A 138,129-nucleotide genomic window follows, 5' to 3' on the forward strand; every position below is an offset into this window, starting at 1 on the left:
CAGGCAGGGGCGCAACCATGAGTGGGCCTGGGAGGGCATAGGCCCAGCCAACCAGAATTAGTTTTTCAACACAAAAGGGCTTTATTACAGACAGAAATACTTAGAAATAAATAGCCTGATAATCAATGTGATTGAATCGCCTTCTGAATATATGGTTAATTGATCTCTGGCTGGGAAAATAAGTGGAGGTGGTAGCTCATCTATTCTTCTACTCATCTGTCACTGATCATAAACATTTAGCATGTAATAATGTAGCTTAAATCAGGTGTATCATTTTGCTATAGGCAGAGGTTGTGAAATATATACACGAACCTCACATGCTTTTGAGAATACAGATTGCTATTAAGTAACACCGGGGCCTGTCGGGCTGAAAATGACAACTAGTCCCAGGTTGTTTGACTTGTCCTCGTGTGTGTGTGTGTGTGTGTGTGTGAGTGTACCTGTTGAGCTCACGGATGGCTCTCAGCCTGCGGATGTAGCGTCGGCAGCCCGGTAGGATGGACAGGTGGTGGGTGTGCAGTGTCAGAAAGAAACACTCTGTGGGGAACTTGGGCTCAGAGAACTTGGAGGGGTCGTTGTCTGTCAACAAAAACAATTAGGAAACTTTCAGGTAGGTGAATGGCACATCCAGTTTGTCAATTTGGCAGGTAATCCTAATAATAACTAGATGGTAATTTTGTAACTTTGCATGAAATAACAGCGACCTCCTTCAGATCTTTAAAACTATTTTTGTGGTAGTTGAAGTTTGAAACGTTTTACTTTAGTGAAATATAGTCAACTTTAAATATATACAAATATCTGGTTTGATTACTTTGATAAACTACTAGATCACATACAACCAGACTCAGACTACTACACTTTTACTCAAAGAATCAGAAAAGATTTGGCTATCATTTTGGGGGAGAAATATGATGGTGAATCTAGTGGAAGAAGTTTAAAAGTTTGTTAGTGTTGAAAAATGTATGCTGGTGTAGTAGAGGGAGTGACTTTTATAAATAGTTGATCGTAGCCTTCAGTAGAAGTAGTAACTAATTAGTCGCAAAATAGTTTTTAGCAGCGGTATGATTAAGCACGTTACCAGCTCCACAATTCGCTGTGAGCGCATACGGAAGAGTGGGGCTAAATGTAACACGGGTCAATTGTAGGGTTACAGTTGTGGTAAAATGACACCCTACCTCAAAAACGCCATCCCCTCTGCAACCTTTTCCCCACTGCTACACATTTTTCCAGAGGAAACACTGCTCTACATGCAGTTTGAAGGAAGTTTAAGGTAGCTTCACAGGTACACAAGCTATTCTCATAGACTTGCATTGGTGGTAATGCTAGTTAGAAACTTACTACAAACTGCACGCAGAGACATACAAATGGTATCCATGAGTTCATCTGACTAGGTAAGCAGAAAAAGGGCTTGATTGGCAAAATCTCGCACTATCCCTTTAAAAAGTGTCTCACAGCTAAACACATTTTTTTGGAGTGGCGGCAATGATTTAGCAGCGGCAAGGCAACACTGAATATGTAGAAATCACTCCGCCATTGCCTGGTTGCTAAAAGTAAACAAAATTGTAACTTGAGGAGAGGAAGCATAGAAACAGTGCACATAGAACAGATCTACCGCTTATCAGACTTGCTTTCAATGTGAATAATAGATTGACAACTAACATTTCTATGTGAATATGGTCAGGACGCACACAAAGCAACTTTAAAAATGGAAGTTCAGTTGATAATTGCAACTAAACCACATAAATTCTTCATTTTTTTCAAATACTTTAACTGCATATGATTGAGCTTGTCTGGCACAAAATAACCAATGGAAATCCCAAAAGTGCAAACCCCATCCTCATGACAATCCAGGTTAAACATTTGAAAGAAAACAAATACCACATTAACCTAGGTGTGATCAACATAATACATTACTCATTATAGTCATTGTTGTTAATACTATGACGTCGATGGTGGTGTCCTCATAGATAAAGGGCAGACTAATTGTTCCATTTGAATGCATAGAGGCTCTGTTATATTATCTACGGTGTCCACTCACACATCTCGGCCAGCCAGGTCTTGAGCTCTTCCATGGTGGCCTTGAGCCGGGTCTCCTCGGGGCTAACATGCAGGCGGCAGTGGGGGTGGAATATATAATAGGGGTCCACCGTCTCCAGCTTGATCTTCATGCTCAGCTGCTGCAGCACCGACAGGAAGTTGATCATGAAGCCATCTGTGGACACCAGCTTGTCGTCCGTCTGTGAAAGGATGAGGGGAGAAAGGGAAGAGAAAAGGGAAGAGAAAAGGGAAGAGAAAAGGGAAGAGAAAAGGGAAGAGAAAAGAAAAGCTCAATTTATTTATTTGATATTTAAGGAGTGGGGCAGTCCCACTTTTCCAGATAGTCTTTCACTGTTCTAACAGGAAAGGTAGGGAGAGGGGAGATTGTGTGCTAGAAAAGCATTGGGTCTATTCAGACTTTGGGGCCAGACATTCTAGCTTGAAATGGTTGCATTAGAAACCCTCAATTCAGACATTTCCTAGATTAATGAATATAGGATAAGATCACTTTACCTGCATCTGGGCTTTCTTCACATTGCGGTTGACCAGAGCTGCCATGTAGTTGAGAGCTACCTCTCTTGTCTCTCCATTCAGTAGGATGTTGTGGAGGATTTTAAACATTTCACCCTGACAAAAGAATACAAAAAAATAATTGTCATGACAAATTGAGGGACGTATACTTGGGCAAATGACAAGCCATAATAGACCCAGTGGGGCAGGACTTACCCGGGCTGACTCCAGGTAGTGCTGCAGGGATTGACTGACCACGCGAGTGTTCTCTGTGGTGATCGCAGGGCCTGAGAAGTACTTGTCACCAACTTTGGACTGAGGGGGAAAGACCAAACAAATGAAGTAATTTCTTTGCTGGTTAAAGTAATCTAATGCCAACATAATTCTGGATGCAATGTGATATAGACTTGTCAATGCTAAGCACTGAAGTCCTATTTTAGTTCTGTGAGCTTTTGATGTATCATTTTGTAAGGTAAACTACAGCAATACACTAGGTGACACCAGAAAAAACATTTTAACATTCAGCAAAATTTGCAAAATCAAAAAATTCCCAGGGACAAGCTATGCTGCTGGGCTATATTCCTCTTGCTTTTCAGCCCGTAAGGGCACATTGCATTGATTCACACAAGTTTTATTACTCACCACCAAGGTGGTTTGTTCTAGGTAGAGATCTAGGATCAGCTTCCCCTCCCACAATCTAACCTTAAAGACCATACATTTTGGGAGTTAACATATATTGATATACAGCGCATTTGGAAAGTATTCAGAGCCCTTGACTTATTCCACATTTTGTTACGTTAGATTAATTGTTTTCCTCATCAATCTACACACAATACTCCATAATGACAAAGCAAAAACAGGTTTTTAGAAATCTTGGCAAATTCATTAAAACAGAAATACCCTATTTACATAAGTATTCAGACCCTTTGCTATGAGACTCGAAATTCAGCTCAGGTGCATCTTGTTTCCATTGATCATCCTTGAGATGTTTCTACAACTTGATTGGAGTCCACCTGTGGTAAATTCAACTGATTGGATATGATTTGGAAAGGCACACTCCTGTCTATATAAGGTCCCATAGCTGACAGTGCATGTCAGACCAAAAACCAAGCCATGAGATTGAAGGAATTGTCTGTAGAGCTCCGAGACTAGATTGAGTCGAGGCACAGATTTGGGGAATGATACCTAAAAATGTCAGCATTGAAGGTCCCGAGAAACACAGTTGCCTCCATCACTCGTAAATGGAAGAAGTTTGGAACTACCAAGACCCTTCCTAAAGCAGGCCGCCAGGCCATACTTAGCAATCGGGGGAGAATGGCCTTGGACAGGGAGGTGACCAAGAACCTGATGGACACTCTGACAGAGCTCTATAGTTCCTCTGTGGAGATGGGAGAACCTTGCAGAAGGGCAACCATATCTGCAACACACCACCAATCAGGCCTTTATGGTAGAGTTTCCAGACAGAAGACACTCCTCAGTAAAAGGCACATGAAAGACCCCTTGGAGTTTCCTTCAGGTGCCGTTTGGCACTCTCAGACCATGAGAAACAAGATTCTCTGGTCTGATGAAACCAAGATTGAACTCTTTGGCCTGAATGCCAAGCATCACATCTGGAGGACACCTGGCCCCATCCCTACGGTGACGCAATGGTGGTGGCAGCATCTTGTGGGGATGTTTTTCAGCAGCAGGGAATGGGAGACAAGTCAGGTTTGAGGGGAAAATGAACAGAGCAAAGTACAGAGGTCCTTGATGAAAACCTGTTCTAGAGCACTCAAGAACTCAGACTGGGAACGAAGGATCACCTTCCAAACAGACAACGACCCTAAGCACACAGCCAAGACAATGCAGCAGTGTCTTCGGGACAAGTCTCCGAACGTCCTTGAATGACCCAGCCAGAGCCCGGACTTGAACCCGATCGAATATCTCTGGAGAGACCTGAAAATAGCTGTGCAGCACCGCTCCCCATCCAACCTGACAGAGCTTAAGAGGATCTGCAAAAAGGAATGGGAGAAACTGCCCAAATGCAGGTATGCCACTAGCACAGTCAGTGTAGTCAGCTCAGCTATCACCATTGAGACCGTGTCTGTGCCTCGACGTAGGTTGGGCAAAACTAAACATGGCGGTGTTCGCCTTAGCAATCTCACTAGGATAAAGACCACCTCCATACCTGTCATTATTGAAAGAGATCATGATACCTCACATCTCAAAATAGGGCTACTTAATGTTAGATCCCTTACTTCCAAGGCAATTATAGTCAATGAACTAATCACTGATCATAATCTTGATGTGATTGGCATGACTGAAACATGGCTTAAGCCTGATGAATTTACTGTGTTAAATGAGGCCTCACCTCCTGGCTACACTAGTGACCATATCCCCCGTGAATCCCGCAAAGGCGGAGGTGTTGCTAACATTTACGATAGCAAATTTCAATTTACAAAAAAAAAAAAAAAAGACGTTTTCGTCTTTTGAGCTTCTAGTCATGAAATCTATGCAGCCTACTCAATCACTATTTATAGCTACTGTTTACAGTCCTCCTGGGCCAAATACAGCGTTCCTCACTGAGTTCCCCGAATTCCTATCGGACCTTGTAGTCATAGCAGATAATATTCTAATCTTTGGTGACTTTAATATTCACATGGAAAAGTCCACAGACCCACTCCAAAAGGCTTTCGGAGCCATCATCGACTCAGTGGGTTTTGTCCAACATGTCTCTGGACCCACTCACTGTCATACTCTGGACCTAGTTTTGTCCCATGGAATAAATGTTGTGGATCTTAATGTTTTTCCTCATAATCTTGGACTATCGGACCACCATTTTATTACGTTTGCAATTGCAACAAATAATCTGCTCAGACCCCAACCAAGGACCATCAAAAGCTGTGCTATAAATTCACAGACAACACAAAGATTAATTGATGTCCTTCCAGATTCCCTCTGTCTACCCAAGGATGCCAGAGGACAAAAATCAGTTAACCACTTAACTGAGGAACTCAATTTAACCTTGCGCAATACCCTAGATGCAGTTGCACCCCTAAAAACATTTCTCATAAGAAACTAGCTCCCTGGTACACAGAAAATACCCGAGCTCTGAAGCAAGCTTCCAGAAAATTGGAATGGAAATGGCACCACACCAAACTGGAAGTCTTCCGACTAGCTTGGAAAGACAGTACCGAAGAGCCCTTACTGCTGCTCGATCATCCTATTTTTCTAACTTAATTGAGGAAAATAAGAACAATCCGAAATTCCTTTTTGATACTGTCGCAAAGCTAACTAAAAAGCAGCATTCCCCAAGACAGGATGACTTTCACTTTAGCAGTGATAAATTCATGAACTTCTTTGAGGAAAAGATTATGATTATTAGAAAGCAAATTACAGACTCCTCTTTAAATCTGCATATTCCTTCAACGCTCAGTTGTCCTGAGTCTGCACAACTCTGCCAGGACCTAGGATCAAGAGAGACGCTCAAGTGTTTTAGTACTATATCTCTTGACACAATGATGAAAATAATCATGGCCTCTAAACCTTCAAGCTGCATACTGGACCCTATTCCAACTAAACTACTGAAAGAGCTGCTTCCTGTGCTTGGCCCTCCTATGTTGAACATAATAAACGGCTCTCTATCCACCGGATGTGTACCAAACTCACTAAAAGTGGCAGTAATAAAGCCTCTCTTGAAAAAGCCAAACCTTGACCCAGAAAATATAAAAAAAACTATCGGCCTATATCAAATCTTTCATTCCTCTCAAAAATTTTAGAAAAGGCTGTTGCGCAGCAACTCACTGCCTTCCTGAAGACAAACAATGTATACGAAATGCTTCAGTCTGGTTTTAGACCCCATCATTAGCACTGAGACTGCACTTGTGAAGGTGGTAAATTACCTTTTAATGGCATCAGACCGAGGCTCTGCATCTGTGCTCGTGCTCCTAGACCTTAGTGCTGCTTTTGATACCATCGATCACCACATTCTTTTGGAGAGATTGGAAACCCAAATTGGTCTACACGGACAAGTTCTGGCCTGGTTTAGATCTTATCTGTCGGAAAGATATCAGTTTGTCTCTGTGAATGGTTTGTCCTCTGACAAATCAACTGTAAATGTCAGTGTTCCTCAAGATTCCGTTTTAGGACCACTATTGTTTTCACTATATATTTTACCTCTTGGGGATGTTATTCGAAAACATAATGTTAACTTTCACTGCTATGCGGATGACACACAGCTGTACATTTCAATGAAACATGGTGAAGCCCGAAAATTGCCCTTGCTAGAAGCATGTGTTTCAGACATAAGGAAGTGGATGGCTGCAAACTTTCTACTTTTAAACTCAGACAAAACAGAGATGCTTGTTCTAGTTCCCAAGAAACAAAGAGATCTTCTGTCGAATCTGACAATTAATCTTAATGGTTGTACAGTCGTCTCAAATAAAACTGTGAAGGACCTCGGCGTTACTCTGGACCCTGATCTCTCTTTTGAAGAACATATCAAGACCATTTCAAGGACAGCTTTTTTCCATCTACGTAACATTGCAAAAATCAGAAACTTTCTGTCCAAAAATGATGCAGAAAAATTCATCCATGTTTTTGTCACTTCTAGGTTAGATTACTGCAATGCTCTAGTTTCCGGCTACCCGGATAAAGCACCAAATAAACTTCAGTTAGTGCTAAATACGGCTGCTAGAATCCTGACTAGAACCAACATTTTTTATCATGTTACTCCAGTGCTAGCCTCCCTACACTGGCATCCTGTCAAAGCAAGGGCTGATTTCAAGGTTTTACTGCTAACCTACAAAGCATTACATGGGCTTGCTCCTACCTATCTCTCTGATTTGGTCCTGCCGTACATACCTACACGTACGCTACGGTCACAAGACGCAGGCCTCCTAATTGTCCCTAGAATTTCTAAGCAAACAGCTGGAGGCAGGGCTTTCTCCTATAGAGCTCCATTTTTATGGAACGGTCTGCCTACCCATGTCAGAGACGCAAACTCGGTCTCAACCTTTAAGTCTTTACTGAAGACTCATCTCGTCAGTTGGTGATGTGATTGAGTGTAGTCTGGCCCAGGAGTGGGACGGTGAACGGAAAGGCTCTGGAGCAACGAACCGCCCTTGCTGTCTCTGCCTGGCCGGTTCCCCTCTTTCCACTGGGATTCTCTGCCTCTAACCCTATTACAGGGGCTGAGTCACTGGGGTGCGTCACCTGAGTGGGTTGATTCACTGATGTGGTCATCCTGTCTGGGTTGGCGCCCCCCCTTGGGTTGTGCCATGGCGGAGATCTTTGTGGGCTATACTCAGCCTTGTCTCAGGATGGTAAGTTGGTGGTTGAAGATATCCCTCTAGTGGTGTGGGGGCTGTGCATTGGCAAAGTGGGTGGGGTTATATCCTTCCTGTTTGGCCCTGTCCGGGGGAGTCCTCGGATGGGGCCAGTGTCTCCTGACCCCTCCTGTCTCAGCCTCCAGTATTTATGCTGCAGTAGTTTGTGTCGGGGGGCTAGGGTCAGTTTGTTATATCTGGAGTACTTCTCCTGTCCTAATCGGTGTCCTGTGTGAATCTAAGTGTGCGTTCTCTAATTCTCTCCTTCTCTCTTTCTTTCTCTCGGAGGACCTGAGCCCTAGGACCATGCCCCAGAACTACCTGACATGATGACTCCTTGCTGTCCCCAGTCCACCTGGCCGTGCTGCTGCTCCAGTTTCAACTGTTCTGCCTTATTATTATTCGACCATGCTGGTCATTTATGAGCAATTGAACATCTTGGCCATGTTCTGTTATAATCTCCACCCGGCACAGCCAGAAGAGGACTGGCCACCCCACATAGCCTGGTTCCTCTCTAGGTTTCTTCCTAGGTTTTGGCCTTTCTAGGGAGTTTTTCCTAGCCACCGTGCTTCTACACCTGCATTGCTTGCTGTTTGGGGTCTTAGGCTGGGTTTCTGTACAGCACTTTGAGATATCAGCTGATGTACGAAGGGCTATATAAATACATTTGATTTGATTTGATCTGTAGTGTCATACCCAAGAAGACTCAATGCTGTAATTTCTGCCAAAGGTGCTTCAACAAAGTACTGATTAAAGGTTCTGATTACTTACGTAAATGTGCAAACATGTCAAAAAGCCAGTTTTTTTTTGTCATTATGTGGTATTGTATGTAGATTGATGAGAAAAAAACGAATGAATCTGTTTTAGGATAAGGCTCTAACATACTAAAATGTGGAAAAAGTCAAGGGGTCTGAATACTTTCCAAATGCACTGTATAGCCACTGATTCTTAAAAAAAATATAACTAAGAAATGCGTCATGAACTGCAATGTCGTACCCTATCAGACCCTCAAAAAAAAAAGCTTGTTTTCCTTTTTTCGATCTCGTCTCATCACTGCAACTCCCCAATGGGCTCAGGAAAGGCAACGGTGGAGTCCTGCGTCCTCCGAAACATAACCCACCTAACCTCACTCCTTAATAACCATCAGCTTAACCCGGAAGCCAGCCGCACCAATGTGTCGGAGAAAACACCGTTCAACTGGCGACCGGGGTCAGCCTGCAGACACACGGCCCACCACAAGGAGTCGCTTGGGCACGTTGAGCCAAGTAAAGCCTCCCCCAGTCAAACCCTACCCATACGACGCTGGGCCAATTGTGCGCCGTCCTACGTGACTCCCAGCCACAGCCGGTTGCGGAACAGCCCGGGAATGAACCCGGGTCTGTAGTAATGCCTTTAGCACTGCGATGTAGTGCCTTAGACCACTGCACACTCGGGCGGCCCAAACAAGCTTATTTTAATCCATTGTTTGTAAACAATGTAATTGTAAACAAACACTGTATAGCTTCAAAAACTCATTTTGATCTCATGGATGGTTAGTTCCTGCATCCATAGCTCTGTATGAATTTGAGAGTAGTACATTCTCCAGAACCATCAAGTGAATGGCGCCGGTTGGAATGGAGGCCGTTTTACAGGCTCCCGATTGTGCCCTGTTGTGTAATTTCTTTAACTGATCTAAACTTTTATAGTCAAAGGTTAATGAAATACAAATGGTATAGAGGGAAATAGTCCTATAATATCTAGAACCTAAAACTTCTTACCTGGGAATATTGAAGACTCATGTTAAAAGGAACCACCAGCTTTCATATGTTCTCATGTTCTGAGCAAGGAACTGAAACGTTAGCTTTCTTACATAGCACATATTGCACTTTTAAAGTTCTTCTCCAACACTTTGCTTTTGCATTATTTAAACCAAATTGAACATGTTTCATTATCTACTTGAGGCTAAATTGATTTTATTGATGTAATATATTAAGTTAAAATAAGTGTTAATTCAGTATTGTTGTAATTGTCATTATTACAAATACATTTGTTTTTTGTTTTTTAAATCGTCCAATTAAATCGTTATCGGCTTTTTTGGTCCTCCAATAATCGGTATCGGCTTTGAAAAATCATAAATCGGTCAACCTCTAGTCCAAACACACCAAGACAGTCGTGAAGAGGGCACGACAAAGCCTATTCCCCCTCAGGAGACTAAAAAGATTTGGCATAGGTCCCCAGATCCTCAAAAAGTTCTACAGCTGCACCATCGAGAGCATCTTGACTGGCTGCATCATCGCTTGGTATGGCAACTGCTCGGCATACGACCGCAAGGTGCTACAGAGGGGAGTACGTACGGCCCAGACCAAGCGATAGTATACCAGGTAGTGTCAGCAGAAGGCCCTAAAAAAAAAAATTGTCACTGACTCCAGCCATCCAAGTCATAGACTGTTCTCTCTGCTACCGCACGGCAAGATGTACCGGAGCAAAGTCTGGGAACAAAAGGCACCTAAACAGCTTCTGCACCCATAAATTCTGAACAGTTACTCTAATGGCTACCCGGACAATTTACATTTACCCCCTTTATTATTTATTTCTTCATCTTAAACTGTTTTGCAGTGACTCCCTTGCAAACTCACTAGACTCTACCAACACACACTACACTGATACTTCCCCCCCCGCCCCCTCACACTGTTTGAATTCCTGATTGCATTAGTATGGAAAATGCTAAACTGACCCAGCATCAGTGTCCAGGGGTAATTTCACCCTATTCCTATTACTCACGTCATCCTCTGCAAAGACCGACAGGCTGAAGAAGGCTCCCAGGAAGGAGAGTCTCTGGACTTCTCGGCCAGTCCCCGGGCTCAGAGACTTAGGACACCACAGGGGCAAAGACGTCATCTGGACACACACACACTTTAGTTTAGACAGGCACATACATGAGGTGAGCATTAAATTACTAAGCCATACCTGCTTAAAGAAGTCACCAGTACCACTGGGACCTGGTGAAAAGTAGTGCACTTTAAAGGGTATAGTGTCCAATTAGGAAGCATCCTTGTTGTCTTCCCATTCCTCGAAAATGTGAGCTAGACAAACCTGTCATAAATAAAATAACCAAGCCAAATTCTTCCCTGCTTCTGTAAAATGGGCCGGCTGAGTCTAGAGCAGAACGCTTCACATAAGACAGTGTATGCGTCCCAAATGGTACCCTGTTCAGTGCACTACTTTTGACCGAAGCCCTATGGGACCTAGTCAAAAATGGTACACAATATAGGGAATAGGGTGCCTTTTGAGACGTATCCAGTGCTAGAAAAATAACTACTTCTTTCTATGGTGCCAATGGAAACAATGTTTTTCATCTACTGTCTGTAGTTGGTCTAATCGGGGGAAAGGCTTGTGAAAGTGTTTTGATGTATTTGTATTTATTATGGGTCCCCATTAGCTGCTGCCAAGGCAACAGCTACTCTTCCTGAGGTAACAACATTAAGGCAGTTATAAGTGTTTTAACATTACAATACATTCACAACAGATTTCACAACATATTAAGTGTGCTCAAGTTAACAGTGGTATCAGTTTAAAAGGAGAAGAACAAATCAACACCATGGACTACAAGGTGCACTGGAGGGGATTGTTCGCAACCTCAGTAATAGAGCAGGAAAGACACAGGAAAGATGGCTCCATCTCTTCCAGCACACTCACCAAATTGCACATGGGGTGAGTCTTCACAAATTTGATTTCACATAGCTCAGCTAATGCCTGTAGAAAACAAAACACGCCGTAAGTGAACAGCCATCAGAAATAGCCTAATAACATTGACCATTGACTGTGAAATGACCATAGGCTTTGGTCCCCTGGTGTATAAGAAAACAAACACCCAAAGTCATCTTATGACAGGTGTGACAAGACAAGTTAAAAATGTTCAATCATGTTACCCAGCCTTTAGTTGGAGTAGCTGTGGCCATAGAAAAATAGAATTCCTAGAACAGGTAAAGCCCCTCAGACCAAAGCAAATTTGTCTGGAACACACGAGTACCCTCAATATGGCCACCGGTCCACCAAATCACAGAAACATTGATTTTAATGGGAAATACCCATTCTAGTAAATCTATATCTATGGTTGGAGCCTAAAGGTTAGCTGAAGGTTGATAGGCTCATCACGCTAGCAGAGATTCAGCCTCAAGTCAATCCATTATACATTTGACATCTCGAACTGCCCCCCTATAAGTTAGACAGGCTCAGTCACTGGCTGCGAGGCAGCATCTAAAAGACCACATTAAGACTACGTCCCGAATGGCACCCTACTCCCTAGAAATTGCCCTAGGGATCCTGGTCAAAAGTAGTGCTCTACGTAGGGAATTAGGTGCCATTTGGGACACACACTAAGCCTGCACCGCAAGCACACATTACTTCTCCATTGCCACCTTACCATCAGGGGGAATTTGAAGTTGTCACTGTCGAAGGAACATTCTTTCACAGCCAGACCCAGCCCTTGAAGGATTGGAACAAAGATCTGAAATACAGCCAACAAGTGAGCAATTTTGAGGATGGCGTTAGTCGATACAGCTGAAACTTGACATGGTGAAATGTACAGGACAACTTACTACAATAACTTTTGTTCCCATTTCATATGGAGGTTATTTTTAACTGTTTGAGCAAATTTTCTAATGTTTTAGAATGTACCATTTCATTGTCAGACTAATAAAACCATTGGTGTATTTCTGTTTCTGTCTGTGAGTCAGTCTGCCTGTCTGGGTCTACCCCACCTGTCTGAAGACCTCCTCCTCCTGGTAGGTAATGCGGGCCAGCTCCTGGATAAAGCCATACGGCAGGTTACGGCACAGCATGTAGGGTACCAGCAGGGACTGCTGCAGAGGACTCCTGAGTGGAGGAGCGGGGAGGAGGATGGCTTTTACTCACAACACAGAATATATCTGGACTGTGTCACCTGGCTATTTTATTTTGAAAGCAAATTGTGTATTTTGAGGGAACACACTTGTATTTTGGCAATATTATTGCATTCTCCAGTGGTAGAGGATGCATACTAACAGGTACAGAGAACAGTGAGAGAAAACGTCAAGAGTGCATACAGGAGTTCATTCGGAAAGTATTCAGGCCCCTCAACTTTTTACACGTTGTTACGTGACAGCTTTATAAAAAAAATGATTAAATTGTAGTCCCCTCTCAATTTACACACAATACAATAATAATGACAAAGCAAAAACGGGTTTTGAAATGTTTGCAAATGTATTAAAAATCTATTTACATCCAGACCCTTCACTCAGTACTTTGTTGAACCACCTTTGGCAGCAATTACAGCCTCCAGCCATCTTGGGTATGACGCCACAAGCTTGGCACACATGTATTTGTGGTGTTTCTCATCTTCTTCTCTGCAGATCCTCTCAAACTCTGGCAGGTTGGTTGGGGAGCGTCGCTGCACAGTTATTTTCAGGTCTCTCCAGAGATGATTGATGGGGTTCAAGTCCGGGCTCTGGCTGGGCCACTCAAGGATATTGAGACTTGTCCCGAAGCCACTCCTGCATTGACTTGGCTGTGTGCTTAGGGTCGTTGTCCTGTTGGAAGGTGAACCTTCGCCCCATTCTGAGGTCCTGAGCAGGTTTCCATCAAGGATCTCTGTACTTTGCTCCGTTCATCTTTCCCTCGATCCTGACTAGTCTCCCATTCCCTGCCACTGAAAAACATGCCCATAACATGATGCTGCCACCACCATGCTTCACCGTAGGGATGGTGGCAGGTTTCCTCCAGATGTGACGCTTGGCATTCAGGCCAAAGAGCTCCAACTTGAATCTTGTTTCTCATGGTCAGTCCTTTAGATGCCTTTTGGCGAACTCCAAGTGGGCTGTCATGTGCCTTTTACTGAGGAGTGTCTTCGGTCTGGAAACTCTACCATAAAGGCCTGATTGATGGAGTGCTGCAGATATGGTTGCCCTTCTGCAAGGTTCTCCCATCTCCACAGAGGAACTCTGGAGCTCTGTCAGAGTGACCATCGAGTTTGGCCAGAGGGCCAGCTCTAGGAAGAGTCTTGGTGATTCCAAACTTATTCCATTTAAGAAAGATGGAGGCCACTGTGTTCTTGGGGGCCTTCAATGCTGCAGAAATGTTTTGGTACCCTTCCAGAGCTTTGCCTCGAAACAATCCTGTCTCAGAGCTCTACGGACAAGTACATTATTTTTGCAAAATCATACAAAAATAAATAATGTCTTAAAATCGGTTTTCATTACGTTCATAAGGTCTTGTTTGTAGATTGATTAAAATAAGATATATATTTTATCAATTTTAGAATAAGGCTGTAACATAAAATGTGGAAAAAGGCAAGGGGTCTGAATACTTTCCGAACACACTAATGGTGTACCAGATGCTAGAGTGTGGGTAGCAAAGGTGTGAATGATTGGGAAAAATAAAGTGGACATGAACTTCAGGAGAAATAGATGAGTTGCTATGGTGATAGGGTTGCTATGGTGATAGGGTTGCTATGGTGATAGATTAGTAGCTCCTGCTAGGGGTGCCGAGAACGCAAAAAAAAAAGAACAAAAGCACGTACACCAGTCTTTCCCCTAGTTTAAAGCAAGGTGAAAGCAAGGTGAAAGCAAGATCCAGGCTTTCTGGCATCACAATTGTCAATTGACATGTTCATTACTGCTTTCTTTCATGTGTCAATGGGTGAATATTTGGGCTTAAAAAATAAATAAAAATAACTGCACTTAATTGTTATGAATTTAAATAATAAATACTAAAAATGTAGACATGGGGCAACAGCGCTAAACATCTAGACCAGGGGCACTAAACTCTTATCCAACAAGGTCTGGTGCCTGCTGGTTCTGTTCTACCTGAATTAATTGCACACACCTGGTGTCCCAGGTCTAAAATCAGTCTCCGATTAGAGGGGAACAATGGAAGGTGGAACTGTGGAACTGGATTCAACGTCTAGAGTTGAGTTTAAGGGATCTAGACACTCCTATCCAATGGTAGGGAAACACTGATGTACACAGAATAATACTGTATTAGGACCACAGTATTGTGAAGGGCGACAGGAAGATGTCAGGCAGACCTGGGCTGCGTGAGGGCACCCTGAAGGACAAGAACGGCGTGGGAAATACACTGTGAGCGTATGTTGCTGAGGAGCTGGCTGACACTGGGGTGGCTGCAAATCTGAGAAGACAGAGGGAGAAGAACAAGTTAAGCGTGGTGACTAGAGCTGCAAAGGGAGGGTATATTACTGGAAACATTAAAAGTTTACTAGTAAACTACCAGAATTTTGGTATTGTTAAAGGATTTTATGTAATCTATGAAAATACATCTAGTGGCCTTTTGGGACCTTATGATTATCACGTGTCTAATTATCTCCGGCCCTCTGTGGCCTTATCACATGTAAAATAATTAAATAAGACCATTTTAAAAACAGAAAATAAAATGAAACTTGTAAACCATGATCATAAATATAAACCATCAACTTAGTGAATAACATTGGTGTTTAATGTGAGTTTTTTTTCCCACATTTATTTTACTATGTCAATATATATTTGTTGTCAATGTCTTTGGCATCAAGCTGTTTGGGCATACCTACTCATTCCATGGTGTTATTTTTTACAATTTTCTACATTGTAGAATAATAGTGAAGACATCAAAACTATCAAAACAACACATATGGAATCATGCAGTAACCAAAATAAGTGTCAAAATATATATATTTTTATTAGATTCTTCAAAGTAAACACCCTTTGCATTGACAGTTTTGCACACGCTTGGCGAATGCCAAGATTCTCAACCCGTTCATGAGGTAGTCACCTGGAATGCATTTCAATTAACAGGTGTGCCTTGTTTAAAGTTAAATTAATGTAAAGATATGCCACAAATTAACAGCCATGAAAAGATCATGAAAGTGAGAAATTGCAGTGGAAACACCTTTAAGCACAAATGGTGATATAATAACCATCATATTGAAATAAACTTGGAATCACATAATGATATGGTGTGTGTGGTACTCCCACTATGACTCAGTAAAATATGCAGTTTATTAGGCTACAGATGAAAATATGAACTTCACAGTGTGATGAAAGTGCACTGTGATGAGCTTGATGCACCTTTTCAATAAATATTGAGAGTCTTATTCTGGTGACATGAACAATGCTTGACAGCCATTTGACAAGAAAACTATTTTTGCTCTTAACCATAATAATCTCATCAAGTAAATTAGCCTACCCGCACTGTATCTGTGAGTGGTTAGCTAGAGCACACGTGCCAAGACCAGAGTAGGCACATTTGGTATTTTAGGCAAAAGTGTGTTACAAAACTATCGGAGTTGAAAATGTGATAGAACACATGGAACTTCAGATTTGTATTCGGTATGTGAAAACTTAAAGGTACATTTCATGTGCACTTCGCCATCACAGATATTTATCCACAACAAATCAGTTTGGTGAAAAAAACATCTTGACTCAGATTTTTGAATATTCTAATGAAAATCTGTCGCCAATTGGATGGAAACTTTGGTCGGGCTTTTTGAATTCAATAAGGTGTTTTGTTCAATTTTGTCTACTATAAATAACAAAAATGTGATCACAAAAAATAAAGTGTTGCGAATAGCAAATTTGACTTTGCCTCCTCCCAGAGCATTTGTTACAACCAGAGGCCACACTAAGCATAACTGAAAGGTAAGTATTGTTTGGGGGCACTGTGTTACAATGGTGTTTCTGAATTAAGTTTTAGCTGCCCTTTTAAAGGACAAAGATTCCAAATGAGTAGATACGGGTCAAACCTCCGGTGGGCCGCCATGTTTCTTAACAGCGTTTCCAGTTTACCTTGGGCGCCTTCTTTTCCTCCATGCCCACACTGTCAAAGCGCTCGATGAGGTAGTTGAGCATCTCTGTCTCCTTGCACGCTTCGATGGTGAACCGGTCGCCGCAGGATTCCCAGGCCATTCCCCCTCCGGACACACCGAGACTACACAGAGAGATGGATGGGGAAAAAAATGGGAGAGAAAGTCAAAATGTAACAGGACGACAGGAGAGCAGAACCAGGGCGCCTTAAGAAAGAAGCCCCGTGGACAAATGTGGTAAATAAGCGACCATTTCAGTTCCCCTGAAATAAATTGTAAAACGTTAGCGAGAGTATAGCAAGGCAGCGTTTCAGCATTGACAAACAATTCTTGAGTCTGAAAAATAAACACCCTCAGATTTTACAAAATTCTTCCAATAATCGCACTCAATAGCAGTTTGAAGCGGGGCCGTGTTCATTAGGGCAGGCAAACCTTTTTGCCACATTTTGCCAAGGAAAAAAAATTGTTTGTTTCTTATTGGACAACTCCAGCTAGTGCCTTGCTCCCGCTCTCTTAGTTTGTCACACTTTTGCAATTGATGCCTGATGAACACAACCCAGGTAACGGATTCTCCAAGATCCCACCCAAAGGGTTCACTGGGGTCTAAGTTAATTCATTGTTAGTGGTCTGTTTTCGAAGACAGACCAGTGGGTAACGAGTGAGCAGATTCACAACCTCAGTCCGCAGGAATATTGTGGATAAGTCTTCTGCCCAAAGCTACTCAACAAAGATTTTTAGTGGAGACTGAAAGTGCAAGTTTTCAACCAATCTAACAGATTGTTTATCCGGGCTGCAGCAAGCAGCATTTGCAGCAACAGAAACCATCTGAAGACACAATTAAACCAGTTGTCGTCTTCGGATTTTACCTGAAGATTGTTTGCAGAAAAGTGAAACAGTGCTTTCAACACGCACTTGCGTATTTACCTGGTGTTGACAGTCTAAACTCCTTCATTTTGGGTCCTTTCCTCATATTACAAATTTAGCTAGCGAAATTGGACATCTTAGCTACAGTACATGACAGGCCTAATTCACTGGGAAACTACAATCCTGGCCCAAACTCATGCTGCTGATTTACAAGGATCATAGTGCTTGAGAACCAGATATCATTCTCCTACTGCAGTGGTAGCCTAGTCATAATGAATTCTCAATATTTTTGCAAGCAAATATTTATTTTAGATTTACAGAACTGCAACTCAGACTCTTAGCAGTACCACAAGGATAAGCACTCTGCCTCGATCTGTACTGAAATTTACTTCTGAGGTTGAGCATCAACTACAACAGTTGAGGTCATAAAGCTGCCAGAGTCTACAACAGGGCGTCAAATAATAATAATAATTAGTGAGTTTGACACCCATGGTCTACAGGCTCTACGTTTCTCAGCCTGTTCCTGCAAGAGCAGAAACACTGTCTGCATCCCAAATGGCACTATATTCCGTTTATAGTGCACTACTTTTGATGGTCAAAATTTGAGCACTACGTAAGGAATAGGGGGCAATGGTGAAATGCAGACTCTGCTGTTAGTGGCTAGGCTCGACACACTGCTGAAGCATGCCGGTGAGTCTACTGAACACACGCCGTGCAGCGGTGTGTACCTGGACCCAAACTGGACCTGCGTAAAATCTTCCTCCTGCTCATCCTCAGGCTCTTCTTCGCTGCTGTCCTGAGACATATCAGAGAGGGCGAAGAACAGGAGGGATAGGGGGCTGGCGTAGAGAGGGAGGAAATGAGGAACAAGGGATAAAGGAGGAGGATGAGGAGACAGATGGAAAAATAGAGACACATGGGTCATAGATAGGAGAGGATGGGATAGGGAAAGAAGATGTAACACTGAGGAAAAGATGCAGGAAGGGAGTGATGTGACTAGTTCACCTTCTCTCTGACTTCAGCTGAACCCTGGTTGTGATTCACTGTGGAATAAAACACCCGACTACTCTCCTAGTGCTGACCTTGTCACATGTCCATTAATACATGTTATCTGAAGATACACCAAGAACACACAGGCTCCTACAGACAACATTGTCAGAGTACCACAGCTATGAGATTCACACAAAAAAACATGCAGGACAAGCAATGCATTGGCAAGCAAAAGGTCTTTCTCCTCATTTCTCAATTATATATATACACACACACACACAACCAATCAAAAGTTGACACCTACTCATTCAAGGGTTTCTCTTTATTTTTTTACTATTTTCAACATTGTGGAATAATAGTGAAGACAAAACTATGAAATAACACATATGGAAGCATGTAGAAACCAAAAAAAGTGTAAAACAAATCAAAATATATTTTATGACATTTTTCAAAGTAGCCACCCTTTGCCTTGATGACAGCTTTGCACACGTTAAAAATTACTCTCAACCAGCTTCATGAGGAATGCTTTTCCAACAGTCTTCAATAAGTTCCCATATATGCTGAGCACTTCTTGGCTGCTTTTCCTTCACTCTGCGGTCCAACTCATCCCAAACCATCTCAATTGGATTGAGGTCAGGTGATTGTGGAGGCCAGGTCATCTGATACAGCACTCCATCACTCTTTATTGGTCAAATACCCCTTACACAGCCTGGAGGTGTGTTGGGTCATTGTCCCGTTGAAAAACAAATTGTTGAAAAACAAATCGATCGTCCCACTAAGCCGAAACCAGATGGGATGGTGTATCACTGCAGAATGGCGAGATAGCCATGCTGGTTAAGTGTGCCTTGAATTGTAAATAAATCACAGACAGTGTCACCAGCAAAGCAACCCCACGCCATCACACCTCCATGCTTCATGGTGCGAACCACACATGCAGAGATTATCCGCTCACCTACTCTGCGTCTCACAAAGACATGGCGGTTGGAACCAAAAATCTCAAATTTGAACAGATTTACACCGGTCTAATGTCCATTGTTTGTGTTTCTTGGCTCAACCAAGTATTTTCTTCTTATTGAGTCCTATAGTAGTGGTTTCTTTTCAACAATTCGACCATGAAGGCCTGACTCATGCAGTCTCCTCTGAACAGTGGATGTTGAGATGTGGCTGTTTCTTCAACTCTGAAGCATTTGATTGAAATGCATTCCAGGTGACTACCTCATGAAGCTGTTTGAGAGAATGCCAAGAGTGTGCAAAGCTGTCATCAAGGCAAAGGGTGGCTCCTTTGAAGAATCTCAAATATAAAATATATTTTGATTTGTTTAACACTTTTTTGGTTACTTCATGATTCTACGTGTTATTTCATAGTTTTGATGTCTTCTCTATTATTGTACAATGTAGAAAATAGTAAAAAATAAAGAAAAACCCTTGAATGAGTAGGTGTCCAAACCTGTATATTATTATAAGAATACATTTATTTATTTTAAAAGAGGATGACTGTAAATTGTGAAAATCATCAGGGCATTGGAGTTGGTTTGTGGTTAGGAATTATGTGCAAAACACCACCCATTTACAGCATGTCCATAATAAGTCAAGCAATAGGCCTACATAAGTAGCCCATTATCATGTAGGCCAAATGTGCATGGGTTTTTATGGATCAAAAGGGGTTTAGATGGTGGGCGTGACAGGGGGCATGACGCAGGGCATGTCAATGAGCGCGGTCAGCCCATCAGCACTGCAAAAAAATGTAGGACACCGACTTGGCAGTATAGGGATTTTTTTGAATTTATATGCAAATGTCTTGCAATTCTACCAATTTCTCAATGGTGCGGAGCAAATTATTTTGTTTAAAAAGCAAATTTCCTGCAATTATATAACTTTTGCCATGCATTGGAGAGAAAATGTTGCAGTTTTAAAGCAAATTTCCTGTGATTCTACACATTTTGCCATGGAGCTGAGGCTGGAGGAAGGGTTAATGTTTTAGTAAGTAGCTTGTTGCGCGTCACTCTGTCACACGTGGTTGAGGAGGTACCTAGACGGGATCCGGGTGGCGAGGGCAGCTCCTCGGGCAGCTGATCTGGGTGAGGGGGGTACCAGAGGGAGGGGCATGGAGGTGGGCGGATGAGGACTAGTAGAGGGGAGGGGAACCGACTGGGGGCTAGTTGGTAGTGGCGGGGCCGGGGCCTGGGCCAGAATGATGGGCGGTACCGGGAGACCTTCAGTGATAGGGCCGCGTGAAAGCCCAGGGAGGCTAGCCAGTCTGGGGCTAGGGGGGGTGGAGATCCCCAAGGGAGAGGTGACAGAGTAGGGCCGGTAGCGCTGGGAGATAGGCAGAGGGGCGGAAGGGAGGTTGAGAGAGAGCCTAGGGGGGTAGGCCATAGAAGGGGGACTTGGGGCTACCATTGGATGCAGGGATGGGCTGGTGGGGAGAGGTGGAGAGATCATCCTGGCTGCATTCAAAGCCAGCGAGTGCGGACTACACCCGTACAGGCTGTAAACATCGCAAAACAAATGGGTTGAGAAATGGGCTACATCTTCCTCTTTTACAATCTTATCAATAGTCAAGTAACTAGGTATCTAATACTGAATAAAAAAGACAATGATACCATGACAGTGCCAGTTAAAAAGAGACAACACTTCCCATTGACTAGGCCTAAATCACACAAAAAGGGAACAATTCCATTTCTGTCAATTTCAATGTAGGAATTCCATTGGACACTACCTTGGATAGATGCCATTTTGGACACAACCCTACCGAATTCAGCAAAAAAAAAAAGAAAAAAAATATAACTCCAAATAAAATCCAAATAACTTCACAGTTCATTGTAAAGGGTTTAAACACGGTTTCCCATGCTTGTTCAATGAACCATAAAAAATGTATAAACACGCACCTGTGGAACAGTCATTAAGACACTAACAGCTTACAGAGGGTAGGCAATTAAGATCACAGTTATGAAAACTTAGGACACTGAAGAGGCCTTTCTACTGACTCTGAAAATCACCAGAAGAAAGATACCCAGGGTCCCTGCTCATCTGCATGAACGTGAATTCGTGAGACGCCTAAGACAGCGCTACATGGAGACAGGACGGACAGCTGATCGTCCTCGCAGTGGCAGACCACGTGTAACAACACCTGCACAGGATGGGTACATCCGAACAGGTACAGGATGGCAACAACAACTGCCCGAGTTACACCAGGAATGCACATCAGTGCTCAGACTGTCCGCAATAGGCTGAGAGAGGTTGGACTGAGGGCTTGTAGGCATATTGATGAGTAGCGGCTTTGTCTCACCTGGGGGTGATAGTCAGATTCGCGTTTATCTTCGAAGGAATGAGCGTTACACCGAGGCCAGTACTCCAGAGCAAGATCGATTTGAGGGCGGATGGTCCATCATGGTTGGGGCGGTGTGTCACAGCATCATCGGACTGAGCTTGTTGTCTTTGCAGGCAATCTCAACACTGTGCGTTACAGGGAAGACATCCTCCTCCCTCATGCAGGCTCATCCTGACATGACCCTCAGCATGACAATGCCACCAAACATACTGCTCGTTCTGTGCGTGATTTCCTGCAAGACAGGAATGTCAGTGTTCTGCCATGGCCAGCGAAAAGCCCGGATCTCAATCCCATTGAGCACATCTGGGACCTGTTGGATCGGTGGGTGAGGGCTAGGGCCATTTCCCCCAGAAATGTCTGGAAACTTGCAGGTGCCTTGGTGGAAGAGTGGGGTAACATCTCACAGCAAGAACTGGCAAATCTGGTGCAGTCCATGAGGAAGAGATGCACTGTGGTACTTAATGCAGCTGGTGGCCACACCAGATACTGAGTTACCCTCCTTTGTTCAGGGACACATTATTCCATTTGTGTTAGTCACATGTCTGTGGAACTTGTTCAGTTGTTGTCGCAGTTGTTGAATCTTCTTATGTTCATACAAATATTTACACATGTTAAGTTTGCTGAAAATAAATGCAGTTGACAGTGAGAGGACATTTCTTTTTTTGCTGACTTTGTGTGTACCCAGGACTGGGGGCTAGTCGTGGGGCCACTGGGGGGGTACTTGCCTGGACAAAGAGCTGGCCCCAAACGAGCCTGCACAGGGGGCCATGGGACTGCTGCCCTGGCTGGAGGGCTGGATCAGCGTCAGGTGGTGGTCAAGAGATTTGGCAGCAGCAATTGGCTCGGACGTGGCAGTCAGGCTGGCAAAGGGGTTGTGGACGTGCAACTGGGTAGACATCAGGAGCACCTCCATCAGGATCTGGCCAATCAGGTCTTTGAAGTCAGAGAAGACTGGGAGGAGAAAGAGAAATCCTATAAACATACACTTCATTTGTGACTTGTAAACCAATTCTAAAATGGTATACATGACAGATTAAAAAAGACTGACTACACAAACTGATTTGTATTTAATAAAAATATTTTGTTCAAATTTCAATAGAAACATTGGGTTAGAAGATTTAAAAAACAATTTCAGCTATTGCATTCAGATGAGGAAATCCTAAACCATAATCTAGGACTCTTTTGCAAAAAGCTGTACAATTCAATAAGAACATAGCTACATATGAAATATCATGCATCTTTTCCATACCGTCTTTGAGGCTGCTCTGGTGGAACTCGGCGGCGAGCAAGGGGAGAAAAATGACGTCTCTGTCCTGCTCCTTCCAGGAAACGCGTAGGATCTTACAGATGAGCTGCAGAGCCTGCTCTTCAGAGACATCTGAGTTCTCACCGGATTCCTGGGACAGATACACCAATAGTTAGAATTACAAACTAGAACGGTCATTGCCGTTCAAAAGACTGGTTACCAGGTGGCCATGTGTACCGATAGGCGGCAAAACATTTAAATAAAAATGTCCTTGGGTAAAAGCAGGGTGTTCAGGACTCAATGTCTGCTTTTATTGGAGGGTCCACCCCAAAAAAGCAGCCTTGACTCAAATTTTGAGAGAAAATGAATGCTAGAATTGCTGCTTTTATTTATTTTTTTAGTCGTCCAACACTTTTCGGAGGACATATATATATTTTTTCTTTACAGCTTTTCTGCTACATAGACCACCCTCGTTTGGTTTCCACGTGCCAAATATTTTTTAATTGTGCTGTGATGTTTTACATTCTTCTTTAAACTTTCTAATCGTATTGTATCAACAGATTGCGTGCTAAAAAGTAAAACCTTTCCTACGAGTATTATTATATTAATTGACTGACTGACTACGGCTTTCCAAAATCGCCCAACACTGCTATTTGTAAGGTTAATTTTAAGCGCATGTTGTGATTTTTTTTAACCATTCCTGAACCTGTGACCAAAAACAAGGGGCAATAGGGGCAATACCAGAATAAATGATCTAATGATTCTGTCTCTTCGTAGCAAAATCTACAGAGCTGAGATTGCTGTATGCCCCATATACAGTTGAAGTCGGAAATGTACATCCACTTAGGTTGGAGTCATTAAAACACAGTGAATTATAAGTGAAATAATCGGTCTGTTGGAAAAATGACTTGTGTCATGCACAAATGTCCTAAATGACTTTCCAAAACTATAGCAGATATTCCCCATATATTTCCGATAGCTACATGTGATCTAACTCTGTTTCTATTCATAACGTTTTTTCCAGAATTTTTTAAAAACATTTATTAAATCAGTATATTTGAGTAACCATAACATTTGTTAAATTTATTCAATATTTTCTGGGGGATAAAACTGAAATTGTAACCAGCTTTTATGGCTTGTTTAATAAAGGGCAATACTTTAAACACATTTTCATTTTTAATTAGTCCGAAATTAGAAGTCGTAATCTGTATTAAGGCAAAAAGGGCATTTTTCAACAAAGGATGAGCCTTTTGTAATAATCTACTGGAAAACCCCAAAATGGTTACGAATAACTTATGTATGAGTGAAGCTTTTAGTAAGAGGTTTAAATCTTTAATGTTGAATAGCCCCCCAAACTCATATTCATTCATATTCATTCTGGCTTAGCATTCCAAATTAAAATGAAATATTTTTTGCTCATATGAATTAAAAAAAATGAGTCATCTGCAGTAGGCAGTGCCATTGTAAGTACAGTGGGGCAAAAAAGTATTTAGTCAGCCACCAATTGTGCAAGTTCTCCCACTTAAAAAGATGAGAGGCCTGTAATTTTCATCATAGGTACACTTCAACTATGACAGACAAAATGAGAAAAAAAAAATCCAGAAAATCACATTGTAGGATTTTTAATTAATTTATTTGCAAATTATGGTGGAAAATAAGTATTTGGTCAAAACAAAAGTTCATCTCAATACTTTGTTATATACCCTTTGTTGGCAATGACAGAGGTCAAACGTTTTCTGTAAGTCTTCACAAGGTTTTCACACACTGTTGCTGCTATTTTGGCTTGTTTAGTAAGTGGCTCCCATTTTGGCTGCAGTGTTTTTTGCACTTTCCGGTGAGGGTGCGTACTTCGTTATTTGTCTCCGGTAATGGTCTCCAGTATTCTCCGTCTTAAATTTGATTGTTTATTTACATATTAGGGTACCTGAGGATTGATTAGGAACGTTGTTTGATGTGTTTGGAAGTAGTTTATTGGTAACTTACGGGATTCATTTGTATGCATTTTGAACGAGGGAAATGGGTGGATTACTGAGTCAAGCGGGCCAATGACACTGACTTTTTGGGGATATAAAGAAGGACTTTATCGAACAAAAGGACCATTTGTTATGTAGCTGGGACCCTTGTGATTGCAACCCGATGAAGATCTTCAAAGGTAAGTGATTTATTTTATCGCTGTTTCTGACTTTCGCGACACCTCTGCTTGGTTGAAAATGTATGTAATGCTTTTGTGTGCAGTGAGCTGTCCTCAGATAATCACACGGTGTGCTTGCGCCGTAAAGTATTTTTTAAATCTGACAAAGCGGCTGGATTAACAAGAAGTTAAGCTTTTAAATGATGTATGACACTTGTATTTTCATGAATGTTTAATATTACGATTTTGGTCATTTGAATTTCGCACTCTGCAAATTCACAGCCATTTTATTGGTAAACTACAAGGTACAATAAACATGTTTTTAAATGATCAAATACGTAATATGGTACACTTGTCATATTTAGGTTTTAGTCCAGATAGGCGAGAACAATTATCAAGATCTTCAATGAGACTGTGCAGGGATCCAGATTGTGGACTTAAGGGGAGAATTATTATTATTTCTTTAAGTCATCAGCATACATTTAACTTTTTTTTTTCCCCCCCTGGAATTCTAACACCTTGATGTTCTTGTTGAATCTAATTTTAATAGCTAGCACTTCAAATGGCCATAATAAATATGGGGACAATGGACAGCCTTGTTTTACTCTTAAAAGCACAATACTTTCTGACAAGTAACCATGGATTTGCCTCCTTACCACTGTCAGCAAATTACACTGCTGATTTTAGATCTGAATTAGTGAAAACAGTAGGATACCCATATTAGCAACTTTATTTTACTATCAATTTTTCTATTGGAAATGGATTGATTCTGTTGCAATGGCTATACAATAACTAAGAGCTAATAACTGCTGCTGCCAGCTGCTCTTTATTGGTGCCAATTAGCCAAGCAACAACACCCCTTTCAAAGACACCTTTAGCTAGATGGTAGAATCCATAATACAAAAGTATTCGGGTGAGGGTTAGAGAGGAAACAGACTGTACCATGTAAGCAGACAGGGGTGTTTTCAGAGAGCTTTCAAAGACCATAGGCATAGACAAATGTATTGGTTCAGAGTATTTCAGTTCAATAGCCATGTGGAGATGGGTGGTGAAGGATTCTATAATGCAATCACTGAGGCAAACCTGGGCATACAGATAAAGAATCTTCAATGCCAGTCATCATTTAGGTTATTTTGTTCCGAAAAACTGCAGACATTTTATTTGTTTCTATTGTGCAATAGTAAAGAGATCTATTCTACATCATCCATGAAAGACCTTCCACTCATTACTAATTGCAAGGCAACAAATTAGCATGCCCTTACCTATTTAAATTAGCATGCCCTTACCTATTTAAATTAGCATGCCCTTACCTATTTTGAATTTAGGGATTAGATCATTGCGAGACTTTAACAGAAATAAAAGTAATTAACTCAAAACCAAAGTTGTTTTATCAGCCAGGAGCAAGGTCTTTATATTAAAGTCGAAAATGGCTCTCTGACCATCCAAAATTACCTACTTATTATGACTGAAATGAAGACGTATTTTTCTTTGAGAGTTAGCCATTTATTTCCTTTTCTACATTGACAGGAGTATCAAAAGGACATTTATTTTCACTTACACAATGAACCTGCTGAAGTATATGAACCCACTGCTCATTTGGTGAAAAGTATTGATGTACAAAGTCTCCAACAATTCCATTGACTTCCATTCATTTGGCAGATCCTTTTCTTGACAGAGGTCGTGTCTGAAATAGCACCCCATTCCCTATGCTGTATCGTGCACTACTTCGAAGTGCTGGTCAAAAGTAGTGCACTATATAGGGAATAGATTGCCTGGCTACCCAGACTCTTTGTTCCGGCCAAATGCCACTCCAGGCCCACAAACGTTTCTTCTCTGCAATGAGTGTGGATTTGACTCCATCCCGAACCCTCTAGAATGTGAACACATTCAGACCATCTGATTTGTCCCAGAAACCAATGGGTTGGGCCAGAGCCATAACAAACGTGAATGAAGCGCCGTATTTAAAGTACATAATTGGCTTTGATACGGATTGGTTAGACACGATCCAATCATTACTTTTCACCCACCACAAATGACTTTCAATGATGGCAGATTCAGACTGAAGTATGTAGAGATTGATATGAGAAGTGGAATAATTCAGTTTGAGCCTTCAGGCATGGGAATAGATGGTGCCTTTTTAGACACAGCCAAAGTGACTGATTAAAGTACAGGAAGTACAGTAAGGAAGGGGGTGGAATGGGAGCTCTGCTTACCTTTTCAGCCAGGTCCCTCTTCTCCCTGCGATCACTGTCCTCCACCTCCATGTTCTCTATCCCTGAGTCCACATCCACCTGGGACATGCTGCTGGGCCACACGCACAGAGACAGAGGGAGAGAGGAGCAACATAGATAGGGACAACCAATTTATCCCTCCACCAGATCACACAAACAGGCTATCAACTGTACTCCAACTCAAAAAGGACTAAACACACTGTGGCGATGAACAGTTAAAATCAGCTTGTGGCGGTCCTTTAGCCTATGACGAGCTGTTATTTTCTGTTCATTTCCGGACGATTCTACATGTTGAATCGCCACCATTCGTTGACACCCAGCAGTTGATCTCTTACACTTACGTTGCTTATGTGGCCATCGACCACTTTTAACTGTTTGTCGGCAAGGTTTTGTTCTTAAGAAGTGCAATTAGCATTCAAGGTAAATTCAGAACAGCTAAAATCCTTACGCCTCTGTTGTGCATTTAAGTGCTTTCATGTTTTGTGCTATTCCACTTACCGTAAAGCTGCAATCTTTATCGGTGAACCTGACTAGTTTATTTGCGATATTACAATGGCTCGGACGCCATTGCACATGCGATAGAACATCAGAGTATTTTTTTTATACAATGCTGGATGCTAATTTCCTCAAGACAAAAACAAAATGTGCCTGGGGTGGCCAGTGGCACTGTTTCACCTATCGCGGAGCTCAGCTTTAACACATATCTTTGTATAACACACTGCACACATTGTATCTAGCTTTAAACTTTCTAACTTGAGTTGGAATGAAGGGATGCATGTGACATCTATTAAAGCTTTGTGTAAGGAGTTCATAAGGGGTGAATGGATACACTAAGCATGAGATCAGACTGACCCCGGGCCATAACAATTGAACAGAGCTGAAATGTGATGCCTGTCATCCTAGCCTCTTCTCTTACGTTGAATTACACTTTGTTTAGTTTATTTGACCATTTTAAACACACTTCAAAAGACAACATAAATAAAATCATTGACGAACACACAAAAAAGTCAGAAGACTTACAGCAGTGAAAGAAAGTTTGAACCCTTTAGGATTTTCTGCATTTCTACATAAGTTTGAGCTAAAATGTGATCAGATCCTCATCATCTAAGTCCTAATAATATATAAAAGTGAACCTGCTTAACAAATAACAAAAACAATTGTACTTATGAATTTCTTTATTGAGCAAATGTATCTTAAATTCAATGTATTGGTTGGAAAAAGTATGTGAACCTCTTCATTAATGAGCTAAATTAAAATGTATTTGGTCCCATATTCCTAGCACAAAATCAATTTGAATCAATTTGCTCAATAAAGAAATGAAAAGGTTGTGTTATTTGTTTAATTAGGTTCACTTTATTATTAGGACTTTGATCACATTTTAGGTCAAAAGTATGCAGAAATACAGCAAATTCTAAAGGGTTCACAAACTCTCTCAACACCATTTCCAGTGTGGTCTCCTAAATTGACCTCTTACCCCTAAACACTCCTGTCCTGTAGATCTGAGAGAATTGGGGTAGATAAACATCATGGCAATAGCTTCATCTTGCCTTCGAATCTCCATATTGCTTACACCTCCTAGCCAAACCTCTCAAAACTGGGTTAAGGATCGGTTTTGAATCGACCGGTCCGAGTTGCTCACCTCTTTTCACAGGAGGCTGTGTCAATGTCCATGCTCTGGGATCGGGAAAGACTCTGGGACTGGGTCTCCAGGCTGTTGGAGGGAGAGCTGGAGAGGGAGCTCACTCCCTCGCTGCTCTGACTGCAGTACGTCACCCCTGGGACAGGTACGAAAGGAAGAAAACAAATAAGGTACACAGGAGGAGACAAAATGGCACCATATTCCCTATATAGTGTACTACCCTTAGCCCTGGTCAAAAGTAGTACACTACATAGGGAGTAGGGTGCATTTGGTGTGAGGAATACAGTACATTTGACTCGACCCCCATGGCTTTTCTCTGCATATGTACAGTAGGTCCATTGGCAACAAGCACTTTTTGTCAGCTCACCAAGTTAGGCTACCAGAAATGAACTTGAACACAGCTGTGTGAGTGTGTGAATTGGAAAGCCTGTCTACTCAACAGCTAAGGACAAAGCTGATTAAGGCCCATATCCAATGGCTAAAGAAAGACCAGGAATTACCACCTGACTACAGAACCCTCAACATAATGTGGAAAACCTGGGCCTTGTTCAGCAGGGCATCATTTAGATGGGTAGAAATACATTGTGTGGAACAGACATGCCCCTGTGACATGTACAACAAAGTATGGCAGATGGAACGCAATGGTGCAGACTGCCTCCGTTGAAAATGAATGTCTTCTGCCTGGCTGGAAAAGATATCAAAGCAGTTCATGGACACAGGGTGTTATTGTTGAAGCCTGATGCCAGTGCTGTTCGTTGCACCCTCCTGAACACAACCTTGGTTGTGTTCAATTGGGATGAACAGCTGTAAACTAACAGCATTTTCTGCAAAGGTAGGCTAAGCCATATTGCATTTTTATTTGCTAGCTAAATTCATGGTGAGATAGAATACCACATTTGTGGAAATCTGTTTAACAATTATTGGAAATTAGTTTATTGAAAGCCTATATCAAATAATTTTACATTTTGGCAACTTAAAGGATTTGGGTCTATCATGTTTAAAAAAATGTTTTAAAAACACTTGAAATTGAAAACAACATTACACATTGTGAATCTCATTTTAAAGCAGTCAGTCAGTCATTTAGGTAGCTTCCTTTGACAGAGTAGGCTAACCAGTACAAACAATAGGGAGACTGTATTCATCCATATCTATGACTCAATAGTATACGTTCTAGAGTACTGTATGCGTTTGTGAAAGCAGCATTTCTCACACCGATGCCAAATGAGGACACACTTTATATCTCCCATGGACTTCAGAACAAAATCCTAAAATAGGCCATTAACTGCAGAGGCAGTAGGAATGTAATGTTCAAGAATAAGCCCACAATCTGGGAATAGCCTATAGAATGCCACACTGCTTTCCACTCTGACTTCCGCTGGCTGAGAATGTTAGCACTCTCATCTGTTCCCTTAGCTGAACTCAGGCCAAGGCTGGTGCGCGAACGGCACAGTGACTGTGCACTTTCCTGGTAAAGGGCACGATGGCAGGTTCGGGAGACTTTGTTTTGCTCAAGACCAGGTTTGATCATGGTGATTCCATAGCTGGTCGCTATTTGTTCGAGGCTACCAGGTTTTCCAAACCGCTCAAGATCAACTTAACAAACAAGTCTACTCCAACCGGGCCTATTTTGCATCTGCTTAGAGTCCTAGAACTATTTAAAACCAGACTGCCTACCAAAGTTTCTGAACTTTGGTTCTTTTAAGTCCGACTGAGTGGAAAGTACACATTTGTACATAAGCATGTTCACTCAATACAACACGGATAAGAGGCAGAGTATTTCAGCCTACTAATGCTTCTTACTAGTTAAATAAAGGTGACATTTAAATAAATTAAAATGTGTACTAGCCAGTAATGTCTGAACTTGACCTATAGCCTAATTATGGCCACCTGTGTTTTTGTTGTTGTCATTCTCAGCATGAATGGTGAGGCTGAAATGCGTCCATGCAGGGCAGATAAATGAATTGTATTGACTTGAGCCTTTTGAGTGCCATTTCATTCACTATGTAGCTAATTAGCTTACAGCAATGCCTTTACAGCAAGCAATCTGACAAAACTTGTTTAGCTCCCAATGTAGGAGATTTTGTGAAAGCTAGCTACAGAACACACTATAAAAATGCAAACAAAAGATTGAGGCTTTGCTGAATGTTTTGGTCATCTTTAAACATGCTGTCTAAGATGTGCTCATACCAGATGCGCCAATAGGAGAGGTGGCGGGGGTGACACTCTGGACATTGAGCCCAAGTGAATGTGAGGCGGCTGGTGGTAGGGGCTGGGGTGTGGCCCCTGAGGTCCCAGGAAGGGGCCAAGGGGGGGTCTCTCTCTGTGGGGACGTCAGGGGAGTGCTGAGGGGGGTGCTGGGCTGGGATGTTTGCCCTCCTGCAAGTCTGGCCAGTCTCCTTCTGCGGATCTGTAATGAACAGAAGCAAGCTAGCTAGTTACCCAATGATGATTCAGTCGACTTAACAGTATAACAGACCAACATGAGAGACACTGATTTGATCATTAATCATGGTCAAAGGGATACATCGGGATTTTGGCATTAAAGCCCTTTATCTACTTCCCCAGAGTCAGATGAACTTATGTATACCATATTTATGTCTCTGCATCCAGTATGAAGGAAGTTGGAGGTAGTTTTGTGAGCCAATACTAACTTGCATTAGACATCCAGTCATTGCACTATGGTATCTACTAGCATGCTAGCAGTTACCATATACTTAGTCATTGTGCAAACACTAGTTTGCAACTTCTTCAAACTGCATCCAGAGACATAAAAATAAAAAAAACACTGAGAGACAATAACATTTATTTAGGTGTTGATTGCCGACATCTTTGGGAATAATAAAATGACAGCTAGAAGCTAGCTAGCTAACGGCATGTTAAACTGACTTGGGCCCGGTTTTGCAATAGCGATGGAACTTAGGTTAATGAAAGTTTTAACAATACATCTTTCTGACAGCTGCCAAAGATGTAATATGCATTTCCAAAAACACCACGCAGAGACAACGGTCGCTAAGTGCGCCATTGGAGCATGCCAATAGTGATATCAGCTTTCTCCATTCAAATCTTTCGGTAGCATTAGAAATATTGCACAATACTGACGACGGATCAGCTCCGAGAAAGATATTACCACCTACGGCTGCAAATATTGAGGAAGCTTACTTTAATGCTCAGCGGTGTTGTGGTGCCTGGAGAAGGAATGGCGTGCTGTGTGAAAAAGTCTATGACAAACAGTAACACTCTGAATGACCTAAAATTACAAAATCGTATTTCTTTTTCCAGGTCAGGCCAATCCAAGCTGTACTGTGCAAGTAGGCTAATAATAGGCCTACTATTGAAATAATTTATGACAAAGCCTCATCTCTCAGGTTTCAGATATTTCAAATGTTCAGTTTTCGCTCTGTCCATTTTTGAATAGGACACCCAATTTGGTGGTCCACAAACAGTGCTTTTAGCACATCAGGAGACAACTTTTGAGGTTAGGGAAAATTCTAAGAAATGTAGATTTTTTTTTGTAGTTACCCTTTAATTCAGGCACCTAGACTGTTTGGTTGTCTTGTTTCTGTAATGCACATGAGCTGGTGTTTACAAAACAAATGGATTGATGCAAATAATCATATCGTTCTGCCAGGTCGGCATAGGCTACTTTGTAGCTAGTTAACATCTAATGGAGAAGGTTTTTTGAGAAAGGCCTTCATTAACCTTTCAATCTATCTTTTTGCTGTTCCTTAAATTGTTTGAAACCTGGACGTTTTACTTCATGATGCACATCTTGCTTCAAATTAGCCTATTGGCAAAATCCCACCATGGAAACATGGAGGCAAATATTTTACAAAAGACTCCTCTTATGTGCTCTCCTGTTTTATTGGTTTCCCAATCATATTTATTTCATTGTATAGCAGCCAATGCAGATTTCAATAAACAAGTCAAGATAGAGCAGAGAAACATCCTAGTCATATTAGCAACCCATGATAGTTATTGCATCTTCAGATCTCCACTCTTTCTAAATGGATATTTCCATCTCTGTCCATGAGACAGCTTGCATCTGTGGTGCGCAAATTGAACATATGTGAGTAGGCCTACCACCATGTGCACATTGCTGCACTTAAAATGTGAAGAAATAATTGTTGATCATCATTTTAAGCAAAACATTATGATCTGTTCCATCAGCCTTATTAATTGATAGTGTATACATCCACTACACTACTTTGATACGCATCCTGGTGATTAAGTAGTGAGTATACACAATGCACACAAGAAAAACTACAACACTGCTAATGCTTACCCAATAACAGAACGCACTAAATTACCTATTTGGTACATAACTGCGCACATGTTACGCTACACATCATGAAATATTGAAAAATTAGACCGTAGCCAACAAGTATCAAAATATAACTATGAAAATGTAATGCATATGATTGAAGTTGGCATATAACGTTAATCTACTAATGATATTTTTATGCAGTCATCTCGGCTTTCATTGGAAGCATATCTGTCTGTATACGTCGCTTGTCTGTATCAATTGCAAAGACATTGGCAACTTTGTATTTGTAGTCAAGTTTGTTATTTTAGTTGTCGGCAGTCACAGAGAGAAGGATAAACCAAGTGATTATATGTTTAGCGGATTTCTTCTGTGTATAAAGCGACGCGGGAGGGCAAAAAAAGCATCTAACGACGCACTTCGCTTTTCTACAAGTGGTGTGAGACAGGTGTTCGATTACGAGCGTTTTAATAACGCTAGTTTTGGAAAACAGATTTAACGATGCTCCTACGAAGGCTATAATGATGAATTTAGCGTTAAGAGGCTTTTTGGAAAACGGGCCCTGATTGGTTGCACAATGCCATGGTGGCCTGCTGTGTTATGCTGAGTCGCCTAGCTAGCTAGCTAACGTAGCTACCTGCCTTTAGTTAATAAACTAGCTAGTTACAGAGTGTGGGCTAAATAGTCAGTAACGTTAATAACGTACCAAAACATACCCATTAAATTGACGTCAAGGTATTCAAACCCTTATTATCGAAAAGGCCAGCGTTAAAATGGTGTGTTGGCTAGCTACCGTTACTGTTATATCTCCGGCTTTATGCTTAACGCGTTACTGTAGTGTCACTGACTAGCTAGCTACGTTAGCCTTTGAAATGGTAACGTTAACAACGACGACATAGATTTTGTCGAGGCAAATTGGAAAACACGAATAGTAGTTTTTAGCAACATTACGTCGTTATCTTACCTCGTCGGCACTCAACTCCTCCATCGTTTTCCCTTTATTTTCAGCTAGCTTTACTAATTTTGCCAGCCAGCTAGCTATCTGTTTAATAGAACCAAATGTGCATAGTCTAACTCGTGAAACAAATAGCAATTTGTCTTGATTGCCTCGAAGTTAAAAAAAAGAGGATGCGTGCGTTTCCTCAATTGAGTGGTATCTATTCGAATTATACGAAGAATGAAACAAACACAAAAGTATTATTCATCAAAACCACTGAGGTATGATCAAAACACGAAGGTTGCCATTTTGGATCATGTGTCACGTGACTGGGGACTGACACTTCACAAAGGGAGGTCCCAATACCGGGAGGTCTTACACTATATACAAAAGTATGTGGACACCCTTCAAATGAGTGGACTCGGCTACTTCAGCCACACCCGTTTCTGTCGGGTGTATAAAATCGAGCAAACAGCCATGCAATCTCAATGCCTCAACCACGAAGTGGTAGGCCATGCAAGCTCACAGAACGGGATCGCTCAATCGTCTGTCCTCGGTTGCAACACTCGAGTTCCCATCTGCCTCTGGAAGCAACACCAGCACAAGAACTGTTCGTCGGGAGCTTCATGAAATGGGTTTCCATGACCGAGCAGCCACACACAAACCTAAGATTACCATGGGCAATGCAAAGCGTTGGCTGGAATGGTGTAAAGCTCACCGCCATTGGACTCTGGAACAGTGGAAATGTGTTCAATGGAGTGATGAATCACTCTTCACCATCTGGCAGTCCGATGGAAGAATCTGGGTTTGGCGGATGCCAGGAGAACACTACCTGCCCGACTGCATAGTGCCAACTGTAAAGTTTGGTGGAGGAGGAATAATGGTCTGGGGCTGTTTTTCATGGTTCGAGCTAGGCCCCTTAGCTTAGTTCCAGTTGAGGGAAATCTTAACGCTACAGCATACAACAACATTCTAGACGATTATGTGCTTCCAACTTTGTGGCAACAGTTTGGGGAAGGCCGTTTCCGGTTTCAACATGACGATGCCCTTGTGCACAAAGTAATGTCCATGCAGAATTTGATTGTTGACTGGCCTGCAAAGAGCCCGGACCTCAACACCATCCAACACCTTTGGGATGAATTGGAACACCAACTGCGAGCCAGGCCTAATTGGCCAATGTTAGTGCCTGTCCTCACTAATGCTCTTGTGGCTGAATGGAAGCAATTCCCTGCAGAAATGTTCCAACATCTAGTGGAAAGCCTAACCAGAAGAGTGGTGGCAATTTTAGCAGCAAAGGAGGCACCAAATCCATATTAATGCCCATGATTTTGAAATGACATGTTCGATGAGCAGAAAGTACACATACTTTTGGTCATGTAGTTTGTGTCAAAATAATACTTGTTTACACAAACTGTGATAACTTCTTTATACTATTATCGTGGTTAAATTACATTTAGCTAATTATATATTTTTGGGGCAGGTAGCCTAGGGTCAGAGGCGCAGGCCAGCAACCTCGGTCATCAGTTCAAATCCCAAATCTGGTCTTGCAACCGGTGGGTATCCTATCCCCACATGATCTACAAACTAGATTATATAATTACTGGTAACACAGGCTCTTATTGCCAAATCTTTGACTACTGCTAATACAACAACCAGTCTTCGCAGTCCTATTTTACTATCATATTCTCGTCCTATCCTTGACATGTTCACTGGGACGGGTTTTGGAGAAAAAAATCATAACCTAGACCAGAGCTCTCCAACCCTGTTCCTAGAGAGCTACCCTACTGTAGGTTTACGCTCCAACGTCAATTTTTCTGACCTGATTCAACTCATCAACCAGCTAATTATTAGAATTTGATAAACTAGATTAGGGTTGAAGCAAAAACCTATAGGACGGTAGCTCTCCAGGAACACTGTTGGAGAGTCCTGGCTGAGATATGTCTGCTTTAGGAAGCACTGATCATCTTTTTATTTATGTTTTTATTTCACTTTTATTTAACCAGGTAAGCTAGTTGAGAACAAGTTCTCATTTCAACTGCGACCTGGCCAAGATAAAGCAAAGCAGTGTGACACAAACAACAACACAGAGTTACACATAGAATAAACAAGCGTATAGTCAAAAACACAACAGAAAAAAAGTATGTCTATATACAGTGTGTGCAAATGGCATGAGGATATAAGGCAATAAATAGGCCATAGTAGCAAAGTAACACTGGAGTGATAGATGAGCAGATGGTGATGTGCAAGTAGAAATGCTGGTGTGCAAAAGAGCAGAAAAGTACATAAAAACAGTATGGGGATGAGGTAGGTAGATTAGGTGGGCTATTTACAGATGGGCTATGTACAGATGCAGCGATCGGTTAGCTGCTCAGATAGCTGATGTTTAAAGTTAGTGAGGGAAATATAAGTCTCCAGCTTCAGCGATTTTTGCAATTCGTTTCAGTCATTGGCAGCAGAGAACCTGAAGTAAAGGCGGCCAAAGGGGGTGTTGGCTTTGGGGATGACCAGTGAGATATACCTGCTGGAGCGTGTGCTATGGGTGGGTGTTGTTATCATGACCATTGAGCTGAGATAAGGTGGAGCTTTACCTAGCATAGATTTATAGATGACCTGAAGCCAGTGGGTCTGGCGACGAATATGTAGCGAGGGCCAGCCGACTAGAGCATACAGGTTGCAGTGGTGAGTGGTATAATATCCTGACTACACCGCAAGCATTGCAAAAATTAGTTTAGAAATCTATGTTATTCAAATATTGCACCCACACTGCTCACAAGCATCCGCGTTGCCAAGGGCTAAAATAGAAGTCCTTTCTATTTCTGAAGCAGATCGTGCTGCAAGTCCTGCCTCTCCCATCTCCTCATTGTTTTATAGAAGCAGGTACCCACGTGCCATCTCCTCATTGGTTATACCCACGTGGGTGATTGAAAGATGAACTGTGTTGCGGTTGTCGTGGTAATACTATGAACGTTTAGATGCCAATCACCATATAAGTTCAACATGAAAAAGTCTGGAAGGAGGAGAGATGACTAGAAACGATTCTGTTGACCGTTTTATGTGTGGATTAATTGTCAGAGTAGAGTACCTTGTGCATTTCAGGTAAAATAACAACCTAATGTTTATATCCCAGGACAAATTAGCTAGCAACAGCAAGCTAGCTAAATAGGACAAATTAGCTAGCAAGTGCAAGCTAACTAGCTTAATTGCCATAAATGTTTAATGCTTTTGACCTGTCCCCAAATTGTCACTGGTTCAGAGTTTTTGATATTTTAACCTGCGTGTCATGATCGCGTTTGGTGTAGGGGGACAAAATACATTTATGCACAATGTCGCACGAGCGCAGCCGGTTTGGGTTCCGTGTAAGGGGCTTTGGTGACAAAACGGATGGCAATGTGATAGAAAGCATCCAGTTTGCTGAGTAGAGTATTGGAAGCTATTTTGTAAGTGACATCGCCGAAGTCGAAGATCGGTAAGGTAGTCAGTTTTACTAGGATATGTTTGGCGGCGTGAGGGAAGAAGGCTTTGATGCGAAATAGGAAACCGATTCTGGATTTCATTTTGGATTGGAGAGTTTACAGTCTAGCCAGACACCTAGGTAGTTGTCCAGAGTAGTGAGGCCCGGAGCCTGCTGTTTTTTTTTCTACCTGATAATTAATTGCACACACCTGTTGTCCCCAGGTCTAAATCAGTCCCTGATTAGAGTGGAACAATTAAAACATGCAGTGGAACTGGTTTCGATGTCCAGAGTTGACTTTGAGGGTTATAGACATTATTAATTCAGGTGAGAATCCTCCTCTTAAAAATGTCAACCAAGCCCTGCTGTGTTTTTCTTTTCAAATTATGTACCGTACAATTTTATAACAATAATCCAATGGTGTCCTCTAATGGTCAAAAAGTATAATGTTTTCATTTGGGACTATCAAATGAACAGTCCCAAGTCATATTGCTTTAATCATGTCAACACTTGAAAGGCTGTGTAGCCAGACTGTATTCCAGGACTCGTTCTCAGAGCATGCGCAGATAGTCATATTCACTGTAATTTTCAACCTCTCCTTGTCCCAGTCTGTAATCTCCATGTCTTAAAATGACTACCATCATTCCTGTTCCCAAGAACTCCTTCATACCACAATGACTACCGCACTATAGCACTCACATCTGTAATCATGAAGTGTTATGAAAGACTGGTTATGACACATCAACTCCATCAACCCAGACACCTTAGATCCACTCCAATTTGCATACTACCCCCAACAGATCCATAGACAACGCAATTGCACTCCACACTGCCCTCACCCCATAAGAGAATACTGAGAATGCAAATTGTCTGGGTAGCCATTTGAATAGGTGTTCAGGAGTCTTATGGCTTGGGGGTAGAAACTGTTTAGAAGCCTCTTGGACATAGACTTGGCGCTCCGGTACTGCTTGTCGTGTGGTAGCAGAGAGAACAGTCTATGACTACGGTGGCTGGAGTTTTTGACAATTTTTAGGGCCTTCCTCTGACACCACCTGGTATAGAGGCCATGGATGGCAGGAAGCTTGACCCCAGTGATGTACTGGGCCGTTCGCACTACCTTTTATAGTGCCTTGCAGTCGGAGGCCGAGCAGTTGCCCAACCAGTCAGGATGCTCTCGATGGTGCAGCTGTAGAACCTTTTGAGGATCTGAGGACCCGTGCCAAATATTTTCAGTCTTCTGAGGGGAAATAGGTTTTGTTGTTCCCTCTTCACGACTGTCTTGGTGTGCTTGGACCATGTTAGTTTGTTGGTGATGTGGACACCAAGGAACTTGAAGCTCTCAACCTGCTCCACTGCAGCCCTGTCGATGAGAATGGGGGCGTGCTCAGTCCTCTTTTTCCTGTAGTCCACATTCTTTTTCACTGCTTGGTATAGCAACAGCACCGCCCTTGATCACATGGAGCTACAGAGGGTGGTGTGGACAGCCCAGTACATCACTGGGCCCGAGCTCCCTGCCATCCAGGACTTCTATATCAGGCTGTATGAAAGGAAGGACCGGAAAATTGTTTAAGACTCCAGCTTCCCAAGCCATAGACTGTTCTCTCTGCCGCCGCACAACAAGAGATACCAGTGCATCTAGTATGACACCAACAGGCTACTGAACAGCTTCTGTCCTGATGCCTAGTCATGCCTAGCCCCTGGTACAGATCTACCTCTATCCCTGTACATTGTAATTATGGTACTGGAACTGACCCTGTACATAGCTTCTTACTTTCTTGTGTTATTTCTTATTTCTCATGTTTTTGTTGTCATTTCTTTTTTGTGCAGCATTGATATTGATTACTGCATTGTTGGGTTTGGAGCTTGTAAGAAAGGCATGTCACTGCACTTGTGCACATGACATTAAAATTTGAAACCTTAAAGTGCATTCCTTCACATTCTTTTTGAAAACTTGCTTGCAGACCTGCCCTTCACAGTAGAACTCCTGAGAAAAGAGAATAGGAATATAAAATGCATAAGAGAATGTAGTTTATCCTTCTCTATTCAGTGTGTCCAATCACAATTATTCCCCATCTGTTCACACACCAGCTTACTCCCCTTCATGTCACAAGTATGATACACACAGAGCAAAAAGCATGTTCATAATTTTTGAAAGACTGACCTAGTAGTTCATGTAGGCTAGCTAGAACAAGCTAAATTACACTAATCATTATCACAAATGCTATTTTAATGGAAACCTCAATATTCTTTGGATGATCTAATCTTTGACCAAAGTGGTTAATGTCAGGTTAGTCTCACACAACCTGACTAGAAGGCTGGTCCAGGTCGTTAGGGTACGTTCCTTCTCTAACTTGAACTGCAGACTGTTTGTGAAGGAACGCTCACTAATGACCTGGCCAGAGCTAGCTGAGCCAGTGTGAGACTTGAGTCTGGCTTTGCTAGACTTCAACAGGTTGCCTGGATTGCACCTTGCAGTGCCTAGTATCTAGCCCATTGGTGAAAGAGAAAGTATAGTTGCAGAAGGGGCTGAGGATTTTGATTGTGTACAGGTCACCCTGTTACTCGATCACCTCCCCCAGCTTCAGCATCTGGGTGATTTTACAAACTGGGATCAATACCTGGGGATGGACAGAGTGTAAGAACACATGCTCAGACATACACGGATTATTCCAAACATTAGGAACACCTTCCAAATATTGAGTTGCACCCTGACAAAAGCTTGAAGACACCAGCTGCTACTACCAAACATATGAGTCAATACAGCGATTGCTTGTATGTCATATTAGAAATCGTACATAATTGAAAATAAACAAATAACTATTTAACCTGTTTTGCTTGGGAACATATGAGATGAGGGTTTGGCCTGAGCTTTCATTCGGTCCTGCTAAATTGAGCACCACCGTAGCTAGGCTAGGTTTTCGACCATTGATCAAGAAACAGAAGTTAATTTTAGAAATAAAACATGATAGGAAGCATTGGCAGCATTGCCTTTGTTGCTAAACCAACAAACAAAAAAATGAAGGGACAATCTGCAGTTTCAATCAACTCAGTGATTCCATACAGTGCCTCTACTAATGCAACAATTGAGTGGGTATTGTATCTACACTTCAATCAACTATTGTAATACATTTCATGTTATCAGAATAATGCTCATCTGATCAAGAAAGTTAAAGAAGTTGAAGAAAGTAGAAAGGAAGACTAAGAAAAAAGCTACTAATAACCTGCATTTGAAGCAAACAGAATAGGTGTGAATGGTTGGGATTTCTTCATTATAAAGATGTAGTTTTTTTTTTTTTTAGAGAGACAGCAATGACAGAAGTGTTCACAAGCTGCAAAACAAAGACAGCGTTTTATTTCTCTCAATACACACCATGCCGTTTGTATGTCGCTCTAGCCTACTATATCTGTAAACGGCTTCCATATATACCAACTTGCCTTTGCCTGAGGGAATTATTCAAACACACACACACACACACTAAAGCCCCAGCATTTTAAAAAACCCACAAAATGTACTCAAGGGTGGACGAGCTTGTTAATCACTGCATTGCGAAATGAAACATTTCTGTAGTTATACATCAGGCTCATTGTAAATCAAGGAATTCTCATTTGTACACAAATAATCATGGGTGTCGATCTGTGCTATTATATAGATAAAGTGCTCTAAGGACCAGATTGAGTGTTAGTGACAGATCAAGGGTTTACATTCTGGCGCTTGGGATTGCCACTACTTGGGTGCTTATACTTTTCTACAAAACACAGTTATTCATTTAAACTTTAGCAGATTCCCATTCTCTGAGGAGATGCCACACAAGAGGCTATTCTGGTGCAAACTCATTCTAGCACTGGTGAGCAGTCTACTTCAACTGTTACAAAAATATACAAAAACATTGTGCATTCATTCACAAATCTTCTCAAACCAGTAAAAGATAAATGCTTCTACTACACAGTCTCAAGTAGAGGAGGCCGGTGGGAGGAGCTGTAGGAAGACGGGCTAATTGTAATGGCTAGAAAATAAATTGCAAAGGTATCAAACATATGGAAACCACGTTTAATGCCCTTCCATCTATTCCATTCCACCCATTCCAATGAGCCAGTAATCCTATAGCTCCTCCCACCGGCCTTCAATGGTCTCAATGCATTCAAGTTGGCAGCAGGCAACATGGCTGGCCACCTCAGCTGGAGGAGGGGCCGGTATGTCTCTGAAGCGGGGCAAGGACGACGTCAGCGTTCTTCTGCTCACTCTCTGCACTGTACAGGCCGTGCTCCCGGATGTAGCTCACCACCGGGTCCGGTAGTAAGTAGCGGACGGTCTGGCCCCGGCACAGGGCCCGACGCACGTGCGTGGCCGAGATCTCATTGGTTACCCACTCACGGACCACGTGGATGTTCTTGCGGTGCTTCCACAGCACCTCCGATTGGTGGATGAACTTGTGGGCGTCACAGCCGTTGCGGGTGATGCACACCAGGCCATAGCGGCCCACGATCTCGGCAATGTCCTCGTGCTTCCACAGGTTGGGAACGCCGAAGGACTCCAGGACGTCCGCGCCGCACAGGAGTTTCAGCTGAGGGCCGTTGTCTAAAGGGTTCATGGACAGATTAATAGTTTATTAACCCATACAAGACTGAAATGTGTCTTCTGCTGTACAGAACCTCTGATATAAACACACATTAGGCTAGAAAGTCTGAAGCAGTGGGTTTAAATAAAAGTGTGTGAATTGCCTGATTTCTGAGAAGGATCTTTTTATCTTAGGACTCACCTACACTTAAGAGACACGTATCATGGAATGTTGCCAGACAATGTCAAAAAGTTGGCCACAATGTTCTGCACTAGTAGAGACAGCCTGTGCCGGCAAAACATGTAACCAGCACCATTAGTTTTTTTTACCTCAGGGCAGATCACTTGCTGTTCCACCATACCAGTCTTCAGGTGGTGTGACTAGTTGTCACTGGTTTCTATAACACCAAACCCTATGTGGGTGCTAATGTCCCAGACAGACAGTAGTATTCAACAGTTGCTGGCTCAATGAGTTAGAACAAGGTGCTGGCAACAATAGGGTTGCCGGTTTTAGTTTATTAATATGAACATTTAAAAATAAAAAACAAGCACATAACTTGAAAAAGCCATATATGCACGAGTAAAATCATCAAGGAAAAAGTCAGACTTAATTCCATTGTGGTTGAATTTCCAAATGGGCCAAATAATGAATGTCACTATCAATGGTTCTGTAAGTCACTTTGCATAATAAAATGACCAAAATTGTCATTACTAATCTGAGTGGAATTGATAGTAAGAAACAATATAGCAGCAATGAATCCCATTGTGTTACCTGCCCTGGGTGTTACACAGCATCCTCCTCTCCAAAGAAGAGCTAGTAGGGACTTCTGGGTAGTAAGAAATGTGTGCATTTGTCTGTAGTCTCGGAATGCTCGTGGAAAATCTCTCCCCTTTTTTACCTCTCCTTGTGTGATACGAGGATGGATCCTCGAAAGAGTGCTTTGTCGCCTCAATCCTCCTCTTCTTTGCAGTGTCCACATAGTCATTGTTCTGTTCCGCTGTCATCAGTTCTTTATAATGATGCCTTAAGTGCAGACAACAATTAAATTGACACGAGGGAGATAAAGCCCAATGGAACCAAGCAAGGATCATGGCAGAGTAGCTTCACTTGTTATTATGGTTACAAAATGTCACAACTAAATGACTTTTTGGTCATTCATTTGATTTCAATAACTTTGACTGCAGACCTTTTGACTTGAACAAAACTTGCTATACATACTGTATTTGCCCATGGCTGAAGTAATCTGAAAGTAACTTTGAGACCTGAATGCTAAAACATTAAGGAGATAGAGGTGCTCAAAGTTAAGTTTGCATTCCCCACCCATGAGTGCCGTAGGAAACTATTCAGACCCCTTGACTTTTTACACGTTGCAAAGTGATTAAAGAGTTTATCTACACACAATACCCCATAATGACAAAGCAAAAACAGGTTTTTAGAAATGTTTGCTAATTTATAAAAAAAAATAACTTAAATATCACATTTACATTAGTATTCAGACCCTTTACTCAGTACTTTGTTGAAGCACCTTTGGCAGTGATTACAGCATCGAGTCTTCTTGGGTATGATGCTACAAGCTTGACACCTGTATTTGGGGAGTTTCTCCCATTCTTTTCTGGATCTCACTGCATTGTGTGGTTGAAGATGAGTTAAAGGGCACCAAATGGCAGTTGATCTACCTAGGAAATGTAACTCCTCGCTCTCCTGAGCAAATACCCACCACCACCTTCTCTCCTATGTCAGCACTCCGTAGTGATGTAACAGACAAACTACAGACCTTGATGAGAGATCTCAGATAGCGAGATGAATAACCTTGCTACACCCCAAGCCATAGCCTCAAGACCTGAACAGATCATTGAAGCCATCATCAGATGCTAGGACCAAAATCAAAGCTCTCTGCAAACAGGTAGAAGAACTGAAGTACGCCATAGCTGCAATGATGATCCATCTAACTCAGACCAGCAACACGTCCAGGGCCAAAGAAGAATGAAAACTTATTCTGCTATAACTGTGGTGAAGATGGCCACTCTTCCAGGAACTGTCAGAAAAGGAAAGAATGTAGAGGAATTCAACAGACGCTTCATCCATGCTCAAGGACAATCAGGAAACAGCAGAGGGGACAGTAAAGGAGCCTACAGTGTCTCCTGTGAAAGTGAATGGGAAAACCCTGTCATGCCATCCTAGACAGTGGCAAGCATCCACCGGCAGTTCTACAAAGACAACACATCATCTCCAGCCTTTAGAAGGGATAACCTTGTGGGGCCTAAGTGAGAGCAACTACCCCATGACGGCAACATCAGCATCACCATTGAGATCTCCTGTGATGCTGTAGGCGTCCAGCAGCCTATTGAAACTCTAGCCCTTGTGTGTCCTGAGACCCTCCATGCTCACTGGGACCAACCGTTCCAGACCAGCTACATTCCAATGCTTAATGTAGAAGGATGTCAGCGACATGAGGGCTGGTCTCCTTGCAGGGCTGGTCTACCTGGATGACCTCATTGTGTTTGGGAAAACCTTGAAGGTGCATGAGGATAGGCTGATGAAGGTCCTGGACTGTCTGGAGGCCTGAGGCTTTCCATCGACAAGTGCCAGTTCTGCCAGACCTCAGTGAAATACCTGAGCCACAGTCTCCGATCAAGGTATCGATGCCCTCCCCTCATGGCCCAGACCAGAAAACCTCAAGGCCCTCCAGTCATTTCTTGGGTTCTGTGGATACTACCGGAGGCAAATGAAAAGGATACACTTCTGTCGTAAGATCCCTCCATGAGATTACCAGAGGTCACGCCCCCAAGAGAAAATGGCAAGCCCACCAGTCCTCCCTCTAGAGTCACCTACCAGAAGGAGAAGGAGCTGTTTGGAAAACGATGGACAGCAGAGTGAGAGAGAGCCTTCCAGAACATTGTCGAACGCCTCACCAGCTCACCTGTGCTTGCCTTCGCTGACCCTGAGAAGCTCTACGTCCTCCACATTGACGCCAGTCTGTGTGGCCTGGGTGGAGTGCTGTACCAGGAGTACCCTGAGGGATGGAGACCAGTGGCTTATGCAAGCTGGACCTTGTCCAGGACAGAGAAGATCCAGCTCACAAGCTTGAGTTCCTGGGGCTAAAGGGGGCAGTGTCAGACAAGTTTCATGATTATCTGTACGGAGCTAATTTCCTGATGCACAAGGACAATAACCACCTCACCTATGTGCAAGCCAGTGTCAAGCTGGATGCTACAGGCCAGAGGGGGATGGCCACTCTCGCCAACTACGAGTTCAAGTTGTAGTACAAGCTAGAGCGAGTGAACATTGCCGCTGACGCCCTGTCAAGATGTCCACACATGAGTGCTGAAGAGGCTGGAGACTGGGTTGAAATCCCCTCACCAGGAGTCAGAGCCACTTGCCAAGCGATGACTGCCAACAACTCTTCAGACAGTATCTCAGAGTGTGCATCTAGGAACATAAGGGCCCAGCCCGAGGCTGAAGCCTTTGTGAACTTCACTGCTCTAAAGATGGACTATCCTGCGTGAGGATCTGCAATGTGCTCCGGGACTCAGTAATATCCACTGTCAGCAAGGCCATTTCCAGAGGCTACAGTGTTCACCCTGACTGCACCTGTCGCAGTTAACCCAGAACCCAAAGGAGCCACAGAAGATGGACTGGAGAGGGACCCTGAAGAGGAAGCTGTCCAGCCCTCCCCAGATCCACAGTGGACACTCAGGCCATCCCAGAACTGCCAAACAAGAGAGTGGTGAAGGCACTAGTTAGGCTGTCTTATGAGGAGTTAGGTACACCGCACAACACTACCGTATTACACCGAGGTATACAGGTATTTTGTATAATAAGGGTATTTCTTTTCTTGGATGAAACATGAATGTTTCTGTGTACTTATGTCAAGCATTGACATAGCACACACATTGACGATGCTGTGTGTGTATCAACGTATTGCATTCTGAGGTCAAAGGTGTTGGGTCTTGTCGGGAGGCTACGTTTATTTTGTGAGGGGTGTATGTAACTCCTGGTTAATTTGTTGTTTTGTAGCAAACTATTACTTATTGTGTACTGACCATTGTTGCATGTGAGACATATTTGGGAGGTGGACCAGTTGCTAGTGAACAGTGCGACGTATGAGAAAGAACTACAAGCAATCAACATTTTCTAATTAGCTATTTAAAGTTGTGTAACTCACTGACCAGTGAAAATAATAGTATATATGATGAACAATTAGTTGAGGATCCCCGACCACCATGAGTACAGTGAGGGATTTGTTGCTTGTACTTTCTCAGACAGCGGATCAACTGTCATCAACAAGCTCCTATTTTTGTCTCTCAACCGCTACACCGAGAGACAGCGTTAACATGGTCGTGAATTGCCACTGGTCGTGGTAAAAGAGAGGAGTTCAGAGTTTGAGTGGTCCCATTTTAATTGAAGAGGACCGTTTTAGTTTTTGTTTCACAAAAGGAACTGTGTCGGGCCATTCCAGTGTGTTTTATTGGGACAGCCACAGGTCTGTTGACTAGAGGTTTCCATTCACGAGCAGCCCCTCAATCACGCATCAGTAAAGCTTGGAATGGATTCTTGGACACAGAACCAAGTTTATTTGGGACTGAGAATTTTTCTTGTTTCTTTTATTAGTTTAAGGGAGGGGATCCCCATTTTAAAGTATCTATGAGCATTCTGAGGTGTTAAACTCTGGTACTAGGTACAAACTGATATGAACTCCGGTCCCTCAGAAGAGAGTGCCACATTTGCATTTGTGAAATTATTTTGACAAGATATGAAAGTAAAGGGCTTTATGTTTCTAGATCCGTATCACAATTGAGAATGGGTTCACGTTTACATGGGTTTTTTGGCTGCCAGTGCCAATCTACCTCTGAAAATAACATAAGGTCCTTGGACCTTAAGGAGTAACAGTAGGCTCCTTAAGAGTACATCTTGGCCTAGGTTACCCTGGATAAATTTAATACAAGAGTCTTGCAGTGCAAGTAATGCTTTTTTTCTTTTTGTATCACACAAACTCACCAAATCAAAATAGATTTGACAACCCCTCTTCACACACAAATGATCAGCACTCACCGCATCACTTTAGCTGTCTCCACCCATTCAGGCTGCTGGCTCTCCCATGCATCTACCTTGATCCAGTCAGAGGTGTCTGTGGCCAGCCTGGCCATATCTACACGGTGACAGGCCTCAATCAGACCCTTCTTCTTATAGCCGTCACCCACTGCAGAGATGATGCCCCTCACCACTATGTACTGTCCTGAGAGTACATAGAAAGAAAGAGGAGTTAAGCCAGCTAATTTTGTAGAGCACACAATGACAATACAAATTCAGTTAAATACAAAATACTACCACTCTTATTTGACTAGATCTGCTTCTCATAATTTGGAAGCAATGCAAATGTCTGAGGAAGTAGGTCCTAAACTCACAAAACACAAAGTGATGATTTACAAATGTATAATCTAAAGAGATATCTACTGCAGCCCTCGTCATCCACATACAACAACCGTTCTGCCAGTCACATTCTGTTAAAGGTCCCAAAAAGCACACACATCCCTGGGTCGCTCGTCTTTTCAATTTGCAGCAGCTAGCGACTGTAACAAGCTGTAACAAACACTCAAACTGGACAGTTTTATCTCAATCTCTTCATTAAAAGACTGAATCATGGACACTACTACTGACAGTTGTGGCTGCTTTGCATGATGTATTGTTGTCTCTACCTTCTTGCTGTTGTCTGTGCCCAATAACGTTTGTACCATGTTGTTGTCATGTTGTCATGTGTTGCTTCTTTGCTCTGTAGTTGTCTTAGGTATCTCTTTATGTAGGGTTGTCTCTCTTGTCATGGTGTGTGTTTTGTCCTATATTTTTATTTTATTATATTTAATCCCAGCACACATCCCCGCAGGAGGATTTTTGCATTTTGGTAGGCCGTCATTGTAAATAAGAATGTGTTCTTAACTGACTTGCCTAGTTAAATAAAAGGTTAAATAAAAAATATATATATTTTTTTTAAATCTGTTGACAGACCACAAATGATCAGACATACCTGTATCCTCCATGTAATCCCGTGCCAATTCAAACATACGCAGGTGCATATTGGTTATGGGGTTGAAAGACCCACAAGCCAGCAGAACCACTTTGGTTAGATCTTGAGGCTCCATTGATTACAGTACACAGGAGCTAGAAGGACAGTCTAGGCTGAAAGAGAGAAACATACAAAGATATGTTGACAAAGCTGTGTGACCGGGAGGGTTTAGATTTCAAAACTCTTTACTGAATGTGTTGTGTGGATGTGTCTTGCCCATTGCACTGTTCACTTTTTGATGCCTTTGACACATTTCATTCTAATATTTCATAGTATTTCTGACAAGATAATAAAACATTTAAAAAACTGTAAAGGGGCGAATACTTTTTCCAAGGCTCTTTGTACAGCAGTTTGAACAATTCTGTGGCTAATCCATTTTGCATTACTTTAAATGGGACAGGCTAAACATGACATATGACTTATGAATAGAATCTGAGCACAACTTTCCCAGCGTCGTCTGAGTTTGACCGGGGTAGTCCGTCATTGTAAATGAGAATTTGTTCTTAACTGACTTGCCCAGTTAAATACAAAGGTTAAATAAATAAAATAAAAATAAATGAATGAAGCCCATAGATGGAATGTTGGTAGCATAGGTCTATGTATGCCTTACTGTGTAAGCCTACTACATAATGATATCAATATTATGGGCTTTTGACTTGCAAAAGTGAAAGTGTGCAACTGAAAGAGCTTTAAGAGATGCACCATGTAACGTTAACCTTGGAATGCCCCAGTGTTGGGCTAATTAGCTCAGATTGTCCGTAATGAGGTTCAAACTCACAACCTTTGGGTTGCTTGGCATTCGCTATATTACACTCATCCAGCCACCCTACTTTCCTTGATGCCTTAACATACTAAATGGAGTTTCTCGAATTGACATATATAATAATAAGAAATGCGCCAAGAACAGATTGCAACAATAACTTTTTAACTACTTTGCAACTATTTAGCATGTTCGCTAACCCTTTACACGCAACTCATAAACGTAAACCCTAGCCTAGCTAACGTTAGCCATCTAACTAGGATTCGTAACATACATTTTACAATTCGCAATATATTGTACGTTTTGCAAATGTTGTTAAATGTAATACGAATTTTAACGTTAATTGGGTAATGGACATCCACAAACGAATACATACCATACGAAACATGTCATACTAAATGGAGTGTCTCGAAATGCTCTGAGACCAGGTTGCTACGAGGGGTCTCAAAGCCTCGGTTAGGTTCGGTTTGCTCCGAGCCAGAAGTAAACGTCTGTGCCATTTACTCCCTTAAAAAGACAGTAGCTTAAAAAACAAGAAAAAACACTTCAATTTGTCCCTCTAGAGAGACTGTACGCAACAACATACAGTAACACTTTTTCAAAATCTGTCAGACTCAATCTAAGATAAATCAAGAAATATGTAATTCGTTTTTACTTAAAGGTCTTAGTCGCGCGATTTTACAGTTAACTAAGACGTTTGGTGCAGTATTTCTCAAGTGAAAAAAATTGCACAAAAACTAGTCTTCTGTCACTGAACGACAACAAAAACTTAATTGAAGAATGACTACTGCTGACCAATCACCGACGAAGAGGCGTAGACTTCCGAACTTCAGTTTATTTATGTTTTATTTAATCTTTATTTAACTAGGCTTAAGTCAGTTAAGAACAAATTCTTATTTACAATGAAGGCCTACCCCTGCCAAACCCTAACCCGGACGGACGATGCTGGGCCAATTGTGTGCCGCCCTATGGGACTCCCAATCACAGCCGGTTGTGATACAGCCTGGAATTGAACCAGGGTCTGTAGTGCATTAGACCGCTGCTCCACTCTGGAGCTTGACTCAAAAAGTGATAAGTGCTATCTGATATCCCTGGGACGTCCATACCCTAGACCTAAACCTAACCTCAGCCCCCTCTTCTTCAGTGGGGTTGAAGGCTATTTCGATCATCTAGCTAAAATATAAGCCTATTTTGACTAACAAGCCATGGCAATAGACAATAAAACAATCCTGAAAACATTTTTTCTTCTATATCATGGTGGCCCACAAACAATAGTTTAAGTGCATGCCGCCACCTACTGTGCAAGAATGTATGATCAATCATGATCGGCCCAATTCTGTACTACCATGAAAATAAATTCTAAACCAAATAAATCCCTAACTTTTACCACAACCTCCCCAAAAACCCCTCCCCATTAAACTGTATCTCTGTCATGCTGAAACACTCCACCCTTAGCATTGTTAAGCATGTCAACAACCATTTCAACAGTAACATCTGTTACCCCCAATATATCTCTTTTGCCTTCTCCACAATAACCTTCAACCTGTTATTTTTGCTTTCCACACCCCAAGTTGTACTGATAATCTTAGCAATATAATTCATTATCAAAGTGTCCTTTGACAAGGCACATTCATGAGCACAAGATTTTTTAACAGGCCTCAAAATCATGCCAGGACAATCAGAAGCACCAGCCCCGACAGTAGACCCACTACAGGTACATCCGTGTATGCGCCATCAGTCCGCACTGTAGTTCTACCAATCTGTTTTATGGCCTCTGCATACGATACAGGATCAGTCATGATGTATCTCTGAGCCTCTCTCTGTACCTTGCATCCACCAAATGCTGCACTGTGTTCTCCCCCACAATTACAGCACTTACCCTTCACACTGCTTCCACATTCACCGTAATCATGTGCGCCTTCACACTTGGCACATATTTTCTTTCCTTTACACTGAACAGCTACATGTCCCATTCTTTGGCATTTAAAACACCACAGTGCATGGGACAAATGATCTAACATTGAAACTAAGGAATCCTATCTGTACTTTTCCCGGCAAGACTTTCTCAAACCTCACAATCACTGATAACCTTTCACTTCTTTGATCCTCTTTCATCTGTGAACATAGATATATTGGGACCCCAGTGAGGAATACCCTTAACCTAGCATAAGCACCAGGTACATGGCTTTTAATCTTCATCCCATTCAATGTTTCTATTTTTCAATATCTTCCCCTTGTTCCCACACAATATTAACAATCTACCATGTCCAATGAAGCGAGCTAATTTCACTTCACCTACCTCTTTCTCTGCGGCATTACCTTCAACCAAGTTAGTCAGATAGGGTGTAAGTGAGACCCTGTGGTCTCATCAAACACAATCACCACTTTCCACTCCAACACATCACTACTCTTGTATCCTACCTTGGCCCTCTTTAAGCTTTCTTTACAAGACGATCCACTACTTTCTGTACTATGATCTCTCTTCTTCCTATGTCTTTTCACTACCGAACATTCCGACCCTTGACCCTCACGTTCCATACCATCTATACTGACACCCATATTGTTCTCATTCCAGCACAGCTGCTGCTGCTGCTTCACCAACTTTTCCTCAATTTCCTCCATTTCATCTGCACTACTCGCCGCCATTTCCCATGAACCTCTTACCACATTTCTGCAATAGCGAAACAAGACTCAACGATATCAAACAACTCTCACTTGTGATCAAACAATCGGTCTCATTCGTTTCTAGTCGCCTCCTTACACAGTTCAGCCACAAACGTGTCAATCCCTCAATCTTTCCAGATCCCTGAAAACATTCGCTTGATGTTCCCAAAATACAAGGAACCTAACACTAAAATGACTCTTTAAAATGTAATGCACTTTCTGTATTACTAATCGGTCTTTGATTGGAGAGGATTAAAATAGAGACATATGATTGGACAAAAAATAACCGGAAAGGACAAGGCCGCACCCACGGAATAAGAGTCAAGTCTAGGTGGGATTCAGCTTTTGTCAGATGTACGTAAATCATTTTTTGTTGTTGCATTTTAGCTAATCCTAACAATTTTCTAACTTTAACCAAATTCTCATAACCTTCGACATTTAATAGGCTACGTAATTTCTCATAAACCGGCTACGAAAAGTCAATTCTGACAAATGCTGGATCCCTTCTATCCATGACCACAAACAAGAGCTACGTTCACAACTCCCACACTCCCCAATGTTTTTTGACAGTATTTTGTAACACATTTCATGGAGAAGTATTCAAATATATGTTCACCTCTTTCCTAAATTGATTGTGTTGAGGCGAGTTATATTTTTCTAACGATCAGGTGAGGATTACTTATTTAATTTTTTCAAGCCAGCAGCTAGACAACTATAGCCACAGGCTAGACTACTACACGCACAAAAAAACTGTCTCAGTCAGATGAATCTGGCGGCCAGTGGGAACAAGGTAGCTAACTATAGTAGCTAGCTAATAGCGAATGTTATTCTTCATGTCAAAGGATAGACCGCTCCATTGTGTTTGTAGCTAGGTAGTTAATCCACAAGTGATACATGAAATTGAACTATTTACTCACTAAATATGATATTTGCAGGGTGGAAGCATGGCTTCTCGTGGCAAATCAGAAACTGGGAAACTAAAACAAAACATGGAGGAGCAACTGGACAGATTGATGCAACAGCTCCAAGATTTGGAAGAGTGCAGGTACTCTCATCATCAGTCATTCCTAACTGTGAACATAATGTGGGTTGTCTGGATGTTCCACACACAGAACTAGAATTAATTCAGTGTATTATATTTATAAGATTCCACTAAGGGATGTAGCATGGAACTTAGACCACATATGTCTAGAGTGGATGTTCCACTCACAGAATTAGAATGAGTCATTATATTCATTCTATTTCTATGATTCCACAAAGTGATACATGTAGTATTAATGGAATTTAGAGCACATCTCTGTACACCCATAGATTTTGTTCCTCCATTACCAGGGCTCTCTGTTTATTCTAGAGAAGACCTAGAAGAGGAGGAGTATGAGGAGACCAAGAAGGAAACCCTGGAGCAGTTGAATGAGTTCAATGAGTCTCTGAAGAAGATGGTGACAGGCAACATGACACTGGTGGATGAGCTTGGAGGAATGCAACTGGTAGGGACTTTGGATGACCAGATATTAAAATTAAATAGAATATTATGAATATAAATAATATACTTAAAGGAAATCAAACTCATTCCATGGAGGTTTGAGTGTCTGCTGTTTTTTGTTAATTCCTTTAAATGTGTGTCCAATTAAGACCAAGACAACTAGGTGATGGCAGTTCCTAAATAATCAATTATCAATCAAGTACAAGGAAGGAGCGAAAACCCACAGACACTACCATACAGGAAATGAGTTTGACACCCCTGATCTAATGTATCTCTATGGGCCATACACTGTCATATCATAAGAGTGACATAATATTATAACGGGTAATGACAAACCATAATGTTGTCATGATGCATGACATGGGAGAACTGTCCTTTTCTTCATTAGGCAATCCAGGCTGCCATCAGCCAAGCTTTCAAGACCCCCGAGGTGATCCGAATGTTTGCCAAGAAGCAACCGGGGCAGTTGAGAACCAGATTAGCAGAGGTTTGTCGGAAGCACTGTTCATCTATGTATTTTATGTACATTATTGTTTGTACATTATTTGATACATTTAATATCAAAAGTAAGCTTTACATTCTAAAACCTGTTCAGTTCATGGAATGCTTTGAGGGACACATATTAGTCGTGGACTAAAAAGCATGGTCAATTGAGAATCTCTATTGAAATAGCTTTTTAATCCAGGACTAAGATTAATCTGTGACTGGGAAACTGCCCCTGAAAGTTTAGCCGAATGGTGTGAAATTTTCTGTAGATGGACCGTGATGTCATGGTGGGAAAACTTTCGAGGGATGTGTACACTCAGCAGAAGGTGGAGATCCTCACTGCCTTGAGAAAACTGGGCGAGAAGGTAAAAGGCCCGTTGTACCAGTGTACTGTGATCCCTTCTTCATATAGCTTAAACTTGTGATGAATACTGTAAGAGAAAGTGGCATTGAATATTTTGAAAATCTGCTATGATGGAATGGTAATTGGTATAACATACAAAATGTAACCATCTGGAGTTCAATAAATTGTATGCTATATATGACAGTCATTAACTGTCATTTCATTTTAGTGAAATACTATAACAGGGGTCTTATGACTATGGTGTGGATTAATGGTCTTTTCTCAGTTTCACTCTTTTCATTTCTCTTTGTTCTTCCTGCAGCTTACAGTCGAAGACGAGACTTTTCTGGCTGAAAATGTGACCGCAACTCTCAGCCAATTTGAAAAAATCACTGCAGACCTCGGTGAGCTTTAACTCCACTGCACTTCTTATTTTTTTTACGTGTTACTATACCATGAGATCCAACCTCAACAATGTAAACTACTGTACTTAACCAGCATCTCACTTTTCAGGATCAGAAGACAAGATAATGGCTTTAGCTAGTTCTGGTGTGGAGAAAACCAAGGTATAGAGGATAATCAGGTGTTGTGCAATGTCTATGTTGTTTAACATCAAGTGTTTCCACCCAATAACAGTGCCATAATATTGATAATGTAAATCAATCATGCACTTAGACCGTACTTGCTTTTAAAGAGTAAAGTTAACCTTTTGTACACTTTTTTTTTTTCTTCTGATGATTGTAAAACTTGGTATGCATTTGGTACTAGAGTAGTCTATTTATAATTTGAACAGTCCATCGGTCATCCTTTTTGTTAAGTGTGGCTCAGACATTTTGAAGGCTTTAAATTCAGTTTTCATACAGATTGTCTTCATGGCTAAATCATTTTGTTTTAGCTCTTGGATTAAATTATTGTTCATGTCAAAATAAATAAATGAATCATTGCAGTGTTAAATATGCAATGCTGGGCTTAAATGTGATTGCATAACACACCAACTTGAACCAGCTCTGATTCTTAATTGAGAGGAGCCCGAAAATGTCAAGTCAGTTTACATGCATCATTTTGGATGTGTAGTGTGTTTGATGTCTGACAAAATACTTTCTAAAAATGTAGTCATAAGTGGTATAAGTTTCTCTATGATTTTTGTATTCCTAATATAAAGTTAAATTTCTCAATCTTCTGTCTTATTAAATATAGTAGTGTTGTGGTTAAAACGCATTGCCATTATTCTATACACTAGTTCTGTTCTTCCAGCACCAGGGGGCACCATGATCAAACATTCCTATTTATAAGCAACACCAGTGCTCTGACTCCCCTGACAGTCTTATAACTTAGTGGATTTGAACTAGCGAAGCCGGTGGGGGAGGCATGCCTTGCTCGAACGGACCGGTAATCTGCGCCGCTCGGTCATATTGTCAAGAATGGAGCATGGTGTATTTATTTTCCATGAAATGTAAGTTAGAATTAAAGTATAATTGGGAAGGCAGAAAGCATTTATCAAAAGTAATCACTTTTGCATGTAGAATCCTACTCATTACTCCACATGGCTGAAGCGGCAGTCATAGTTTCACAGAGTTCAAAATTAGCCAGGCTGCATCCTTCTCCATGTGTACTTGCACACTTCCTCTTATGTAGAACCATTGTATTGGTGTAATCATTGGCTAGAGAATGTTTCCACCATGCGGCGGTGTGCAAGTGCACACTTTAGTAAAAAGGCAAGGGCAGATACAGCAGACCAAGTACAGAGAATGACACCAGTCTTAAAAGTGTGAACTCATAATATAGAACAGAACATAATCCAGACACATTTGTACTCTCTCATCCTTTATTTTGTTCACGAGCAAGCATCAACTTCACTACAATTTGCCTTTCAATTGGTAGAAAAGTGAGAGCAGCCCCAACAAGCACAAAAGGAAGCGTTCAACAGTTCTGAAAACATTGTCACCTTCCATTTTTGAGCAAAGATAAAAAATAAACCAAAAATGTTTGAGTGGTGTGGACTTGTGAAAACAATCCGAGAATCAGTAGTATACATGTCCCCTCTCCCACTCAAATCTCACAGTTCCACATGTAATATACAGAAAATTGTTGTTTTCATTAGAAGTGATTCATGCAACGTAAACACCCATTGAATCCCAAAGCTCATATGTCTGCTGGATGGACAGCGACATTCATTCAATGGAAAGGAAAATGTCCAAGGGGCTGATCAAAAGTATCACAGAACTTGACTTGAGGCCCAAGCTCCACTGACTGGCACAAACAGTTGTAAACTCTGGCCCCTTGGAATGGTGGCTGTTCAGTAGTATGTTTGATTTGTACTTTTCAATAAATAAAGAAAATGTTTAAAAGGGAGATGAGAATGTTAAATTGACAATGGACTGTGACAAAATGAGCGTGAGAAATTGAGAGAATAAGATTATACTCTTGTTCTGGTGAATTTCATGCTGCCCTCAACAACTTTGTCTGCAAATCAGGCAATAATACACTGTTCAAAATTACCGTTCACTATACACAAATAGGTAACTTTATACCCACATATGCTGCCTAGAGCATTTTAATATTGTACATATTTTTAGAAGTGGATTTCCTCAATATGATGATTCAGTACAATATCTATAGAGGATACAATATGGTCCTACTTTTGCTACACATAAACATAGACACATGACACCTATGTAAAACATTAACTTTTAATAAAACTAGCAGTGGACTATTATTACTACAAAATTAAATAAAATCACTTCCCCCAGCTCTGTAAGAAATCTAGCATTAAATAGTTACAAAATAAAAGTTGCCACAACTAAAAAGAGCGTGGATGAGTGTTTTGTTAGTTGTGTTAATGCGCTGTGATCGGCAAAAGGCACTCCCAACTTGGGCCAGCTCGAACCTGACCCCCTTATTGGGCCCTAGTCATTTTGAAGGGGAGACTGTTCACCACATTTCGACAGTTGACCAAAAATAATAAATACATTGGGCCTAACAGAAATGTGATTGAGCGACTCCAGACATATGGTTTTGCTCAAACCCTCAAAAGTTACTTGGAACGGTCTCCAAAAATGACTTTATATGAAACTTGCAAAGCATAAAATGGTACACTTGTGTTACTTGAGCCATTATGTATTTGGCCTCTAAAAATAGATTAACATGCAAAGTATAAGACTTCCTTTATAAACCTTTCCAACAGTTTTCCAACTTTGTCATGCCTCACTCACCTTTGCTCACTTTACTTTTAAGTTTGACTAAAATTCCCAAAGTCATGCCATAAAACATACTTATGAAAGTTTTGCAGAATGTACATAATTCATTTGGATTCCTAAAACGGTGGAATAACGTTAACCTGTTTGAGGGTTACAAATCCTTTACCACATGGGGTTTTTGAAGGTATTGAGATGAATAAGCAGTGATTTTTGAGAGGAAATATAGAGGTTAACATCTGACATCTTTTCAATTCATTGTATAAGTTTTATACTAATACCAGAGGGAAAACAAGTTTACCAAATGTAAACAAATATCTTAGAACAACTCTACAGTACAGTTCCATGTACAATAAAATCTAGTGGTCTACTGCAAAAAAACATTTCATTTTAAAGATTCAAACAAGGACAAAGAAGACTACATTTTAAAGAGTTCTCATATCACAACAATCTATCAGCAGTCACATATTTATTCGTATTTGTTATGACTTATTTGAAGGTTTCAATATCCTTCAAATAAGTAAAACAACTGCAGTGAGACTACGCTCAACTGTAATGAGAAAACCGTTTAAAAATGCATCTAATATATTATTTCAGGTTAAATAGCCATGCCATGAAAATAATCCTTAAAAAATATATGTTTTTTTGCAATGAAGCAGACAAAATGTTCTCGCATTTCATTTCTCTTCCAAAGAACGACAGCAGCCGTGCTATTGAATTGAGCCCTCCTAAAGCTAGACGAACCATACGCCTCAGGTCCGTCTGTATGCTGAGATTCGTTTGTATTTTTGTTCTAATATTTTTGATGCAACGGCAGGACTGGAATATGGAAGGGCTTTTTAAAGCTGCAGATGGAGTGTAATTCTCTGCTGGTCCTAATGTGCTAGCAGAAATATATCTAATATATCTAATATATCTCATTGTGAATTCATTGCGGAACTGCAGAAGCTGGCTGTTTTCTCAGTACCTTAAGCTACATCGGACTGTGGTTTACTGAACGTGATCATCTTGACCTCAAATTACCTTCTGTACAATAACAGACGAGAATGGGAATTAAATACATTGTCGCCTTGAGTACAGCATTGCCACCTGTGCAAGTCAAGCAAAGAAATAATCATAATTTGGTGGGTGCTTATATTTGTCCTATTTCACACGTGAATTGGAAATGTGTTTTTTTGCATATCCCAACTCTCCCTGAGACACCGTCGGAGAGTGGGGTCTCGGCCATGGTCTGACATTGTCAACAGCGACCCTGGAGCAATTATTATGCGTCTTGCTCAAGGGCACATTGACAGATTTATCAACTTGTCGGCTCGGGGATTCGAACTAGCTACCTTTCAGTTACTGGCCCAATGCTCTAACCGCTAGGCTACCTCCCGCCCTTATGTATATAGCATGTGAGGAGTGTGGCATGTGAGGAGCCGAAAGCAAAACCGACCAGTCCTGTCCCCACTAAGCAAAGAAATAACTACCTCCTTGCAAATGAAAAGACAAAATGAGCAACATTTTGCCATAGAAACCTTTGTGTACAGTTCTGGGTCTGGGTTGCTCTTCTTGAAGCGGACATTTTGTACAAGTATGACGGAAGAGCTTTGCCAAAAAATGTGCAACATGCTATAGCCTTAGTGACACAAATATTCTACACGACGTACTGCGCCTTTTTAGATATTGGACCCATTTGTTTAGGCCTTCACTAACACACTGACTAATTACATGGTTTCTTCATATTTACAAAATATTAAAAAGCAATTTATTCATCTACACATATGACTTGTTCAAATATCCTCATGCACTAAAAGGAGAAAAATGTAAATATGCGGTCTACGTGTCTGAAACGTAATCTCGTTTCACTCTCCGGACTACAACTCAAGCACAAAGAAAGAAAAAAAAAGTCAAAGCTTCTCTCGTTTAGCGGCAAACAAATCTAAAACAGATGTGCAAGGAATATACATTTAAAAAAATCATTATCCATTTTGAAAGCCTTACATCAGTAAAGAACTAAACAAAAGTGCAAGGTTGTTTCCTCACGGTAGCTCAAAACAAAATGCAAATGTTGGCCAAGTCTTCCCGGGAATAAAACATTCAAAATTAAAAAAGTAAGAAATCAGCGATCCGGTGATTACTATACTACACTGAGTACCACCACTAAGATGACGACAGGGAAACCTTGACAATATATCGCTTTTAAGGGGGATTTGTGTTTTGTTTTTACATCATGGCTCCTCGGTAAGGAATTTGTAAGGGTGTGCCTCCACTGTTTAGGAGGGGTAGTGAGGATGAGAAACTCTATGAGTCATGTGTGTTAGAGTATGTATATGAGTGTGTGAGAGAAGTGTGTGTATCACAGGAGGCTGCTGAGGGTAGAACGGCTCATAATAAATGGCAGGAACGGAGCAAATGGAATGGCATCAAACACCTGGAAACCATGTGTTTGATGTATTTGATACCATTCCACGCCTGCTCCAGTCATTACCACGAGCCCGTTCTCCCCAATTAATGTGGCACCAACTTCCTGTGGTGTGTATGTGTATATGAGTGTGTGTGTTGCTTGTGTGTGTAATAAGTGTGTGTTTGCATGTGCATGTAAAAATGTATGAGTGTGTGTATGTGTGTGTGTCTGTTAGTAGGTGAGTGTGGAGTCGTCCCACTCCAGCTGCTGCTGTCTGCTGGCACCCTGCTGGTCCTCTGGCTCTCCGGCCTCCTCATCCTCGCTGCTCTCCGACTCAGCACTTGTGATGTCATCTTCCTCCTCACCTTCCTCGCTCTCCTCCTCTTCTTCTTCCTCCTCCTCACTGCTGTGCTGGTCCTCATAAGTCTACCAGAGGAAAGAGGGAGAGAGAGAGGGTCAGTCTTTCACATTATTAAATGATTATGAGAAAGATCTGAAGGAAGTGGAGGAACCCGATCAGCAGCTGCGTAGGCTGTTACCAACACTTATGCTGCTAACTATTATTATTTATCTTAATACCCAGTCACTTAAACCTAATCCCCATCCACATGTAAATATCTACCTCAAATACTCCAGTATCCCTGCACATTGTACGTTTGGTATTGGCACTGACCCTTTTTATAGCTTCCTCTTTTTTTCCTGTGTTGCCTTTATTATTTCCACACACACGCACACACACGCACACACACACACACACACACACACACAACCCGTCAAAAGTTTGGACACCTACTCATTCAAGTGTTTTTCTTTATTTTTCTATTTTCTACATTGTAGAATAATAGTGAAGACATCAAAACTATGAAATGACACATATGGAATCATGTAGTAACCAAAAATGTGTTAAACATATTAAAATATATTTTATATTCTTCAAAGTAGCCACCCTTCGCCTTGGTGACAGCTTTGCACAGTGATGTAAAGTACTTAAGTAAAAATACTACTTAAATCATTTTTGGGGGTATCTGTACTTTACTATTTATATTTTTTACCTCTTTTACATCACTACATTCTAAAAGAAAATTATGTACTTTTTACTCCATACATTTTCCCTGACACCCTAAAGTACTAGTTATAATTTGAATGCTTAGCATTACAGGAAAAAGGTCCAATTCACACACTTATTAAGAGAACGTCCCCTGGTCATCCCTACTGCCTCCGATCTGGTGGACTCACTAAACATAAATGCTTCCTTTGTAAATTATGTCTGAGTGTTGGAGTTGCCCCTAGCTGTCAAAAAAAGTAATAAAAAAAAGGAAAGTGTGCCATCTGGTTTGCTAAATATAAGGAATTTGATGAGTACTTTTTCCACCACTGAAATTAAATACATTTAAAATCTGATACTTTTAGTATTTTACTCAAGTAGTATTTTACTGGGTGACTCATTTTTACTCAAGTCATTTCATATTAAGTTATCTTTACTTTCACTCAAGTATGACAATTTTGTACTTTTTCCACCTCTGGCTGTTGAATACACCCATTGTTGTTGCTAAAGGGATAGTTCAGCATTTTTACATATTCATTTAATAATTATTTCCAAACCTTGAAAGCAGTCTACAGACATGGAAACAAATATATACATGTGTAAAAATAACAAAACTATCCCTTTAAAAAGGGGCAATCTGCAGTTGCTATACCAATTTTGGACATATAAATTATAGTTTTTTTTTTTCAAGAATCAATGAGTAACTTATGAGCTTAGTTCAACTGTCACACCCAATCAGAACCCAAAATATATGCTTGTTTTACTCCGATCTTTGTAACCATTGTACATTTAAACACTGTATAGCCTCAAAACATATACAGTGCCTTGCGAAAGTATTCGGCCCCCTTGAACTTTGCGACCTTTTGCCACATTTCAGGCTTCAAACATAAAGATATAAAACTGTATTTTTTTGTGAAGAATCTACAACAAGTGGGACACAATCATGAAGTGGAACGACATTTATTGGATATTTCAAACTTTTTTAACAAATCAAAAACTGAAAAATTGTGCGTGCAAAATTATTCAGCCCCCTTAAGTTAATACTTTGTAGCGCCACTTTTTGCTGCGATTACAGCTGTAAGTCGCTTGGGGTATGTCTCTATCAGTTTTGCACATCGAGAGACTGACATTTTTTTCCATTCCTCCTTGCAAAACAGCTCGAGCTCAGTGAGGTTGGATGGAGAGCATTTGTGAACAGCAGTTTTCAGTTCTTTCCACAGATTCTCAATTGGATTCAGGTCTGGACTTTGACTTGGCCATTCTAACACCTGGATATGTTTATTTTTGAACCATTCCATTGTAGATTTTGCTTTATGTTTTGGATCATTGTCTTGTTGGAAGACAAATCTCTGTCCCAGTCTCAGGTCTTTTGCAGACTCCATCAGGTTTTCTTCCAGAATGGTCCTGTATTTGGCTCCATCCATCTTCCCATCAATTTTAACCATCTTCCCTGTCCCTGCTGAATAAAACCAGGCCCAAACCATGATGCTGCCACAACCACCATGTTTGACAGTGGGGATGGTGTGTTCAGCTGTGTTGCTTTTAAGCCAAACATAACGTTTTGCATTGTTGCCAAAAAGTTCAATTTTGGTTTCATCTGACCAGAGCACCTTTTTCCACATGTTTGGTGTGTCTCCCAGGTGGCTTGTGGCAAACTTTAAACGACACTTTTTATGGATATCTTTAAGAAATGGCTTTCTTCTTGCCACTCTTCCATAAAGGCCAGATTTGTGCAATATACGACTGATTGTTGTCCTATGGACAGAGTCTCCCACCTCAGCTGTAGATCTCTGCAGTTCATCCAGAGTGATCATGGGCCTCTTGGCTGCATCTCTGATCAGTCTTCTCCTTGTATGAGCTGAAAGTTTAGAGGGACGGCCAGGTCTTGGTAGATTTGCAGTGGTCTGATACTCCTTCCATTTCAATATTATCGCTTGCAGTGCTCCTTGGGATGTTTAAAGCTTGGAAAATCTTTTTGTATCCAAATCCGGCTTCACAACAGTATCTCGGACCTGCCTGGAGTGTGCCTTGTTCTTCATGATGCTCTCTGCGCTTTTAACGGACCTCTGAGACTATCACAGTGCAGGTGCATTTATACGGAGACTTGATTACACACAGGTGGATTGTATTTATCATCATTAGTCATTTAGGTCAACATTGGATCATTCAGAGATCCTCACTGAACTTCTGGAGAGAGTTTGTTGCACTGAAAGTAAAGGGGCTGAATAATTTTGCACGCCCAATTTTTCAGTTTTTGATTTGTTAAAAAAGTTTGAAATATCCAATAAATGTCGTTCCACTTCATGATTGTGTCCCACTTGTTGATTCTTCACAAAAAAATACAGTTTTATATCTTTATGTTTGAAGCCTGAAATGTGGCAAAAGGTTGCAAAGTTCAAGGGGGCCGAATACTTTCGCAAGGCACTGTACCAAACAAAAATAAATGCACATGCAACAATTTTTTTTTTTTTTTACTGCGTTACAGTTCATGTAAGGAAATCATTCAATTGAAATACATTCATTAGGCCCTAATCTATGGATTTCACATGATTGGAAATACAGATATGCATCTGTTGGTCACAAGTACCTTTAAAAAAACAAGGTAGGGGCTTGGGTCAGAAAACCAGTCAGTATCTGGTGTGACCACCATTTGCCTCAAGCAGCGTGACACATCTCCTCCGCATAGAGTTGATCACGCTGTTGATTGTGGCCTGTGGAATGTTGTCCCACTCCTCTTCAATGGCAAAGTTGATATATATTGGCGGGAACTCGAACATGCTGTCGTGCACATTGATCAAGAGCATCCCAAACACGCTCAATGGGTGACATGTCAATGGGTGACAGGATCTTGTCACGGTATCTCTGTGCATGCAAATTGCCATCAATATAATGCAATTGTGTTTGTTGTCCGTAGTTTATGCCTGCCCATACAATAACCCCACCGCCACCAAGGGGCACTCTGTTCACAACGTTGACATCAGCAAACAGCTCGCCCACACGACGCCATACACGTGGTCTGCGGTTGTGAGACCGGTTGGACGTACTGCCAAATTCTCTAAAACAACATTGGAGGTGCTTTGTGGTAGAGAAATGAACATTAAATTCTCTGGCAACAGCTCTGGTGGACATTAATGCAGTCAGTATGCCAATTGCATGCTCCCTCAAAACTTGAGACATTTGTGGCATTGTGTTGTGTGACAAAACTGCACATTTTGCAGCACAAGGTGCACCTGTGTAATGATCATGCCATTTAGTCAGCTTCTTGATATGCCACACCTTTTAGGTGGATGGATTATCTTGGCAAAGGAGAAATGCTCATTAACAGGGATGTAAACAAATATGTGCCAAAAATTTGAGAGAAATAAGCTTTTTGTGCGTATAGAACATGTGATTATTTATTTTTTTACATGTTGCTTTTATATTTTTGTTCAGTGTAGTTAAAATGATACGTTTGAGACCATGTATTGTCAGTCCTTGCATCCATTGCTCTGTCTAAGCATTTGAGAGTGGTTACATTTCTCCGGACCCATCCGGAGACGGGGTGCCCACTTTGTTATTGTTTCAACTGAGGATTTGCTATTTCAGTGCAAGGCTTTGACCAGAAGGAAACCTTTTTGGAGCATTACAGTGTGCCCGTGTGGTCTATTTGTTTTTGAATGATCGATTGCTCCATCTCTGTTGTTCTCAGTTGGTAGAGCATTGTGCATGCAACGTCAGGATCGTGGGTTCGATTCCAGCACACAACTGCATGTTGCTTTGGATAAAAAACGCACACAATACTATATAATTTTTTGTACTACTATTGGATAAAAAGGTGTCTGCTAAATGATTTATATGATATTACCTCCATGGGGTTGACTGTGATGGTGAGGGCCGAGTCATCCCAGTCCATCTCATTCTCCTTGCCGCCCTCTGTGTCCCTCATGGTGCGCTGGTGGGCTGACCGGATCCGGAACACGCCCAGGATGATCATGAACACCAGGAAGCTGACACACACCACAATGACGATGGTGGCGGCGCTGGGGACCACTGAGTACAACACACACAGAGTGTGTATTAGGACAAATGTACGCATGCAAGCTCTCACACACACACACGTATGCACGCACACACACAAACTATATTCACTTCTAGGGCTGGGTAAGACTTAAAGTCCTACTCTAGTCTCCTTTTCAGCTCATTTATCACCGGATTAAAAAAAAAAAAAAGGTACAGTTGAGGTTTTAAAATCAAATTTGATACCCCACCTTTTTAGCCTGTCCTTTAATCAATTACTTTACTGTTATTTAGCTCTGTCTTTTAATCAATGTCTTTGTATTGTTGTTGTTTGTTTTATGTTCCCATATTTATCCATTTTATTCTTCCTGCTTGTTTTAGCTCTCTCTTTTACTGTGAAGAGTGTTGTGAATTTGTGAATTTAAATTCACTTTAAATAAGCAGGCTGTATCACAACCGGCCATGATTGGGAGTCCCATAGGGCGGCGCACAATTGGTCCAGCGTCGTCCGGGTTTGGCCAGGGTAGGCCGTCGTTGTACATAAGAATTTGTTCTTAACTGACTTGCCAAGTTAAATGAAGGTGAAATAAATATTGATTTGATTTATGGTGCATGGATAGAAGAGTTGGCGAGAGTTGTTGGGTTTAATGGGATGGTTGTTTTTGGAAAGTTCGATTTTTCCCCCACACGTTCCACAGGTCACGTTTCATTTGCTTACTAAAACTGCATCAGACTACACTGAACAAAAATATAAAACGCAACATGCAACAATTTTACCAAGTTACAGTTCATATAAGGAAATAAATCAGTGAAATCAATTCATTAGGCCCTAATCTATGGATTTCACATGACTGGTCAGGGGCACATCCATAGGCCCACCCATTGGGGGAGCCAGGCCCATCCAATCAGAATGACTTATTCTCAACATTAAAAAAATACAAATTAGAAATACTCCTCAGGTTCATTAGCTGTCCGGGTGGCTGGTCTCAGGCGATCCCGCAGGTGGAGGTCCTGGGCTGGTGTGGTTACATGTAGTCTGCGGTCGTGAAGCCGGTTGGACGTACTGCCAAATTCTCTAAAAAGACGTTGTTGGCGGCTTTTGCTAGAGAAATTAACCTTCAATTCTCTGGCAACAGCTCTGGTGGACATTTCTGCAGTCAGCATGCCAACTACACGCTCCTTCAAAACTTTAGATATCTGTGGCAAAACTGCACATTTTAGAGTGGCCTATTATAGCCCCCAACACAAGGTGCACCTGTGTAATGATCATGCTGTTTAATCAGTTTCTTGATATGCCACAGCTGTCAGGTTGATGTATTACTTTAGCAAAGAAATGCTCACTAAAAGGCATGTAAACAAATTTGTGCACAAAATTGAGAAATAAGCTTTTTGTGCATATGTAACATTTCTGGGATCTTTTATTTCAGCTCGTGTAAAGTGTTGGTCTCATGTTTCATGTTGCGTTTATATTTTTGGTCAGTATAGGTGTAATCTGTTTTAGGAACATGTACCCCAATTATTTCACCTTCTTTATTACTTTACCAAACATACAGTTGAAGTCGGACGTTTACATACACTTACGTTGGAGTCATTAAAACTCATTTTTCAACCACTCCACAAATTTCTCGTTAACAAACTATAGTTTTGGCAAGTCGGTTAGGACATCTACTTTGTGCATGACACAAATCAGTTTTCCAACAATTGTTTACAGACAGATTATTTCACTGTTTCACAATTCCTGTGGGTCAGAAGTGTATATACACTAAGTTGACAGTGCCTTTAAACAACTTGGAAAAATCCAGAAAACGATGTCATGGCTTTAGAAGCTTCTGATAAGGCTAATTGACATCATTTGAGTCAATTGGTGGTGTACCTGTGGATGTATTTCAAGGCCTACCTTCAAACTTTGCTTGACATCATGGGAAAATCAAAAGAAAATCAGCCAAGACCTCAGAAAAAGATTTGTAGACCACAAGTCTGGTTCATCCTTGGGAGCAATTTCCAAACGCCTGAAGGTACCACGTTCATCTGTACAAACAATAGTACGCAAGTATAAACCCCATGGGACTACGCAGCCGTCTTACCGCTCAGGAAGGAGACGTGTTCTGTCTCCTAGAGATGATTGTACTTGTTGCGAAAGATGCAAATCAATCCCAGAACAACAGCAAAGGACCTTGTGAAGATGGTGGAGGAAACAGGTACAAAAGTATCTATATCCAGAGTAAAACCTGTCCTATATCGACATAACCTGAAAGGCCGCTCAGCAAGGAAGAAACCACTGCTCCAAAACCGCCATAAAAAAGCCAGACTACGGTTTGCAACTGCACATGGGGACAAAGATCGTACTTTTTTGGAGAAATGTCCTCTGGTCTGATGAAACAAAAATAGAACTGTTTGGCTATAATGACCATCATTATGTTTGGAGGAAAAAGGGGGATGCTTGCAAGCCGAAGAACACCATCCCAACCGGTAAGTATGGGGGTGGCAGCATCATGTTGTGGGGGTGCTTTGCTGCAGGAGGAACTGGTGCACTTCACAAAATAGAAAATTATGTGGATATATTGAAGCAACATCTCAAGACATCAGTCAGGAAGTTAAAGCTTGGTCGCAAATGGGTCTTCGAAATGGACAATGACCCCAAGCATACTTCCAAAGTTGTGGCAAAATGGATTAAGGACAACAAAATCAAGGTATTGGAGTGGCCATCACAAAGCCCTGACCTCAATCCTATAGAAAATTTGTGGGCGGAACTGAAAAAGCATATGCGAGCAAGGAGGCCTACAAACCTGACTCAGTTACACCAGCTCTGTCAGGAGGAATCGGCCAATATTCACCCAACTTATTGTGGGAAGCTTGTGGAACGCTACCCAAAACGTTTGGCCAAAGTTAAACCATTTAAAGGCAATGCTACCAAATACTAAATGAGTGTATGTAAACTTCTGACCCACTGGGAATGGGCGTCACCGCTATTAGCTTCACGACTGACATTTGGACCAGCGATGTAAACCCCATGAGCATTAGGAGTCTGACAGCACAGTGGGTCGACGAGGATTTCGTACTGAGGAAAGCCGTATTACATGCTCAAGAATGTGCTAGTTCTCATACTGCTGCTGCCATTTCAATGGCATTTTTGAAACTTGGAAACATGAAATGAAATGAAAACAAGCTCCATTTGAACAACTGACTCTAGAAATAAGCTCAACTGCGTCTGTAGCAGACGAGATACCCGGTCATGGCATTGAAACGCCTGCTCAACAAAAATGCTTGGAAAAGTATTCTACTAGTCTGTGAACAAGCGATGCGGTGGCATTCTCTCTGAGCCTCTTTACTGTGATGCCACCAGGCTAGATGCTAGGTACAAGATCCGCTACTTCCATGCAGACAAGAAACAGAGTTTACATGAAATGTTACAGACACAGCTGGACAAGATGAAATCAGACACAGTGACAGTGCCCACCGAGGAAGAAAGGCCACGGACAGACAGCGCTGAAACTTCACTGCTGCGTATGATGAAATCCTGGTTGAGAATGAAACGACTGAACAAATGAACAACGAAACAGCACAGCAAGTAAGTGAAATAGAGGTTTTGATTATGTTTTACTGGTAATGGGGATATACGTAAATGCCAACAAAATAACTTTTTGGTCAGTGTGTGTTTCAACTATTTAACTGTACTAGAATGCTTAAAAAGGCTGCAACATTTTTTTAAATCGGTATTGTTTTTTTTGGCAAAGAAAATATCAGATATAGGTATCAGCCAAAAATGTCATATCCGTGCATCCCTAATTCTGAGCATATGCAATTGTGACTTCAACATAAAATTACTTCTTCACTTATTTTAGGTTTAAGGAAGTGTGTATGTCACATTCCTTATCATAGAGCTATGAAAGTAATGTATCCACCTGCTCGAGACAAAATCAGCGATTGCTATGCCATGAAGAAGTCGAGCTGGATAAATGTTTTTCTAAGGACCGCCCCTTTGAGGTAACATTGCATTGAAGCAATATAAATCAGTGTAATGATGCAGCCGACCACCAGAGGGAGGCAAATGCAAGTTTATTCGACAGAGGACCTTTACATGGTCTTAGGAAGGTCTGGATGGCTGACATAAAAACGGTGGAAAATCAATAAAATAAGTCATGTAAACATACATATATTTTTTTTAAGTAATTCTATTGCCCGATTTCAGGGACTGTCAGCTTGAGAAGATGTATGTAGTATTTTACTAAACTCAGTTTCCACTTTGACCAAGATGGACATTCTTCAAGTTGTGTGGTAACCTTGATGGGTGGATTTTGATACAATGCCTGCCATTTTGCCAACCCAAATGGTGTCTATATGTGGGGGTATGTGACACAGCCATGTTTCCACCTGGTACAACTGGAAAAGTAACAGTGATTCCCTCAAGTCCATCTCTATGACAATTCAACCAGTCTCCCAGCGTCGGTTACAAGAGTAGTAGCAACTAAATCAGGTTTCCCTGCCCCCCCTCTTTCACCAAGTATATCAATTGTATTATAAAATATGAGGACCCCCTCATCAACTGGTCATGAGCTCAGATATTTAGTGTGTAGTTTAACTGTTTTTATGCAGTTGTTGATGTTTGTACACTACAATTCAACTCAGCATCTTGGTATTCTGTTTCTGCTAAATGTAATGTACCATTATGTTTATGCCTGTATTCATGTATTTTATATTGTAAAATAAAGAGATTTTCTGATAGAAAAACTGTATGGGGATTTCATCATTGTTAGGTTGAAAGAAGAAAAGGATCTACACATTGTAAAGAATCAAAAGCCACTTTTATACACACACACACACACACACACACACACACACACACACACACACACACACACACACTTTTGGTATTTTGTTGCGCTGTCACATTGTGTGATCATAATGGAGGACCGTTGGACCTGGATCCATTTACTAAGTGTCACAGTGTAGGAGTGCTGATCTACGATCAGTTTTACCTTTTAAAATCATAATGAATCTGATTATTACAGACATCCTAGATCAGCACTCCAACTTTGAGATGCTTGATAAATAAATGGCCCTGGTGTAATCTCACAGTCTTGATGGGGTTTTAGTAGGGTGTTACGATACATTGGAGCCAGGTTGTGCGACTACTCTTCCTGACTTTAGCAGTTACGTCAGACTACAACTGGCTAATAACAATGTACATCTCCTCTTAGATTTTGAGTGTCCTCTGCCAACCTTCTCTACTCTTATCTGGCCATGAGTACACAAGTATGTACTAGCCCGGTCATGTAGGCTACATGGTTTATTAAGCACTCTCAGCACTGGAGATTACAACCCTCAAAAAAATACAACATAAATAAAGGTTGTGCTCAGATTCCTGGCCGTCCAGATGTCGCGGAAGGACCGACGGCACTCAAATGTAATCTCCAAACAAAAAACCAGGCAACCGATAAATATTTAATGTGCCCTACTTTTGGTTAATTTACGTAAATCTATGGGGAAAGCTCGCCCCGGTCTGACCAAGAGGGATTTATTTATTTATTCCAGAGCAAAACATTTAACAGATTAGCTGTTTGATTATGAGGTTAGGATTAATTTTAACAAGAGATGAGTAAAATAATCTACAGCAAGTATTGTGGGAGGAAATGGGGGATCTGGAATTGTCCAATCTAAGATAGGTGTATCATAGAAATAAATAGACAAGAGTTTTAGTGTTTCTGGTATTCTAAATCTATGGATTACTATTCATTCCAAAGCAGTGTCGAGGCCATTTCGGGTTGCCACAAAACCGCATTCACCACATACAGGGAAAAGGGAGGTTTGGGGTAATTAAATAAATACAAAATAAATCTATATTTATTTGAATTCAAGCTGTGTATACCTCAGTGTGGACTGAGACAGACTGTTGGCACAGCACACCCAATTTTGCAGTTTTGATTAAATAGAAGGCTTGTGTAGTGCTTATGATACATATTGGTAGCTAGCCCAAAGAGGCTAATTATGCTAAAGCTAATGCCTAACAAAGTTGATTTACTGTTTAACGGATGCCCCGCCTCACATTAAATATTTTTTTGGTTTTACATTTTTTTAATGATTTATTTGATTCATGTGAATCGATTATTTTAATCTATTTTTGACAAAAGTCAACTCACTTCTCCATTGCAAAGACTGGGATACTGTTAATTAAATCGCGGTGAATTGAATCATGTGAATCAAACGTTTCATTTGCGAATCACAAAAAGTAATTTTAGGAAAAATGATCTGCTGTATGTAGCCTTCCTTTTTGGTTATGTGACTGCAAAACTTGTTTTGTCGATACTTCAAGTTAACATTGCATCTCAATAGATGTTTGTTAGCCTGCAAAGTAAACACTTCTAGGGTAAGATAAATATGACTAAACAAGAAAATGTGTGCGCTTGCTTCAGCTGTCTAAAAATATTTGTATGGTAGTGGGAGATGTGTTAAATGTCAAATTAAAGCTGAATAGTTGCTGAAGCAGTTCATTATAGTAAGAATAAGTCTGATTACTTTAGTAGACTGCTATATATTTCAGTTAACACATTCATTATAAAAAATAGCAGAACCATGCCTCAGAAATTAACTGTGCCTAAAACTCAGCCGGGACAGGCTTTCAATGGTGGTATCCTACTCCTGACACTGACACCAATTTGGTTAAGGGGGTACACCCTGACCAGGGCTCTGTGGTCCCTGTGACTGTCATTCCAGAACCATTATACCAAAAGGCAAACATGTTCTACTAAGGTTGTTCAGTATTTTTTTTTACTAGTGGTTTAAATATTTACTTAAATCTTTTCATGTATACCATTATTCACACGCTCACCTCACTTGCACAGACAGGCTAATGAGTCGGGTTAGCATTAGTGGTTTTACCTGAAGCCTGGTGAGCGTTGACCAGGTTGTGTCCGGACAGGTCCACAGAGGCGTGGTGCACTGGGTTGATGAAATTGGGCTGCACCATGGCATTATTAGCATGGTCCATGGGGTTGGCTGTGTGGATCACACTGACCTGGGGGTAGGCACATGCATGCACAAAAAAAAAAAAGCGAGAGAGAAAACGTCCAGAGTTACAGACAGACCACAGAATCAAAGTGTTACTGAAGCTTTTCCATTGTTTTTTTTTTTTTAAACATTGTTACATATTCTTGTTCACTTCACCAATTGTTGTTCATAATTGTTTATGACATAAAAGGGTTAATATCCCTAACACAGTGACTAGGGATTATTTTACATCAGTCTCTATACCGAAGAAGTGACAGCAGTTGCTGTATGGGTGAGGTATAAACAGTAAACGCTCAGTCATACCTCGACCTTGAAGTCGTTGCTGATGTATCGGCCGTTGAGTTCGGAGCAGAACAGCTTGAACTTCCTGTCAAAGAGAGCCTCTGTGTGCCAGTTCTTGTAGCGAATCAGGTGCAGGACCTGCTCATAGTTGGCCATGGTGTTGACGCCTGGGACATGGAGAGGAGGCTTGTCAAGTACAGATTTAGTTAGGGAAAATGTAGCTAAAGGCAGGTCCGGCACTCATTGTTAGCACATAGCAGACAGGAGGGTTGATGAAGGATATGTTTTTTTATGCATTATGGGGGAAAAAGTCTAGCCTAGTCTAGTCTACCATAGCCAAACAGCCTAGTCTAGCCAACCTAGACTAACCTGTCAGGACGAGACCCAGGTTGGAGGAGGTCATCTCCAGGCCGCGCTGCTGGACCTGGGCCTGGTCCACCTCCAAGGTCTCATGCTCTCCGTCCAGCTCATCGCCCAGCGCCGTCACCTCACATGTGTCCAGGTTGTGCATGATCTCCTCCGACACTACCGTCTCTTGAACTGAGAAAAGAGGGGGGAAGAAGATAGATTTTTTTTTTTTATCTGTATGTTTGCTGTGGAAATGTATGTACAGTGGGGCAAAAAAGTATTTAGTCAGCCACCAATTGTGCAAGTTCTCCCACTTAAAAAGAAGAGAGAGGCGTGTATTTTTCATCATAGTTCATCTAACTTCAACTGACAGACAAAATGAGAAAAAAAAAAATCCTTGAAATGCTTCTTACGAAGCCACTCCTTCGTTGCCCGGGCGGTGTGTTTGGGATCATTGTCATGCTGAAAGACCCAGCCACGTTTAATCTTCAATGCCCTTGCTGATGGAAGGAGGTTTTCACTCAAAATCTCACGATACATGGCCCCATTCATTCGTTCCTTTACACGGATCAGTCGTCCTGGTCCCTTTGCAGAAAAACAGCCCCAAAACATGATGTTTCCACCCCCATGCTTCACAGTAGGTATGGTGTTCTTTGGATGCAACTCAGCATTCTTTGTCCTCCAAACACGACGAGTTGAGTTTTTACCAAAAAGTTATATTTTGGTTTCATCTGACCATATGAATTTCTCCCAATCTTCTTCTGGATCATCCAAATGCTCTCTAGCAAACTTCAGACGGGCCTGGACATGTACTGGCTTAAGCAGGGGGACACGTCCGGCACTGCAGGATTTGAGTCCCTGGCGGCGTAGTGTGTTACTGATGGTAGGCTTTGTTACGTTGGTCCCAGCTCTCTGCAGGTCATTCAATAGGTCCCCCCGTGTGGTTATGGGATGCTCACCGTTCTTGTGATCATTTTGACCCCATGGGGTGAGATCTTGCGTGGAGCCCCAGATCGAGGGAGATTATCAGTGGTCTTGTATGTCTTCCATTTCCTAATAATTGCTCCCACAGTTGATTTCTTCAAACCAAGCTGCTTACCTATTGCAGATTCAGTCTTCCCAGCCTGGTGCAGGTCTACAATTTTGTTTCTGGTGTCCTTTGACAGCTCTTTGGTCTTGGCCATAGTGGAGTTTGGAGTGTGACTGTTTGAGGTTGTGGACAGGTGTCTTTTATACTGATAACAAGTTCAAACAGGTGCCATTAATACAGGTAACGAGTGGAGGACAGAGGAGCCTCTTAAAGAACAAGTTACAGGTCTGTGAGAGCCAGAAATCTTGTTTGTTTGTAGGTGACCAAACACTTATTTTCCACCATAATTTGCAAATAAATTATCCTAAAATAAAAATCCTACAATGTGATTTTCTGGATTTTTTTTCTCATTTTGTCTGTCATAGTTGAAGTGTACCTATGATGAAAATTACAGGCCTCTCTCATATTTTTAAGTGGGAGAACTTGCACAATTGGTGGCTGACTAAATACTTTTTTTGCCCCACTGTATGTGGTAACATTTTCCATGCCAATAAAGCCCTTTGAATTTTGAGAGAATATTGTCGCTGTTAAAATGTGAGCTTCTTAACAGAGCTATTGGGGCTTGTCCCCCAGAATTAGATTAAGCCTTGTCCTAGACTAAACATACTTTCAATGGACATTCTCCACTGACGATGCTGGTTACACTTTATTTTACAGGTGGTATTTACTAAGAAACTATGTGGTAACAATGGATAATAGTAATTTCAAAGAAACCACCTGCTTAATATCAGGAAAATAAAAAGGTAACTTTGGAGCTTTTCAGTCCAGGACAAGGCTTAATCTGTGTCTGGGAAACCAGCCCATGATGTCCTGTACATTGTTTATCAACCAGAGGTAATGAGAACAGCAGAGCTGGTAGGTAACAGCGGTAGTAGACCTCTAAGCCCTGTTTTCCCATATGGCTTGTTTTACACAAGGGCACTTTGTCTCTCTCAATCTCTAGATCGCTCGCCCTCCCTTTATTGCATTCTCTTTCTCCCCTTTCCACATCTCTCTCGCTCTCCCTCTTCTGTTTCTATTTTTTCTCTCTTCTCCCTAGCACTCCCTGCCTTGTTCTTTATCAGACCAAATAGATGAACAGATGTCGTGGCTGGTCAAATAACCCCTCCCATAAAGCTTGTGTAGTAAACAACCCCTCCCTCCTCCTCCCCCCTTCCACAGCTCCCTCCTCCTCCCTCCCACAGCTTGCCACTGGTGGCCTAATCCTCTGTGTGTTATCTACTTGTTTCCACTGGGATATATACCAGGATCTGGCCAATATCAACCCAATTCAATTCAGCCAGTACAATTAATCCCAGTGCATTGGGGTCTCCTCCAGATTTGCCCTTATGGACACAAGGGCATCTAAAATGAGCATCCATGTCTGCCTGAACCAATATTTCCGATTGAAAGCAATTGGGATCTGCCCAGTCTCTGCAATTGTAGGGAAGAAGAACCACTGAGTTCAAATGAAATGCCCTGAACCATGATCTTGGCTGTGGTATTGTCTGTGAATGACTGGTGTGTTGTTCGGGGAAGTTTTCCCATATGGCTTGTTTTTCCACAAGGGCACTTTGTCTCTGTCAATCTCTAGATCGCTCCCCCTCCATTTCTTTCATTCTCTTTCTCCTCTTTCCACATCTCTCTCAGCCTCCCTCCTTTTTATTTAATCCATTTTAGAATACGGCTGTAATGTAAAAAATTGTGAAAAATGTCAAGATTTGAATACTTTCCGAAGGCACTGTATCTACAGCCAACCTCTGATCTGTAGACCGCCAAAGGTCCCTGGGATGATACCAACAGGTCCCTGAGATGGTTGGCTGACTGACAGTTTGTCAGTTCTCAAGAGCTGGTTTGAATCTAAGGGGATACTTCAAAGAAGAGGGACCATAGCTTGCTGGTTGAAAAACCTTAAAGGTTTAGAAACATTTCTTAACTGTAAGGTGGTACACGATCTACAGTAAGGAGGTACAATCTACAGAGTGCTTTTTTTTTGGTTTGTTTTGGCTCCCCCAAGTTATTACATTTTTTCACATTTTAGTTTTGGGTATAAAAAAATATATATATATAAAAAAAAAAATAGCAAAACATTTCCTTAATTGAGGAAATCTGTTCCCAACTAAGTATTCACACAAATAAAATAAAAAGATGTCATCGTGTCTCAATGTATTCGAGGTATGAAATTATTGTATTTCAAAAAAACTATACTATACTTACAGTAGTTGTGGTCAATTTACAGTGTACAAATTATCAATATTTTACGTCCCCGACCGACAATTCACTCCAACAAAAATAAGCCCCCTGCTGAATCTAGTTGCCTACCCCAGATCTAGATTAAGGTGGACCTATTTAAAGTATGGAGGTATGATCTACAGTAGGGTGGTACGTCTTAGTACCTGTGGGGTCATCCTCTGCCCCCTCTGTGGCCTCTGGCTCGGTTTCAGCCTCAACCTCGCGGGTGATGGTGCTGACGATACGCAGCTCGGGGAACAGAGTCACGCCCTCAGGGCTCTCAAACTCTGCAGCGCCGCGGGCAAAGTGGTCGATGCCACTCAGGCTGATCTTGGGCTCCTCGGGCTGCAGCACCATCACGTATCCCGCCGCTTCCGGTATCAGGATGCACGTCTCCTCATTGAAGCACCTAGCAAGCCAATGGTTTAAGATCCATTTCAGTTGATATTTCCATTTCAGTCTAATATAAGCAGTACATTAGCCATGCAATATGCGAGAAAAATATTCTCTGTCTTTCTAAGTGCATGCAAATAGGGCAGGGGACCATTTGATTGTCTATACTGTGAAACTTTAAAACATTTTGCAGTTCACTTGAAGCAGTATTTCATTATTTTCACCTCTATCTTACCATTTTACCTTTCATGTTGAATTCACTTTGGAAAAGGCAGGTACACACTACCCTCCATTTAAAAAAAAAAAAAAAAATTCCCTTAGAATAAATAACCTTTTGAATCTTTATTTGCGTGTAAAGCAGCACCTTTTAAACATGTCAGTGATTTACCATTTAAATATCATCATCTTTCACTAACACAAAATGTATAATATCATAAAGCATATACAATAAAATATACATTCTAAAGCCTGGCTAAAGAGCCAAACTCAGTAGTTGCTATTTTATTGTACCAAGTGGTCTGGCGCACAGTCCATGTATTTTATCATTCAGGGCTGGTTTCCCGGACACAGATCAAGCCCAGTCCTGGACTAAAAAGCATGCTTAATGGAGAATCTCTATACATTTTTTAGTCCCGGGCTAGGCTTAATCTGTGTCTGAGAAACTGGCCCAAAGTGTTTATTGATGGCACGGGACACTCACTTGACGGTGGTGGAGACGCGGAGGTGTCGGATGCCGGGGGTGGGGAACTGGCGTGAGTTCAGGTAGGAGATATGCTGCATGACCTTGTCGAAAGCCTCAATGTCATCGCCTTCCACGGTCAGCGACGACTGATTGGGGTTGAAAGCCACCTGAGAGAGAAAAGGTGATGGTGGCAGAGTGAGACCCAACTGTTGATTTTCCATGTTAGTCATTTAGCAGGCGCTCTTATCCAGAGCAACTTACAGTCATTCAGTTTAGTAGGGGGAAAAAGCCACATATCAAAGTCATTGCTAGAAGACTGAAGTCCCTCTTAGGGCTGTACTCATGTTCAATGTACTCTCTTTCAACCCTTAGTCCCATATCTTCAAGCAAGTTGTATTGTTTTAAATGTGACTGTATTAGAGGTACACCAAATCCACTGGATTTTGTAGCCCAGTTAAAGGGATAGTTTACTGCTTTGGTTTCGTTTCCCTGGAAGTTTACCAATGCTAACGTTTCAGCATTTGTGGCAGAAATCCCATTCAAGTCATGGGAACGATATTAGCATTTTTCACGCATCATGTCCAAATCATCCAAAGTATCAAAAATAGATTGTGAAGCTCACCAAACAGTTCCAGCCACTGCCAGGGAAACTAAAGGCACGGATTGCTGTCATACCTTGTACATAGACTGCTTACATGGTATGTGTAATGTGTAAAAAAAATAAATTGTGAACTATCCCTTTAAGGTTAGGAAAGCTGATCCTAGAGCTGTACATAGGGGAAACTTCACCCCAGAGCCCCTCCAGCCCCCCAGGCTATAGCTAGACCTCTCACCTTGACGGCTGATGCCACCTCCTCAGGCAGCTGCACATCCAGGCCCTCCTTGCAGGTATACAGGCAGTCGATCACCTTCTTGTTCTCCAGCTTTCCCGATCGGATCATCAGGCCGGCCAGATTCCCCCGGAAAAACTGGGACATGCGAGCATTGCCGCCTGGACCCAGCAAAGGGCAGAGGAGAAAACACACACAGTCAGCCAGGCGTATAAATCTGCAGACTGACCTTTTCTGGGCCAGTGGTTTGAAGCATGCCATCTGAATGTGCAGCAAAGGCCGCGTGACTGGCGCTCTCATGCAAGTTAGTATGTGTGCCCTTAAAAGGCCTGAGAATGGATGACGGATGAGCTGATACAGGCCTCCAGCCAAACATGCACCAATCTGCAGTTTGATGGTGGAAAAAACAATGGATTGGAGGGGGGGCATGCTGTCATGGAATCGGTTCAATGTCTTCACCCCAAATGTTATAATCTTACATACATTTTCATACCAATATGTATCCTACCAGGCTATGGTGATTCTTGATAATTCAATATAATTTATGTTTTTCAATATACTTTTGCTACAATCGGTTGTGAGGAAAATCTTACATCCCAGTTAGCACATTTGGTTCCTTGGAAGCTGAAATTTTTTATTTATTTTTTTTATTTTACCTTTATTTTACTAGGCAAGTCAGTTAAGAACAAATTCTTATTTTCAATGACGGCCTAGGAACAGTGGGTTAACTGCCTGTTCAGGGGCAGAACGACAGATTTGTACCTTGTCAGCTCGGGGATTTGAACTTGCAACCTTTCGGTTACTAGTCCAACACTCTAACCACTAGGCTACGCTGCCGCCCCAAGATTTTGCCTTCCCATTGGTTCTGGGAACGAAGCCATAAGTTGCCTGATGGTAAAACTGACCTTTTTTTTTTTTTTTTTACGTTCTGAGAACGGAAGTAAACATTTTGCCTGTTCTGGGAACATCCCTTTTTAGGTTGCAGGGGGGTTCTGAGAACATTTTACTATGATTCCCTGAAAGTTTTCCTGGGATGTTTAATTAACACTGAGAATGGAAATGATAGATTATTTGAAAGTAATTAAATAACAGAACATTCTCTAAAATGTTTTTAATGAAATGCAAAGGTTATTTTTTAATAACTTTCACTGAATGTTTCAATAAGACTTAATAACACTGCTAGTTTAGTTTGGTTTAACTGTTCTGAACTCCAAGCAAAAATAGGACCCATGGAAATTAATTTGCTTAGTGCAAACACATTGTTTTATTGCACGCGGTCAGTGAGATTCGAACCTATGAACTTCTGTTCTCTATCCATGGAATTTGTCCACTGTGCCACCAGCATACCGTGTTTTCTAAACTAATACAAAGCAGTTAATTTTAGTCTATTCATACAGGCCCTATTTTTAAGGAAGCAAGCTGTCATTAAGATCAGGTGTGGCCAATTAGTAGCCGCAGCCAACACACCTGAACACATTTAACAAGATAGAGGAAAAGAGTGTTTGGACACAGAACAGAATGTATGTTTTTAAACATTCTTAAAACTTTCTCTGAACGTTAAAAAGGTTTTATTTTTTTACATTCTCTGAATAATTTGAGAACATGACTTTAAATACAACCATTAGGAAATCTGTTGGGAACCTTATGCTGAAGGACTGAAATTCCCACAGAAGAACATTGGGAACATTCTCAGATTAAGAAACAATGTCAAACCAGTTAGAACGTTCCTAGAATATTACCAACATTTAAATTAAATGTAACTATGTTTGAACTTTTTGGAAATGTTCTGTTAAAGTAATGAAATACCAAGAAAATAACATTTTTTTGTTGTCAAGTTCCTTAAATGTGCTGAGAAAGTTGCTTGGCTTTGGAACAATCCTGCACCATTCCAAGAAAGTTTGTACTGCAACGTTTGGCAGTACATCTAAAATAACCATAGGACAACCATGCTCTCACCAAGATCTAAGAAACATATGGTTCTCAGATCATTTAGTGCTAGCTGCGATGCATCCTATCAGTTATGGTTCTTGATTTATTGTTAACTTATTTCTTATATACTGGTGCATTCGTACGGTCGAGGTGAATATTGTGCAGGGACTTGATGCACCCGGTAGTGCATGAGGATGGGTCTGCTGTAGCTGCGTCACTGCAACGCAAATCTGGCCTCGCCTCTCTCAAGGTCACATTGTCCAGCAGCCAGCAGCATAATCGCTGTGTCGCAAGCTGTGCATTGTTGTCATCAGATACTCTGGAGCCGCAGCTCCTTACGCAAGGTCATGCACCGAAAAGGTAAACATCTCCAAATACTGCATCGGGTAATAGAGAGCACCGTCTGAAGGCGAAATTGATAGAATACTGCATTGGCTTATGAATAATAGAAATATCAAAGTGATACAAAAAAAGCCGTCCAGGAATATGTTGCATCCAGTCTTACGCAAACTGTCTCATGCTAGAAATGTGGAGTTAGAGAATCATTCCTCGTGCAGCTAGAATGTGGAAGACATTCTAGTCGGGGGTGATGATGATGGCGTTAACAAGATGGACAAATGGCACATATTAAGGAGTAAGGGAAAGACTTGAGCAACCTGTGGAAGGCTCAGAGACTGTCTCATTGTCTTTGTCATGTCCTGGGTTGTCTGTAGAGAGTACAGGAGAGAGTTCAGGGAAAGAGAGCAGGGGGGAGGGGATTGAGAATCAGGAGAGGTTGGTTTGATGTTACACATGAACTCCTAGTGCATCATCCTGGTAGTAGGGAATGAGTTAATACTGTATATACAGTATATCAGAACAATTACATGTACACATTTTAGGCATAAACACAAGGAGAACTACTACCATTGTATATCAATGAAAAAAAATGGCAGAAAAATGGCAAGAAAAAGAAAAAGTCTCAAACAGAAAGCCTTATTCTAGCAATTTTCCTTTAACTATCAATATAAACTCAAATAGCAATACTGGTGTCTTAGCTGATACATGCATTGCCATGTAAGCTACAGGATGACATCTTAAAACATCCTGATAAGGGATTTATATTTGTTGTTAAGATAATATCTTAAGACATGCTTTTGTCTGTTTTCACCAACATTCCCGCTGTGTCTTGCCTGGTCCCAGATCTGTTTGAGTTAACATGTCAACTCCAAATGTTTGGTGATAGCACAAACAGATCTGGGACCAGGCTACTTTGTGGCTAGTTTACCTTGCCAGCAGGCCCCGATAGTGAGCTGCATGTCGATCTTGGAGGAGTGCAGGGGGTAGTCTTCGGTGACCAGGAAGGGCTCGAAGGTGGCCCCGTCTACAAAGAGAGCCACGGAGGGGAACTCCACGTTCAGCACGTAGTGGTGCCACTCTTTGTCACACACCTGGGAGAGAGAGAGAGGAGAAGGGGCAGGTGGTCAAAGTCAACTCTATCTAAATTAGTCTTTCCTCGCCCCCTTCTCAACTTCAACCAACCTCGCCTCCTGACTTTCTTCTCCAATACGATTTGAGAATGAAGCAAGGAGAGAGGATGCAAGAAATCAATTAAATATTGACTGGGTTGGAGCCTAGTCGAGGCCATGATGAGGTAGACATGGCAAAGAGCTCATTCTGCATATGTTCTACTACCCTGCTCTCATTCTACAGTCCTCATAAGCATCTTTATTATGGCAATGACAAAACTGATTGTGCTAATGGACAAACCATTTGGAATTTTGCTATGATTTTGAGAGGCAGCTGAAAATCATTGGTTGTTGTGGGGTTCTGGGACATTCTCACTAGTAAAATCTGGGACAATAAAGTAACTACTACTACAGTCAAACTGTCTTGAGGTGTGGTGTCGAAAAAGGGGCAGTCTTGGTTGTGTCCTGGTGACCAAGCAGACCACGAAAATAAGTGTTTTAATTAATGCTTTGAAGTGTTATCCTCTGCGTTCAAATGCAAACGCATCTTGTTTGGTGTATGCATTCGTTTTACCCCAAATGAAATTAAAAGTGTAGCAGCTCACCTGGTCCAGTTTCCAGTGGAACTCCGCTGGTTTGTAGTTCTCTGTCTCTGCGGGGTCCTGACGCAGCAGCAGGATGAGGTGACAGTTGTGGACGTAGAGGGAGTAGTGGTGTCTGTTCATCTCTGTGGGATGGGCACCAGATTAGGGTTAAAAGGTAGGTTTGCCAAACTCCAGTAACGTTCCAATATTCCCAAGTTCTCCAAAAATCCCAGATGGAAGATTCACAAATTCAAAATAGAATGAGCAGAAAATCTGGAATCCTCCAACTAGGATTTCAAGAAAACCTGGGAATTTTGGAAAAGTTGCCAGAATTTTGGACTGGGAATATTTTTGGAGTTCTATCGCGAGAGGACAAATACTGTCTATTGATGTATGGGGTATGTTTTACAGTGAGTACAGGGTAGCGTACCGGTCTTGTCCGAGTTACAGAGGATGGTCTCCTTCTCCCTGGCCCCGGGGCCGTGCCTCATCCACACAGAGACGGTGAAGGGCTCCTTCAGGCTGGTGCTCACCACGCCCTCGGGCACCTTGATGGCCTGCGTGCCATTGAACTCAAACACCTGGTCGCTGTCATGCCCATTGTCTGTGGGCAGACCCACCGTCCAGTTGGCAGAGCTGCTTGGTGCAGGCAGTAATTCCACCGTGCCAGCGCTGGCGCCTGAGAGTGACACACACACACACACCGAATGCCAGGTTTAGATACAAATACACAATGCTACAGATGAGAAAAGAGACACACACACCGAATGCCAGGTTTAGATACAAATACACAATGCTACAGATGAGAAAAGCGACACACACACACCGAATGCCAGGTTTAGATACAAATACACAATGCTACAGATGAGAAAAGAGACACACACACACACCGAATGCCAGGTTTAGATACAAATACACAATGCTACAGATGAGAAAAGAGACACACACACACACCGAATGCCAGGTTTAGATACAAATACACAATGCTACAGATGAGAAAAGAGACACACACACCGAATGCCAGGTTTAGATACAAATACACAATGCTACAGATGAGAAAAGCGACACACACACACCGAATGCCAGGTTTAGATACAAATACACAATGCTACAGATGAGAAAAGAGACACACACCGAATGCCAGGTTTAGATACAAATACACAATGCTACAGATGAGAAAAGAGACACACACACACACCGAATGCCAGGTTTAGATACAAATACACAATGCTACAGATGAGAAAAGAGACACACACACCGAATGCCAGGTTTAGATACAAATACACAATGCTACAGATGAGAAAAGAGACACACACACACCGAATGCCAGGTTTAGATACAAATACACAATGCTACAGATGAGAAAAGCGATGACTCGTTTTCCCCAGCTAACAATTACATCATGTCAACAAATCAAATCCACTTTGTTCACTGAGGGTAGGTTATTTTGGAATGGACTGCATTTATGAGGAATGGATGTTGTTTGGCACATTGCTTGATTAGCAGAGATACATTCTCTGAGCTACAGTATATCATGGTTGTTTTTGTTGTAGGTTTAGGGTTTCTCACCACATAGCTTGTGCAGGGACTTCTCAGAGTAGGTGTCTCGGTCGCAGCCCTTTCCGATGTGATTGGTCTCCAGCTCGATGTTGGCCTGGATGGAGGTGATTGGCTCCTCGCAGGTCTCCAAGTGCATGCTGGGGAAAAGGGCCAGACTGCCTGTGCCAGGCTCGTACTCAATCCTCTTGTTGAAACCTGAGAAAGAGGGAGAGATAGAGGGAGAGAACGTGAAAGAGAGAAGAGAAATGAGCAACATGTATAGACGCAAAACCACAAATAATGGTATAAGACATTTACAGTCGATACTCGTTCATTCATTAGGCAGTGATTCTGACCCTAGCTAAGAGAGGATAAGCTTGCGGGTTGAATGACCTCTTTCCAATAGTATGCTGTAAACTTTAGCCTTACAGAGCCCAACACACTAACAGATCCTGAAGCCGTTTGAGAGTTACTGATAGAGTAGGGCCTTTGCTACCTTGCCAGCCGGGCTTGCAGGTGGGCTTAATGTTGATCTTGACCAGCACATCTTCTGAGGCGCGGTTCTTCCCACAGTCGTAGGCAGTCACCGTCAGTTTGTACATGCGCTCTTTGCTGTAGTTCAGCTTCTCTGTGTTCTTGATGAAGCCTGAGTGAGAAAAAAATGAAAAAAGAATTGAGCTGATTTGAGCTTTTCATTGATGGAATGCCAACAAGCTACAGGTGCGCTAAGAACAAAAGTAAACAGTGCTAATCAAAGCCCAACTTTTAAAATCGGATATAGACGAGCAAGGGATTATCATAATACAGAGATTTCAAGATGCAAGCCTACACTTCAAAGGCAAAGTGCTGGGGAACAAAATGACAGACTTACTGTTTGCCGAGATCAATAAAAAAAATTGGTCTAGGTCAATAAGAATCGCAGCTCTGATCTATTTTTAAGCAGTTTGTTTTTTGGCAGGCGGCAGGGTTGGGCAGCTACTTCGGGGTCCTTACCGTCCTTGTCAACAGTGAAGGGTACATCTGGGGTGACGATCTCGTAGCTGCAGATCTGGCTAAACTGGAATGAGCAGTCGGCATCCACTGCCTCCACCTTCAGGATGCTGTCATACTTCTTACCCTCGATGACCGTGGCTTTGTAGGACTTCTCCTTGAACACTGGGGAATACTCGTTGATGTCGTTCACTTGGATGTGGACAGTGGCCCTGGTGGGGTCAAAGTTAAACTGGTGACGACAGACTGACCGACCAAAAAGATACATCCATCACACAAGCTTCTGTGAATTACATTAGTCTCTGCTTAGCTAACTAGGTAATCTGTGCAATAATACATTTTAGGATGGCTGTATTGCAGCCGATCACAATTTATCATAATGTTGCATTACAGCTGGATAACTTTGATTATACTAACATAATCAAGAATAGTAAGGAAGGATGGCTCAATGTGGGCAAGGGAGACCTCTGAGATTGGAGACAGAACTCCTCTTCTTGTCTCAAAAGTAAAAAAGTGTTACACTATTGTATACACCCTTTTATTATACTAGGATTATACGAGGGTTATTGTGTTTCCATAGCTAGGGTTGACAGTGAGGACTTGTGAAGAGCATTATCAACCACCAATTAAATTTCAGTTCAATTTAAAGGGGCTTTATTGGCATGTGAAACATATGTTTACATTGCCAAAGCATATGAAATACCTCTACATAATCAAAACAGTTGCTCTGTGAGGTATTAAAGTTCACAGTTAGCCACTGGGGAGCCAGGCCCAGCCAATCAGCCAGGCCCAGCCAATCCGAGTGAGTTTTTCACCACAAAAGGGCTTTATTACAGACAGAAATACTCCTTCAGTTTCATCATCTGTCCGGATGGCTGATGTCTGACGTTCCCGAGGGTGAAATAGCCGGATGTGGAGGTGCTGGTCTGGTGTGGTTACACGTGGTCTGCGGTTGCGAGGGCGGTTGAACGTACTCAAATTCTCTAAAACGACGTTGAGGCAGCTTATGGTAGAGAAATTAACATTCCATTCTCTGGCAAGAGCGCTGGTGGACATTCCTGCAGTCAGCATGCCAATTGCACGCTCGCTCAAAACTTGAGACATCTGTGGCATTGTGTTGTGTGACAAAACTGCATATTTTAGAGTGCGTGGCCTTTTATTGTCCCCAGCACAAGGTGCACCTGTGTAATGATCATGCTGTTTAATCAGTTTCTTGATATGCCACAGCTGTCAGGTGGATGGATTATCTTGGGAAAGGATAAATGCTCACTAATAGGGAAAAAACTAATTTGTGCACAAAATATGAAAGAAATGTTTGTGCATATGGAACATTTCTGGGATTTTTTATTTCAGGTCATCAAACACGGGACCAACACTTTATATTTATATTTTTGTTCAGTATAAATACCGGCTGAAGTGTGGCTCTGGCCCCAAGTGAGAGCAGGTCTGCCTAAGCCATGCCCTGTGAGACATGGGTGGCGGCCCGCATAGATGGACACAGAAAAGTCTGGGCCTTTTGGGTAAAACACTGGGGTAAATCCTGTATGGAAATGCACCATGATTATGCACATTTTCCTTCCAACCTTTATTTGATTGAATATGTTGGCAATGATCAAATTCATAGACTGCAAGGTGAATTTTGATTGATGGACTCATCGCATCAATCTAATTTTAAAAGGACTACTGGCACCAGCAACAGAACGTCCTACCCACACAATTACACTAAGATCAGGTCATTCGAACAAAATTGAGTCAAGGCGGGAAGAAATTGCACACACTGTGGCACTCAAGTGTTGACTTTGCAAATTGGTCCCAGTACGGGGCCCTAAAGCACTACGGAGCAAGAGTCAGACATACTTGTGAGATTTCTTCATGTTGGCTCCGTCGGGGCCCTCTCCACAGTCATAGGCCTGGATGGTGAAGGTGTGCTCCTTCTGGAGTTCACAGTCCAGCTTGTCCTTAGCTCGAATGACTCCCTCACCCGTGGACTTGTCCAGGACCACTGCCTCAAAGGGAACATTCTGCCCATGGATCCTGAAGCCACAAATCTCACCTGAACAGGTCAAGAATCGAAAAAGTGTTTGTTTAGAAGGGGAAAGTTCCTTCTTGAAGTCTACAGTCATATTAGTAAGAAAACACTATGTATACACAAACTTAAATAAAGAACAGCCAAAGGTTTTGGCAGCCAGGGATTTGTACATTTGGGGGCAGGGGGTGTCTGTGGAGGAAGCCAGAAGCATTGTTGTATGGGTGAGTACTTGAGGGGTGGGGAGGGGAGGGGGAGTGGGGGTATTTAGCATAATAGTGGGCTGACTGATCACATCGCATCCAGTCATGCATGTTGAAACCAATAAATATGTGGACAGGCATTTCACAGGAGTACTTTACATCACAACAATTAAACTAATCCAACCAAACCAAACCAAAACAAAGAGGGAGTGCAAAGCCAATATTGGAGCAAGATATTAAAATCGGTGCATTTCACTGTCAGGCTATAAATTACAGGGCTATTTCAGAAAAAAATAAGGAGTGAACATAGGAAAAAGAAAGGAACCCTAAATCAAAATATTAAAAGTTTACAGTAGAAGTAATATGAAACGATTATGATGAAGTGGTCCGGTATCAAATGGCACTAAACCTAATAGAGTGAAGAAAAACTAAATGAACAAATTTAAATAATCCATTAAAGGTTCATTTTGGAGTGAAGGAAGTCTTCCTGTGCAATTTTGCCTCGCACCCCAAACTATTTAGAAATGAATACAAAATTAAATCATAGAGGATCAAACCAGTACAATAGCAGTAGTCAAACAAAAGTACTGGATGAGAACTGGGGTTAGAAATATCAACTTGCTTGACATCCACATCAAATGACAACTGCAGCCATGCTAATGGTAGAGATTAGTGGTGGAAAAGATGCGGCAACAGAAACCTCACAGCAGAGAGAGTTTGCATTAACAACCTCAGCGACTTTGCTTTGAAAAATCAAGAAATTACAAGTTGCCAGTAGTCAAAATCATGGTTATTGTGTGAAAATCATCTTTAATATAATTATTTTTAAGTAATACCGGCACATTTATTTCAATTTGGTTCTTTTTTGAGAGGCACCAATGATATTGGTGTGCTGTTTATTGTCCATACATAATAAAATGTCATTATCAAATTTAATTTCCCAACATTTAGCATGGGTTTCACCAGGTTGTTTTTTCTTAATAAATATTCAACTCAAGGCAGAATTGTTCATTTAAAGTAATTGTCTCAAATTGGTTTTGATATCAGTCTTGGTTGATTGTTCATGATGAATTTGTCAAAATGACAGACATCTTTGAGACCAAGTCCTGACTTTAGCACCTTTTCCCTGATTGTGGCTGAAATACTGTTAGGGTCTGCAAACTACAATGGATGTCTCATGCACAGATATTTCTAAGTACACGCAGCCCCACATCACACTTTTCATCCAGTTGTATTTTCCAAAAATTTGGGGTGAGAGAAAAGTAAAAGTTAAACAAAAACAAATGGGGAGGAGATTAAAGAGCATGGCAGGAGTTTCTGTGTAAAAGTGCGGATGCTAGTTTGCGTTAGTGGGTTAATAATAAAAAACTGAGCACAAGACAGGAGAAAGAGCCCATCATCACCTTCTTTGGTGAAGGTCACCTCAAAACTTTCTACAAGAAGGGAGAGAAAAATCAACCCAGGTCAGTCAGAAAAGTTTAATTTCAGAGGTTACACAGAGAGGACAAGATACAGTTGAAGTCGGAAATTTACATACACACCTTAGCCAAATACATTTAAACTCAGTTTTTCACAGTTCCTGACATTTAATCCTAGTAAAAATTCCCTGTCTTAGGTCAGTTAGGATCACCACGTTATTTTAACAATGTCAAATGTCAAAATAATAGTAGAGATAATTATTTATTTCAGCTGTATTTCTTTGATCACATTCCCAGTGGGTCAGAAGTTTACATACACTCAATTAGTATTTGGTAGCATTGCCTTTAAATTGTTAAACTTAGGTCAAACGTTTCAGGTAGGGGTTTGTGATAGCCACTCCAATACCTTGACTTTGTTGTCCTTAAGCCATTTTTCCACTTTGTGCAGTTGCAAACCGTAGTCTGGCTTTTTTAATGGCGGTTTTGGAGCAGTGGTTTCTTCCTTGCTGAGCGGCCTTTCAGGTTATGTCGATATAGGACTCGTTTTACTGTGGATATTGATACTTTTGTACCTGATTCCTCCAGCATCTTCACAAGGCCCTTTGCTGTTGTTCTGGGATTGATTTGCACTTTTCACACCAAAGTATGTTCATCTATAGGAGACAGAATGCGTCTCCTTCCTGAGCGATATGACGGCTGCGTGGTCCCATGGTGTTTATACCTGCATACTATTGTTTGTACAGATGAACGTGGTACCTTCAGGCATTTGGAAATTGCTCCCAAGGATGAACCAGACTTGTGGAGGTCTACAATATTTTTCTGAGATCTTGACTGATTTCTTTGGATTTTCCCATGATGTCAAACAAAGAGGCACTGCGTTTGAAGGTAGGCCTTGAAATACATCCACAGTTACACCTCCAATTGACTCAAATGATGTCAATTAGCCTATCAGAAGCTTCTAAAGCCATGACATAATTTTCTGGAATTTTCCAAGCTGTTTAAAGGCACTGTCAACTTTGTGTATGTAAACTTGACCCACTGGAATTGTGATACAGTGAATTTTAAGTGAAACAATCTGTCTGCAAACAATTGTTGGAAAGATTACTTGTGTCATGCTCAAAGTAGATGCCCTAACAGACTTGCCAAAACTATAGTTTGTTAACAAGACATTTGTGGAGTGGTTGAAAAACTAGTTTTAATGACTCCAACTTAAGTGTCAGTAAACTTCTGACTTCAACTGTACATACTTTTGCCATATATGGATACACATTCACATTGAGAGTTTGGATTCAAATTTGATGTGCAAATCAATACACAGCTCAAAAAGCCCCCTTCCTTAGGGGAAAAGTAAGAAGAGGTTACAAAGAAACATTACAGTATAAGCTTCTACTGCCCAAAGATTTACCATTTTGCACAAAGATTTACCATTTTGCACATGACATGCTAAGAGACAACAATAACCAGCAAAATATTTCAGCATTTCTTGGTAGGCTTGGGCGATATACAGTTTATACTGTTTGAAGTTTTTCGAAATATCGACGGCATGATTCTCAATACCAAATTATTATTTTTTTTTTTTAAACACATTTTGTACTTTGGGGGATTGCTTTGCCGCTGCTTATAAGTTATATTTAACTAAGGAATCTACAATCAGTCAAATTATATTCAGCTCAGGGCTCCAGCTATGCATTCGGTTTGCTAACTTGCTAGCTATAGTTAGCTAACAAACTTTTGTACATCACGCTGTAACGTACAATTGACCTTATTTTATGGCCCAAAAAACATAATACTTAAAGGTCAACTGTAATATGAATACCATTGTAAAGCACAATTTCTCCCCCTTCCAGCAAAATCAATGACGAGACCTTCATGCTGCCTGTCTCTGCATAACTGAAGAAGGCAATGAGCTCCATAGGGTCTTTTTAGAAATGGAGGAACGGAAGAGATAAGCCGTGTGGGCAAACAGCTTTTTTCACCCCATCTGTCCAAATTATCACCTCTAAAATGTAAATAAAACACTATAGAGAACTTATATAATGTGTCATTACATACCCATTTGAAGGTTTGTGTCGAATTTGAATCAGGTTTTTAGGGCGATGCGAAAGTTATCTTTAGAAGTAAACAGCGGCTATCGTGGCTTTTGAGAGTCATGATGGCTTGCAATGATGATACAATAAATGAATGCATTCAGTTGTACAATTGACTAGGTGTCCCCCTTACCATATCCCTGTCACTTTCTTGTTTTTAATCTGCGAGAGGAGAATTACACCTGGTGGAGACAGGCTGTACGACACAGAATGAGTTGCATTATGCGTGCTGTACGTTACGACACAATTTAACGTACAGCGTCAGAGGGGTCCGTTTTTTCAACTTTTCTCCAATACTATTGGGCCATTTCCATGTAAATCAACGCTTGAATAGAAATGTAGTTCACACCCCAGATTTTGATGCCAACACAGTCGCTACAGTCGTTTGAATGCTGCGGTTGCGCACATTTGTACAGAATGGGGTTAGTCAACAGTAAGTGGCTAGATGCCAAGATCAAGCTTCTTAGTTATAGCAGACATTCAATCCCCTCCTGTTGCCTACATTTTTTGTTCATCAAAAACAATTGTATTATATTATAGATAGAGAGATAAATAGATTTTAAAAATCTAATCTATCTAGCTAAGTAGCACCCCTTGTGTGCACATTTGATAATACCGTATACCCGGTATGGTACAGAAACGATATGAAAATGTGGATACCGCCCAACGGTAGTTCCTGATGAATGACATAGAAAACTAAATCATTTAGGATGATACTGTAGCTTACTAGCCTACGTCAGAAGGTTTGGACACAGTAATAACAACGCAGCATTCATCTCAGCAGACCTGTTAGGAAGTTGTTACCTTACTACTTACTCATTACTGTGTAGTCTGAATAAAAATGTAATTCATCAAAACTCTCTTATGCCATTGGCATTAGACTGTACTCACAGAAAAAGTGCTACTAAACCAAAAGCTAACATACAGTATTTCAAACTGAGCGTTGAGATACAACTTCACAGCTTACTCCTGGGTCAGCTAACATTAGGCCGGTTCTGCTTGGTTGATTGTTTACGACCCGTGTCCCTGGCCTCTCGTCGGGTGAGCTGTCCGTCTATTTTTTTACCTAGACAATTAGAAATGGATTTCCCATTAGGGGCTTCTGTTCAGGACCAACCATGCAGTGGAAGCTTTGGGCCTCCCCCCACCCCATGCTCTCCCCAGCCCGAATGACAACATAGCTGAGACTCTGGAAATTCTACCCACAGCCTACCCTGTGTGCCTTGGCCCTCTGCTCTGGCTACAAGCCCCCGACATTTTCTACAAGAACATCATCCCAGCTCAATGTGTATTGATTCTAGGCCCCTTGATGCCCTTTGTATTGCCGGTCGATGGCGGATGTCGTAAGAATAGGCCGACACCTGAACTGAGGGCTACGTGACAATGTGAACTCCACAATGGGGTAGTAAAAATGATGTTTAGCAGATCAAACGGTGACTTAATAGGTTCTGTGGTAACCCAAATTCTATGTTTTAGGGATATGTGAGAATATGAAATTTACAATGGAGGAGTCAAAGGATGTTTCACAAATATCTTTGACTTAGAGGCTCTTACAGCAGCTGTTCAGACTGCACTCCTGTTCGTTATACTACAGCCCCCTTTCCTGATGTAAACACAGATTTTAGAGAGCTAGGCTAGCTCATCACCACCTTCAGTAGCAGGAGTTCCTGTCAAGACTAATCACATTTCAAGGAAGATAAATCATACAAAATAACAGGGGGATATTGGTAAATGGTATCAATGGTACACTAAACAGACACAAACAAGCCAGATCAATTCAACGGTCATTGTCATGGAATAAAATTGGGAATTAGGAATTGCTCTCATGTTAAGGCAAAATGTCCATAATGCATCATACTCCAATGTCCAGTACAGATGTCCCTACTACTCAGAGTCACATTAGGGAATAAGTAACCCAAATGTTGTTGTGGCCAAATGCTACAGGAGTCCTTGACTGTGTCCCTGTATTGTAGTTCCGGGCTAGGCTATTTCTATGGCTGCTGTGCTCATTTTCAAGCTTCCCGCAGCTTAAAAACCTACCATCGCTGCACCAGTGAACACACCCACACATATGGACAGACTGACACAGCCACGACGATGCATGCACACTAGAGGTCCACTGATTAATGGGAATGGCCGATTTTAAGTTTTCATAACAATCGGTAATCAGCATTTTTGGACACCGATCATGGCCGATTACATTGCACTCCACAAGGAGACTGCGTGGCAGGCTGACTACCTGTTATGCGAGTGTAGCAAGGAGCCAAGGTAAGGTTCTAGCTAGCATTAAACGTATCTTATAAAACGCAATCAAACTTAACATAATCACTAGTTAACTACACATGGTTGATGATATTACTAGTTTATCAAGCTTGTCCTGCGTTGCATATAATCGATCCTGTGCCTGTTAATTTATCATTGAATCATAGCCTACTTCGCCAAATGGGTGATTTAACAAGCTTATTTGTGAAAAAAGCAGTCGTTGGACCAATGTGTACCTAGCCATAAACATCAACACCTTTCTTAAAATCAATACACAAGTATATATTTTTAAACCTGCATATTTAGTTAATATTGCCTGCTAACATGAATTTCTTTTAACTAGGGAAATTCTGTCACTTCTCTTGCGTTCTGTGCAACAGAGTCAGGGTATATGCAGCAGTTTGGGCCGCCTGGCTCGTTGCTAACTCTGAAGACTATTTCTTCCTAACAAAGACAGCCAACTTCGCTAAACGGGGGATGATTTACCTAACCATGAACATCAATCCCTTTCTTAAAATCAATACACAGAAGTATATATTTTTAAACCTGCATATTTCGTTAAAAGAAATCCATTATAGCAGAAAATATTAAACTAGGGAAATTGTGTCACTTCTCTTGCGTTCATTGCACACAGAGTCAGGGTATATGCAACAGTTTGGGCCGCCTGGCTCGTTGCGAACTAATTTGCCAGAATTGTACGTAATTATGACATAACATTGAAGGTTGTGCAATGTAACAGGAATATTTAGACTTAGGGATGCCACCCGTTAGATAAAATACGGAACGGTTCCGTATTTCATTGAAAGAATAAACGTTTTATTTTCAAAATTATAGTTTCAGGATTTGACCATATTAATGACCTAAGGCTCGTATTACTGTGTGTTATTATGTTATAATTAAGTCTATTATTTGATAGAGCAGTCTGAGCGGTGGTAGGCAGCAGCAGGCTCGTAAGCATTCATTCAAACAGCACTTTCGTGCGTTTGCCAGCAGCTCTTCGCAATGCTTCAAGCAGAGATTAGGCTGGCGTAACCGATGTGAAATGGCTAGCTAGTTAGCGGGGTGCACACTAATAGCGTTTCAAACGTCACTCGCTCTGAGACTTGAACTAGTTGTTCCCCTTGCTCTGCAAGGGCTGCGGCTTTTGTGGAGAGATGGGTAACGATGCTTTGAGGGTGGCTGTTGTCGATGTGTTCCTGGAAGCTACACTGTTACACTGGCAATACTAAAGTGCCTATAAGAACATCCAATATTCGAAGGTATATGAAATGCAAATGGTATAGAGAGAAATAGTCCTATAATTCCTATAATAACTACAACCTAAAACTTCTTACCTGGGAATATTGAAGACTCATGTTAAAAGGAACCACCAGCTTTCATATGTTCTCATGTTCTGAGCAAGGAACTTAAACATTAGCTTTATTACATGGCACATATTGCACTTTTACTTTCTTCTCCAACACTTTGTTTTTGCATTATTTAAACCAAATTGAACATATTTCATTATTTATTAGAGGCTAAATTGATTTTATTGATGTATTATATTAAGTTAAAATAAGTGTTCATTCAGTATTGTTGTAATTGTCATTATTACAAATAAATAAATACATTAAAAATATATATATATTTTTTTTAAATAATAATTTAAAATAATAAAATGTAAATGTAAATTATTATTATAATTTTTATTTTATTATTTTTATAAAAAAAAATTGTATTTATTTTATTTATTTTTATTTTTTATTATTATTTTTTATTGTTTTTATTTATTTATTTTAATATTTTTTTTTTTTTTTTTTTTTTTTTTAATATTTTTTTTTTTTTTTAAATCGGCCGATTAATCAGTATCGGCTTTTTTCGGTCCTCCAATACTCGGTATCGGTGTTGAAAAATCATAGTCGGTCGACCTCTAATGCACACACCAATGACGTATGGCACACACCAACACACCATTCTCACACAGACATTCAAGCCATGGATTCAGCATCCCTGCTCATCCCATCGAGTACAGTGGCACTGCAGTGAACCTTGTTTGTACTTTGCTGGGACACGCTGTCCACTTTTCCTGCCCTCCTCATCAAAGGGGTGAGTGGTGTACAAAGAAGGGCAGCATGGAGCGCTCCATTGAACTCCAATTTACTACTGTAAGAGGAACCCATCATGTGCAATGAATGGGCATTTTGATTCCTCTTCACGTTGAGTTCTCTATTGGGCTGGGTTATGCACCCTGTCGTTCAAATCAAATACATTATCAATCTGGAGTAGACGGATCATTTCATTGTGGTCAAGTTCTAGTCTAGAATATAACAGGAACATAATAAGTACAGTAAATTCACTTAATGTGTGATAAAAAATAAAGGGGCAAGGGCACAACAAGGGACATGGGAGAGTTATGTAGGGAGTACTGAAGATCACAGAATGAATGGGATGGAGGGGAAAAAAGCCATTCCCAATACCGCGGTGCTTTGAACCTCAGCCAAAGTCAATCTCTTGTATGATTAAACATTTTAAAAAGTGCCCTAATGCTGCCTTGGCACATATCAGTTTAATTGTGCCTCTCCTCAGAGATGAACATTAAAAGGGAAACTTCTGATTGATCTGGATATGAAAGGATCCTTAGGGTGGATATGGGGACCAGCTGCGGACCACTGTGTGGTAAAAACAAATCTAATATGCAATATCTCCCCTGGCAGATTTGGAACATAAACTGGGTGGTGCACTTAACGAAGATTAACATAGAGTGTATGACTGGACTTTGCAGAAGGAGCACAGATGACATAGCTTGGCCGTAAATTAAAGAGATCAACTTGATGCTTCTTCACATACTACAGAGGTCAAAGTGGGATTAAGATCATATAGAGACATCAAGTAAATAGATTCCCTATGAATGCTATAACATTGTATCATGTGTAGCTACTGCATCCCCAATTCGCTACTGAAAAGTCTCTGAAGAGCAGAGCAGCATGAGTAACCAATGGAAAACAATAAATTAACATCTTTGTGACTGCTCGCTATCAAACCACTGACTTGCAGCATTGTACACCTGGAATTTTGGAAATTGATTTAATCCAATGAATCTGTAATGGTTATATTTTTTCTCATCGCCTTATGGTAAATGAAAGGAGAGAAAAAACAGAATCCATGAATCGAGGGGTTTAAAGAAAAGGACCTATCAGGTTAGTGTAGAAGAAAAAGCTCCTCTCTCACCTGCGTAGCGCAGTGGGGCGTCTTTGTCCAGGGCGATAAGTGGAGGGTCCAGAAGTACTTTGTCGTCATTTTCTGTTACGATGCCATGATACGTCGTCTCGATCCATGGCTTGTGCTTATTAACTATAGAAAAGAGAAAGAGACAAAATTAGCTCCCATGCATTTTCATAAGAAAAACATACAAGGTTTTGAAGCACCTGATTCAGGGACAGAGGTAAAAGCCTTAGGGCAAATTAAAAGTAGAGCGGCCTGACCCGATACTTGAAACTATAGGACTACTGTGGGCCGTTCTCCCAATCATCTAGTCCTGAACTGGCACACTTGAAGACATTCCAGTAATCAGCCAGCCTTCAAGCACAGGATTCTCTAAACACCTTCAGCTGGGCAGAGATACTGAGAGAGACCGAGACACAGATCTATCCCTCAGAATACACAGACCCACACAGAATTTAAAAACAAATCCAATTTTGATATACTCCCACATCTATTAGGTGAAAAACCACAGTAGCAAGATTTGTGACCTGTTGCCACAAGAAAAGTACAAACTATATTTATGTCTATTTATTTCCCCTTTCGTACTTCAACTGTTTGCACATTGTTACAAGACGGTACATAACCAGTAATATAACATTTAAAATGTCTCAGTTCTTTTGAAACGTTTGCAAATTTAATATTTACTGTTCATTTCTGATTGTTTATGCCACATTTATTAACAATTCATCTTGCTTTGGAAATGTAAACATGTTGTTTCGCATGCCAATAAAGCCCTTTGAATTAAGAGAGCAAGAGCACATTGGGCTCCAACAATGTACCTTAAATTAAAATGTTCACTCAGTCACAAGTTAAAGTCTTTGTTTTAGACTGCACCTTGCCTCCTGGGAGTTTCTACCACCCACCTACACCTCCGTCATGGCCCCGTAAACAAAGCCTGCTCAAGCTTGGCTACACAATTCATGTATTTTTCTGAAAGATATCAATGCATACATACACAATTGCGCAAAGGCACTTGCAGCAAATCTAGAGGTGCTGACACAGTTTCTTCCAGTTGAAGCCAAATTCTTCAGCAAAGAGCACCAAAGCCAGGTGGGGGTGCACCGCTCATTGCCCGCTTATGCCAAGTAATGGTAGGGGAAACATTGACTCAGCCACACTAAGTGGATGAGGTTTGACAGCATTGTCATCGGGCCAATGACTCCTGCAGCTTGAGTCCCAGCAGAAACTGTGTGGACCAGCAGTCTGGCTCATTAGAGCTTTGTGCTCTAGTCTGTTGGCCCGGGACACGGCCCCAGCTGCAGACAGGATTCACTTTTAGCTGGCGGCTGCAGAAAAAGCTGCAGTGAGTGACACATTTGGGCTGGATTACAAACATGTGTTGATGCGAGCAAGGGATAGTGGAATCGCACTCTCGAAGTAAATATGGAGCCACTCGTGAATCAGAAGAGTGACTAGCTAGGTGTTGGTGATGTCAACACTGACACAGGCATGTGTTGTCTGTTGGGATCCTGAGAGTGGTAATAGATGAATTGATCTGACAGGAAGACGGCAAAATAAGGAACTCAAAACAATATACAAGGTACCCCTTGTATATAGCCTCGCTACTGTTACTTTACTGCTGCTCTTAAATAAATAAAACATCTCAAAGTTTTTTGTTGTTGTTGTTTTTTACGTATCTATTTTTTCAAAACTGCATTGTTGGTTTAAGGGCTTGTAAGTAAGCATTTCACTAAGGTTGTATTCGGCGCATTTGACAAATACAATTTTATGTTGAACTAAAGTTCAAGTGTCCTGACCTCAGAATGACCCCTTGAGCCAGTCTTGTGGTTACATTCTGCTTATAGTAACAACTTAATCAAATAACCAAATCATAGGTTGCCCATAAAAGATCAACAAACCAAACACTATGCTTCTTTTCAAGGTAGTTCAAAGTAGCAGTTTATCCATACCTCGTGAAACTGTGTCTAGAGGACCATGAAAGCCTGGAAGTTACATCTACCTACCTACATTTTGCATGTGGCCAAGACTGGCAAATCCCATTAGCCATCTAAAATTTAACACAATTTTTATTTTACATTTTCTCCTGTGCAAACATTTGGTTGTGTTTAGTAATTGTGGAATGGGAAACAACTAGGTCGACCGATTATGATTTTTCAACGCCGATACCGATTATTGGAGGACCAAAAAAAGCTGATACCGATTAAATCTGACCATTTTTTTTGGGGGGGGGTAATAATGACAATTACAACAATACTCAATTAACACTTATTTTAACTTAATATAATACATCAATAAAATCAATTTAGCCTCAAATAAATAATGAAACATGTTCAATTTGGTTTAAATAATGCAAAAACAAAGTGTTGGAGAAGAAAGTAAAAGTGCAATATGTGCCATGTAATAAAGCTAATGTTTAAGTTCCTTGCTCAGAACATGAGAACATATGAAAGCTGGTGGTTCCTTTTAACATGAATCTTCAATATTCCCAGGTAAGAAGTTTTAGGTTGTAGTTATTATAGGAATTATAGGACTATTTCTCTCTTTACCATTTGCATTTCATATACCTTCGAATATTGGATGTTCTTATAGGCACTTTAGTATTGCCAGTGTAACAGTATAGCTTCCATCCCTCTCCTCGCCCCTACCTAGGCTCGAACCAGGAACACAACGACAACAGCCACCCTCGAAGCAGCGTTACCCATGCAGAGCAAAGGGAACAACTACTCCAAGTCTCAGAGCGAGTGATGTTTGAAACGCTATTAGCGCGCACCCCGCTAACTAGCTAGCCATTTCACATCGGTTACACCAGCCTAATCTCGGGAGTTGATAGGCTTGAAGTCATAAACAGCGCAATGCTTGAAGCATTGCGAAGAGCTGCTGGCAAACCGCACAGAAGTGCTGTTTGAATTAATACTTACGAGCATGCTGGTGCCTACCATTGCTCAGTCAGACTGCTCTATCAAATTATAGACTTAATTATAACATAATAACACACAGAAATACGAGCCTTTGGTCATTAATATGGTCAAATCCGGAAACTATAATTTCGAAAACAAAATGTGTATTCTTTCAGAGAAATACGGAACCGTTCCATATATTATCTAAATAAATAAAGTCTAAATATTGCTGTTACGTTGCACAACCTTCAATGTTCAAGTGTCAGCTGGAGTGGTGTAAAGCTTGCAGGGTGATTAACAAAAGGCTAAGCTGTGTTTCAATATATTTCACTTGTGATTTCATGAATATGAATATTTTCTAGTAATATTTATGTCATTTGCGTTATGCTAATTCGTGTCAGTTGATGACAATTCTCCCGCATCCGAGGTTAAAAAAGGAACCATCAGCTTTCATATGTCCTCATGTTCAGAGCAAGGAACTTAAACGTTAGCTTTTTTTTTTTACATGGCACATATTGCACTTTTACTTTCTCCTCCAACACTGTTTTTGCATTATTTAAACCAAATTGAACATGTTTCATTATTTATTTGAGACTAAATGTATTTTTTTATTTATGTATTATATTAAGTTAAAATAAAAGTGTTCAGGCCTCCCGGGTGGCGCAGTGGTTAAGGGCGCTGTACCGCAGCGCCAGCTGTGCCATCAGAGTCCCTGGGTTTGCGCCCAGGCTCTGTCGTAACCGGCCGCGACCGGGAGGTCCGTGGGGCGACGCACAATTGGCCTAGCGTCGCCCGGGTTAGGGAGGGCTTGGTCGGTAGGGGTGTCCTTGTCTCATCGCGCACCAGCGACTCCTGTGGCGGGCTGGGCGCAGTGTACGCTAACCAAGGTGGCCAGGTGCACGGTGTTTCCTCCGGCGCATTGGTGCGGCTGGCTTCCGGGTTGGATGTGCGCTGTGTTAAGAAGCAGTGCGGCTTGGTTGGGTTGTGTATCGGAGGACGCATGACTTTCAACCTTCGTCTCTCCCGAGCCCGTACGGGAGTTGTAGCGATGAGACAAGATAGTAGCTACTACAACAATTGGATACCACGAAATTGGGGAGAAAAAGGGGTAAAATTTAAATAAATAAATAAAAGTGTTCATTCAGTATTGTTGTAACTGTCATTATTACAAATATATATATAAAAAATAAATAATTCAAGTAATAAATAAATAAATGTCAATTATTATAATTAATATATATATATATATATATATATATATATATAAAAATAAAAAAAATTATATAAAATCGGGCAATTAATCGTTATCGGCTTTTTTGGTCCTCCATTAAATCAGTATCGTTAAGGGCGTTAAAATCATAAATCGGTCAACCTCTAATAATGTTGACTCCATTACTTCCTACAGTTGTGTCAAGTTGGCTGGATGTCCTTTGTTGAGTGTGAAAAACCCAGCAGCATTGCAGATCTTCATATAAATCAGTACGCCTGGCACCTTCTACCATACCCAGTTCAAAAAGGCCCAGAAATATTGTCTTGCCAATTCACCATCTGAATGGCACACATACACAATTCATGTCGCAATTGTCTTATGGCTTAAAATCATTTTTTAACCCTTCCTCCCCTTCATCTACACTAACAAGTGACATCAATAAGTGATCATAGCTTTCACCTGGATTCACCTGGTCAGTCTGTCATGGAAAGAGTAGGTGTTCTTAATAATCTGTATACACAATGTGTAATCTAAATATATGGCTCTGGGAGACCTAATGGGGTTTTTGAAGAATCAGAATGGATGGAGCACCGAAAACACCTTAACAGCATGTCTCACATGACCTGAAGTGTGGTGGTTGTCTATAGACAGATTGCACGACCAGACTACCTCGATAAGCTGCTTTAAGTCTCCACAGAATCTCAACCCAACAGAGGGATACATTTAGGTCACATCAGTGGGCATGCTGCTTTTCCAATGATCAACCACACCATAACTTGGGACAGCCTAATTTTTGAGTGTCCTAACTACATGGGATAATCTTATATATCACAGCACTACGCCATTCTTTCTAGTATGTGGAGCACTACTGCTATCAAATGAATTATAGATGTCTTGTGTAAACAACTATAGTGTTTCTCCTGGGTAAACTTATTTTTCACTTCAACAATATAACATAATTTCACTTCATCAGCTGGGACAGAATGTACAAACCAGCAAGCAATCTACCCTATTTGCCAGCCCACTGGTACAGATACAGCAGAACATGGTCATTCACAAGCTAACCATCTCTGGTAGTGTTATTGAACCTTGTATCAAGTTGCTCTGCAATGTGTGAGAGACATGAGTCATACATGTGAAAGGGGCATGTGGTGACTGACAGTGAGATGAGATAGTAATTGCCTGAATAAAGAACAATAAAATACTGAGCATTGCTCACAATCCATCAAACCACCCTACAGCTAGACTAGAGTAAAAAGAAAAAAGATTGAGGTTAGGACTTTTTATATTCAGAAGGAGTTGATAGTTACTATTTCAGCCAAGAGTGAGAAAGTCAAAGGAGACTCTTTCCCCTCTAAACAAGTGGCAACCTAAAATGTGGAAACATTCCCTCTGAAAACATGCCATGACTCTCCACGCTATGTCATTGAAAACTAGTTTAAATCTCTCTCACACACACACACACCACACACACAGCTTCTATAAAATGTACATAGGCTAAAACAATCCTATTTAAAGTGTGAAATTCAACACATCGTTTAGTGCACGCCGTGTGAAATTGATGTTAAGCTCCTTAAATCACCTGATTTACTTAAAAGGCACATCCAGGTATGACATGGCATGGGACATGTGGGGGGTGGGCCTTTACTCTTTTCTCCTCCATTGTTTGTACAAGCAAGGGGGGGTCAATTACACAAATTAAGCTATCAGAGCAACTCCTCGAATGGCCTATTTCTTGAAGTCTGAATTTTTGTCTAAGGTGCGGTGAACTAATTGATGTAACCACTGTTTCCTTCCTCCTCATTAGGATATGCGACTGAGGACGAGATTTGGGTCTTGGGGGTGTGCTTTGATGTGGGTGTCTCTTGAGTGTTCGCACGTGGGAAGCGTTTGCACATTCACTCTGACAAAACAGTACACAGTTACAGTCACTCACCCTTCTAGATAACTTGAAACAGTCTAACTAAGTAATGTGTCTGGAAGTAGCCTAACTTTTTTTCGGCAATTAGCTTCATCCCACTGCTGTGGGACCGTGGCAAAATTGGTTGGACTTCGGATAGCCCATCTGTGGGGCTAGTTAGGGACCGTCAATCAATTATGCAATGTAAATGGAACAATATTTTCATGTTGATCACCTTTTGTTCATTAAACGCTCTCAATAGTTTATAGTTGGTTTGAGGTTAAGTCATTGAAATTTTAAACTATTGAAAATGTAATATATTGTCCATTGAGTAATTTACGGATGGTCCATAACTAGCCCCAGAGGGATATCCAAACCTAATGTACCACCGGCATTACAACCGTGTTGCGTACAGCTTTGTGCCAAATTGATGATTACTTGGGTGCTGGCAACTGTGGGCAGGATTGAAATAAACCTAACCCAAGGAAAACTGTGGCGTACCTTTTATTCCTTGGCATACTATTTTTTATAATCATCTCGCAAATCTCAGTTTTGGATGAGACTGAGTTTTTAACCAAAATTATCCCATTTACATTTTGTAGTAAATTTTGACACTATAATAAATGTTTCAGGCTCATATCGATGCCACATTGGTTGAAAACGGCCTGAGAATTTGGCTTTTCGGTTCAGCTGCGCTTTAAGTGTGTGTAAATTACTGTATATTTGGGATATTGTTTTAAAAAAGGAAACAAAATCTCTGGAGTGCAAAATCTGTTGTGCAGTGGCAGTGAAGATCGACACCATGTGACAGCAAGAACAACATCCAAATTGAGCCCCAATTTGCAGAAATGAGGCAGTTATTTCACTTCCTGATGTTAGCTACTAATTGGAGCATTTCAAATGATTTGTGTCTGTAGCCTGCTAGCACTAATGGTTTGTTATTACCACAGAGTTTTAAAACCCAGTTCCAACAGGCCAATACTTCCGGGAATACCTTGCCAAGCAGCTTCAACAGACCAGACTGGGGGTTTGGGTTTGGAAAATCAATGGGAGAAGAGAACAATTATTCCTTAGTTGTTCATTTAAAAAAAGGTTAATCTCAACTTCGATACTTTCTACAGACAGCCAACCGGTTACAGATCACAAGATCTTATGGAGTTTCTCTCATCTTGTGGAGTGTGGAAAGAAAGCCTATTGCATTTTTATTTTTATTCAGATATCAAATCAAAGTTTGTCACGTGCACCGAATACAACAGGTATTACAGTGAAATGCTTACTTACAAGCCCTAACCAACAGTACAATTTAAGTTTAAAAAAAGAAGGTATTAGGTAAACTATAAACAAGTAAAGAAAAAAACAGTAAAATTACAGTGAAAATAACAGTAGCGAGGCTATAAACAAGTGGTACCGGTATAGAGTCAATATGCGGGGGCACCGGATAGTCAGGCTAATTGAGGTAATACGTACATGTACAGTTGAAGTCGGAAGTTTACAAACACTTAAGTTGGAGTCATTGAAACTTGTTTTTCAACCACTCCACAAATTTCTTGTTAACAAACTACAGTTTTGGCAAGTCGGTTAGGACATCTACTTTGTGCATGACACAAGTAATTTTTCTATAAATTGTTTACAGACAGATTATTTCACTTATAATTCACTGTATCACAATTCCTGTGGGTCAGAAGTTTACATACACTAAGTTGACTGTGCCCTTAAACAGATTGGAAAATTCTAGAAAATGATGTCATGGCTTTAGAAGCTTCTGATGGGCTAATTGACATCATTTGAGTCAATTGGAGGTGTACCTGTGGATGTATTTCAAGGCCTACCTTCAAACTCAGTGCCTCTTTGCTTGACATCATGGTTAAATCAAAAGAAATCAGCCAAGACCTCAGAAAAAGATTTGTAGACCACAAGTCTGGTTCATCCTTGGGAGTAATGTCCAAACTCCTGAAGGTACCACATTCATCTGTACAAACAATAGTACGCAGGTATAAACACCATGGGACCACGCAGCTGTCATACATACTGCTCAGAAAGGAGACGCGTTCTGTCTCAGAGATTAATGTACTTTGGTGCGAAAAGTGCAAATCAATCCCAGAATAATAGCAAGATGCTGGAGGAAACAGGTACAAAAGTATCTATATCCACAGTAAAACGAGTCCTCTATCGACATAACCTGAAAGGCCGCTCAGCAAGGAAAAAGCCACTGCTCCAAAACCGCCATAAAAAAACCCAGACTACAGTTTGCAACTGCACATGGGGATAAAGATCATACTTTTTGGAGAAATGTCCTCTGGTCTGATGAAACAAAAATATAACTGTTTGGCCATAATGACCATTGTTATGTTTGGAGAAAATACTTTCAAAGTTGTGGCAAAATGGCTTGAGGACAACGAAGTGGCCATCACAAAGCCATGACCTCAATCCTATAGACAATTTGTGGGAAGAACTGAAAAAGCATGTGCGAGCAAGGAGGCCTACAAACCCGACTCAGTTACACCAGCTATGTCAGCAGGAATGGGCCAAATTTCACCCAACTTATTGTGGGAAGCTTGTGGAAGGCTACCAAAAACCACATTTGACCCAAGTTAAACAATTTAAAGGCAATCCTAACAAATACTAATTGAGTGTATGTAAACTTCTGACCCACTGGGAATGTGATGAAAGAAATAAAAACTTAAATAAATCATGCTCTCTACTATTATTCTGACATTTCACATTCTTAAAATAAAGTGGGGATCCTAACTGACCTAAAACGGGGAATTTTTACTTGGATTAAATGTCAGGAATTGTGAAGACCTGAGTTTAAATGTATTTGGCTAAGGTGTATGTAAACATCCGACTTCCAACTGTAGATATAGTTAAAGTGACTATGGATAGATGATAAACAGATAGCAGCAGCATAAAGGAGGGGTTGGGGGGGGGGGGGACACACACAATACAAATAGTCTGGGTAGCCATTTGATTACCTGTTCAGGAGTCTTATGGCTTGGGGGTAAAAGCTGTTGAGAAGCCATATGGTCCTAGACTTGACGCTCCGCCGGTACCGCTTGCCATGTGGTAGCAGAGAAAACAGTCTATGACTGGGGTCTGACAATTTTTAGGGCCTTCCTCTGATAGCGCCTGGTGTAGAGGTCCTCGATGGCAGGCAGCTTAGCCTCAGTGATGAACTGGGCCGTTCGCACTACCCTCTGTAGTGCCTTGTGGTCGGAGGCCGAGCAGTTGCCTTAACAGGCAGTGATGCAACCAGTCAGGTTGCTCTCAATGTTGCAGCTGTAGAACCTTTTCGGTCTCCTGAGAGGGAATAGGTTTTGTCGTGTCCTCTTCACAACTCCTTGGTGTACTTGGACCATGTTAGTATGTTGGAACTTGAAGATCTCAACCAGCTCCGTCGATGAGAATGGGGGCATGCTCAGTCCTCCTTTTCCTGTAGTCCACAATCATCTCCTTTGTCTTGATCACGATGAGGGAGAGGTTGTTATTCTGGCACCACCCGGCCAGGTCTCTGACCTCCTCCCTATAGGCTGTCTCGTCATTGTCAGTAATCAGGCCTACCACTGTTGTGTCGTCTGCAAACTCAATGATGGTGTTGGAGTCGTGCCTGGCCATGCAGTGAACAGGGAGTAGAGGAGGGGACTGAGCACTCACCCCTGAGGGGCTCCAGTGTTGGGGATCAGCGTGGCAGATGTGTTGCTACCTACCCTCACCACCTGGGGGCGGCCCGTCGGGAAGTTCAGGATCCAGTTGCAGAGGGAGGTGTTTAGTCCCAGGTTCCTTAGCTTAGTGATGAGCTTTGAGGGCACTATGGTGTTGAATGCTGAGCTGTAGTCAATGAATAGCATTCTCACATAGGTGTTCCTTTTGTCCAGGTGGGAAAGTGCAGTGTGGAGTGCAATAGAGATTGCATCATCTGTGGATCTGTTTGAGCGGTATGCGAATTGGAGTGGGTCTAGGGTTTCTGGGATAATGGTGTTAATGTGGGCCATTACCAGCCTTTTAAAGCACTTCGTGGCTACGGACGTGAGAATAGTAGAATATATTTGACTCACTTAATCATTGAAATAGGTGAGCCCATCTCTTGACACCAACAGGTCAAACCTCGGAGAGAAGGGGAAGAGGGACACTCGAGTCGTTTTTCTCAGGCAGTCTGCAGCGATATTTAGATTTTGTTGAAGCAAGAGAGGAGAAGCCGGTCTTACATAAGTAGGTAGAATGAAAGGGGATTAACGACTTCACTGCCATCTGGCTGAGTAACGGGTATTGTCCATTGCTGAACAGCCAGAATGTGGAAAGGCGCATCTCATTAAAACGAGCGTGCAAGCCTTGGTACAGGACAGTTCCAATAGTTTATCCTCAAGAACCGGTGTCAAGATGTGAGTCTCTTCAGTGCTGGTGAAAGGATTACGCATCCACTGCTTTCCCAGGCGTGGATCACATTGTGAAGGAAAGTAATCCTCGAATTTAAGCAGTTTGAGAGTTTGGCTCACATATAACCCCATTAATTTACGCGTCACCGACATCAGCCAGAGTTGAGAAAAGGGGGAACATATCGAAAATGCCTCTATCCACCAATTTTTTCATGCCGAATCAACTCATTTGAAGGGGTGTCCACATACGTGTGTGTGTGTGTGTGTGTGTGTATGTGTACGCACACACACACACAGTGCATTCCGAAAGTATTCAGAACCCTTGACTTTTTCCACATTTTGTGACGTTACAGCTAGGGATGCACGATATGTCGGTGAGCATATCGGAATCAGATGATATTAGCTAAAAATGACAACACCAGCCCGATGTCTAGTTTAACGCCGATGCACAAAACCGATGTCAAAGCTGACATGCATACCTATACAACGTAAGTAGATGTCATATGCCACAAAAAAAAACAGTGCTACACAGAAAGCAGAAAAATACTAAGCGCACACTTCCAACAACTAAACAAGTTCAAGTTGAGTAGTCATTTGAAAGGATAACATTTCAGCGAGACAACTCAAAAGGCAAAATCCATTAACACCAAGATAATGGAATTCATTGCTGTTGACAATCAGCTGTCCTCTGTCATGATGGTCGAGCCCCCAGTACACACTATTTTTCAGATGTTGCCCTTCCAGAATTACAATATTGTTGAAACGTACATCTACGAGCTACTTGCTATGGGCGTCACCGCTATTAGCTTCACAAATTACATTTGGACCAGCGATGTCAACCCCATGAGCATTAGGAGTCTGACAACACAGTGGGTCGACAAGGATTTTGTACTGAGGAAAGACGTATTTGCACGCTCAAAAAATGTGCTGGTTCTCATACCAATGCTGCCATTTCAATAGCATTTGAGAACATGTTTAAAACTTGGAAACATGAACACACTCCTAGCTCCATTCAAACAACTGACTCGAGAAATAAGCTAATCAACTGCATCTGCAGCAAACGTGATACCCTCTGTCATGGCATTGAAACGCCTGCTCAACAAAACTGCAGACAGACCGTGGGGTTAAAACTTAGAAAACTACTCAAGGCTGTGAACAAGCGATTTGGTGGCACTCTCTCTGAGCCTCTTTACTGTGATGCCACCAGGATATATGCTAGGTACAAGGACCGCTACTTCGATGCAGACAAGAAACAGGGTTTACATGTTACAGACACAACTGGACAAGTTGAAAAGACAGTGGGCCAATTGTGCACTGCCCAATCACTGCTGGATGTGATACAGCCTGGATTCGAACCAGAGACTGAAGTGACGGCTCTTGCACTGAGATGCAGTGCCTTAGAATGCTGCGCCACTCGGGAGCCCAAATAACTGTACTAGAATGCTTAAAGGGCTGCAAAAATGTTTAATATTGGTTATCGGTATCAGGTTGTTCTTGGCAAGGAAAATATTGAATATCGGTATTTGTCAAAAATGTAATATCGGTGCATCCCTAGTTACAGCCTTATTCTAAAATGGATTTAATTGTTTTTTCCCCCTTCATCAATCTACACACAACCTATAATGACAAAGCAAAAACAGGTTTTTATTAACTTGAGTGAGTGAGTGACGTTTGAAACGCTATTAGCGCACGCTAACTACCTAGCCATTTCACTTCGGTTACACCAACCTCATCTCGGGAGTTGATAGGCTTGAAGTCATAAACAGCGCAATGCTTGACGCACAATGAAGAGCTGCTGGCAAAACGCACGAAAGTGCTGTTTGAATGAATGTTTACGCGCCTGCTTCTGCCTACCACCGCTCAGTCAGATACTTGTATGCTCAGTCAGATTATATGCAACGCAGGACACACTAGATAATATCTAGTAATATCATCAACCATGTGTAGTTAACTAGTGATTATGATTGATTGTTTTTTATAAGATAAGTTTAATGCTAGCTAGCAACTTATCTTGGCTTAATGCATTCGCGTAACAGGCAGTCAGTCTCCTTGTGGAGTGCAACGAGAGAGAGGCAGGTCGTTATTGCGTTGGACTAGTTAACTAAGGTTGCAAGATCGAATCACCGAGCTGACAAGGTAAAAATATGTCGTTCTGCCCCTGAACACGGAAGTTCCTAGGCCATCACTGAAAATAAGAATTTGTTCTTAACTGACTTGCCTAGTTAAATATAGATACAATAAAAGCAATGGTAACAGGAGGCCCTGGAGCTCAATTTCTAGTTTTTCTAGTCTTCTAGCAAAGGGTCAGAATACTACAAACCTGTTCTCGTTGGCATTAGGGCTATTGTGTATAGATTGATGAGAACAGTTTTATTTAATCCATTTTAGAATAAAGCTGTAACGTAATTATTTTTTGAAAAAGGGGTATGAATACTTTCCGAATGCACTGTACGTACGTACGTATGTACTTGTGTATGTATATAAGTAAATTAAATAAAACACACACACACACACACACACACCACACACACCTATTTTATATATTGAGAGAGAAAACGAGTTTCCACTGGTATAAAAGCTTTAACACATGATCTACTCAGCATTTTTATAAATCTGCTATTCCCCCAAAAAACTGAGGACAAGCTGAAACCATTACCAAAACATATTGCCTTACTGTTAGTCAGACTTATCTAAGTGCTTGGCAAGACAAAGACAATGCAATTGAGGCTAATTAAGTCAAACTAATGGGTCTAGGCCCTAATCATGGAGCCAGACAGATAAGATAATAAAATGGAGGTAAGGAGATGTGGATGGCTTAAAATCATTTAGATATATGTATGATGCGCATGTGTAGGGGTTAACTAACTCGAAGCCAAGAGCGAGGAGGAATTCAGATCCAAACGGCTAGATGTGGCCTTCTGTCTCACAAAGACAAATCAATTTGCTTGCTTCAGCATTCCAGTGCACACTGGAGCACAACGTATTTGCCCTAGAAAGCATTTCACTGCACCTGCGATAATATGCACAAGTCTGTGTACGCAACCAATAAACTTGGATTTGAAATAGCACAGTCACTTCCAAACAAGGCAATAACAGTGGGGAAACAGAGCACTAACCTTAGAGCATTCTGTGAGCCAATGAGGCTTGTCCCTGTGGACATTAGAGCCCTTAGGATGAATCCACTTTAAAGTCGCCCCAGCCCACCACTAACGCACCTGTTATGTGTGATGTCAACTAGAGGTCGACCGATTAATCGTAATGGCCGATTAATTGGGGCCGATTTCAAGTTTTCATAACAATTGGAAATCGGTATTTTTGGACACCGATTTTACACACCTTTATTTAACTAGGCAAGTCAGTTAAGAACACATTCTTATTTTCAATGACGGCCTAGGAACGGTGGGTTAACGCTAATAGCGTTTCAAATGTAACTCGCTCTGAGACTTGGAGTAGTTATTCCCCTTGCTCTGCATGGATAACACTGCTTCGATGGTGGCTATTGTCGATGTGTTCCTGGTTCGAACCCAGGTACGGGTGAGGAGAGGGATGGAAGCTATACTGTTACACTGGCAATACTAAAGTGCCTATAAGAACATCCAATAGTCAAAGGTTAATGAAATACAAATGGTAGAGGGAAATAGTCCTATAATTCCTATAATAACTACAACCTAAAACTTCTTACCTGGGAATATTGAAGACTCATGTTAAAAGGAACCACCAGCTTTCATATGTTCTCATGTTCTGAGCAAGGAACTTAAACGTTAGCTTTAGTTTTTACATGGCACATATTGCACTTTTACTTTCTTCTCCAACACTTTGTTTTTGCATTATTTAAATCAAATTGAACATGTCATTATTTATTTGAGGCTAAATTGATTTTATTGCTGTATTATATTAGGTTAAAATAAGTGTTCATTCAGTATTGTTGTAATTGTCATTATTACAAATACATTTAAAAAATATTTTTTTATTGTCCGATTAAATCGGTAGAGGCTTTTTTGGTCCTCCAATAATCGGTATCGGTGTTGAAAAATCATAAATCGGTCGACCTTAATATCAACAGTATGTAGAGCCTGCAGTGGACATACACACTTGCATATGCAGTGCACAGGACACTACTGTACCTGGTATGCAATCCTGTTACCCATCATGTACAATAAACCTACAGACATCTAGACCTAATCCTATAATGGGATGCTCCTGGGCTAATCTCTATTGGTCTTCTTGCATCCCATATCCTCGCCTCCCTCCCAACCGTATTGGAGGAGAAGGTCCCTCGCCTAATGAGTTCTTCTCCAATGTGTTTTTAGAAGGAGTTGAGGAGAGACAAGATTATGCGAGGAATCAAGGTGAGATGAATTGACAAAAGAGCCCTGCTTCATTCGCTCACAAGTTCAGCAACTAGCAAGACCCGTAAACAAAGTTAGATAGCCGAGGCTTTTCCCTTCCTATGCAGGTTTCATTGCCTGTTCTGACAAGCAACATTACCTCTAAGCTGCACACCTCCTCCAGGACTGCCACGCAGAAATGCCATGCCAGGCCTCCCGGGTGGCGCAGTGGTTAAGGGCGCTGTACTGCAGCGCCAGTTGTGCCATCAGAGTCCCTGGGTTCGCGCCCAGGCTCTGTCGTAACCGGCCGCGACCGGGAGGTCCGTGGGGCGACACACAATTGGCCTAGCGTCGTCCAGGTTAGGGAGGGCTTGGTCGGTAGGGATGTCCTTGTCTCATCGCGCACCAGCGACTCCTGCGGCGGGCCGGGCGCAGTGCGCGCTAACCAAGGTTGCCAGGTGCACGGTGTAGCCTCCGACACATTGGTGCGGCTGGCTTCCGGGTTGGATGCGCGCTGTGTTAAGAAGCAGTGTGGCTGGTTGGGTTGTGTATCGGAAGCAGCATTCAACCTTCGTCTCTCCCGAGCCCGTACGGGAGTTGTAGCGATGAGACAGGATAGTAGCTACTACAACAATTGGATACCACGAAATTGGGGAGAAAAAGGGGTAAAAATTCCCCCCAATTTTTTTTTTTAAATGCCATGCCGCGCAGTGACAAGAGTGAGAACTTCACTGAGATCGATCATTAGTTTGCACTATATAGATCAATGTTTTTTCTGTGATCAAATCGACATTATAAAATTAGCCCCTTTTCAATGCAACAAACTGAGTTGGTGATTTTTTAGTAGTGCAGGGACAGCCCACGAACGGTTCCTGAGGGAATACGCTTTTTAGATTAGTTCAGATCAGAGCGCAGAGCCTCATGGGCTATAATATGGAGTTGGTCTCCGCTTTGCTGCTATAACAGCTTCCACTCTTCTGAGAAGGCTTTCCACTAGATATTGGAAACTTGCTACAGGGACTTGCTTCCATTCAGCCACGAGCATTACTGGGGTCGGGCACTGATGTTGGGCGATTAGGCCTGGCTCGCAGTTGACATTCCAATTCATCCTAAAGGTGTTCAATGGGGTTGAGGTCAGGGCTCTGTGCAGGCCAATCAAGTTCTTCCACACCAATCTCGACAAACCATTTCTGTATGGACCTCGCTTTGTGCACGGACAGGGACATTGTTATGCTGAAACAGGAAAGGGCCTTCCCCAAACTATCGCCACAAAGTTGGAAGCACAATATTGTCTAGAATGTCATTGTATGTTGTAGCGTTATGATTTCCCTTCACTGGCACCAAGGGGCCTAGCCCCAGACCATTATCCCTCCTCCACCAAACTTTACAGTTGGCACTATGCATTCGGGCAGGTAGCGTTCTCCTGGCATCCGCCAAAGGAGATTCATCCGTCAGACTGCCAGATGGTGAGAGAACGTGTTTCCAGAGAATGCGTTTCCACTGCTCCAGAGTCCAATATCAGCAAGCTTTACACCACTCCAGCTAACACTTGCCATTGTGTATGGTGATCTTAGGCTTGTGTGCGGCTGCTCGCCCACGGAAACCAATTTCATGAAGCTCCCGCCGAACAGTTATTGGGCTGACGTTGCTTCTGGAGGCAGTTTGGAACTCGGTACTAAGTGTTACAACCGAGGACAGACAATATATACCCGCTGTGCACTTCAGCACTCGGCGGTCCCGTTCTGTGAGCTTGCGTGGCCTACCACTTCGCGGCTGAGGCGTTGCTGCTCTTAGACGTTTCCACTTCACAACAGCACTTACAGTTGACCGGGGCTGCTCTAGCATGGCAGAAATTTGGAGAACTGACTTCTTGGAAAGGTGGCATCCCATGAGGGTGCCACGTTGAAAGTCACTGAGCTCCTCAGTACCGACCATTCTATTGCCAATGTCAAGAGAGATTGCATGGTGGTGTGCTCAATTTTATCTATCAGCAATTCACACAATGAAGTTATGAATCAATGAATGCGGACGAAATGGCGGGAGAGAGCTCATTCTGGAGAGAGAAGTGCCTTGTGGATCATAGCCACACTCCCCTTCTTATTGGACTGTGCCATCCCTGCGGCCTCCGCAATGGATTAGTCCACTGAGACAGGCGCAAATCAGACAGGTGTTTCATGTGCCATCAATCTATTTGCGACTGCTCTGCAAAAAATATATATATTGGTCGACCAACAGCCTATCGACCAAACAACCGACCACTCGACTAAATGGGGTCAGCCCTACTGCAGTCTCAACAGAACCAGAGCATTATTCTAGAGCAAGTATTTTTCAAGCAACATAGTTCTCAGCACATTTGCTACAACCATGCTGACAATCAGTTTGTTTAGTAGGAGTGCTACTGTTTTTACAGTAAAATGATAGCTTCTAATCCTATGAATGATAACATTTGGGAAAATGGCATCAGTTGCTGCTCCAAATGTGTATACACATTAGTAGTTCCCAACACAGAAGTGCTGTACGCAAAGAGGGAGGGCAGTAAAACGTAGGCTATTCAAAAAGGACCACACCAAACCACAGACCTGTTTAGCAGCATTCTCTTTATTGAAAAGATCCCAGTACGGTTTGACCTCTTAACTGTGCTCAAATACTTCCTGTGAGAATTACAGGCCCACTATAGCCCCTGGTAATTCTGCATTACAATGGGACGCCCACACACACTCTACACAAAGTAGTATCACCATGCTAGCTACCACCGTGACATCTCTACCTCTAAACAGGGATCTGATGCACTCCCATTATCTCCCTCTGTCACTGCTGAAGCGCTCTGCACGTGTCCATTAGCCTATTGTCCATAGCCTTTACAATTGGCCCAACAGAAGGCCTAAGCAGATAAGATAACGCTGGGCCACCACGGCCTAAGAGGAGAAGTACAGCATAGCTCTCCTGACTGCGGCATCACCATGTCAGATGATCAATCTGTGATGATTAGATGAACTCATATCAGATAGTAATGGGAACTTCTATAGTTGTTGTGTACTAATGAAACAGGCAGGAGTTGAATTAGGCAGTTATAGTTGTTGGTGGAGCTATTAGTGAATGCTGCAATCCGATGGCTAACAAATTTTATCTAAAAGGAAATGCAGTTCCCTTGCATTCCAGCTCAATTGAAACCAACAGCTCTCCCCACAAACATAGAGCACTCCACGGTATTTGACTCAAGTGGTTCTATAAAAATTGTATGTGTTAAACGCTTATAGAGATGATGCAATCGGGTGCATGTTCAATAAAAACAACCACATAATAACCCCCTGCACCAGCCCTGACTCCTATGTGTGTTGCTTCAAAGACTAAATGTGCCCGCATGCTTCTCGGCCAAAACGGTTAGAAGAGTTTTTGCATATAATATGATGTTTTTGACTTCAACAAGGGTTTTCTCCGCGATTCGGGCACACTACATTTTTTCTTGAAGCAAGCGGAAGTCGGTAGCCGAAGTCTACGACCCTTGTTGACAACTGGTCAACAGTAGGGATCCTTCAATGAAGTGCCTGTAGTCACTCAACGAGAAGACGACTTCTCATCATGCACATTTTTTCACTTGAATACTGCACCAAACATAGTCAGATTCAAAATTGCACGACTAAGATCACAACAACAAAAAATATATCTATAATGACACTTGAGTCATAGATTAATTATGACTATTTTTAGGAAGTGTTTAATGGCCCGCGTCTCAAACTGGACAAACAATACTATTGCTGCTTTTTTCTTTTTCAAGCAATGGTCTTTTAAGGGAGTATGCGAGTACACTCGTTCGGTTCCCCAAACTGAAGCATTCTGACGCCTTTAGTGTTATGCCTAAGGTCAAAAAAAATATCTAGTGGAAACACCAGTCAGACAAGGTTGACAAAATGTGATGGTATTCAATTAATCCAAATTCAAGTCGAGACATGACTTAACCTACAACACGGAGGAGTGGTGGACCTTTGAATTCTATTGACATGGGGTAATCAATGGACTCAATCTGTCCACAGTCCAAAACATTGGGGGCACACTTCTGTGTTTGCTGTGCTTATTGACAGAAGCCGCCTCCACCACAGAGCATCAACTGTTCTGGGGAAGCCCTCTGGGCAAACCCAGGTCTCATGGCACCACTCCCTAAATATCTCTGCTCACGCAAAACACAGGAGAGCCTCTCATCAAGCGCCCTAACCACGAAACAACGTTTGTTTGTCCACCAAGCAATCCCTCCACCAATCCACCCCTGCAACAAGGCCAGACCATTGTTCTCTGAGAAGGTAGGTGGTGGAGGGTGGGGGCATTGAGGGTTTGAATGTAACTCAATCACCTCTCTGAGAGCGAGAGAGCCACACACAAGAGGCTATGCAGTGAGAGTGAGGGAGTGAGAGTTTGCAGGAGTCCGCCCCAGTCCCAGTACAGGACTACATAGGCCGGTGAGACCTGTGGATGTGTGACTGCAGCAGGTAAATGGGTTCTCTGGTTACCCGTTTCCCAGGACGGCTCCAGGTATTCATGTGTTCAGACACAAAGCTCCAGAGGGCTATATTTCTCCCTAGTAACAAAGAAGCTCTGGGAAGGGCGAGAGATGCCACACCAGATAAGGCAGTGCCTCTGCTTTATGGCTCAAATTACAACGAAACACCGATGTTTATGTTACAAGGGCCACAAATGGCAACTTGTTGTGGTTTCACCATTACCAAGCACTGTAAATGTTTCATCATTAGGACACCGTTAAGGATTGTTAGTGACAAGATCAGGAGGCGTCATTTTTTATTTTCATTACGGTCAACCTTAGGCTTTCCATTCAGAAATTCATTCTGAAAATCCATTGATTATATTCTTCAATACCATGGGTTTCATATGAGTTTCTGTTGGCTTGTTTTATTCCAAAACCCTACATTTCCGGTACTGTGATCAAATGACATTCTGATGTAGCCTAAAAGTGTTGTAACTGAACCCAAATTTCTTCAACGCAGCATCTGCAATTTCAACAGCCTGATCCTGTCACTTTGTTTGGAAAGCTGAGGGATGGGAATGGGGAAATGTAAACACTCAAATTCATAGACAAAGCTACAGATTGTGCCTTTACCATGGCAAATACATTATCTGAATTAAATCAACATTTCATACATTCCCAGACTGCAATATTTATGTTAATCTATGCATCAGCTGTTCCGCTGTATGTTCTGTGAATGTAGACACAACAACACAGCCAGCTGACCAAGTATGACGAAGAACAATTTAATATTCACAATTGAATGACCCATTCTTGACAGGTCACTGACTCAATTCAGCTACCAAAGGGACCAATCGAAAGGAAGTTACCACCAGGCCTACTTAAAGCTGGTTGTCAGTGGTTGTCTTTTTCTCTGGCAAAAAAAAATCACACTGAAGAAAATCAAAATGCTCAAACTATGCACTTTCTGAAGATGAGCTCATCCACGTATTCTTGGGGGCTTTTAACAGTGACCGCATTGTGATGTTCTCATTATGACTCTGGGCCCAAAAGCTCTTTGTTCCACTGTGAATTCTATGAATAAATGAGGCAACGATTCAAGAGTTAATTTTGAGACAGGCACCTCATTATAGGGCAAGAATAGTTTTTCAGGGAGGGGGTGTGAAATCCACTCAAGGCATTATCATTATCTTACGGGGAAAAAAAGGCTAGAAAAAAAGGCATATATTTTGTTGTGATCCGAGGGAGATATTCCTGTGATGGAAACCACAGAAAATGGTGAGGTGTGGCCATATTCGATACACCAGCTGTATAGCCTACATACAATGAACATGCACTTTAAACAGTAGGCTAATACAGGGATTCTTCCAACAATGTAGTTTGATAATCGATGGCTTTACAAGAAATTGTGTCACAGGGATAGAATTCTGAAGAAAATCACAAAATATACCAAACAAAATCACTTAGTGGTTGGTGGCATTTTCTTGACCATTTCCCAGCTGAAAGCAATGACATTCAACTAAACTAACAGCCTAGGTCTAGTACAGGATCAAAAAGCTGTGCTCATTAATAGAGTAGAATAACAGTAAATCTTTCTCTCCTTTATATTTCACATTTAACCCATGAAGCCATCGATACCAGACAAATGTGGTTTGCTATGAAAACAAGCCTGTAACCGGATCCTGGTTTTAGTGCTGAACAATGGAACGCAACAAATGTAACAATATTATAGGGGGGGAAAATGTGCCTACTGTTATCTTTACGAGAATCCACAAAATGTTTGGCTTACGACAACAGATCCCTGGTATATCATGCATTCGTTTGTCACTGCCGTTTTGCAGTTCTTTTTTAGCTTATAATTTTGTGATAAGAAGACCAATACTATTAGCACACTTAGACCTAAGGGCTAACCGGCATTTGGTGTTTAAAACAAACTGGCCTCTGAGGTGCACCTGTCCACTGATTTCAAAGACAACTTTAAACAATATAGAACATGCATTTTATTTGACAAATACAAGGGTTTACATTTGTCAAAACCACAAAACATGGAATTTGTCTTCCCTCTTACCCTTTGTAATCAAACCAACCTTATGTATACATGCTAGACTACATTCTGCGGGCATCAATAAGTTAAATCAACATGTGTCTCCCTCGGCAAGCAAAGCAAGCAGCAGGCCTGGACAGCTAGGGAACACTCGCACATGATTTATAATATAATAATGATATGTGCATTTGTTAACTCCACTGAACAGAAAGCTGGGAACCCAATTTGTTAATTGGATGATGAATGAGCTGCCGAGATATTCTAGCAGCCAGTTTTCTTTGTCTGTGTATAGAGGCTGAGGCCCATGCATCATCGTGCAGAGCTCTGCTCAAGCAGGCCAAGCATTTGACTGGGAGGTATATGGGGAACCATTGGCTGGATACACTTTGTGTGGTAACATCAGAAATCTAGGAAACATCGCACAGTATGAATGTGCCATTATCAATCATAATCTAAACCCATCCAAGCAGGATTCATTCCAATCATGTAAGTGTAAAAATCCTTGCATAAACTATTTTGCTGAGTCAAATGAGTCAAATGATTGAGGAAAGACCAGTCGAGACTCCTGGAGTGCCTCAGAAATTTGAACAGAATATGTTTTTGCGGAAGAGGCACATGTTGTCCCCCAGGCTGACAGACTGGCTATGCTTTGCTTATGCTATCTTAATTTTGGCCGCTTAAAATAAGGATGTGCCTAAAATTAGGATAGTCCAAGAGATGAGATGCTTGCAGATAGAGTAGTGTCTGGGTCCTTATTCAATAACAGCCTGAGTAGGAGTGCTGGTGTCGGATCAGGTTCTCCTTGTCCATATAATCTTAGGAATTGATGACCTTAAAAGCCAGTACCTTGTGTTCTCTTTGCATACAGTAGTGACACATTTGAATGTGTGAACCTACTTTATTAATAACATAACTGGTTACTAGGCCTCCCGAGTGGCGCAGCAGTCTAAGGCACTGCATCTCAGTGCTTGAGGCGTCACGACAGACCCTGGTTTGATTCCAGGCTGTATCACAACCGGCCATGATTGGGAGTCCCATAGGGCAGCGCACAATTGGCCCAGCGTCACCCGGGTTAGGGTTTAGCCAGTGTAGGCCATCATTGTAAATAAGAATTTTTTTTAACTGACATGCCTAGTTAAATAAAGGTTAACTAAATAAAAAATAGGATACAGTAACAGGCCTGACATCATTGGATCTCTATGCTTGCCATACCCTGCCAATGCATCATACCCATACAGTGCCTTGCAAAAGTATTCATCCGCCTTGGCGTTTTTCTTATTTTGTTGCATAACAACCTGTAATTTAAAATGTATTTTTATTTGGCTTTCATGTAATGGACATATATATATATATATATATATATATACACACACGTTCGGAAAGGCCGCAGTCTGCCACACCACTAAGCAAGCGGCATTATGAAGACCAAGGAGCTCTCCAAACAGGTCAGGGACAAAATTGTGGAGAAGAACAGATCAGGGTCGGGTTATAGAAAAGTATCCGAAACTTTCAACATCCCACGGAGCACCATTAAATCCATTATTAAAAAAAGAATATAGCACCACAACAAACCTGCCAAGAGAGGGCCGCCCATCAAAACTCACAGACCAGGCAAGGAAGGCATTAATCAGAGTGGCAACAAAGAGACAAACCCTGAAGGAGCAGCAAAGCGGAGTATCTGTCCATAGGGCCACTTTAAGCCGTACACTCCACAGAGATGGGCTTTACGGAAGAATGGTCAGAAAAAAGCCAAAAGACAAAAAATAAGCAAACACGTTTGGTGTTTGCCAAACGGCATTTGGGAGAATCCCCAAACATATGGAAGAAGGTACTCTGGTCAGATGAGACTAAAATTGAGCTTTTTGACCATCAAGGAAAATGCCATGTCTGGCGCAAACCCAACACCTATCATCACCCGAGAACGCCATCCTAGTGAAGCATGGTGGTGGCAGCATCATGCTGTGGGGATCATTTTCATCGGCAGGGACTGGGAAACTGGTCAGAATTGAATGATGGATGGTGCTAAATAGAGGGAAATTATTGAGAGAAACCTGTTTGTCTTCCAGAGGTTTGAGACTGGGACGGAGGTTCACCTTCCAGCAGGACAATGACCCTAAGCATACTGCTAAAGCAACACTCATGTGGTTTAAGGGGAAACATTTTAAATGCCTTGGAATGGCCTAGTCAAAGCCCAGACCTCAATCCAATTGAAAATCTGTGGTATGATTTAAAGATTGCTGTACACCAGCAGAACCCATCCAACGTGAAGGACCTGGAGCAGTTTTGCCTTGAAGAATGGGCAAAAATCCCAGTGACTAGATGTGCCAAGATTATAGAGACATACCCCAAGATTATTGCAGCTGTAATTGCTGCAAAAGGTGTCTCTACAAAGTATTGACTTTGGGGGGTGAATAGGTACACACGCTCAAGTGCATTTGTCTTATTTCCTGATTGTTTCACAAAAAATATTTTGCATCTTCAAAGTGGTAGGCATGTTGTGTAAATCAAATGATACAAACCCCCCAAAAATCTATTTTAATTCCAGGTTGTAAGGCAACAAAATAGGAAAAATGCCAAGGGGGTGAATACTTTCACAAGCCAATGTACATTCAAAAAGTGGCAACAGAAAGACCTCGGAGGATATTTCTAAAATTCAAGAAAGGACCTTCAAGTGGACACAATGGAAACAACTTTGAAACGAGTGATCAAAAACAAAAATGTATTAATTGAATGAGCAATGTGAATTGTTTCATGGTCTTTTGCAGTGAGAATGGAGCTTGTCATCACACAAGCATGCAACAGAACACAATTATTGTTGATGCATTGCATAGAGGCAATTGACCTTTAGACAATAAAGATAAGCTCACAGCAAGATGTGGATTTCACAAGTCGCTTTCCTGATAAGATCTGGGAAGTGAGCAGGTGCACGATCCAAACACAATGCCAAAAGAGAGAGTCATACACTGCCTGGAACTGGGCTGAAGGTCCTCTATATGCTAACGTTATACAGCATATTCCAAAGGAAAAAAACAGTATTTACAATGTTTATCATGAGACAAAGGCTAATCAATAATCATGGAAGAAAAAGCATTGACTACTTTTAGTCTTTTCTAATCATAAAATGTGAAGCTCAAACTAGCCTTTAGCTTAATGTATCCATCATTGTCCCAAATACTGTATATAGGCTATTATGTTAGTTGCATGGTATTCAAATCATGTGAGTAATTAAATGACTTAGTCACCACATGGATAGGCTACAATTTGATCACGGAAAATGAGGTTATTGCTTTTCAATGGTGGTCTCTTCTCAAACATCCTCAGCTGCCTGACATGGCAACACAGTTATCACAAAGAACCAGAGTTGCTGTTGGAGCCTTCACTGTTTGACATCTTTGGATCTTAAATCGATATGACCCTTGCTAAAAGAATGAAGACGAATATGAATGTTTCCCTATTACTCGGAGCCTGTCGTTTTGATCTTGAAAATGGGTGTGCCGTGGGAAAAAAAAGGATGCATTTCAATCTCCAGTGTTGCGCCTAACTGCGCATGTTGAGCACCTGCCTTAACATGAAAAGTAGGCTACATTTGGAGCGTTCACATTGAGAGGTCACTGGATAAAGGTAGATATGTTCTATACATTGATAATGACAGGTCTTCATCTTTCAATATTGAACTGCTGGCGCGACGTGGACTGCCCTGCAGCAAAGGCATTCAGTGTTGGCAAGCTACTTCTTCTTGTGTCTAATCCGTCCATATCTTTGGCATTTCAGTGAGGACCGCTGATGCACCTGCAGCATTGTACTAGCAGTATAGTAGGGATTTTGCTAAACCTGTGATGATAACGCATTAATTTTTAAACCCAGATACAAATGGTACTTGTGAGAAGGGTCTGCAATGCGTAGTTAACAAGCGACGATCAGACGTTGTGCGCCCGCAGCGTCGGTAAAACTATTAGGCTACCAAATCAAACATCTGTATTTAAATCAAATTGCCCTAACAATGTGTTTGAGGCATTTAAACATGCACTTAAATCACGGCTTTGGGGTAAAGTAGATTTTAAAAATAAAATAAATAAAAAACATCCATGTTACACAAGTGCTACGTAGCCTACTTGGCCCGGTTTCCCAAAAGCATTTTAAAGCTAAGTTCGATGAATTTAACCTTAAGATGCTTTTGGGAAACCGGGCCCTGAAAAATAAAAACAGGTGAATGAAGCAGACAAGGGAAAGCCTATAGGCTAACCATAGTATGGGCTCTGATAAGTTAAGGGCTATATTAAAAATCTAATGCCAACGTGTATGTTTGCAAATTGAATTGTATTTATGCAGATAGGCCTACAATGGATGGGCACCCAAAATAGCATTGACGTCTGGCAGAAGGGAGAAACAGAAAACCTCTTTCATCCATACAGATATAATGGCCCCTCATCATTTCATGATACTAATTAAAAATTACAGTGACGATGCCAAATGGATAGAATTTAAGTTGGGTTTGATTGCATTCTTGATCAAATAGCTACAGTGTCGCGCTATGCACTGACACAGACGAATAGTCTACTTTGTAGTGAGCGACATCCATCCGCTATGGCAATCAGTAGCCTTGTCAGGTTGACCAGATACATCCCGTAGGAATGCCATCATCTAGGTTATTAATTGTAGCCTTTTATAATAAACAATGTGTAGGCAAGACGGAGGATTGGCCTTAATTTTCCTTACATGAAAGTCGTTCTTTCGCCCGAACATAGACAGACAACGCAGAGATAAACCCTCGTCTTTGGCTTACCTTTAGCTGCCTCCACCGCACATAATAGTCCGAGGACCAGTCCGACAACGGATGCAAAATGTTTATACCTTCTGATCTGCATCCCAAATTCGAATTACAACACGGGAAAATAAAAACAAACGTATTATATCCTCGCCTATAATAAAATATATAGCTCTCTCAAGAAAAACAATTTCAGAAGATGTATTCGGCAACCGTGATACTCCTAAAATGGCCGCCCCCAGCGCCGCTTTGCTATTCCCTTCTATCGCCACTCGCTCTCTCGCAGTTTTGCGGACTGATGGCTAGTGACGTCAATACTGTTATTGTGGGAGTGCTTGCAGCTAGTTGAGCACAGACAGTCATACTTAGAGGGCGAGGGTCAAATACTTCTATTGGTAGGATGAGTGACACCCAGGCTGGTGACAAAGAGGGGATGTATTGTTGGGTGCGTGTTTTTTTTTTTTATTAGGCCTACAATAAGACTTTCTTATATCCTCGTTCCTAATCAATCAATCAAATGTATTTATAAAGCCCTTTATTACAGCAGCAGGTCACAAAGTGCTTATACAGAAACCCAGCCTAAACCCCCAAATGGAAAGCAATGCAGATGTAGAAGCAATGTTATGGGAAACTCTGTTTATGATAAATTAAATAAAACTGAATAGGGCAGCTGTTGCAATACTATGTCTGCTATCTGTGTAAGTAAAGCAGGCCAAAATAAATACACGCACACACACCTGTCTTCACTAATGATCTACTGAGAGGCCATATTCCTTCTCGTAACCTTTCTTTTACCTTTGTGTTCAACCTTTGATGTTTTGTTCACTCCAGAACACAGCAGGTGAATACATCTATCAGCAGTTACCGAGTGGATCTGGCCCAAAATCTTTTGTTCATGTTACTAATACAGACAAATACACAGATGGTTTTCTATTTCAGTTTAACCACTACAGAGAGAGAGCTGACTCACACTGCACAACCTTCATCAAAGACACAACATTGATCCATTTCATCCAGGAGCCAACTAGGTCTGCATCCCAAATGGCCCTCTATTCCCTTTATAGTGCACTACTTTTTGACCAGGTCCCATAGGGCTCTGGTCAAAAGTAGTGCACTATATAGGGAATAGAATGCCATTTAAGACACGAACCAACTCTGATTGCCTGCCCGGCCCTGATCGTCACCACCTCACCCCACATGACTGGTGTAGATTTTTAATTATAACATGCATGACATGGTGTGATAATAGGTTTCAAAATGACAAAGGGGGTTGTGTGTGCTCTATTTAATCAACACGTTCTCTCATATTAAGGTAACACCCTACAGGCAAAGAGGATGTGGTGCAATCAGATAACAATCAGACAAACGACAGTGGAATAAGCACTAAGATAAGTCGTCTCAGTTCTCCAATTGCTTTTGCTGACTATGAATAGAATAGAGTAACTTTATTTTTATTCCAGAGGGAACAACTACAGTTGTGGCAAGTCGGATAAGATGAACATTTAACAGCAAAATTCACACATAACAGATACAAATGCTATACAAGATATACAAGACACATACACATTTCAACATGTTTTTGTATTATTACAGATTAAATATAAGCTTGTCGTCTAATCTTCACAGGGTTAACAAATTAGAATGGGGGTCTAAATGACAGGACACCCTCTGTCACATACACATTTGAATTGATATCAGGAGTCAACAGCGCTTGTGGAGCAGGATACTTTTAATAACGTAATGTGTTTGAATGAATATGAGCTTAAATTACTGGTTAATTACTATGTTAGTCATGGTTACTCTGTCAGGGGTAAAGTAGCAGTTTGAGATTGCTGTATCCTAAGATATTGTAGCAGGACATCAATAATACCACAATACAATTAGCCTAAATCAAAATGTCAGCTAAGCAAAGATACAACTATGTGTTATGATGGTCCCTTTCTGTGAAAAGTGTCAATCATCTCAACAGAACTCAAGAGAAAGGTCATACTTGTGCAAAGCCACAATTAACTGATGGGTCTATAAACGGGGTCTGTCTATAGTCAGCAGCAGAACCTCAGTACAATGGCTGTTTGTTTCCTATTTGGCAAGACATGAACTGGATGGGAGAAAGTGGAAGCCCCCCACAGAATGGTCATTGTGAACGCTCTGATTGGACAATGGAAGGCAATAGGAGGATTTGGCCAATATGTGTGAGATAGCAGTGAAACCAAATAGAGGTGTCACTTCCTTCAGTTCACCACACCTACTGCTATGATGTCTCTCTTGGGAATTTTTCAAGCTCGTTGGCACAGGTCTGGCACTCTTGTCTCTTTGGTAGTGACGAAATGACATCTGAAGATATGGGATTTCCTTTCCACATTTTTTTTATTTCACCAGGTTTTTATTTAACCAGGTAGGCCAGTTGAGAACAAGTTCTCATTTACAACTGCGACCTGGCCAAGATAAATCAGTGCGACAAAAACAACAACACAGAGCTACACATGGGATTAACAAACATGCAGTCAAAAACACAATAGAAAAATCTATGTACAGTGTGTGCAAATGTAGTAAGGTTAGGGAAGTAAGGCAATAAATAGGCCATAGTGGCAAAATAATTACAATTTTGCATTAAGTGGTGTGATGGATGTGCAGATTAAGATGTGCAAGTAGAGATACCGGGGTGCATAAAAATAAATAACAATATGGGGATGAGGTAGTTGGGTGTGCTATTTACAGATGGGCTGTGTACAGGTACAGTGATCGGTAAGCTGCTCTGACAGCTGATGCTTAAAGTTAATGAGGGAGATATGTCTCCATCTACAGCAATTTTTTTTTTTTTTTTGCACTTCATTCCAGTCATTGGCAGCAGAGAACTGGAAGGAAAGGTGGCCAAAGGAGGTGTTGGCTTTAGGGATGACCAGTGAAATATAACTTCGGGAGCGCGTGCTACAGGTGGGGGTTGCTATGGAGACCAGTGAGCTGAGATAAGGCAGGGCTTTACCTAGCAAAGACTTATAGATGACCTGGAGCCAGTGGGTTTGGCGACGAATATGTAGTGAGTTCCAGCCAACGAGAGCATACAGGTCGCAGTGGTGGGTAGTATATGGGGCTTTGGTGACAAAACCGATGGCACTGTGATAGACTACATCCAATTTGCTGAGTATGGTGTTGGAGGCTATTTTGTAAATGACAACGCCAAAGTCAAGGATCAGTAGGATAGTCCGTTTTACAAGGGTATGTTTGGCAGCATGAGTGAAGGAGGCATTGTTGAGAAATAGGAAGCCGATTCTAGATTTCATTTTGGATTGGAGATGCTTAATGTGAGCCTGGAAGGAGAGTTTACAGTCTAACCAGACACCTAGGTATTTTTAGTTGTCCACATATTCTACCCATATTAGTCTAGCATTGTAGACACAACACATCACCAATCTCTCTCTCTTTAAGAAGTCATGGGGCCTATTTTAGACAGAATTAAATAAAAGCTCAATCTGCGTCTGGTATCTCAATTTTTGTACTTTCAATTCAATGACGTAGACCCATTGATTCTTGAAGAATATAATACCTCATGAGCTTAGTTCAACTGTAGTACCTCATCAGAACATTAAACAGTGGTGGGGAGCCCGCATTGTTATTGATGGAACTGCAGATTGCCCTTTTAATTAAGAACAATATTTCTCTATGATTTGGGACTCCTCATGGTCATGTTTGAGGCAACTTTTTTGATGATTGTGTGAAATTCATTGTTGTCATTAGTAGAAGCTCTGTTTTTCAAAGATTCATTATTTCCTACCACAACTCCTTAAATCTGACTTTGGAATTCACCCCTCATAGAAGGAAGAGGACTGTGTAAGGCTGCTAGGCCCCACAGACTGCATTAACTTACTAAAGGCCACAGACATGGATTTAAGGATTAGATTTATATTAGGGTGAATGGAGGTCACTCACATACCCCTCCTAACTGCTCCCCTCATTTCTCATGTCAAATGCCACCTCAGTCTATTTGCCTCTACTCTCTCTGCTTCAATTTTCACACCCTGCCATTTGCCAATAATATTCATGTCTGTCAAAAGATTATTGCGATTGACGATCGTACTGTGACTTGGGCTGGGAGAGGAGCGATAATTATAAATGCAATAATTATAAATGTTATATTTTCACACATAGATAATACATATAACAGGATGTTAAAAACATTATATTGTTGCATGTTATCGTCACCATCCCTGAGTCAGCCAGTAATGAGTGTGTTTGAAACATCCCTGCAGGCTGCTGGGCAGCAATCATAGTGGGTGGTTGGCAACAGACACAGCATGGGAAGCTTTGTGTTATCACAGGAATCAAAGCATTTGTGACCAATAGACAACACTGCCTTTACAATATTTTCTCTGTGTGTTATATTGCTTATGTCTACTCACAACATCCTACATTATAATGAAAATTCTGCATTCAATGGATCTACTGGATGTCTGTGAGGAGCCTAATTATTTGTTCCAGTTCTTTTCTCTATGGTTTTAATGGGGTATGTATAATGAGAGTATGAGGCATTGATAACAATCGTTTGAAGCTTGTCTTTGGATTGGGAAAGCCTTACTTCCCTGAGTGCTTGATGGAATATTAATGCCAAAAAGATGAATTGACAATTTGTTTGTCAGCGGCTCTTTACCCTGAGGAATTGCATATTTTGTACTTATATAAAAGTAGCGCAATAAAAAAACTGGTCATGAGATTATGATTTTCCTTACCAATATATACAGTATATATTTATATAGTTTTTAGTTTTGGTACTTATTTCATATCTAGCTTGAACATACAAAGCTATTGATCCTTATAATGGACATAAGAATTCGTTGCCCAAAAGCATATCTATCTTGATAAAGAAAAATGTATCAATGTATTGTCATTATTTACAAATAATTCAAATGTTGGTCTTGGTCAGGATTTCCATTTCACTTTAGCTCCATGAATACATTTTCAAAATTGTTAAACTTCATTTTAGGAATCCTGGATGTTATTAATTTCCCTCAAATTAAATATTTAAGTCCTTGAGTTAGACGTACGGGAACCTGCCTGGAAACATATCAAACAGACAGTTGAAGCTGAGCGAGTACCTTTCAGTAGCTTTGCTGGCAGTCTTATTCATGCATATCCTACTCTACAGGGAGCATTTAAAACGTATCCCTTGTGATTGACTCCTCTTTCTAAACCTACCTTTCAATTCTCTTTTAACCTGTGCTGTCGCTCAAGGTCATTTAACCCAGGGGTTCTCAAACTTTTTGGGGTCGGGGACCCCTTTTTTTCCGATAGCAAATTTGACAAGGACACCGTCATATTTAGAACACAACTCGAGTGAGATAAAATAGCAAACATGGAGTTTTACTATGACCAACCAACTGAACCAAGTCTTGCGCCCTGTGAAGGCTGCAACAATAAATACATTTTAAGTCCCACCTCTTGGCATTGGAGATAAAATTGAGCAGTTTTGCCATTTTACATGTTTTTGCGAGGTAGAGAGAAAACTTTGCAGCTTTAAAGCTTTAAATTACAGTGCATTTATGTTAAAAAATAAAATAATTTTTGGGGAATACAAATACAATACTAATATCCCTGTGAGTTTATTGTATTACACCCTCTAAACTTATTCCATGGATCGCTTTGCCAAAATGTGTTTAATCTGTTGTTGTTAAAACATATATATATATATATATATACTGTATGTACATTCTTTTATATTTTGTGATCTGGCTGCTGTACCTCCGTGGACCCCTGACCTCACTTTGAGAACCCCTGATTTAACCATTGAGCTTCCAACTCCTGTAACTTAACTGCACCCTTCTTTTCATCAGCCCACTCTGAGAGACCATATGTGTTAATTTTTTAATATATTTTTTACCCCTTTTTCTCCCCAATTTTGTGGTATCAAATTGGTAGTTAGTCTTGTCTCATCGCTGCAACTCCCGTACGGAGATGCGAAGGCCGAGAGCCGCGTCCTCCAAAACACAACCCAACCAAGCCACACTGCTTCTTGACACAATGCCCACTTAACCTAGACGCCAGCCGCACCAATGTGTCGGAGGAAACACCGTACACCTGGCGACCGTGTCAGCGTGCACTGCGCCAGGCCCGACACAGGAGTCACTAGTGCATGAGGGACAAGGACATCCCTGTCGGCCAAACCCTCCCCTAAATCGGACGATGCTGGGCCAATTGTGCGCCACCCCATGGGTCTCCCAGTGGCAGCCGGCTGCGACAGAGCCTGGACTCTAACCCAGAATCACTAGTGGCACAGCTAGCACTGCGATACAGTGCCTAGACCACTGCACCCCTCTGGAGGCTCTGACCCTGTGTGTTTCTATGCCAAATACCAATGAATTCTGATGCTTGTTAAAACAGACATTCGCAGTTTGTTTCAAGAGATAGGGAAGCATTGTATTATTGTTGTGCAATGTGTTGGGCAATGTTGTGTGGTAGCATGCTTTATACCCATTTGGTTTCATTCTAAATAAAGTGGCCATATTGTCTTTGTTTTAGAATAGTTTAACTTAAACAGAAGTGCCTCTTATGTGGCGCTGAATATAAAGTACGTTGCTTGGCAGAGGAAAAACCCTTGAATTCTGAGTGGAAAAACTCAATGGCAGCCATCTTGTTTCAGCAGCCTACAGGTCCTTTTGTTACTCATAGGTTCAAGCACTAAAACACATGGCATGAGTGGGAACCTGATAGATGGAGCTGGCTGTGGCTTTCAATCCAATAAATCCATCCAACTACATAAACATTCATGTTTAGCTGTATTTGATCATTCTTCCTGGTATTAGTGTAAAAGTTACCTCACATATAGGTTTTATACTGTTAAAGCAAATATATCTTCGATTAATTTATTGGGAGGAGGGGAAACTTGCCTTTGTGTGTCTCTCTGTAATCTGAAGTGGGAATTTCCACAGATGGGCACCATGTTAGTATCAGCTACCACATTTTGTTTTTAAAGCACAGTAAGAGTACATTTCTTTGATTGACTTCCTGTCGAAATTACTTTGGCGGGGGGGGGGGGGGCTCGCCTTTGTTTTTCTCTGTAGTACGAAGTGGGAATTCCTGCAGATGGGCACCATGTTGTGTTGGTGCCATGTTTTTGATTGTCCCGTTTAAAGACCTTGAACCATGACCTTCACAGAAAGACACCTCTGACACGTTGAGTTCACACTCAAGAGGCCAAACGCTCACCTCCGCTTTATTACACTGAGGATGTGGGGATGGGATTTCTGACATCGCTGTCACCTCGTTTCCCATAATTAATCTGTGATCGGTGGCCTTTCGGGACTCCTTTTCAAACTCCTTTTCCTTTTTAAGATTAGGGCCTGGGGATGGCTGCTCAATGGCTGGAATCGTCACGGAAGAACATGTGTTGAAAAAACAAGGCAACACACAAAAACAATCAAAAATCACATAAGTCATCCACCTATGTGCACACTTTTATGTATATACACAGACATGTTTACACTACACGCATGCACTCAAGCATGGAAGCGTGCACACACACACACCGAATGAAACAATGAATAGGGGGCGAAAACTCAAGAGATCTGACCACCCAAGGCTAACAGTCCCAAGGTTCCGGCATTTCATCTGTGATTGAGATCTGCTTCCATGTGTTGGTGTATTTATGAGGAAAGCTGCTGTCCAGACAGGGGAAGTGAGCAATCTGCTCCCTCATTACCCTTGAACCAAGACTCATATGGCAAGTGGGTGATGTTAAAAAGGATGAGAAAAAATAAAAAAGGATTGGAGTGAGGCCAGCTTCCTCCGCCTTCCTGTGTGAGGTCGGTGTGTGGAGAAGAGAGAGAGAGAGCGCTGAACCAAACCTCAGGGCTGGTGAGCTGCAAAATGTTTTGCAACAGAAAATTATCATGAGCATATTTTTATTTCTTAAGTCCTCCCTGTTTCAGACCATTTTCTCCTGCATGCCTAATGAACAAAACCCAGGGTTTTCTCTGTCCGCCAGGTCATGATGAAGTGCTGAGTACCTATGTAGTTACTTTCCACTCGGCTAGGCTGAGTCACTGGTCAAACCTGCCCTCGTGGTCAGCTCATGGTCAGCCAGTCTGGTCAATAATTGGTAAAGTAACTTCCACAGGCTATTATAGGAAAATGAAATGTTAAAAAACGATTGTTTACGAAACCTAGTGGAAGTGTACGGTCTACCTGTGCACTTAATCACTGTATATCTCCATTACTAACACAATATTAGAACACAATATTAGATTATTCCTTACTGGAATAATGGGGCCAAAGATAGTCAAGTATTTACAGTGACCAAAAATCTGATTCAACATGATAGAGAGCCATTCGTAAAACTAAGTGCTATCTTGCCTGTAACAAAAATGTAAAATACTCATTATCCTACACATTATCATATGAGTCACATACTAAATGACAATGCATGTTTTATATCTCAAAAGTTGACTCAACATGCATGGCATTTAGAAGATGTGCTATATCAGTGACTCATTTTCACAGAAGAAACGTGACACATTGCTCTAATAATAATAGTCATAATAACACGGACAAACTAACACCTTGGCATAACACATAGCGGTGGCAATGCTCACGGGAGCCCACGAGAGAGAGGCAGCCACATGGCCAACACAGTGAGAAGAAGCTTTAGGCCCGTATTCACAGTTTCTCAGAAACTGGATCAGTTCTGCCTTTTAGATCACAAAGCATGATATTTCATGGACGGTGGGGAACTGATCCTAGATCAGCACTACTACTCTGAGACACTTGATACATATGGTATGGCCTCTATATTGGTGTGGGATAGAGTCTACATACCGCTAACTTTGTAAATCACAGATTATTGCATGACTACAAACATTATCCCAATGCTGCAATATTGCATGTCATGTGCATTGATGTCAAGTTTATTCATATTTAAGCAGATGCTCATGCTCAAGTCTTCTGTAAACCGAGGAATAATATAGGGCAATAACATCCATATTTAATTTGGTCTAGTACACACACACAGGCATCAAGATATGTCACAGTTACCCATTCATCTATTATAGTAATGCTGGTTGAAGTCGTAACTGTAATTCTATTTCCTTAAATTCTCAAATCTATGTTTGACCAGTTGGGGGTCATCGCTGCACTCAGTGGAACACAGTGTGAAAAAGTTTTTTTTACAACACCATGAAATCTTTACAGACTTCAAAGTTCACTGGCTCTTGGACCCTAAATAACTGAGCAGAGTAAAGTTGCCACTAGACTGACCTTAGCCATTAGTGGGGAAAATGCTAAACTGACCTAAGGTTAGGATAGGGAAAGGGAAAGCTGATCCTAGATGTGTACCTCGGGGAAACTTCCCCCTGGACCTTAAACGACACCCATATCCTCAGGCCCTCCACTTAAAATTAGACAGCAGCTGTTCCAGGATTATTTTATTCTGAGACAGATTCCTAAAATACCCGTCCAAAATTATCTGGGGGTCAACACAGAGAGGAGGAACGAATCTGGAAGCATTTTGGGAAGTGGGTGAGTAAATGCCTATTTTGAACTGAGAGCACAGCATGGTGACATGGTGGTGGTAGTAGTGGTGGGTAAGTGTGTGTGTGGATGCGCATGGTAGGCATGTGTGTATGTATGTGTTTGGGTGTGTTATCGCTACGAAGTCCCCTGACATAGAGAGTTATGGCAGGCCTGAACAAACAACCTATTTCTGAGCTGGGTGGAAAAAACAGAGACACACTTACCCTCCTGTCGATCTGAAAGTGACATGGGTATTTTACAAACAACCACTGTGGAACAACTCTGCCACCCATTCCATAGACCTGTATTTAATTTCATGGTTATGCATTTCCTTCAATACATTGTCATTTTCAAACAATCCCTTCATACTATCCTATCCTATTGAGTCTCTACGCATTGACATCCTCATTCATTTTGATCAAATTTTCAACACTGGGCCAGTGCTGTAAAAATGTGACTGAGCAAAGACTATTTGTGGAACATCAGTGCGTTTTTAATGAGAGTGAGCTTGTGTTCGGGGAGATATGTTGTATTATTGATGTGCGCTAGCTCATTCACTGAGCTAATTTCTCTGTGTCTCCACAGGGGAATGGAAACATTCACCTACAGCCTGGCTGACAGCCTTAGGAGTTGAATATGCACACACACACAGAGAGAGAGAGAGAGAGAGAGAGAGAATAATTAACAAAAAAAAACAGAGCAAACTAGAATGATATTTGGCCCTAAACAGAGAGTACACAGTGGCAGAATACCTGACCACTGTGACTGACCCTAAATTAAGGAAAGCTTTGACTATATACAGAATCAATGAGCATAGCCTTGCTATTGAGAGGCCGTTGTAGGCAGACCTGGTTCTCAAGAGAAAACGGGCTATGTGCACGCACACTGCCCGAAAAATGAGGAGGAAACTGAGCTGCACTTCCTAACCTCCTGCCAAATGTATGACCATATTAGAGACACATATTTCCTTCAGAATACACACACCCACAAAGAATTTGAAAACAAAGTATTCAGACCCCTTCACTTTTTCCACATTTTGTTATGTTACAGCCTTATTCTAAAATTGATTGTTTTTTCCCCATCATTAATCCTAATTTTTCCTCATCAATCTACACTCAATGCCCCTTAACAGTGGTCCCGTGTGGCTCAGTTGGTAGTGCATGGCACTTACAAAGCCAGGGTTATGGGTTCGATTCCCACAGGGGACCAGTACAAATAAAAATGTATGCACTCACTACTGTAACAGGCTGACTACACCCCTCGCATCGCTTGCGCGAGCGTTGCAAATTACATTTAGAAATCTATGTTATTCAATTATTGAACCCACACTGCTAGCACGCGCCAACGATTGTCTGCGTTGCCAAGGGCTAAAATAGAAATCAATTCTATTTCTGATGCAGATCACGCTGCAAAGTCCCATCTCCTCGTTGGTTTATAGAAGCAGGTACCCACGTGCCATTTCCTCATTGGTTATACCCACGTGGGTGACTGAAAGACAAACGAGGTCGGTGGCGGTAATGCCACCTACCTGACTAGATGACTAGAAACGATTCGGTTGACCGTTTTATGTGTGGATTAATTGTCGGAGTAGAGGACCTTGTATATTTCAGGTAAAATAACACCTCAATGTTTATATCCCAGGACAAATTAGCTAGCAACAGCAAGGTATCTAAATAGGACAAATTAACTAGCAAGTGCAAGCTAGCTAGCTAAATTGCCATACATGTTTAATGCTTTTCAACCTGTCCCCAAATTAATGTAATTGGTTCAGAGTTTGTTTTGATATTTTAACCTGCGTGCTGTGATCGCGTTTGATGTGTGGGGACAAAATAAATTTATGCACGATGGCGCACAATGGAGCATGCGTGCAGACGGTTTGGGTTCCGTGTAAGTCGCTCTTACTAAGAGTGTCTGCTAAAATGTGAAAAATGACAAACCAAAAACACGTGGCAGCGATTACAGCCGCAAGTCTTCTTGGGTATGACGCTACAAGCTTGGCACACCTGTATTTGGGAGGTTTCTCCCATTCTTCTCTGCAGATCCTCTCAAGCTCTGTCAGGTTGGATGGGAGCGTCACTGCACAGCTATTTTCAGGTCTCTCCAGAGATGTTCGATCGTGGTTCAAGTCTAGGCACTGGCTGGGCCACTCAAAGACATTCAGAGACTTGCCACTCCTGAGTTGTCTTGGCTGTGTGCTTAGGGTCGTTGTCCTGTTAGACTGGGACAAAGGTTCACCTTCCGAGGTCCTGAGCGTTCTGGACTAGGTTTTCAGCAAAGATCTCTCTGTGCCTTGATCCTGTCTAGTCTCCCAGTCCCTGCCGCTGAAAAACATCCCCACAGCATGATGCTGCCACCACCATGCATCACCGTAGGGATGGTATTGGCCAGGTGATGAACAGTGCCTGGTGTCCTCCAGACATGACGTTTTCCATTCAATCTTGGTTTCATCAGATCAGAGAATCTTGTTTCTCATGGTCTGATAGTCCTTTAGGTGCCTTTTGGAAAACTCCAAGTGGGCTGTCATGAGCCTTTTACTGAGGAGTGGCTTCTGTCTGGCCACTCTATCATAAAGGCCTGATTTGTCGAGTGCTGCAGAGATGGCGGTCCTTCTGGAAGATTCTACCATCTCCACAGAGGAACTCTGGAGCTCTGTCAGAGTGACCATTGGGTTCTTGGTCACCTCCCTGACCTCATAGCAAAGGGAAAACAGAATGTAAATAAGGTATGTTTTTCATTTGTAATATATATGCAAAAAAACTTTTCTCTTCGTCATTATGGAGCATTGTATGTAGATTGATGATTATTTATTTTTTTTATTCTATTTTAGGATAAGGCTGTAACGTAACAAAATGTGGAAAAAGTGAAGAGTTCTGAATACTTTCCCGAATGTGCCATCACAGCAGCAAGATTTGTGACCTGGGACTCCCGGGTGGTTCAGTGGTCTAAGGCACTAGCTGAGCTAGCTGTGCCACCAGAGACTCTGGGTTCGAGCCCAGCCGGCCGTGAGGCCCATGGGGCAGCGCACAATTGGCCTAACGTCGTCCGGGTTAGGGAGGGTTTGGCTGGTAGGGATATTGTCTCATTGTGCACTAGCGACTCTTGTGGTGGGCCGGGCGCAGTGCACGCTGACCAAACACCGTACATCGCTAGGTGTACGGTGTTTCCTCCGACACATTGGTGTGGCTGGCTTCCGGGTTGGATGCGAGCTGTGTTAAAACTTCTTATGGCTGCAGGGGCAGTATTGAGTAGCTTGGATGAAAGGTGCACAGAGTAAATGGCCTGCTCCTCAGTCCCAGTTGCTAATAAATGCATATTATTAGTAGTATTGGATAGAAAACTCTGAAGTTTCTAAAACTGTTTGAATGATGTCTGTGAGTATAACAGAACTCAGCCGAAAGGTTGCAAGTTCAAATCCCTGAGCTGACAAGGTACTACCATCTGTTGTTCTGCCCCTGAACAGGCAGTTAACCCACTGTTCCTAGGCCGTCATTGAAAATAAGAATTTGTTCTTAACTGACTTGCCTAGTTAAATAAAGGTAAAAAAATAAAAAATAATTATGGCAGGCAAAAACCTGAGAAGAAATCCAAACAGAAAGTGGGAAATCTGAGGTTGGTTGATTTTCAACCCAGCCCCTATTGAATATATTGGTTATGGTTATGTTGCACTTCCTAAGGTGTCCACTAAATGTCAATCGTCTTTAGAAACTTGTTTGAGGATTCTGCTGTGAAGTGGGAGCTCATAAGGGCTGCTGGAGCCAGGGGTCTGGCAGAGTGCCACAGGCTCTGAGGCGCAGTCATGAGAGAGTTAGCTCTCGTTCCATTGCTTTTCTACAGACATAGGAATTCTCCGGTTGGAACATTATTGACATTTTAGTGAATATTAGTGAATATTTATAATGCTATTTCTGACTTCTGTTGACTACCCAATACATTTTTGGCTGCTTTGTCTGAAAGCTGTACTCAGATTATTGCATGGTTTGCTTTTTCCGTATGTTTTTTAAAAATCTGACACAGCGGTTGCATTAAGGAGAAGTGTATCTATATTTCCATGTCTAACAATTGTATTTTCATCGACATTTATAATGAGTATTTCTGTAAAATGATGTGGCTCTCTGCATTATCACCGGATGTTTTTGGAACTAGTGAATGTAACGCGCCCATGTATACTGAGATTTTTTTTATATAAATATGCACTTTATCGAACAAAACATATATGTATTGTGTAACATGAAGTCCTATGAGTGTCATCTGATGAAGATCATCAAAGGTTAGTGATTAATTTAAATCTCTATTTGTGCTTTTTGTGACTCCTCTTTTTGGCTGGAAAAATGGCTGAATTTTTCTGTGACTTGGCGGTGACCTAGCAATCGTTTGTGGTGCTTTCGCTGTAAAGCCTATTTGAAATCGGACACGTTGGTGGGATTAACAACAAGATTACCTTTAAAATGGTATAAAATACATGTATGTTTGAGGAATTTTAATTATGAGATTTCTGTTGTTTGAATTTGGCGCTCTGCACTTTCACTGGCTGTTGTCATATCAATCCCGTTAACAGGATTGCAGCCCTAAGTTTTTAAGAAGCAGTGCGGCTTGGTTGGGTTGTGTATCGAAGGACGCACGGCTCTCGACCTTCGCCTCTCCCGAGTCCGTACGGGAGTTGCAGCGATGAGACAATAACTAGCACTAACTAACTAACTACTAACGATTGGATACCGCGAAATTGGGCAGAAAAAGGGAGAAAAAAAACAAAAGATGTGACATGTTGCCACAAGGGCAACCAGTGAAGCACAAACACCATTGTAAATACAGCGCATATTTATGTTTATTTATTTTCACTTTTGTACTTTAACTATTTGCACATTGTTATAGTCATAAAATAACATTTGAAAATGTCTTAATTTCTTTGGAACATTTGTGAGTGCATCTATGTTCCCACAGGGATAAGGGACCGGCTGCTGACCTGGGCACACACATCTACGTTCCCACAGGGATAAGGGACCGGCTGCTGACCTGGGCACACACATCTACGTTCCCACAGGGATAAGGGACCGGCTGCTGACCTGGGCACACACATCTACGTTCCCACAGGGATAAGGGACCGGCTGCTGACCTGGGCACACACATCTATGTTCCCACAGGGATAAGGGACCGGCTGCTGACCTGGGCACACACATCTATGTTCCCACAGGGATAAGGGACCGGCTGCTGACCTGGGCACACACATCTATGTTCCCACAGGGTTAAGGGATCGGCTGCTGACCTGGACACACACATCTATGTTCCCACAGGGATAAGGGACCGGCTGCTGACCTGGGCACACACATCTATGTTCCCACGGGGTTAAGGGATCGGCTGCTGACCTGGGCACACACATCTATGTTCCCACAGGGATAAGGGACCGGCTGCTGACCTGGGCACACACATCTATGTTCCCACAGGGATAAGGGACCGGCTGCTGACCTGGGCACACACAGCTGTCGTCGCTGGACATCCAGGTATTTCTTTCACCATCTACTCCATTGCTGAGAAGTACTGGTGGCCCACCTTGGTGCAGGATATCACTCGGAATGTCCACTCCTGTTCCATATGTGCTCAAACCAATTCTCAAGTCCCCCTCCCCCTCCCGGGAAGCTCCTGCCAATTATCGTGCTTGGTCACATCTATCCATTGACTGACTCTCCCCCCCCCCCCCGCCTCTGTTTCACCATCATTCTGGTGGTAGTGGATAGATTTTCCAAGTCATGTTGCTTAATCCCTCTTCCTGCTCTCCAGGTCGCTGAGGCACTCCAGCAGGTCTTTTGGCATTATGGCCTTCCGGAGGACTTAGTCTCCGACCGTGGCCCCCAATTCACATCACGAGTTGGGGGCCACGGGGTCAAGGTCAGCCTCACTTCTGGGTATCGGCCTCAGTCCAACGGGCAGTTTGAGAGGATGAACCAGGAGCTGGGGAAGTTCCTGAGGAGTCACTGTCAGGACCGGTAGGATGAGTGGGCATGATTGCTTCCCTGGGCAGAGTACACCCAGAACTCCCTACGTCACTCCTCTACTGGGTTGACCCCTTTCCAGTGTGTTTTGGGTTTCCGGCCGGCCCTGGCCCCGTGGACCAAGGGCCAGACCGCGGATCCTGCAGTAGATGAGTGGTTCCGGTGCACAGCGGAGGTGTGGAGCGACATGCACGTGAGACTCCAGCATGCCGTCCATCGTCAGAAGGAACAGGCAGACCACCACCACAGTGAGACACCTGTGTTTCATCCTGGGGACTGCATCTGGCTCTCTACCACGAACCTCCCACTCAGCCTGCCCTGCAAGAAACTGAGCCCCCGGTTTGTGGGGCTGTTCAAGGGTCATCGAGGTGACGTACAGGTTACAACTACCCAGTCACTATTGTATGTCTCCCTTCTCAGGCTGGTGGTTCCTGGTCCCCTCGTGGATACTGTCCCCCCCTGGACTTCGAGAGGGGACAGGCATTAGCTATCAGATCCCTACTGGACTCCCAACGTTGTGGGGGTCGGCCCCAGTATCTGGTGGACTGGGAGGGGTATGACCCAGAGGAGCGGTGTTGGGTTCTGGTGGAGGACATTCTGGACCCCAACATCATCCGTGATTTCCACCTTCGCTGCCCGGACCGACCTGCTCCTTGTCCGGGGGCTCAGGGGTCATCCCCCTGGTTGGCATCGTCCTGCGGCTGGAGCCGCGCATCAGTGGGGGTACTGTCACATCTTCTCCTGCTCCTCCCCTCCGGCATATGACATTGCCAGAATACTGACCACCGGTCCTGGGATTCATTACACACACCTGTTAATCATTATGATTCACACCTGGACATCATTTCCTCCCCTTAATGTCACTCTTATGTTTTCTCACCAGTTGGTATTATCCTTGTGTACTGGCGTTTAGCCACATGGATTTGTCTCGTTCCTGGGTTTGTTTTATTAAGCATGTCACCTGCTTCCCAACTCGCAACTCCGTTATTACAATCATGTTGGGCCATAATAGGGTATTTCAACAAATGCTAATGCACTGTGCTTTTATTCAGGCAAAACTGCAATACAAAGAACAATATTTGCCCCCACACTGAGAAGTCATTGGATACATGTAATATTCATGATTTAACACATTGTTTTGAATTGAATTAATCCTTAACTAAACATAGCCTAGTGGTTAAAATCGTTGGGCCAGTAACTGAAAGGTCGCTGGTTTGAATCCTTGACCCGACTAGGTGAAAAATCTGTTTGCCCTTGAGCAAGGCACTTAACCCTAATTGCTCCTGTAAGTCACTCTGGATAAGAACGTCTGTTAAATGTAATCAAACCTTGTAGTTTTACATTTCCCCACTAACTGTTAAGGTAATAATTGAGGAGGAGAAGCTGATCCTATAACTGTACCTTGGAACCT

General features: G+C 41.7%; 4 protein-coding genes across 17 annotated transcripts in view; 1 reads left to right on the plus strand and 3 right to left on the minus strand.

Annotated features, from left to right (window-relative positions):
• The window catches only part of ube4b (ubiquitination factor E4B, UFD2 homolog (S. cerevisiae)), a 48,021-nt gene extending 13,376 nt beyond the window's left edge, over nucleotides 1-34,645 (minus strand). Inside the window, exons 1-18 of one of the 4 annotated variants that reach the window (XM_021616118.3) lie at nucleotides 34,320-34,645; nucleotides 31,282-31,501; nucleotides 29,095-29,230; nucleotides 27,438-27,525; nucleotides 23,097-23,244; nucleotides 22,573-22,798; nucleotides 20,546-21,004; nucleotides 18,255-18,365; nucleotides 16,646-16,787; nucleotides 14,896-14,996; nucleotides 12,593-12,707; nucleotides 12,256-12,339; nucleotides 11,529-11,585; nucleotides 10,614-10,730; nucleotides 2,764-2,862; nucleotides 2,551-2,664; nucleotides 2,039-2,237; nucleotides 441-579 (exon numbers count right to left, since the gene is read on the minus strand). In XM_021616118.3, the coding sequence (XP_021471793.1) occupies nucleotides 441-579; nucleotides 2,039-2,237; nucleotides 2,551-2,664; nucleotides 2,764-2,862; nucleotides 10,614-10,730; nucleotides 11,529-11,585; nucleotides 12,256-12,339; nucleotides 12,593-12,707; nucleotides 14,896-14,996; nucleotides 16,646-16,787; nucleotides 18,255-18,365; nucleotides 20,546-21,004; nucleotides 22,573-22,798; nucleotides 23,097-23,244; nucleotides 27,438-27,525; nucleotides 29,095-29,230; nucleotides 31,282-31,501; nucleotides 34,320-34,343 (2,579 nt within the window). In that variant the 5' untranslated portion in view covers nucleotides 34,344-34,645. Of the gene's footprint in view, nucleotides 1-440; nucleotides 580-2,038; nucleotides 2,238-2,550; nucleotides 2,665-2,763; nucleotides 2,863-10,613; nucleotides 10,731-11,528; nucleotides 11,586-12,255; nucleotides 12,340-12,592; nucleotides 12,708-14,895; nucleotides 14,997-16,645; nucleotides 16,788-18,254; nucleotides 18,366-20,545; nucleotides 21,005-22,572; nucleotides 22,799-23,096; nucleotides 23,245-27,437; nucleotides 27,529-29,094; nucleotides 29,231-31,281; nucleotides 31,502-34,319 lie in introns of all 4 variants that reach the window. The other 3 variants (XM_021616116.3, XM_021616120.3, XM_021616119.3) reach the window with 3 other exon arrangements.
• Nucleotides 34,646-41,062: 6,417 nt separating this feature from the next.
• nmnat1 (nicotinamide nucleotide adenylyltransferase 1) lies at nucleotides 41,063-51,998 on the minus strand. Of its 6 annotated transcripts, none has more exons than XM_090184597.1 (5): nucleotides 49,497-51,998; nucleotides 48,322-48,473; nucleotides 47,352-47,535; nucleotides 43,198-43,322; nucleotides 41,063-42,319 (listed from the first exon to the last, which is right to left on the minus strand). In XM_090184597.1, exons 2-5 carry the CDS (start codon nucleotides 48,434-48,436, stop codon nucleotides 41,916-41,918), a joined length of 828 nt encoding a protein of 275 aa, XP_090040723.1. In that variant the 5' UTR covers nucleotides 48,437-48,473; nucleotides 49,497-51,998; the 3' UTR covers nucleotides 41,063-41,915. The 6 variants fall into 6 exon arrangements, with proteins under 6 accessions (XP_090040723.1, XP_090040724.1, XP_021471804.3 ...); XM_090184598.1 differs by having other exon boundaries at nucleotides 51,882-51,996; XM_021616129.3 differs by having other exon boundaries at nucleotides 51,836-51,978.
• Nucleotides 51,999-52,025: 27 nt separating this feature from the next.
• Nucleotides 52,026-55,310, plus strand: lzic (leucine zipper and CTNNBIP1 domain containing). 3 transcript variants are annotated; one of them, XM_021616133.3, is made up of 7 exons: nucleotides 52,026-52,138; nucleotides 52,720-52,829; nucleotides 53,136-53,271; nucleotides 53,656-53,754; nucleotides 54,023-54,118; nucleotides 54,419-54,500; nucleotides 54,610-55,310. In XM_021616133.3, the coding sequence occupies exons 2-7, from the start codon at nucleotides 52,729-52,731 to the stop codon at nucleotides 54,666-54,668; spliced, it is 573 nt and encodes a 190-aa protein (XP_021471808.1). In that variant the 5' UTR covers nucleotides 52,026-52,138; nucleotides 52,720-52,728; the 3' UTR covers nucleotides 54,669-55,310. The 3 variants fall into 3 exon arrangements, with proteins under 3 accessions (XP_021471808.1, XP_021471807.1, XP_021471806.1); XM_021616132.3 differs by having other exon boundaries at nucleotides 52,069-52,452; XM_021616131.3 differs by having other exon boundaries at nucleotides 52,073-52,574.
• Nucleotides 55,311-55,903: 593 nt separating this feature from the next.
• On the minus strand, nucleotides 55,904-121,597 carry clstn1 (calsyntenin 1). Of its 4 annotated transcripts, XM_021616121.3 has the most exons (19): nucleotides 121,255-121,569; nucleotides 95,255-95,377; nucleotides 87,684-87,713; nucleotides 85,909-86,104; nucleotides 84,055-84,263; nucleotides 83,558-83,707; nucleotides 83,092-83,277; nucleotides 81,953-82,201; nucleotides 81,544-81,665; nucleotides 80,758-80,920; nucleotides 80,147-80,197; nucleotides 77,565-77,722; nucleotides 76,750-76,898; nucleotides 75,821-76,065; nucleotides 72,377-72,547; nucleotides 72,029-72,174; nucleotides 71,597-71,732; nucleotides 64,569-64,753; nucleotides 55,904-60,105 (listed from the first exon to the last, which is right to left on the minus strand). In XM_021616121.3, the coding sequence occupies exons 1-19, from the start codon at nucleotides 121,334-121,336 to the stop codon at nucleotides 59,911-59,913; spliced, it is 2,946 nt and encodes a 981-aa protein (XP_021471796.1). In that variant the 5' UTR covers nucleotides 121,337-121,569; the 3' UTR covers nucleotides 55,904-59,910. The 4 variants fall into 4 exon arrangements, with proteins under 4 accessions (XP_021471796.1, XP_021471797.1, XP_021471798.1 ...); XM_021616122.3 differs by lacking the exon at nucleotides 87,684-87,713 and having other exon boundaries at nucleotides 121,255-121,589; XM_021616123.3 differs by lacking the exon at nucleotides 80,147-80,197.
• Nucleotides 121,598-138,129: the final 16,532 nt, after the last annotated feature.

The sequence above is a fragment of the Oncorhynchus mykiss genome, chromosome 9 (genome assembly GCF_057628025.1).
Source record: "Oncorhynchus mykiss isolate SJ-2025 chromosome 9, ASM5762802v1, whole genome shotgun sequence".
Taxonomy (NCBI): domain Eukaryota; kingdom Metazoa; phylum Chordata; class Actinopteri; order Salmoniformes; family Salmonidae; genus Oncorhynchus; species Oncorhynchus mykiss.

Bases quoted from the DNA above. Each gene is read 5' to 3' on its own strand.
- lzic (XM_021616131.3), top strand. From the start codon at position 52,548: ATGAATCTGGCGGCCAGTGGGAACAAG. The intron at 52,830-53,135 runs GTACTCTCATCA...TGTTTATTCTAG, and splicing joins CAAGATTTGGAAGAGTGCAG to AGAAGACCTAGAAGAGGAGG. The intron at 54,119-54,418 runs GTAAAAGGCCCG...TTCTTCCTGCAG, and splicing joins TGAGAAAACTGGGCGAGAAG to CTTACAGTCGAAGACGAGAC.
- clstn1 (XM_021616121.3), bottom strand. From the start codon at position 121,336: ATGCAGATCAGAAGGTATAAACATTTTGCATCCGTTGTCGGACTGGTC. The intron at 95,378-121,254 runs GTAAGCCAAAGA...TCTTTTCTATAG, and splicing joins TGCGGTGGAGGCAGCTAAAG to TTAATAAGCACAAGCCATGG. The intron at 76,066-76,749 runs GTGAGTGTCCCG...TTGGCTTGCTAG, and splicing joins CGCGTCTCCACCACCGTCAA to GTGCTTCAATGAGGAGACGT.
- nmnat1 (XM_090184597.1), bottom strand. From the start codon at position 48,436: ATGGAGCCTCAAGATCTAACCAAAGTGGTTCTGCTGGCTTGTGGGTCT. The intron at 47,536-48,321 runs GTATGTCTGATC...ATGTACTCTCAG, and splicing joins GGATTACATGGAGGATACAG to GACAGTACATAGTGGTGAGG. The intron at 43,323-47,351 runs GTGAGTGCTGAT...TCTGCACTTAAG, and splicing joins GAGACAGCTAAAGTGATGCG to GCATCATTATAAAGAACTGA.